The 125000-nt window shown below is 43.8% G+C and overlaps 8 protein-coding genes and 2 long non-coding RNA genes across 75 annotated transcripts in view; 4 read left to right on the forward strand and 6 right to left on the reverse strand.

Annotated features, from left to right (window-relative positions):
* The window catches only part of LOC118357685 (caskin-2-like), a 113037-nt gene extending 93516 nt beyond the window's left edge, over nt 1–19521 (forward strand). For all 4 annotated transcript variants that reach the window (XM_052477786.1, XM_052477785.1, XM_052477784.1 and 1 more), the window contains 5 exons: nt 14698–14783; nt 14860–14970; nt 15233–15334; nt 17963–18101; nt 18340–19521. In XM_052477786.1, coding sequence (XP_052333746.1) covers nt 14698–14783; nt 14860–14970; nt 15233–15334; nt 17963–18101; nt 18340–19373 — 1472 coding nt within the window. In that variant the 3' untranslated portion in view covers nt 19374–19521. The remainder of the gene's footprint in view (nt 1–14697; nt 14784–14859; nt 14971–15232; nt 15335–17962; nt 18102–18339) is intronic.
* A 5936-nt stretch (nt 19522–25457) lies between these two features.
* Nucleotides 25458–28765, reverse strand: LOC127911383 (uncharacterized). Of its 50 annotated transcripts, none has more exons than XM_052477796.1 (9): nt 28519–28765; nt 27985–28470; nt 27553–27930; nt 27384–27491; nt 27240–27293; nt 27024–27077; nt 26750–26857; nt 26476–26637; nt 25458–26349 (listed from the first exon to the last, which is right to left on the reverse strand). In XM_052477796.1, the coding sequence occupies exons 1-9, from the start codon at nt 28724–28726 to the stop codon at nt 25940–25942; spliced, it is 1968 nt and encodes a 655-aa protein (XP_052333756.1). In that variant the 5' UTR covers nt 28727–28765; the 3' UTR covers nt 25458–25939. The 50 variants fall into 50 exon arrangements, with proteins under 50 accessions (XP_052333756.1, XP_052333757.1, XP_052333761.1 ...); XM_052477797.1 differs by lacking the exon at nt 27024–27077 and adding an exon at nt 27132–27185; XM_052477801.1 differs by lacking the exon at nt 27024–27077.
* Nucleotides 28766–29812: 1047 nt separating this feature from the next.
* Nucleotides 29813–63613, reverse strand: LOC118402718 (Na(+)/H(+) exchange regulatory cofactor NHE-RF1-like). 2 transcript variants are annotated; one of them, XM_052477838.1, is made up of 6 exons: nt 62889–63613; nt 40253–40423; nt 39230–39383; nt 33642–33685; nt 31669–31779; nt 29813–31246 (listed from the first exon to the last, which is right to left on the reverse strand). In XM_052477838.1, the coding sequence occupies exons 1-6, from the start codon at nt 63324–63326 to the stop codon at nt 31100–31102; spliced, it is 1065 nt and encodes a 354-aa protein (XP_052333798.1). In that variant the 5' UTR covers nt 63327–63613; the 3' UTR covers nt 29813–31099. The 2 variants fall into 2 exon arrangements, with proteins under 2 accessions (XP_052333798.1, XP_035656800.2); XM_035800907.2 differs by having other exon boundaries at nt 33639–33685; nt 62889–63612.
* Nucleotides 63614–70269: 6656 nt separating this feature from the next.
* LOC127911387 (collagen alpha-2(V) chain-like) lies at nt 70270–74555 on the reverse strand. Its single transcript, XM_052477855.1, has 4 exons — nt 74541–74555; nt 73433–73897; nt 70831–73299; nt 70270–70290 (listed from the first exon to the last, which is right to left on the reverse strand). Exons 1-4 carry the CDS (start codon nt 74553–74555, stop codon nt 70270–70272), a joined length of 2970 nt encoding a protein of 989 aa, XP_052333815.1.
* A 772-nt stretch (nt 74556–75327) lies between these two features.
* LOC118402719 (uncharacterized) lies at nt 75328–85634 on the forward strand. Its single transcript, XM_035800908.2, has 5 exons — nt 75328–75822; nt 76075–76184; nt 81528–81623; nt 83510–83677; nt 83911–85634. Exons 1-5 carry the CDS (start codon nt 75750–75752, stop codon nt 84106–84108), a joined length of 645 nt encoding a protein of 214 aa, XP_035656801.1. The 5' UTR covers nt 75328–75749; the 3' UTR covers nt 84109–85634.
* LOC127911384 (uncharacterized) lies at nt 76213–77579 on the forward strand. The gene is made up of 2 exons (XR_008078162.1): nt 76213–76794; nt 76852–77579. It is a non-coding gene; the product is annotated as an uncharacterized LOC127911384 (long non-coding RNA).
* Nucleotides 85635–87235: 1601 nt separating the features above from the next.
* Nucleotides 87236–93348, reverse strand: LOC118402720 (39S ribosomal protein L27, mitochondrial-like). The gene is made up of 4 exons (XM_035800909.2): nt 93159–93348; nt 89987–90115; nt 88332–88399; nt 87236–88058 (listed from the first exon to the last, which is right to left on the reverse strand). The coding sequence occupies exons 1-4, from the start codon at nt 93196–93198 to the stop codon at nt 87852–87854; spliced, it is 444 nt and encodes a 147-aa protein (XP_035656802.1). The 5' UTR covers nt 93199–93348; the 3' UTR covers nt 87236–87851.
* A 7434-nt stretch (nt 93349–100782) lies between these two features.
* LOC118402721 (leucine-rich repeat-containing protein 59-like) lies at nt 100783–111230 on the reverse strand. Its single transcript, XM_035800910.2, has 8 exons — nt 111028–111230; nt 110586–110704; nt 110427–110486; nt 109866–110024; nt 108533–108637; nt 108039–108111; nt 102389–102583; nt 100783–102290 (listed from the first exon to the last, which is right to left on the reverse strand). The coding sequence occupies exons 2-8, from the start codon at nt 110682–110684 to the stop codon at nt 101938–101940; spliced, it is 1044 nt and encodes a 347-aa protein (XP_035656803.1). The 5' UTR covers nt 110685–110704; nt 111028–111230; the 3' UTR covers nt 100783–101937.
* Nucleotides 111231–115941: 4711 nt separating this feature from the next.
* The window catches only part of LOC118357686 (E3 ubiquitin ligase RNF157-like), a 36271-nt gene continuing 27212 nt past the window's right edge, over nt 115942–125000 (reverse strand). For 2 of the 7 annotated variants that reach the window (XM_052477845.1, XM_052477842.1), the window contains 2 exons: nt 123488–123522; nt 118058–118206 (listed from right to left, as the gene is read on the reverse strand). In XM_052477845.1, the coding sequence (XP_052333805.1) occupies nt 123488–123522 (35 nt within the window). In that variant the 3' untranslated portion in view covers nt 118058–118206. The other 5 variants (XM_052477846.1, XM_052477843.1, XM_052477841.1 and 2 more) reach the window with 3 other exon arrangements.
* On the forward strand, nt 119157–122940 carry LOC127911385 (uncharacterized). Of its 7 annotated transcripts, none has more exons than XR_008078168.1 (3): nt 119157–119402; nt 120078–120801; nt 120835–122940. It is a non-coding gene; the product is annotated as an uncharacterized LOC127911385 (long non-coding RNA). The 7 variants fall into 7 exon arrangements; XR_008078167.1 differs by having other exon boundaries at nt 120433–120801; XR_008078164.1 differs by lacking the exon at nt 119157–119402 and adding an exon at nt 119787–119837 and having other exon boundaries at nt 119911–120801.

Below are 125000 nucleotides of genomic sequence, written 5' to 3' on the forward strand. Positions count from 1 at the left end.
AGCAGAGAACTGGACCCAAAGGAGGTCTTCTCTTGGGGATGACTCTTCCCCTTCAGCTCTGCCCTCTTCTCTTCTGTTACCCTTCAACTCTGCCCTCTTCTCTTCTGTTACCCTTCAACTCTGCCCTCTTCTCTTCTGTTACCCTTCAACTCTGATACCATCTTTCTTCTATTACCCTTCAACTCTGCCCTCTTCATCTTCTGTTACCCTTCAACTCTACCCTCTTCTCTTCTATTACCCTTCAACTCTACCCTCTTCTCTTTCTGTTACCATCAACTCTGCCCTCTTTATCTTCTGGCCCTTCAGAGAGAGAATAGAGATCTTCTCTTCTATTACCCTTCAACTCTGCCTGACTTCTCTTCTGTTACCCTTCAGTAGTTTTACTCTTCTCTTCTGTTACCCTTCAACTCTCAAACCCTCTTTTCTTCTGTTACCCAAAACTCTACTGGTTCCTCTTCTCTTCTGTTACCCTTCAACTCTACCCTGAATTTCTCTTCTGTTACCCTTCAACTCTCCCTCTTCTCTTCTGTTACCCTTCAGGTCTCCCTCTTCTCTTCTGTTATCCTTCAGCTCTACCCTCTTCTCTTCTGTTATCCTTCAGCTCTAGGAGGGTTCTCTTCTCTTCCCCTTCAGCTCTGCCCTCTAGTAGGAGGGTCTTCTGTTACCCTTCAACTCTACCCTCTTCTCTTCTGTTACCCTTCAGCTCTACCCTCTTCTCTTCTGTTATCCTTCAGCTCTACCCTCTTCTCTTCTGTTATCCTTCAGCTCTACCCTCTTCTCTTCTCTTCCCCTTCAGCTCTGCCCTCTTCTCTTCTGTTACCCTTCAGCTCTGCCCTCTTCTCTTCTGTTACCCTTCAGCCCTGCCCTCTTCTCTTCTATTATCCTTCAGCTCTGCCCTCTTCTCTTCTGTTACCCTTCAGCTCTACCCTCTTCTCTTCTGTTACCCTTCAGCTCTGCCCTCTTCTCTTCTGTTACCCTTCAGCTCTGCCCCCTCCTCTCTTCTGTTACCCTTCAGCTCTACCCTCCTCTCTTCTGTTATCCTTCAGCTCTACCCTCTTCTCTTACCCTTCAGCCCCCCATTTTCAAATATATACTCTGCCCTACTGTGTGAACCCCAGAGACATTAGCTTGAAATAATGTCTGTAATCTTCGGTGGATATATTTTTGTCTGTTAAACAAGCTGTATTCAGTCTGAGGTCAGACTGACAGAGTATTCCACCTGTCCTCCTAGCCCAGACCAAGCCAATCAATCAAATGTATTTATAAAGCCCTTTTTACATCAGCAGATGTCACAAAGTCTGTACAGAAAGCCAGCCTAAAACCCCAAACAGCAAGCAAAGCACAGTGGCTTGGAAAAACACCCTAGACAGGCCAAAACTTAGGAAGAAACCAGGCTGTGAGGGGTGGCCAGTCCTCTTCTGGCTGTGCCTGGTGGACATTATAACAGAACATGTCCAAGATGTTGAAACGTTCATAGAGTAGCTAGCTACAGCCACAGGGCAGAGGGCAGAGGGCAAATGAGAGAGCGAGAAAGAAATACAGCTACTTACCTCACTACATCAACAATACAGAAACCAGCTTTCTGCACAGCAACTTACCTCTCCACCAACCAGTATAGACAACGGATCTCCTCACTATAGACCAACTTACCTCTCCACCAACCAGTATAGACAACAGATCTCCTCACTATAGACCAACTTACCTCTCCACCAACCAGTATAGACAACTATAGACCAACTTACCTCTCCACCAACCAGTATAGACAACTATAGACCAACTTACCTCTCCACCAACCAGTATAGACAACGGATCTCCTCACTATAGACCAACTTACCTCTCCACCAACCAGTATAGACAACTATAGACCAACTTACCTCTCCACCAACCAGTATAGACAACTATAGACCAACTTACCTCTCCACCAACCAGTATAGACAACTATAGACCAACTTACCTCTCCACCAACCAGTATAGACAAGGATCTCCTCACTATAGAACAACTTACCTCTCCACCAACCAGTATAGACAACTATAGACCAACTTACCTCTCCACCAACCAGTATAGACAACTATAGACCAACTTACCTCTCCACCAACCAGTATAGACAACGGATCTCCTCACTATAGACCAACTTACCTCTCCACCAACCAGTATAGACAACGGATCTCCTCACTATAGACCAACTTACCTCTCCACCAACCAGTATAGACAAGGATCTCCTCACTATAGACCAACTTACCTCTCCACCAACCAGTATAGACAACAGATCTCCTCACTATAGACCAACTTACCTCTCCACCAACCAGTATAGACAACTATAGACCAACTTACCTCTCCACCAACCAGTATAGACAACTATAGACCAACTTACCTCTCCACCAACCAGTATAGACAACTATAGACCAACTTACCTCTCCACCAACCAGTATAGACAACGGATCTCCTCACTATAGACCAACTCACCTCTACACCAACCAGTATAGACAACAGATCTCCTCACTATAGACCAACTTACCTCACTGCAAAACATAAGAGTCCCAGATGGCACCCTAGGCCCTTAATAGGGCCAAAAGTAGTGCTCTTTATATAGTTAAAAAATATATATATATATTTCATAAAAATACATTTCCTTTATTTAACCAGGTAGGCTAGTTGAGAACAATTTCTCATTTACAACTGCGATCTGGCCAAGATAAAGCATAGCAGTGCGAACAGACAACACAGAGTTACACATGGGATAAACAAAACATACAGTCAATAATACAGTAGAACAAAAAGAAAGTCTATATACAGTGTGTGCTAAAGGCATGAGGAGGTAGGCAATAAATAGGCCATAGGAGCGAATAGTTACAATTTATCAGATTAACACTGGAGTGATAGATGAGCAGATGATGGTGTGTAAGTAGTGATACTGGTGTGCAAAAGAGCAGCAATGTAAATAAAAACAATATGGTGATGAGGGAGGTAGATTGGGTGGGCTGTGTACAGATGGACTATGTACAGCTGCAGAGATCGGTTAGCTGCTCAGATAGCTGATGCTTCAAGTAAGAGAGGGAGATATGAGTCTCCAGCTGATATAGGACTGTAGTAGGAGGGTTGTTGTGGTGGGCCCCTCTGTGTGATATAGGACTGTAGTAGGAGGGTTGTTGTGGTGGGCCCCTCTGTGTGAGATAGGACTGTAGTAGGAGGGTTGTTGTGGTGGGCCCTCTGTGTGATATAGGACTGTAGTAGGAGGGTTGTTGTGGTGGGCCCTCTGTGTGAGATAGGACTGTAGTAGGAGGGTTGTTGGGGTGGGCCCCTCTGTGTGAGATAGGACTGTAGTAGGAGGGTTGTTGTGGTGGGCCCTCTGTGTGATAAAGGACTGTAGTAGGAGGGTTGTTGTGGTGGGCCCCTCTGTGTGATAAAGGACTGTAGTAGGAGGGTTGTTGTGGTGGGCCCCTCTGTGTGATAAAGGACTGTAGTAGGAGGGTTGTTGTGGTGGGCCCCTCTGTGTGATATAGGACTGTAGTAGGAGGGTTGTTGGGGTGGGCCCCTCTGTGTGATAAAGGACTGTAGTAGGAGGGTTGTTGTGGTGGGCCCCTCTGTGTGATAAAGGACTGTAGTAGGAGGGTTGTTGTGGTGGGCCCCTCTGTGTGATAAAGGACTGTAGTAGGAGGGTTGTTGTGGTGGGCCCCTCTGTGTGATAAAGGACTGTAGTAGGAGGGTTGTTGTGGTGGGCCCCTCTGTGTGATAAAGGACTGTAGTAGGAGGGTTGTTGTGGTGGGCCCCTCTGTGTGAGATAGGACTGTAGTAGGAGGGTTGTTGTGGTGGGCCCTCTGTGTGAGATAGGACTGTAGTAGGAGGGTTGTTGGGGTGGGCCCCTCTGTGTGAGATAGGACTGTAGTAGGAGGGTTGTTGTGGTGGGCCCTCTGTGTGATAAAGGACTGTAGTAGGAGGGTTGTTGTGGTGGGCCCCTCTGTGTGATAAAGGACTGTAGTAGGAGGGTTGTTGTGGTGGGCCCCTCTGTGTGATATAGGACTGTAGTAGGAGGGTTGTTGTGGTGGGCCCCTCTGTGTGATATAGGACTGTAGTAGGAGGGTTGTTGGGGGGCCCCTGGGCCCCTCTGTGTGATAAAGGACTGTAGTAGGAGGGTTGTTGTGGTGGGCCCCTCTGTGTGATAAAGGACTGTAGTAGGAGGGTTGTTGTGGTGGGCCCCTCTGTGTGATAAAGGACTGTAGTAGGAGGGTTGTTGTGGTGGGCCCCTCTGTGTGATAAAGGACTGTAGTAGGAGGGTTGTTGTGGTGGGCCCCTCTGTGTGAGATAGGACTGTAGTGGGAGGGTTGTTGTGGTGGGCCCCTCTGTGTGATAAAGGACTGTAGTAGGAGGGTTGTTGTGGTGGGCCCCTCTGTGTGAGAAGGACTGTAGTAGGAGGGTTGTTGGGGTGGGCCCCTCTGTGTGTAGATAGGACTGTAGTAGGAGGGTTGTTGTGGTGGGCCCCTCTGTGTGATAAAGGACTGTAGTAGGAGGGTTGTTGTGGTGGGCCCCTCTGTGTGATAAAGGACTGTAGTAGGAGGGTTGTTGTGGTGGGCCCCTCTGTGTGATATAGGACTGTAGTAGGAGGGTTGTTGTGGTGGGCCCTCTGTGTGATATAGGACTGTAGTAGGAGGGTTGTTGGGGTGGGCCCCTCTGTGTGATAAAGGACTGTAGTAGGAGGGTTGTTGTGGTGGGCCCTCTGTGTGATAAAGGACTGTAGTAGGAGGGTTGTTGTGGTGGGCCCTCTGTGTGATAAAGGACTGTAGTAGGAGGGTTGTTGTGGTGGGCCCTCTGTGTGATAAAGGACTGTAGTAGGAGGGTTGTTGTGGTGGGCCCCTCTGTGTGAGATAGGACTGTAGTAGGAGGGTTGTTGGGGTGGGCCCCTCTGTGTGATAGGACTGTAGTAGGAGGGTTGTTGTGGTGGGCCCCTCTGTGTGATAAAGGACTGTAGTAGGAGGGTTGTTGTGGTGGGCCCTCTGTGTGATAAAGGACTGTAGTAGGAGGGTTGTTGTGGTGGGCCCTCTGTGTGATAAAGGACTGTAGTAGGAGGGTTGTTGTGGTGGGCCCCTCTGTGTGATATAGGACTGTAGTAGGAGGGTTGTTGTGGTGGGCCCCTCTGTGTGATAAAGGACTGTAGTAGGAGGGTTGTTGTGGTGGGCCCCTCTGTGTGATAAAGGACTGTAGTAGGAGGGTTGTTGTGGTGGGCCCTCTGTGTGATAAAGGACTGTAGTAGGAGGGTTGTTGTGGTGGGCCCTCTGTGTGATAAAGGACTGTAGTAGGAGGGTTGTTGTGGTGGGCCCCTCTGTGTGATAAAGGACTGTAGTAGGAGGGTTGTTGTGGTGGGCCCCTCTGTGTGATAAAGGACTGTAGTAGGAGGGTTGTTGTGGTGGGCCCTCTGTGTGATATAGGACTGTAGTAGGAGGGTTGTTGTGGTGGGCCCCTCTGTGTGATAAAGGACTGTAGTAGGAGGGTTGTTGGGGTGGGCCCTCTGTGTGATAAAGGACTGTAGTAGGAGGGTTGTTGTGGTGGGCCCCTCTGTGTGATAAAGGACTGTAGTAGGAGGGTTGTTGTGGTGGGCCCCTCTGTGTGATAAAGGACTGTAGTAGGAGGGTTGTTGTGGTGGGCCCCTCTGTGTGATAAAGGACTGTAGTAGGAGGGTTGTTGGGGTGGGCCCCTCTGTGTGATAAAGGACTGTAGTAGGAGGGTTGTTGTGGTGGGCCCCTCTGTGTGATAAAGGACTGTAGTAGGAGGGTTGTTGTGGTGGGCCCCTCTGTGTGAGATAGGACTGTAGTAGGAGGGTTGTTGTGGTGGGCCCCTCTGTGTGATAAAGGACTGTAGTAGGAGGGTTGTTGGGGTGTGTGATAAAGCTGTAGTAGGAGGGTTGTTGTGGTGGGCCCTCTGTGTGATAAAGGACTGTAGTAGGAGGGTTGTTGTGGTGGGCCCCTCTGTGTGATAAAGGACTGTAGTAGGAGGGTTGTTGTGGTGGGCCCCTCTGTGTGAGATAGGACTGTAGTAGGAGGGTTGTTGTGGTGGGCCCCTCTGTGTGATAAAGGACTGTAGTAGGAGGGTTGTTGTGGTGGGCCCCTCTGTGTGATAAAGGACTGTAGTAGGAGGGTTGTTGTGGTGGGCCCCTCTGTGTGAGATAGGACTGTAGTAGGAGGGTTGTTGTGGTGGGCCCCTCTGTGTGATAAAGGACTGTAGTAGGAGGGTTGTTGTGGTGGGCCCCTCTGTGTGATAAAGGACTGTAGTAGGAGGGTTGTTGTGGTGGGCCCCTCTGTGTGAGATAGGACTGTAGTAGGAGGGTTGTTGTGGTGGGCCCTCTGTGTGAGATAGGACTGTAGTAGGAGGGTTGTTGTGGTGGGCCCCTCTGTGTGAGATAGGACTGTAGTAGGAGGGTTGTTGTGGTGGGCCCCTCTGTGTGAGAAAGGACTGTAGTGGGAGGGTTGTTGTGGTGGGCCCCTCTGTGTGATAAAGGACTGTAGTAGGAGGGTTGTTGTGGTGGGCCCCTCTGTGTGAGATAGGACTGTAGTAGGAGGGTTGTTGTGGTGGGCCCCTCTGTGTGAGATAGTACTGTAGTAGGAGGGTTGTTGTGGTGGGCCCTCTGTGTGAGATAGGACTGTAGTGGGAGGGTTGTTGTGGTGGGCCCCTTTGTGTGAGATAGGACTGTAGTAGGAGGGTCGTTGTGGTGGGCCCCTCTGTGTGAGATAGGACTGTAGTAGGAGGGTCGTTGTGGTGGGCCCCTCTGTGTGATATAGGACTGTAGTAGGAGGGTTGTTGGGCCCCTCTGTGGGCCCCCCTCTGTGTGATAAAGGACTGTAGTAGGAGGGTTGTTGTGGTGGGCCCCTCTGTGTGAGATAGGACTGTAGTAGGAGGGTCGTTGTGGTGGGCCCCTCTGTGTGAGATAGGAGGGTTGTTGTGGTGGGCCCCTCTGTGTGAGATAGGACTGTAGTAGGAGGGTTGTTGTGGTGGGCCCCTCTGTGTGAGATAGGACTGTAGTAGGAGGGTCGTTGTGGTGGGCCCCTCTGTGTGAGATAGGACTGTAGTAGGAGGTTGTTGTGGTGGGCCCCTCTGTGTGAGATAGGACTGTAGTAGGAGGGTCGTTGTGGTGGGCCCATCTGTGTGAGATAGGACTGTAGTAGGAGGGTTGTTGTGGTGGGCCCCTCTGTGTGAGATAGGACTGTAGTAGGAGGGTTGTTGTGGTGGGCCCCTCTGTGTGAGATAGGAAGGTTGTTGTGGTGGGCCCCTCTGGCCCCCCTCCCAGGGGTTTCTTCTCACTTCATCTGTTGACTTGACCACGAGCCGAATTCCTCGCTCCTCCCTAGTTCCTCAGCTGGCCTGCCTTATCAGAGACAAACTAGAATGTTGAATTCCTCAGCTGGCCTGCCTTATCAGAGACTAACTAGACTGTTGAATTCCTCAGCTGGCCTGCCTTATCAGAGACTAACTAGACTGTTGAATTCCTCAGCTGGCCTGCTTTATCAGAGACTAACTAGACTGTTGACTCAGCTGGCCTGCCTTATCAGAGACTAACTAGACTGTTGAATTCCTCAGCTGGCCTGCTTTATCAGAGACTAACTAGACTGTTGAATTCCTCAGCTGGCCTGCCTTATCAGAGACTAACTAGACTGTTGAATTCCTCAGAGACTAACTAGGGCCTGCTTTATCAGAGACTAACTAGACTGTTGAATTCCTCAGCTGGCCTGCCTTATCAGAGACTAACTCAGACAGAGACTAACTAGACTGTTGAATTCCTCAGCTGGCCTGCTTTATCAGAGACTAACTAGACTGTTGAATTCCTCAGCTGGCCTGCCTTATCAGAGACTAACTAGACTGTTGAATTCCTCAGCTGGCCTGCCTTATCAGAGACTAACTAGACTGTTGAATTCCTCAGCTGGCCTGCCTTATCAGAGACTAACTAGACTGTTGAATTCCTCAGCTAACTAGACTGGCCTGCCTTTATCAGAGACTAACTAGACTGTTGAATTCCTCAGCTGGCCTGCCTTATCAGAGACTAACTAGACTGTTGAATTCCTCAGCTGGCCTGCCTTATCAGAGACTAACTAGACTGTTGAATTCCTCAGTTCCTCAGCTGGCCTGCCTTATCAGAGACTAACTAGACTGTTGAATTCCTCAGCTGGCCTGCCTTATCAGAGACTAACTAGACTGTTAAATTCCTCAGCTGGCCTGCCTTATCAGAGACTAACTAGACTGTTGAATTCCTCAGCTGGCCTGCCTTATCAGAGACTAACTAGACTGTTGACTGTTGAGACTTAGACTGTTGAATTCCTCAGCTGGCCTGCCTTATCAGAGACTAACTAGACTGTTGAAGCGGGCCTGCCTTATCAGAGACTAACTAGACTTCCTCAGCTGGCCTGCCTTATCAGAGACTAACTATCCTCAGCTGGCCTGCCTTATCAGAGACTAACTAGACTGTTGAATTCCTCAGCGGGCCTGCCTTATCAGAGACTAACTAGACTGTTGAATTCCAGCTGGCCTGCTGAGACCTAGACCTCCTCATGGCCTGCCTTATCAGAGACTAACTAGACTGTTGAATTCCTCAGCTGGCCTGCTTTATCAGAGACTAACTAGACTGTTGAATTCCTCAGCTGGCCTGCCTTATCAGAGACTAACTAGACTGTTGAATTCTGCCTTATCAGAGACTAACTACTGTTGAATTCCTCTAATTCCTCAGCTGGCCTGCCTTATCAGAGACTAACTAGACTGTTGAATTCCTCAGCTGGCCTGCCTTATCAGAGACTAACTAGACTGTTGAATTCCTCAGCTGGCCTGCCTTATCAGAGACTAACTAGACTGTTGAATTCCTCAGCTGGCCTGCCTTATCAGAGACTAACTAGACTGTTGAATTCCTCAGCTGGCCTGCCTTATCAGAGACTAACTAGACTGTTGAATTCCTCAGCTGGCCTGCCTTATCAGAGACTAACTAGACTGTTGAATTCCTCAGCGGGCCTGCCTTATCAGAGACTAACTAGACTGTTGAATTCCTCAGCTGGCCTGCCTTATCAGAGACTAACTAGACTGTTGAATTCCTCAGCTGGCCTGCCTTATCAGAGACTAACTAGACTGTTGAATTCCTCAGCTGGCCTGCTTTATCAGAGACTAACTAGACTGTTGAATTCCTCAGCTGGCCTGCTTTATCAGAGACTAACTAGACTGTTGAATTCCTCAGCGGGCCTGCCTTATCAGAGACTAACTAGACTGTTGAATTCCTCAGCTGGCCTGCTTTATCAGAGACTAACTAGACTGTTGAATTCCTCAGCTGGCCTGCTTTATCAGAGACTAACTTGACTGTTGAATTCCTCGCTCCTCCCTAGTTCCTCAGCTGGCCTGCCTTATCAGAGACTAACTAGACTGTTAAATTCCTCAGCTGGCCTGCCTTATCAGAGACTAACTAGACTGTTAAATTCCTCAGCGGGCCTGCCTTATCAGAGACTAACTAGACTGTTGAATTCCTCAGCTGGCCTGCCTTATCAGAGACTAACTAGACTGTTGAATTCCTCAGCGGGCCTGCCTTATCAGAGACTAACTAGACTGTTAAATTCCTCAGCGGGCCTGCCTTATCAGAGACTAACTAGACTGTTGAATTCCTCACTCCTCCCTAGTTCCTCAGCTGGCCTGCCTTATCAGAGACGAACTATTGCCCTTCACTTCCCTCTTTAGAAACATGGAACAGAATATGAACTTTCTACACCTTGTCTCACTCAGTAACTTTCCATACACCACGTCCCGATTCACCCTTCCTTGACCCCATCATATGGATTCCTTATACATGTCAAGTCATCAATACGTTCAAAACCATTTGTCATTCTGGTTCATTTTATTTGAATCACTTTTCAAGATACCCAAAGTCACTTCACATACAAGATTAATTGTAATAATAAAATCCCACATTAAAATAAGCAAGTTTAAAAACATATACTAAACATAAGGACAGACTAACCAGGGAAAAACCTTAACATGATACATTTAGTCTGATGAAATCACAGAACACTGTTTATACAGTAGTAAACAGATGAAGTTCTCATATACTCTGAACTCTGTGTGATCGCTGTGTTTCACTTTACTGCTATACTCAGCTTCTAGATACAGTGTACTGTTTCTGTCTCTCTGTCTTTGTCTCCCTGTCTGTCTCCCTGTCTGTCTCTCTCTGTCTGTCTCTCTCTCTGTCTCTTTGTCTCTCTCTCTGTCTGTCTCTCTCTCTCTCTGTCTGTCTCTCTCTCTCTCTGTCTGTCTCTCTCTGTCTCTCTGTCTCTCTGTCTGTCTCTCTCTCTCTGTCTCTCTCTCTCTGTCTCTCTCTGTCTCTCTCTCTCTGTCTCTCTCTCTGTCTCTCTCTGTCTCTCTCTCTCTCTCTCTGTCTCTTTGTCTCTCTCTCTGTCTCTGTCTCTCTGTCTGTCTCTCTCTCTCTCTGTCTGTCTCTCTCTGTCTCTCTGTCTGTCTCTCTCTCTCTGTCTCTCTCTCAATTCAATTCAATTCAATTCAAGGGCTTTATTGGCATGGGAAACATGTGTTAACATTGCCAAAGCAAGTGAGGTAGACAACATACAAAGTGAATATATAAAGTGAAAAACAACAAAAATTAACAGTAAACATTACACATACAGAAGTTTCAAAACAGTAAAGACATTACAAATGTCATATTATATATATATAAATACAATGTACAAATAGTTAAAGGACACAATATAAAATGAATAAGCATAAATATGGGTTGTATTTACAATGGTGTTTGTTCTTCACTGGTTGCCCTTTTCTCGTGGCAACAGGTCACAAATCTTGCTGCTGTGATGGCACACTGTGGAATTTCACCCAGTAGATATGGGAGTTTATCAAAATTGGATTTGTTTTCGAATTCTTTGTGGATCTGTGTAATCTGGGGAAATATGTCTCTAATATGGTCATACATTGGGCAGGAGGTTAGGAAGTGCAGCTCAGTTTCCACCTCATTTTGTGGGCAGTGAGCACATAGCCTGTCTTCTCTTGAGAGCCATGTCTGCCTACGGCGGCCTTTCTCAATAGCAAGGCTATGCTCACTGAGTCTGTACATAGTCAAAGCTTTCCTTAATTTTGGGTTAGTCACAGTGGTCAGGTATTCTGCCGCTGTGTACTCTCTGTGTAGGGCCAAATAGCATTCTAGTTTGCTCTGTTTTTTTGTTAATTCTTTCCAATGTGTTAAGTAATTATCTTTTTGTTTTCTCATGATTTGGTTGGGACTAATTGTGCTGTTGTCCTGGGGCTCTGTAGGGTGTGTTTGTGTTTGTGAACAGAGCCCCAGGACCAGCTTGCTTAGGGACTCTTCTCCAGGTTCATCTCTCTGTAGGTGATGGCTTGGTTATGGAAGGTTTGTGAATCGCTTCCTTTTAGGTGGTTGTAGAATTGAACGGCTCTTTTCTGGATTTTGATAATTAGTGGGTATCGGCCTAATTCTGCTCTGCATGCATTATTTAGTGGTGTTCTACGTTGTACACGGAGGATATTTTTGCAGAATTCTGCGTGCAGAGTCTCAATTTGGTGTTTGTCCCATTTTGTGAAGTCTTGGTTGGTGAGCGGACCCCAGACCTCACAACCATAAAGGGCAATGGGCTCTATGACTGATTCAAGTATTTTTAGCCAAATCCTAATTGGTATGTTGAAATGTATGTTTCTTTTGATGGCATAGAATGCCCTTCTTGCCTTGTCTCTCAGATCGTTCACAGCTTTGTGGAAGTTACCTGTGGCGCTGATGTTTAGACCAAGGTATGTATAGTTTTTTGTGTGCTCTAGGGCAACAGTGTCTAGATTGAATTTGTATTTGTGGTCCTGGTGACTGGACCTTTTTTGGAACACCATTATTTTGGTCTTACTGAGATTTACTGTTAGGGCCCAGGTCTGACAGAATCTGTGCATAAGATCTAGGTGCTGCTGTAGGCCCTCCTTGGTTGGTGACAGAAGCACCAGATCATCAGCAAACAGCAGACATTTGACTTTGGATTCTAGCAAGGGGAGGCCGGGTGCTGCAGACTTTTCTAGTGCCCGCGCCAATTCGTTGATATATATGTTGAAGAGGGTGGGGCTTAAGCTGCATCCCTGTCTAACCCCACGACCCTGTGTGAAGAAATGTGTGTGTTTTTTGCCAATTTTAACCGCACACTTGTTGTTTGTGTACATGGATTTTATAATGTCGTATGTTTTACCCCAAACACCACTTTCCATCAGTTTGTATAGCAGACCCTCATGCCAGATTGAGTCGAAGGCTTTTTTGAAATCAACAAAGCATGAGAAGACTTTGCCTTTGTTTTGGTTTGTTTGGTTGTCAATTAGGGTGTGCAGGGTGAATACATGGTCTGTTGTACGGTAATTTGGTAAAAAGCCAATTTGACATTTGCTCAGTACATTGTTTTCATTGAGGAAATGTATGAGTCTGCTGTTAATAATAATGCAGATTTTCCCAAGCTGTTGACACATATTCCACGGTAGTTATTGGGGTCAAATTTGTCTCCACTTTTGTGGATTGGGGTGATCAGTCCTTGGTTCTAAATATTGGGGAAGATGCCAGAGCTAAGGATGATGTTAAAGAGTTTTAGTATAGCCAATTGGAATTTGTTGTCTGTATATTTGATCATTTCATTGAGGATACCATCGACACCACAGGCCTTTTTTGGGTTGAAGGGTTTTTATTTTGTCCTGTAACTCATTCAATGTAATTGGAGAATCCAGTGGGTTCTGGTAGTCTTTAATAGTTGATTCTAAGATCTGTATTTGATCATGTATATGTTTTTGCTCTTTGTTCTTTGTTATAGAACCAAAAAGATTGGAGAAGTGGTTTACCCATACATCTCCATTTTGGATAGATAATTCTTCGTGTTGTTGTTTGTTTAGTGTTTTCCAATTTTCCCAGAAGTGGTTAGAGTCTATGGATTCTTCAATTGCATTGAGCTGATTTCTGACATGCTGTTCCTTCTTTTTCCGTAGTGTATTTCTGTATTGTTTTAGTGATTCACCATAGTGAAGGCGTAGACTCAGGTTTTCCGGGTCTCTATGTTTTTGGTTGGACAGGTTTCTCAATTTCTTTCTTAGATTTTTGCATTCTTCATCAAACCATTTGTCATTATTGTTCATTTTCTTCGGTTTTATATTTGAGATTTTTAGATTTGATAGGGAAGCTGAGAGGTCAAATATACTGTTAAGATTTTCTACTGCCAGGTTTACACCTTCACTATTACAGTGGAACGTTTTACCCAGGAAATTGTCTAAAAGGGATTGAATTTGTTGTTGCCTAATTGTTTTTTGGTAGGTTTCCAAACTGCATTCCTTCCATCTATAGCATTTCTTAATTCATTTCTCTCTCTGTCTCTCTCTCTCTCTCTCTCTCTCTCTCTCTCTCTCTCTCTCTCTCTCTCTCTCTCTCTCTCTCTCTCTCTCTCTCTCTCTCTCTCTCTCTCTCTCTCTCTCTGTCTGTCTCTCTCTGTCTCTCTCTCTCTCTCTCTGTCTGTCTCTCTCTGTCTCTCTCTCTGTCTCTCTCTCTCTGTCTCTCTCTCTCTGTCTCTCTCTGTCTCTGTCTCTCTCTCTGTCTCTGCCTTGACAGTAGAAGCGTAAGTGTGTTTTGGATGTAGGGTAGATGATTGATGAGCTGTGTACCGAGGAGCCTCTATGTCTTGTTCTAGACCGCTCTCTCAGGTGCTTCACTCTGAAGAGGGATCGGGGGATGGGGGCTCTGACCTGTTTGGATTGAGGGAGTAGAGGGGGTGGGATCAAAACCATTGTCCCGTTACATTACATTTAAGTCATTTAGCAGACGCTCTTATCCAGAGCGACTTACAAATTGGTGCATTCACCTTATGACATCCAGTGGAACAGCCACTTTACAATAGTGCATCTAAATCTTTTAAGGGGGGTGAGAAGGATTACTTTATCCTATCCTAGGTATTCCTTAAAGAGGTGGGGTTTCAGGTGTCTCCGGAAGGTGGTGATTGACTCCGCTGTCCTGGCGTCGTGAGGGAGTTTGTTCCACCATTGGGGGCAGAGCAGCGAAAGTTTTGACTGGGCTGAGCGGGAACTGTACTTCCTCAGTGGTAGGGAGGCGAGCAGGCCAGAGGTGGATGAACGCAGTGCCCTTGTTTGGGTGTAGGGCCTGATCAGAGCCTGAGGTACTGCCGTTCCCCTCACAGCTCCATAGGCAAGCACCATGGTCTTGTAGCGGATGCGAGCTTCAACTGGAAGCCAGTGGAGAGAGCGGAGGAGCGGGGGTGACGTGAGAGAACTTGGGAAGGTTGAACACCAGACGGGCTGCGGCGTTCTGGATGAGTTGTAGGGGTTTAATGGCACAGGCAGGGAGCCCAGCCAACAGCGAGTTGCAGTAATCCAGACGGGAGATGACAAGTGCCTGGATTAGGACCTGCGCCGCTTCCTGTGTGAGGCAGGGTCGTACTCTGCGGATGTTGTAGAGCATGAACTTACAGGAACGAGAGAGGCATGCTTCAGTAATCTGACATCGGTCTGTTGACTGGCACCTCAGATCTACGAGATAATACACCTTCACCTCAGTCCTTCCTCGTGCTTGCTGTTAGCTGTGAACATTTCATTTGGTAAAGGCTGTAATCTCTCTATGTCTCTATGTCTCTCTCTCCCTCTCTCCCTCTCTCTCTCTCTCTCTCTCTCTCTCTCTCTCTCTCTCCTCCCTCCCCCCTCAGGTGGTCAGAGTCGTCAAGTCAGTGGTGGTACTCGTTTGGGGGAGCAGAGTGGCTTCATGTGTTCAGACATGGTCCTGGTGGGCAGCGTAAGTTGAATATGGTGTGGGTCAGTCTGTCTGTCCGTTCATGTCTGTGTGATAACCCTCTGTTCTCTGTCTATAGGACTCTGAGGCCATCTACCAATGGCTGTGTGAGTTCCAGCTGGAGAGCTACACTGCTAACTTCCTCACAGCAGGATACGATGTACTTACTGTCAGTAGGATGACCCCAGAGGTCAGACGCCGGATTATCATACATTTATTGATTACGCTTAATTGATTGACACATTTGAGAGCGAGTGAGATATTAACACACACACATCTCTACAATGTCTCTTTTCACGGCATTGAGATTTAAAACAAACGTATTCCACATTTACCTCTGTTTATTTTTTAGGTCAACAAAATAAATGAGCATGGATAAATGTATTCTGTAGTCATTTTTCTGATTGACAGCCAAATCGTGGGGTTTCTTAACCTGGTGTATGTCTGTCCAGGACCTGACTGCCATCGGAGTGACCAAACCAGGCCACCGAAAGAAAATCTCCATGGAGATAGGCAACCTGAACATCCCAGAGTGGCTGCCTGACTACGTCCCTGTAAGAGACTGTCACATGACCTTTGAACCCTGTACACAGTCTCTGGCTGATGACGACAGGCCTTTGACACTGAAAGAGAGAGTTGTGCAGTAGTCTGTCGGGAATAATAATTAGTTCTTTATGTTTCATGTAGAGCTATTGGTCAACAAGCTCACCGTCACTCTGTCATTCTGCCTTCTCTCTCTGTCCATCTCTTTCTCTCTCTCTGTCCATCTCTTTCTTTTTCTCTCTCTCTCTCTCTCTCTCTCTCTCTCTCTCTCTCTCTCTCTCTCTCTCTCTCTCTCTCTCTCTCTGTCCATATCTCTGTCCATCTCTCTCTCTCTCTCTCTCTCTCTCTCTCTCTCTCTCTCTCTCTCTCTCTCTCTCTCTCTCTCTGTCCATCTCTCTCTCTCTCTCTCTCTCTCTCTCTCTCTCTCTCTCTCTCTCTCTCTCTCTCTCTCTCTCTCTCCATCTCTCTCTCTCTCTCTCTCTCTCTCTCTCTCTCTCTCTCTCTCTGTCCGTCTCTCTCTCTGTCCATCTCTCTCTCTCTCTCTCTCTCTCTGTCCATCTCTGTCCATCTCTCTCTCTCTCTCTCTCTGTCTCTCTCTCTCTCTCTCTCTCTCTCTGTCCATCTCTCTCTCTCTCTCCATCTCTTTCTCTCTCTCTCTCTCTCTCCATCTCTCTCTCTCTGTCTCTCTCCTCTCTCTCTCCATCTCTCTCTCTCTCTCTGTCCATCTCTCTTTCTCTCTCTCTCTCTCTGTCCATCTCTCTCTCTCTCTCTCTCTCTCTCTCTCTCTCTCTCTCTCTCTCTCTCTCTCTCTCTGTCCACCTCTCTCTCTGTCCATCTCTGTCCACCTCTCTCTCTCTCTCTCTCTCTGTCCATCTCTTTCTTCTCTCTGTCCATCTCTCTGTCCACTCTCTCTCTCTCTCTGTCCATCTCTCTCTCTATCCAACTCTCTCTCTCTGTCCATCTCTTTCTTTCTCTCTCTGTCCATCTCTCTGTCCATCTCTCTCTCTTTCTCTCTCTGTCCATCTCTCTGTCCATCTCTCTCTCTCTGTCCATCTCTCTCTGTCCATCTCTCTCTCTCTCTCTCTGTCCATCTCTCTCTCCATCTCTCTCCATCTCTCTCTCTCTCTCTCTCTCTGTCCATCTCTCTCTCTCTGTCCGTCTCTTTCTTTCTCTCTGTCCATCTCTCTCTCTCTGTCTCTGTCCATCTCTTTCTTTCTCTCTCTTTCTCTCTCTGTCCATTTCTTTCTCTCTGTCCATCTCTCTCTCTCTGTCCATCTCTCTCTCTCTCTCTCTGTCCATCTCTCTCTCTCTCTCTCTCTCTCTCTCTCTCTCTCTCTCTCTCTCTCTCTGTCTCTCTCTCTGTCCATCTCTCTCTTTCTCTCTGTCCATCTCTCTCTGTCCATCTCTTTCTCTCTCTCTCTGTCCATCTCTCTCTCTCTCTCTCTCTCTCTCTCTGTCCATCTCTCTCTCTGTCCATCTCTCTCTGTCCATCTCTTTCTTTCTCTCTCTCTGTCCATCTCTTCTCTCTCTGTCCATCTCTTTCTTTCTCTCTCTCTGTCCATCTCTCTCTCTGTCCATCTCTTTCTTTCTCTCTGTCTCATCTCTCTCTGTCTCTGTCCATCTCTTTCTTTCTCTCTCTTTCTCTCTCTGTCCATTTCTTTCTCTCTGTCCATCTCTCTCTCTCTGTCCACCTCTCTCTCTCTCTCTCTGTCCATCTCTCTCTCTCTCTCTCTCTCTCTGTCCATCTCTCTCTCTGTCCATCTCTCTGTCTCTCTCTCTCTCTCTCTCTCTCTCTCTGTCCATCTCTTTCTTTCTCTCTCTCTCTCTCTGTCCATCTTTCTCTCTCTCTCTTCTCTCTCTCTCTCTCTCTCTCTCTGTCCATCTCTCTCTCTCTCTCTCTCTGTCCATCTCTCTCTCTCTCTGTCCATCTCTTTCTTTCTCTCTCTGTCCATCTCTCTGTCCATCTCTCTCTCTCTCTCTCTGTCCATCTTTCTTTCTTCTCTTTCTCTCTCTGTCCATCTCTCTCTCTGTCCTCTCTCTCTCTCTCTCTCCATCTCTCTCTCTGTCCATCTCTCTCTGTCCATCTCTCTCTCTCTCTCTCTCTCTGTCCATCTCTCTCTCTCTCTCCGTCTCTTTCTTTCTCTCTGTCCATCTCTCTCTCTCTGTGTCCATCTCTTTCTTTCTCTCTCTTTCTCTCTCTGTCCATCTCTTCTGTCCATCTTCTCTCTGTCCATCTCTCTCTCTCTCTCTGTCCATCTCTCTCTCTCTCTTTCCATCTGTCCATCTCTTTCTTTCTCTCTGTCCATCTCTCTCTCCATCTCTCTGTCCATCTCTCTCTCTCTCTCTCTCTCTCTGTCCATCTCTCTTTCTCTCTTCTGTCCATCTCTCTGTCCATCTCTCTGTCCATCTCTCTCTCTCTCTCTCTGTCCATCTCTTTCTTTCTCTCTTTCTCTCTCTGTCCATCTCTCTCCATCTCTCTGTCCATCTTTCTTTCTTTCTCTCTCTGTCCATCTCTCTCTCTCTCTCTCTCTCTCTCTCTCTCTCTCTCTCTCTCTCTCTCTCTCTCTCTCTCTCTGTCCATCTCTTTCTTTCTCTATTATTTGAGTTTTTCTCTCTCCCCATCTCTCCCTCTCTGTCAGTCTGAGCTGTCAGAGTGGTTGAGCGCGATCGGTCTCCCTCAGTACCAGAAGAGACTGTGTGAGAATGGTTATGACACCATCAGCATCGTCAAGGATATCACCTGGGAGGACTTATCAGAGATAGGAATCACCAAGCTGGGTAAGAAATCATCACACTCTTCACATTGTAAGGTCACATTGTTTAGTTTAAGTGCATCTGTGTGTCAGCAGTGTATGCGAGACCTCTTGGACACACCCCCTTTTCAATATGACAGCCTTGCTGTTGACAACCAATCAGCAACCTTTTTAAACCACTTGTATACAAAATAACTGTTCATGAAGTTCTTTGTTTTCTGCAATTTGTGTTCCTAGCATTTGTGTTCTTCTGTCTCTCTCAGGTCATCAGAAGAAGCTGATGTTAGCCGTGAAGCGTTTATGTGACCTGCATCGTTCTCGTCACCATGCCAACGGCTCCGACACGCTCCGGCATAAACCTACCACAGTGGCTATTGAGCCCCCCGAGATCCCATACGACTGCTGCCCCCTTTCCCCTCACACCACCAGGACACCCTTCCCCTCATTCCATGACAGCGAGCTGAGCACAGAGGTACAGAACACCATGATGGGGAGGGCAGCAGGAGGAGGAGTGGATGGGTTTGGGATGGGTGTGAGGGAGAGCATTAGCCAGGAGAGCATCGGAACGTGCTCCCGCGGATCTGGGAATTCTGGAAAATCTGGGAATTTTACGGGGTATTCCCAAGAGCTTCACCAACAGACTCTGGCATCGGCTGGAGTGCACAGTCGCTCGGACGAAAGCTTGGGAGGAGGGGGAAGGAGACAGGGGGGAGGAGGTAGTCCAGGGAGAGACCGACAGAGACTCACAGAGGTGTGGCCTGACCAGAAGCGCCACCCCCAGCCACCCACTAAACTACCCATCACCCCCTCACCCCTCCTCTCACCCCCAGCTCGATGCCCCGCTTCGCCTACCCAGCCGTGCATAGTAAACCCAAACCTTGCAAGCCCCCTGCCCACCCCCACCCCTTCTCCTCTCCCCAGGCCTCCCCCACACAGAGGGCCTTCAACTACCTCCACACCCAGGAAGGAGGAACCTATATGTGCCAACGTGGTCTACCCAAGCCCCAGGCTGGAGCAATCCCCCTCCCAGGACAAGGCCTCAACACAGAGGCTCTCAAGAAACGCACCCAGAGTCTGTCCCGCTACGCCCTGTCAGATGGGGAACCGGAAGACGACGAGTCATCGCTGCAGGAATCCGTCCCTCCGGTGGCCATGCCCTCGTACGCAACACTGGGACGCAAAACAGGCTGCGGCCAATCAAATTCCTCCGCCGTCCAACGCCACATCAGCCGGAGCCACTCATTCGCTGTCCGCTCTCGCCGCAAAGGCCCGCCCCCACCGCCACCTAAGAGGATGAGCTCGGTGAGTGGCAGCCAGGCCAGTGAATCAGGAGTGGCAGTAGTGGCAGGGCAGGTGGAGGTGGGAGGGGTGGAGACAGAGAGTGCAGGCAGTGTGAGAAGCATCGCAGCCAGGCTACAGGGGTCCAGGCCCGGGGGCAGCCCCTCTAAGGGGGTAGCGTTACCCTCCCCTCGCACCCCCACCCTCGCCTCCCACAAACCTGTACCCGCTCTGGGGCTGGGAGGCCTGAGGAGGATGGGTGGCGATCGGAGGGATAGAGATGGAGGGATAGAGAAAAGCCCAGAAGAGGAGGAGAGAGTGCGGAAGGATGGTTCAGTATTGGAAAGCTCTACATCACCTCAGAGTAGCTCCAATGAGAACCTCCCTTTTGCGGAGGAGGGCCACCTCACCATCAAACAGCGGCCCAGGATGGGAGCAGGCTTCCGGTCAGACCCTGAAATTCAACCCCAGGCTTCTCCAGAAGACCCAAAAATGCAGGCCCCAAAGTCCTTGGGGGTCCCTGAGTTCAACCTCAAAGAGTCGGACACGGTCAAACGACGGCGTCAGCCCAAAGACCGGGAAACACACACACTGGACGACGGACACACACAGCCACACACACACAGCCGGTCCAACGGCTTCCACACACACACAAACGGAGACAAGCAAGAGGAGGAAGCAGGTGTGAAGTCAGGGAGCTGTTTACAGAGAACAGAATCGACAGGGAAAGGCCAGAAACCACCCCTGTCCTCCAAACCAACCAGCCCTGTCCTCAAACCTGTCCTCACCCCGGTAACAGCCAGTCAACAGAAGACAGCGACAGGCAGCACACAGAACCATATAACATCCAGTCAAAATACACACACAACCACCTGTATACCAGGCAATCCACAGAAACCAGTAACAGCAACCAAAGCAGGCATTCAGCAGAGAACAGTAACATCCAGGCCAACGAATCAGATGCCTGCTACTGTCTCTGCCTCTACACTTCACCAGCTCAGCTCATCCATAACCTCAGGCCCTACAGCCCAGGCAACCCGCGCTCCATCCTACAGCACCTTGGTGCCTCCAGGCCAGGCAGGGAGAGCAGGAAAGGCCCAGGATGGTGAGGCCTGCTCGGAGGTGTTGGTTCAGAGGAGGCTGGTTGAGACCAACACGTCACTGGAGGCAGCGCTGAAAGTTGTAGAGAGAAAAACGTCTCAGGATGACTGCACTGACGGGTAAGACACACACACACACGTGCAGGCAGACACACACACACACACACACACACACTGTGTTAACACTTTCCTCTTTCTTTCCCAGTGGCAGCAGCACAGTGAAAGCAGCAGGGAATATCCTGGATGACATCGGCAACATGTTTGATGACCTCGCCGACCAACTGGATGCCATGTTGGAGTAAATACCTCCTCTTCACTCAAGGCAACCTGAATAGGACCCGTAGGATTGGGTTGCAAATTGCACCCTCTTCCCTATAGAGCCCTGGTCAAAAGAAGTGCACTATATAGGGAATAGGGGGCAATTTGGGATGCGTCGCTTGAATTGATTAGACTGATGCACTGATCTGCATGTTTTATAGGGTGGATGAGAGAAAGTAGGAGCCGGGAGAGGAAGAGGGTGCGAAGAGGGGGCAATGGGGTGAAGAGAGCAGTCACAATGTGGAGAACCTCTGACTGCACTTGAAAGAGTGTGGATATCATTAACACACACATCGGGACTTGCCTTAACTGGAGCGCATAACCCTGGATCAATGGTTTTGCTTGGCAAAAACAGCACAATAACAAAGAACAATTTACTGTGTTTTATGACATAGAGCAAGGGTTTATGACATAGAGCACAGGTTTATGACATAGAGCACGGGTTTATGACATAGAGCACAGGTTTATGACACAGAACACAGGTTTATGACATAGAGCACAGGTTTATGACATAGAGCACGGGTTTATGACATAGAGCACAGGTTTATGACATAGAGCACGGGTTTATGACATAGAGCACAGGTTTATGACACAGAACACAGGTTTATGACATAGAGCACAGGTTTATGACATAGAGCACGGGTTTATGACATAGAGCACGGGTTTATGACATAGAGCACGGGTTTATGACATAGAGCACAGGTTTATGACATAGAGCACGGGTTTATGACATAGAGCACAGGTTTATGACACAGAACACAGGTTTATGACATAGAGCACGGGTTTATGACATAGAGCACGGGTTTATGACATAGAGCACAGGTTTATGACATAGAGCACGGGTTTATGACATAGAGCACAGGTTTATGACACAGAACACAGGTTTATGACATAGAGCACAGGTTTATGACATAGAGCACGGGTTTATGACATAGAGCACAGGTTTATGACATAGAGCACGGGTTTATGACATAGAGCACGGGTTTATGACATAGAGCACGGGTTTATGACATAGAGCACGGGTTTATGACATAGAGCACGGGTTTATGACATAGAGCACGGGTTTATGACATAGAGCACAGGTTTATGACATAGAGCACGGGTTTATAACATAGAGCACGGGTTTATGACATAGAGCACGGGTTTATGACATAGAGCACGGGTTTATGACATAGAGCACAGGTTTATGACATAGAGCACGGGTTTATGACATAGAGCACAGGTTTATGACATAGAGCACGGGTTTAGAGCACAGGTTTATGACATAGAGCACAGGTTTATGACATAGAGCACGGGTTTATGACATAGAGCACGGTTTATGACATAGTGCACGGGTTTATGACATAGAGCACAGGTTTATGACATAGAGCACGGGTTTATGACATAGAGCACAGGTTTATGACATAGAGCACGGGTTTATAACATAGAGCACGGGTTTATGACATAGAGCACGGGTTTATGACATAGAGCACGGGTTTATGACACAGAGCACGGGTTTATGACACAGAGCACGGGTTTATGACATAGAGCACGGGTTTATGACATAGAGCACGGGTTTATGACATAGAGCACAGGTTTATGACATAGAGCACGGGTTTATGACATAGAGCACGCGTTTATGACATAGAGCACGGGTTTATGACATAGAGCACAGGTTTATGACATAGAGCACAGGTTTATGACACAGAGCACAGGTTTATGACACAGAGCACGGGTTTATGACATAGAGCACGGGTTTATGACATAGAGCACGGGTTTATGACATAGAGCACGGGTTTATGACATAGAGCACGGGTTTATGACATAGAGCACGGGTTTATGACATAGAGCACGGGTTTATGACATAGAGCACGGGTTTATGACATAGAGCACGGGTTTATGACATAGAGCACGGGTTTATGACATAGAGCACGGGTTTATGACATAGAGCACGGGTTTATGACATAGAGCACGGGTTTATGACATAGAGCACGGGTTTATGACATAGAGCACGGGTTTATGACATAGAGCACGGGTTTATGACATAGAGCACGGGTTTATGACATAGAGCACAGGTATATGACAGAAGGAGTGGCTACATCATTGCTCTGAGCCAACCAGATTTTACCACAAAGGGAATAAGGGTCCATGTTTAACATTTATTGTAAATTATATCATATTCTCGTCTTAAACTTTACCCAATCTTATGTTGTGTGTCAATATTCTTAACATGAGACTCTTAAATGTTACTGAAAACTGAGATTTTGTTGTTTTTACGTTGCATTTTTTTGTTTTACAAAAGGACCTATTCTCTTCAAAATATACTATACGTGATGTTAGGAGTAACTATGGTAATTAGAAAAGTACTTTGTAAATAAATAAATACAAGTTTTATGATAACATGTAATATATTCTGAACAAACGCAACTTTTTCAAATCAAAATGTATTTGTCACATGCGGCGAATGGCAATGCGAGTAGTCTGGGTAGCCATTTGATTAGCTGTTCAGGAGTCTTATGGCTTGGGGGTAGAAGCTGTCTAGAAGACTCTTGGATCTAGACTTGGCGATCCGGTACCGCTTGCCGTGCGGTAGCAGAGAGAACCGTCTATGACTAGGGTGGCTGGAGTCTTTGACCATTTTCAGGGCTTCTTCTGACACCGTCTGGTATAGAGGTCTTGGATTGCAGGAAGCTTGGCCCCGGTGATGTACTGGGCCGTTCGCACTACCCTCTGTAGTGCCTTGTGGTTGGAGGCGGAGCAGTTGCCATACCAGGCAGTGATGCAACCAGTCAGGATGGTGCAGATGTAGAACCTTTTGAGGATCTGAGGAACCATGCCAAATCTTTTCAGTCTCCTGAGGGGGAATAGGTTTTGTCGTGCCCTCTTCACGACTGTCTTAGTGTGCTTGGACAATGTTAGTTTGTTGGTGATGTGGACGCCAAGGAACTTGAAGCTCTCAACCTGCTCCACTACAGCCCCGTCAATGAGAATGGGGGCGTGCTCGGTCCTCCTTTTCCTGTAGTCCACAATCAGCTCCTTTGTCTTGATCACGTTGAGGGAGAGGTTGTTGTCCTTGCACCACACGGTCAGGTGTCTAACCTCCCTATAGGCTGTCTCATCGTTGTCAGTGATCAGGCCTACCAATGTTGTCATCAGCGAACTTAATGATGGTGTTGGAGTTGTGCCTGGCCGTGCAGTCATTCCTTTCGTCCAGGGGTGAAAGGGAACTGTGGAGTGCCAATAGAGATTGCATCATCTGTGGATCTGTTGGTGCGGTATGCACATTGGAGTGGGTCTAGGGTTTCTGGGATAATGGTGTTGATGTGAGCCATGATCAGCCTTTCAAAGCCTTTCATGTCTACAGACGTGAGTGCTACGGGTCTGTAGTCAGTTAGGCAGGTTACCAGTTGGTTAGCACATGCTCGGAGTACAAGTCTTGGTAATCCGTCTGGCCCTGCGGCCTTGTGAATGTTTCCCTGTTTAAAGGTCTTACTCACATCAGCTTCGGAGAGCGAGATTACCCAGCCATCTGGAACAGCTGGTGCTCTCATGCATGCTTCAGTGTTACTTGCCTTGAAGCGAGCATAGAAGTAGTTTAGGTCGTCTGGTAGGTTCATGTCACTGGGCAGCTCTTGGCTGTGCTTGCGTTTGTAGTCTGTAATGGTTTGCAAGCCCTGCCACAGTGCAGTAGGATTAGATCTTAGTCCTGTATTGACGATTTGCCTGTTTGATGGTTCGTCGGAGGGCAGTGTGGGATTTCTTATAAGCTTCCGGGTTAGTCATACTCCTTGAAAGGGGCAGCTCTCTCTTTAGCTCAGTGCGAATGTTGCCTACAGTCCATGACTTCTGGTTTGGGTATGTACGTACAGTCACTGTGGGGACCACGTCCTCTATGCACTTTTTTTTAAAAGCCAGTGACTGATGTGGTGTACTCCTCAATGCCATCAGAAGAATCCCGGAACATATGCCAGTATGTACCAGCAAAACAGTCCTGTTGTTTAGCATCTGCTTCATCTGACCACCTTTTAATAGACCGAGTTACTGGTGCTTCTTGCTTTAATTTGTGCTTGTAAGCAAAAATCCGGAGGATAAGAATTATGGTCAGATTTGCCAAGTGGAGGGCGAGCTTTGTACGCGACCTTAACGTGAAATGCTTACAGTTCATATAGGGAAATTAGTCAATTGAAATATATTCATTAGGCACTAATCTATGGATTTCATATGACTGGGCAGGGGTGCGCCAATCAGAATTAGTTTTTCCACACAAAAGGGCTTTATTAAAGACAGAAATACTCCTCAGTTTCATCAGCTGTCCAGGTGGCTGGTCACAGAAGATCCCGCAGGTGAAGAAGCCGGATGTGGAGGTCCTGGGCTGCGGTTATGAGGCACTGCTAAATTCTCTAAAACGACAGGCAGCTTATGGTAGAGAAATAAATGATCTGGCAGCAGCTCTGGTGGATATTCCTGCAGTCAACATGCCAATTGCATGCTTCTTCAAAATTCACACATCTATGGCATTGTGTTGTGTGACAGAACTGCACCTTTTAGAGTGCCCTTTTGTTGCGAGCACAGGGTGCACCTGTGTAATGATCGTGCTGTTTAATCAGCTTCTTGATATGCCTGTCCAGGTGGAGGGATTGTCTTGACAAAGGAGAAATGCTCATTAACTTTTTGTGCATATGGAACATTTCTGAGATTTTTTATTTCAGCTCATGAAGCAGGAACCAACACATTACATGTTGCATTTATATTTTTGTTCAGTGTAGTATATTCTTGATTGTTTGTGAGGTGTGAAAACATTTAAATGTATCTAAAATATGTATTACATTATATTAAATTCCATGTATGTTTGACCAAAGTGGAAATCCAGTGTTTGCCCTCCAAAGAGCTCAAAACAAAAACAAAAGCACTATTGTCAAATGAAAGTGCATGTCTTCAGGTCCAGCTGAGCTGTGGAAGGTGTTAGTGTATGTGACGTGTCAGCTGAGTGTACACACCAATACTTAGAAGAAAAAAAAATGTTACCTTTATTTAACCAGGCAAGTCAGTTAAGAACACATTCTTATTTTCAATGACGGCCTGGGAACAGTGGGTTAACTGCCTGTTCAGGGGCAGAACGACAGATTTGTACCTTGTCAGCTCGGGGGTTTGAACTCGCAACCTTCCGGGTCTAATCTACTGCATAGCATCAGGCTTTAAACCGAGCTGTACTACTGTAACCTACAGTAAGCCCTGACATAGTAACAAACACAAACCGAGCTGTACTACTGTAACCTACAGTAAGCCCTGACATAGTAACAAACACAAACCCAGCTGTACTACTGTAACCTACAGTAAGCCCTGACATAGTAACAAACACAAACCGAGCTGTACTACTGTAACCTACAGTAAGCCCTGACATAGTAACAAACACAAACCCAGCTGTACTACTGTAACCTACAGTAAGCCCTGACATAGTAACAAACACAAACCCAGCTGTACTACTGTAACCTACAGTAAGCCCTGACATAGTAACAAACACAAACCGAGCTGTACTACTGTAACCTACAGTAAGCCCTGACATAGTAACAAACACAAACCCAGCTGTACTACTGTAACCTACAGTAAGCCCTGACATAGTAACAAACACAAACAGCTGTACTACTGTAACCTACAGTAAGCCCCGACAAACACAAACCGAGTAACAAACACAAAACAAACCAAACCCAGCTGTACTACTGTAACCTACAGTAAGCCCTGACATAGTAACAAACACAAACCGAGCTGTACTACTGTAACCTACAGTAAGCCCTGACATAGTAACAAACACAAACCCAGCTGTACTACTGTAACCTACAGTAAGCCCTGACATAGTAACAAACACAAACCCAGCTGTACTACTGTAACCTACAGTAAGCCCCGACATAGTAACAAACACAAACCCAGCTGTACTACTGTAACCTACAGTAAGCCCTGACATAGTAACAAACACAAAGTAACCGAGCTGTACTACTGTAACCTACAGTAAGCCCTGACATAGTAACAAACACAAACCCAGCTGTACTACTGTAACCTACAGTAAGCCCTGACATAGTAACAAACACAAACCGAGCTGTACTACTGTAACCTACAGTAAGCCCCATAGACATAGTAACAAACACAAACCCAGCTGTACTACTGTAACCTACAGTAAGCCCTGACATAGTAACAAACACAAACCGAGCTGTACTACTGTAACCTACAGTAAGCCCTGACATAGTAACAAACACAAACCCAGCTGTACTACTATAAACCTACAGTAAGCCCTGACATAGTAACAAACACAAACCGAGCTGTACTACTGTAACCTACAGTAAGCCCTGACATAGTAACAAACACAAACCCAGCTGTACTACTGTAACCTACAGTAAGCCCTGACATAGTAACAAACACAAACCGAGCTGTACTACTGTAACCTACAGTAAGCCCTGACATAGTAACAAACACAAACCCAGCTGTACTACTGTAACCTACAGTAAGCCCTGACATAGTAACAAACACAAACCCAGCTGTACTACTGTAACCTACAGTAAGCCCTGACATAGTAACAAACACACAAACCCAGCTGTAACAGTAAGCCCTGACATAGTAACAAACAGCTGTACTACTGTAACCTACAGTAAGCCCTGACATAGTAACAAACACAAACCCAGCTGTACTACTGTAACCTACAGTAAGCCCTGACATAGTAACAAACACAAACCCAGCTGTACTACTGTAACCTACAGTAAGCCCCCAGCTGTACATAACCTACAGTAACAAACCCAGCTGTACTACTGTAACCTACAGTAAGCCCTGACATAGTAACAAACACAAACCGAGCTGTACTACTGTAACCTACAGTAAGCCCTGACATAGTAACAAACACAAACCCAGCTGTACTACTGTAACCTACAGTAAGCCCTGACATAGTAACAAACACAAACCGAGCTGTACTACTGTAACCTACAGTAAGCCCCGACATAGTAACAAACACAAACCGAGCTGTACTACTGTAACCTACAGTAAGCCCTGACATAGTAACAAACACAAACCCAGCTGTACTACTGTAACCTACAGTAAGCCCTGACATAGTAACAAACACAAACCGAGCTGTACTACTGTAACCTACAGTAAGCCCTGACATAGTAACAAACACAAACCCAGCTGTACTACTGTAACCTACAGTAAGCCCCGACATAGTAACAAACACAAACCGAGCTGTACTACTGTAACCTACAGTAAGCCCTGACATAGTAACAAACACAAACCCAGCTGTACTACTGTAACCTACAGTAAGCCCTGACATAGTAACAAACACAAACCCAGCTGTACTACTGTAACCTACAGTAAGCCCTGACATAGTAACAAACACAAACCCAGCTGTACTACTGTAACCTACAGTAAGCCCTGACATAGTAACAAACACAAACCCAGCTGTACTACTGTAACCTACAGTAAGCCCTGACATAGTAACAAACACAAACCCAGCTGTACTACTGTAACCTACAGTAAGCCCCGACATAGTAACAAACACAAACCCAGCTGTACTACTGTAACCTACAGTAAGCCCCGACATAGTAACAAACACAAACCCAGCTGTACTACTGTAACCTACAGTAAGCCCTGACATAGTAACAAACACAAACCCAGCTGTACTACTGTAACCTACAGTAAGCCCTGACATAGTAACAAACACAAACCGAGCTGTACTACTGTAACCTACAGTAAGCCCTGACATAGTAACAAACCCAGCTGTACTACTGTAACCTACAGTAAGCCCTGACATAGTAACAAACACAAACCCAGCTGTACTACTGTAACCTACAGTAAGCCCTGACATAGTAACAAACACAAACCCAGCTGTACTACTGTAACCTACAGTAAGCCCTGACATAGTAACAAACACAATCTGAAACTTTGTGTTCCCACTTGTTTGGAAAACTGTGGGGTGGGTCTTGGCAACTGTAACTGCCATTTTAATTCTGTGGTAACACCGTGCCACCCCCAAAACCAAACACAAGGGGGCGGAGTTGAGCCCATTTCAGTGACGGTTTGTTGAAGAGAAAGCGGCTTCCGTATGTATTTAACTTTTATGACAGTGCACTGTTACAATCGATTGACTTTTCGTGTGGAGCTAAAACAAACTTGTATTTCATCCAACCGTTTGTATGCATCTTCTCTGTCATGTCAATAATGTACTTATATTAGTTTCTAAAACATTCCATGATTCTGGCATTGTAGTCATTACATAGCTGTGGTATTTAAGTTTTGTGCTTAATATTATCTCGTGTCGCTGCTTCTGTTTCACGCAGTTTTATTACTTTGGTCAAATAGGGATTAGGGTACTATTTAGTGCACCTTTTGACCAGAGTAGTGCTCTAAATAGGGATTAGGGTGCTATTTGGGAATTGTGACGCAACCAGTTACTCGAGCATTAAACAGCCAGTATAGTCAGATTATGCAGTACAATACCCATCAATACTGTACTTATACCTATAGTTTACCCAAATTAAATATTGGTTTCATGACCCTGTAAAAGGTGAGACCGCAATGCATGCTTTGGTTTTGTTCACCTGACCGTCTCCAAATGCTAATTTATGTCATTTGGGTGAACTATTACTTAAACTGTTCGTACTGTACACAACCTTAACCAGTGTTAGTAAGTACAATGTATTTACAAGAATAGTAAAGTGACATTCTCACGGCAGAACATTGTTTTAGATATCTGACTTGCTGATTGGTCTGTTCTAGAGCAGTGTTTCCCAAACTGGGTCCTGGGGACCCCAAGGGGTACATGTTTTGTTTTTTTGCCCTAACGCTACATAGTTGATTTGAATCAGCTGTGTAAGATTAAATATCCAAACCGTGCACCCCATGGAGTCCTCAAGACCCAGCTTTGGAAACGCTGCCCTAAAACATTAGCCCTAGACTTGCTGATTGGTCAATACACGCTTACGCTTTACAAACATTAAAAAGGTGAATTTATACTAACGCGGTCATTTTCCTTTGAGATCCCACAGAGAATGCCTTCCCACACACACACAAAAAAAGACAAAAGACATGTTTGATACCACATTTATACCATCATCCTCAAGACATTTGACAACTCAGCCCTTGTACCGTACACAGCCAGTAGCAGAGCTGGGGCTGATACACTAACGCCCTGGACCAGAGATGCCACATATACAGTAGGCTAACACTCCCATCAACCCAGAGAGATTCTGGAACAGTCTTCAAACAAATTGAGGATTTCTTTCTATAAGATGGAAATTGTATTTTGAGTTATGTACAAATCTAGAAGACACAATCTCGTCATTCTTTAAAAACGATGAGACATAGGCAGGACAAAAAGTTTAATCACAACGATAAAAATACCGTAGGATTTTACAATAGTGGTGATTGAACACCAGTTTGGACAGGTTAACTTTACAGTTAAACAACAGCTTACTTTGGGTTAACATCTAGAACCACATACCTCAGTCCCTTTAACCAAAATGTGACCCAACAATGAATGCCACATATAGAACAGAGAATATTGTGTATTCTGAATGAGTTCTACAGTCTAAGAATTGACATGTCAACATCTTCAAAAATATCAGGTAGTACACCAGTGGTCAGCATTAGTGACACATTTCCTGAACAAATTCAGTGATATCTGCTAACCAGACCTCTCATTAAGCGATGGTCAGACGATGGTCTTGTATTGCTAAAGAATTCAGATGGTTAGTCATTCATTAAGGGCTGGGTTTCATCCATATCACAGATGATCCAGGTTCAAATGTAAAGGTCATTTCCGATTGTGTCGACATATACAGTGAATGCAGTCTCCGCAAACGCAGGAAAATTCACTAACTTTAGATTGAGAAATAACTCGGATCTTCCACCATACGGATTGAATCCAGCGATCAGGCAGAAATACTAAACATGAAAGTCTCTGGAAAGAAGTTGATTCATCTTAACTCATCCCGAAAAACTCAATCACTCCCAGCTTGCTATTAGCTAGCTCGTGATTCTACAAGGAAGTATAGCAACCAATCAGATTGCAGATAGACTGACAAGATTCAACACACCTTCATGACACACACACATTAATTTCTTATTTCCATATGTTTCATCATCTTTGATTTCTTCATCATCCTACTAGATGGAAACTATACAATGTTTCTTATGCAGGAGTGGCGTTTCAATTATTTATTTTTTATTGAAAAAAAATAAAGTGGAAACCCCCTCAATTAGCACATGAAAATCACAAAACATTAACACTGTTCATGTCATACATTGTGTGTCTGCTTGAGAGAGAGAGCAAAAGAAGGAGTGAGGGCGAGAGAAAGGAGAAAGGAAAGGTGATTTATAGGTTACTGAAGAGTTCGTTCCTCTTGCTCCAGTCCATGGCAGGGGCCTTCTTGGATGAGCGTTTCTGGGTAGCTCTCTCCTTGGCCTGGGCTAGAGACATGCTGAGGCTCACATTCGGCTCCTTAACCGGAGGCACCCGGACCTAGAGAGAGAGAACATTATGTGTTACTCCATACGTAAAACTGCCACGGGGGGACTCACAATATTCAAAACAGGTCGATTCAATACATTTAGAAAAGGTTGGGGGTCGGCATAGAATATGTACATATGCAATGGTAAAATGTGTAGAATTGCAAGAAAATTTATTTAAAAACGGCAACATTTTCCATCAGCCTCATAACAGAATTTGTGGAATTGCATCAGTAAAACTACATGACTGATACAGTTTAAAATACCCCTCGAGGCCATAAAGTCATGTAGAATAGCAGGAACTTTTTGATATTATTCACAGGAATATTTACATAAGACTCAGTCATCTTTTGTATATTTATCTTGATGATTAGTGACGACTTATCCTTCCACTTATACTGGGTTTTCAAAACACCCTGCTAATTACACACACACCTCTGGTGGAGGGGTGCTGGCAGCAGATGTTGGTAGAGAGGCAGTGGAGGTGGTGCTGGATGTCGATGCACTGACAGACACCTTAGGCTTTGCTGCTACCTTACCATCCAGCTGTAGAGATAAGAGACAAACACACTATAAACACAGCTTACACCTTACTGTTCAACTGTATACATACATACATACATACATACATACATACATACATACATACATACATACATACATACATACATACATACATAACTCACACACACATCAGCTAAACACACCTCAGAAACATACAGCACTGCCATCACCAGTGGGTGTGATCATCACTGTGGCCACTAGGGGTCGGGATTCACCTTGTGGTACCCTACCCACAGCAACCTGTGTGATTCTATTAACTGGCTGAGACAACACACCAACACTGATCACTGTGGCCACTAGGGGTCAGGATTCACCTTGTGGTACCCTACTCACTGCAACCTGTGTGATTCTATTAACTGGCTGAGACAACACACCAACACTGATCACTGTGCAGTCTTTTATTTGCTGCTGAACATTGACACCCATTCTCATTGACGGGGCTGTAGTGGAGCAGGTTGAGAGTTTCAAGTTCCTTGGTGTCCACATCACTAACAAACTAACATGGTTCAAGCACACCAAGACAGTTGCGAAGAGGGCCCGACAAAACCTATTCCCCCTCAGGAGACTGATAGGATTTGTCATGGGTCCTCAGAAGGTTTTACAGCTGCACCACGGTCTGGTATGGCAACTGCTCAGCCTCCGACCACAAGGCACTACAGAAGGGTAGTGCGAACGGCCCAGTACATCACTGGGGCCAAGCTTCCTGCCATCCAGGACTTCTATACCAGGCAGTGTCAGCGGAAGGCCCTAAAAATTGTCAAAGACTCCAGCCACCCTAGGCAGACTGTTCTCTCTGCAACCGCAAGGCAAGTGGCACCGGAGCACCAAGTCTAGGTCCAAGAGGCTTCTAAACAGCTTCTACCCCTCTCTGTTGTCATCTATGTATAGTGACTTTAATAACTCCACCTACATGTACATATTACCTCAATTACCTCGACTAACCGGTGCCCCCGCACATTGACTCTGTACCAGTACCCCCCTGTATATATAGTCTCACTATTGTTATTTTACAGCTGCTCTTTAATTACTTGTTATTTTATTTTTTAACTGCATTGATGGTTAGGGGCTCGTAAGTAAGAATATCATTGTAAGATCTACACCGGTTGTATTTGGCCATTGTGACTAATAAAATGTGATTTTGATTTGATCACCTGCTCAGAGACATTATAATGCGTATGTTCTCTACTCTCAGCTCTGTCGCCCTGAGTTAGTGGGATAGTCGCATAGTTAGCCATCTCATCTCATTAGCATAATCTCCAGCATGCCTCAGGAATTACAGAGGCTCCCAATCCCAGAGAGAGAGAGAGGGAGCACACTGGCCCACTGTCCACCGCTCTGATCCGACAGTTACCATGGTGACAGGGTCAGCCACGATATCGTCGCTGCCAATCCCCTAGGCTCGTTCCCAGGGTGTCATGGCTTCTTTGCCAGTCAGGGGCAAATCTTATTGTGCGTCCCAAATGGCACCCCATTATCTATTAAGTGCACTGCTTTTGACTAGAGCCCAATGGGTAAAGGGGACAGGGTGCCATTTTGGGACACAGCATTAGTGTCACTGCTTTAGATTGGTCTGCTCTCAATGAGGTGTGATTATAGTGAGTGGTTACTACCACACCCCCATCTTATCTAGCCAAGGGCTTATTTAGGTTTCTGATTTACCAATTCAAGCTCTGAATCATGTGAATGTTTACGGCAGAGCGAGAGAAAGAACATTAGGTCTAGGATGAGTGATTGTTGAGGAAAGTTTTCCCAGGAGAACCGTCCTAATCTCTATCCAGGAATGTCCACTTTGGTGATAAGAGCCCGAGAGAAGTGCCCCCCACCCCCCCCACACTCCTCACCTCTTCTTCTTCTGCGCCTCCATTGGACACAGGTTCAGGAAGAGGTCCTAGAGGAAACAGACAAAAAGCCAAATCAGCTGACCGGTTCTGTGGAACAATAGTTTAGTCACCATTGTGGATAAGGAATAATGATATTACACACACACACACACACACACACACACAAGTTTGGGGTCACTTAGACATTTTTTGTCTATTAACATCAAATTGATCAGAAATACAGTGTAGAATTTGTTCATGTTGTAAATAACTATTGCAGCTGGAAACTGCTTTTTTTTTTTAAAGGAATATCTACATAGACGTTACAGAGGCCCATTATCAGCAACCATCACTCCTGTGTTCCAATGGCACGTTGTGTTAGCTAATCCAAGTTGATCATTTTAAAAGGCTAATTGATCATTAGAAAATCCTTTAGCAATTATGTTATCACAGCTAAAAACTGATTAAAGAAGAAATAAAACTGGCCTTTAGACTAGTTGAGTATCTGGAGCGTCTGCATTTGTGGGTTTGATTACAGGCTCAAAATGGCCAGAAACAAAGACCTTTCTTCTGAAACTCATCAACCTGTTCTTGTTTCGAGAAATGAAGGCTATTCCATGCAAGAAATTGCCAAGAAACTGAAGATCTTGTACAACGCTGTGTACTACTCCCTTCACAGAACAGCGCAAACTGGCTCTAACCAGAATAGAAAGAGGAGTGGGAGGCCCCGGTGCACAACTGAGTAAGAGGAGTGTCTAGTTTGAGAAACAGATGCCTCACAAGTCCTCAACTGGCAGCTTCATTAAATAGTACCCGCAAAACACGAGTCTCAACGTCAGTGAAGAGGCGACTGACTCCGGGATGTTGGCCTTCTAGGCAGAGTTGCAAAGAAAAAGCCATATCTCAGACTGGCCAATAAAAATAAAAGATTAAGATGGGCAAAAGACCAGACATTGTATAGAGGAACCCTGCCTAGAAGGCAAGCATCCTGGAGTCGCCTCTTCACCGTTGAGACTGGTTTTGTATATGGACACCCCTTCAAATTAGTGTATTCTGCTATTTCAGCCACACCCGTTACTGGCAGGTGTATAAAATCGAGCACACCGCCATGCAATCTCCATAGACAAACATACCGAAGAGCTCAGTGACTTTCAAAGTGGCACAGTCATAGGATGCCACCTTTCCAACAAGTCCGTTCATAAAGTTTCTGTCCTGCTAGAGCATGTCCCGGTAAACTGGAAGTACTGCGATTGTGAAGTGGTAACGTCTAGGCGCAACTACCGCTCAGCCGCAAGCCACACAAACTCACAGAGCGGGACCACAGAATGCTGAAGAGTGTCAAGCATAAAAATAGTCTGTCCTCGGTTGCAACACTCACTCCAAACTGCTTCTGGAAGCAACGTCAGCACAAAAACGGTTCGTCGGGAGCTTCATGAAAATGGGTTTCCATGGCCAAGCAGCAGCACACAAGCCTAAGACCACCATGTGCAATGCCAAGCGTCAGCTGGAGTGAAAAGGAGAGGGTAGAGAGGGAGAAGGAGAGGGTAGAGAGGGAGAAGGAGAGGGTAGAGAGGGAGAAGGAGAGGGTAGAGAGGGAAAAGGAGAGGGTAGAGGGAGGGAAAAGGGGAGAGGGGGGTAGAGGGAGGGGAGAAGGGAGAGGGGTAGAGAGGGAGAAGGAGAGGGTAGAGAGGGGAGAAGGAGGGAGGGTAGAGAGGGCGAAGGAGAGGGTAGAGAGGGGGCGAAGGAGAGGGTAGAGAGGGCGAAGGAGAGGGTAGAGGGGCGAAGGAGAGGGTAGAGAGGGGGCGAAGGAGAGGGTAGAGAGGGCGAGGAGAGGGTAGAGAGGGCGAAGGAGAGGGTAGAGAGGGAGAAGGAGAGGGTAGAGAGGGAGAAGGAGAGGGTAGAGAGGGAGAAGGAGAGGGTAGAGGGTAGGGGGAGAAGGAGAGGGTAGGGGGAGAAGGAGAGGGTAGAGAGGGAAGGAGAGGGTAGAGAGGGCGAAGGAGAGGGTAGAGAGGGAGAGGGAGAGAGGAGGGAGGGAGAGGGTAGGAGGGAGAAGGAGAGGGTAGAGAGGGCGAAGGAGAGGGGGAAAAGGAGAGGGTAGAGAGGGAGAAGGAGAGGGTAGAGAGGGAGAAGGAGAGGGTAGAGAGGGGGGAGAGGGTAGAGAGGGAGGGAGAGAGGGGGAGAAGGAGAGGGTAGAGAGGGAGAGAGGAGAGGGGAGAGGGTAGGGGGAGAAGAAGGAGAAGGAGGGGTAGAGGAGGGAGAGGGTAGAGGAGAGGGAGAGGGAGGAGGGAGAGAGGAGAGGGAGAAGGAGAGGGTAGGAGGGAGAAGGAGAGGGAGAGGGAAGGAGAGGAGAGGGAGAGGGAGAAAAGGAGAGGGAGAGAGGGAAAAGGAGGAGAGGGAGAAGGAGAGGGAAAAGAGAGGGTAGAGGGAGAAGGAGAGGGTAGAGAGGGAGAAGGAGAGGGTAGAGAGGGAGAAGGAGAGGGTAGAGAGGGAGAAGGAGAGGGTAGAGAGGGAGAAGGAGAGGGTAGAGAGGGAGGAGGAGAGGGTAGAGGGAGAAGGAGAGGGTAGAGAGGGAGAAGGAGAGGGTAGAGGGAGAAGGAGAGGGTGTAAAGCTCACCACCATTGGATGAAAGGGAAACACGTTCTCTGGAGTGATCAAATCAAAGTCTGTCACGTGTGCCGAATAGAACAGGTGTAGGTAGACCTTAGTGAAACGCTTAATTACAGGCTCTAACCAACAGTGCGGAGAAAAAGTGTGTGTGTGTGTATATAAGTAAAAAATAAAACAGTATTTTTACAGACAGTTGAAAATAAGAGGAGCAAGGCTATATACAGTCACCTGTTAGTCAGGCTTATTGAGGTAGTATGTACATGTAGGTATCGTTAAAGTGACTATGCATATATGATGAACAGAGAGTAGCAGAAGCGTAAAAAGAGTGGTTGGCGGGTGGTGGGACACAATGCAGATAGCCTGGTTAGCCAATGTGTGGGAGCACTGGTTGGTCGGGCCAATTGAGAGGCCAATAGTATGTACATTAATGTATAATTAAAGTGACTATGCATACAAGATAAACAGAGAGTAGCAGCAGTGGTTCCAACTTCATGGCAACAGTTTGGGGAAGGCCCTTTCCTGTTTAAGCATGAGAATGCCTCTGTGCAAAGCAAGATCCAAACAGAAATGTGTTTTTTTTTTTTAGATCGGTGTGGAAGAACTTGACTGGCCTGCACAGAGCCCTGACCTCAACTCCATCGAACACCTTCGGGATGAATTGGAACACCGAAAATAAGCCAGGCCTATATCGCCCCAACATCAGTGCCCGACCTCACTAATGCTCGTGGCTGAATGGAAGCAAATCCCTGCATTAATTTCCAACATCAGTGGAAAGCCTTCCCAGAAGAGTGGAGGCTGTTAGAGCAGCAAAGGGGGGGACCAACTCCATATTAATGCCCATGATTTTGGAATGAGATGTTCGACGAGCAGGTGTCCACATACTTTTGGTCATATAGTGTAGTTCTTCATCTTCATCAGTTCTTCATCTTCATATTTTCTGTCCTGCGTGATGTCAGTGTTATTGTTGACTAATTAGTACTGTGGAAATGTGATATACCTGAATAAAGGGTTGGACTTTAGTGCCTGACTTCTGTCCTAGATCTTAAGGGACTTTTGCATCCTCCACACCCCAGCTGTCACCATGAATACTGTTGCCATGACTTCATCTTCAAAGAGAAGGCTATTGGCTTAGTCTAGGTTTTTTGATAGTCCGAGTCGATATTCACGTAATAATATGAGATTCCTGTCGACCAACAAATTGAGGAAAACAAAACATTCTTTCTCCGTTGAGCCACATTGTAAAAGAGCCACCTTCGTTGTACAGAAATGACAAAACATGCTGAAAAGCTGTTGTTCAATGTACATGCAACCAGGTCAGAAATACCAAACTATAGTTCATAACACTCCTAATGTAGGGAAATAGAGCCAGCGAGAAGAGTCTGTGGCTTCAGGTTATTTGATGTGGGAGACTGGGGACTGTGTCCAAGTAGGCTACTATGTGCATGGAAAACATTTCACCACAGGTAAGACATATAAACTTGTTTAGTATAGTCTTTTAAGTCCATTTGTTTGTGTTGTTGGTTTTGACTACCTTAATGTTACGGTCAGTAGCTAGCTAGTATTCACTCACGTGGCTGCTAGCGCCGTCATGGAACGGGCATGAGGGAAGCCATGGTCATCAACCGATTGATCTTCTAGTCGATCAACAAACATTTCTATAGAAAAGCCAACAAAGTTTTTGACTCCTTTTTGATGTGATTTGTGTTGTGTTGTTGGTGACTCAGAAGCCCTGCGCACCAAGTGTTGTCGTTTCATCTGTCTGAGAAGACAAACTGCCTACCCAGCGGACTGGGAGACATGTTGATAAATCGAGTGCTGCCTACTGTGCTGGCCGTTGGATAGCTCAAATCACCATGCCTACAGCTTCCACGACCAGATCAATTTGATACTAGCCAACGTGAGATTTCATAACTTTTAAAACCTTTTGACCAGAGAGAGATTGTCAAAGAATACAGCAAAGAGCTGCTGTTTGAGTTTCTCTATTATTTTATTCAGCACTGTCAACTGTTTTTAGTCAACACTTATAAAACGTGCTTCTCCCTACTTCCCCTCACACTGCAGCAGCAATGAATGAGTAGCCAAGTCCATCGATAGCCCTGCGTTGTTATTAGTATTAGCAGCTGGTCGTGTCTATTTTTAATACCTAAGAATATTTCACTTTCTCTGGTCATAAGAACAACATGAATTTGTGCGATGAGACTCTTTTTTTCCACAATCGGGTAGAAGACATGTTCCCTCTCTCTGGTCAGTCTACCAGAGGAAAGGAAGGAGGGAGCAGGGATCCTCTGCTGCTCTCTCCCTGAGAATAACGATATTGGCAGGCCAGGCATATAGCCAATATGATGTGATAATGTATTAGGCCAAAAAGCTCATTCCTTACAGAAGTCTTTTTATTAGGTTAATGTTACGTTTAAGTCACATCTTGAAACAATTCTGAGCGTTTAGATCTCAGCTCGCTTTTTGACTACTAAAGTGACCTTGAACATGTTCTAAGTAGTGGGAACGCCCGGCAGCCATTTTGAAAAGTCATCTTCAGACATGTTTTACATTTCTTTAAATGTAGTTTTGTAACAGACCAAATCAACCAAACAAGAAAACTGTGTTTGAAAAAAGGTGACGTTTTTGCTGTGAGCCAATGGTGTAACCTAGGTAACCACAGGTTTTCGCCACAAGCGGGCTGCAATGTTCTAATACCGACTGGGACTATGGCCAGCCAGCTAGTCCCCCACCCCCAACTCCAGTTTAATCATTAACTTCAACAAGGCCACTGTGTGTACGTTTGGAGAGAGATAGTACTACTTGACGACAAGTAGTACTTATATGGAAGTCTATCACTTCCTTAATCCTTCCTAGTCAATTTCTACTGCACTAATCTATGACCAAATGACCGAAGGATTCACAGGAATCTGCCCGACAAGCGTTTTTCCAAGGATATAGTGTGTGTGTGTGTGTGTGTGTGTGTGTGTGTGTGTGTGTGTGTGTGTGTGTGTGTGTGTGTGTGTACCTGTGAGGTGGGCCTCAGTAGGAATGACGTTGCAGGTGTTGAAGAAGGCTTCTGCTTCACGATCCACCACCAGTAGACTGGTCTCATCTCCCCCGGCCTTGATGGCTGCTACGACCTCACTGTGCTGCATCCCTACTACCGACATACTGTTAACCTGGTTAGAGACAGACATACTGTTAACCTGGTTAGAGACAGACAACCTGGTTAGAGACAGACATACTGTTAACCTGGTTAGAGACAGACAACCTGGTTAGAGACAGACATACTGTTAACCTGGTTAGAGACAGAGATACAAATGTTTCCCTGGTTAGAGACAGAGATACAAATGTTTCCCTGGTTAGAGACAGAGATACAAATGTTTCCCTGGTTAGAGACAGAGATACAAATGTTTCCCTGGTTAGAGACAGAGATACAAATGTTTCCCTGGTTAGAGACAGAGATACAAATGTTTCCCTGGTTAGAGACAGAGATACAAATGTTTCCCTGGTTAGTAGAAAGCATTAGACTTACAGCCTTGACCTTTGTCAGACACGGTTTGAAGTCAGTGTAATTGGAGTGTAATTCAAGTCAGAGACAGAGTGGTCGTATTACGACATGGGGACCAAGGGCCCGAAAAACAACGGTATCAAGGACTGTTTCCCCTTCACACTAACACAACTGGCCTTGAAAAACCCTCTGTTTGTGTCTCTCTCCCTCCCCCCCGCACAAAGTCACTTCCCAACAGTGCATTACCTAATCCCAGTACTGATTACCATTCCCACTCTGCCACTGATGTAATGAGATTACAACACACAAATTCATCCTCAAGGCCAGCACAACTGTCTGATTGTCATATCGATGACTTTCATACAAGAGAAGATATGTCTGTACAAGTTGATAAAGGTGAAGACAAATAGTACCAGAAGAATATTGCACTGCATTGCTAATATGGTTCAGGGATGAGAGCAGGGATGTGCTGCTGGGTAGTTGGCTTTATAAAAACGTCCTGTACAGAGTCTGTTTGTACAGTAAAGATATACGTACCTGTACGATCTTGTCCTGCGGTTTGAGGCCAGCCTTGTCAGCAGGAGATTCCTCGTCCACAGCTCTAATGTACTGGCCCGGTTTAGACTTCTCACTGTGCAAGTTGAAGCCATAGCCCGTCACACCCTTCTTCATCGAGCACAGACGAGGACGCAGCTCTGCCTTCGAGTCCTACAGAGAAAACAGATCTTGTTAAGCACATATCTATACATAGAGAGAGTGAGACAGCAAGAGAGCGAGAGACAGAGATAAAGCATGTCTAGTTCAGCACATCTCTACGCTGTTACATGGAGAGAGCAGATCTATACCTCTACAAAGAGCAAAATAGCAGATTGCTCATCACAAAGAGAACAATTAGCACAAACTCCACATTTAAAGCAACAGTTGACCTGGAATGGATATTTAAAAAATGTAGTTAAAATACCATTAGTGTGACAGAGATCAAGACGGACTGGATTCTAGCGTTCAACAACCATCCGAAGACCAAGAGAGAAATGGGTTCCTGTTCTCAATGAATTAGAGAACACTCCGTGACAGGTTTACACCAGAGACAGGGAGCTGGGACAATTAAAACGTCGTCCCGTGTCGTTTTATTACTGCAAATGTGGAACATAGACGGCTAGCAAGGGAAAACGGACATGAAGCTATTGGACCTAGTGCACTGCTGTTACTAAATACTCACCAAGCATAATTCAGTTTCTTTACGAACATTATAGCTCTTCCAAGTAGGGTTGCCAACAGTTCGTATTAGCCGGGATGTCCCTTATATTGGGCTAAATTGGTGCCGTTTTTTCATCCAATCACAGTATAGCGTAAACATGGCAATTCCTGCAAAGTCATTTCTGTTGTTGTTCGGTCGGTTTGGCGTATCAAGGAAATATGGATAAACCTGCAAAAAAGACGAGAAAAAAAAATACTGCAGCTACAACAAACAACGGAAAGCAAAAAAGGCGTGGGTTCAGCCCGTCAGCGGTGACTCGACAAAAGCTTTCTGTACTTTTTGCGGTCGGTAATTCTCAAATTGGCCATGGAGGGGAGAATAACCACAGAAATGCACAAGAAGGCCACGCTAGCTAAAAAGGTGCTAGCAATATTGGTTCATTTTTCGTGACGTCTTACTGCGGGAAATGACAAAAATCGCGGCAAGTGAAGCCTCGTCTATGTACCATACGGTTAAACACGGACTCTGCTACAACAGCACTGACTGTCTTGTTATGGTCAACGGTGCTTCGTTTCATGACTCAAATGTTGTGAAGATGATGCACTTGGGAAGAACGAAAGCGGAGATGATTACAATTAGTTTTGGATGGTCTGTCACCGAACGAAGGTGAGCCCGTGTATTTCTCAGTTGCCAGTGATGCCTCAAACAAGGGAATCAGATAAATGTTTCCAGTGTGTGTGAGAGATTTCTCTGTGTCTGATGGAGTGTGTGAAATTCTGCGACATGTTTGCACACGATGGCTCGCTCTTCAAACCAGCTGTCGACCGTCTCCTGCAAAGCTGGCCAGCTCTTACGTCATACTTCAGGTCCCTTGGGGAGACCTGTCCTGTGGCATGAAGAAACAACAGAAGCTGCCGAGATTTATCTGTGATTTTTTCCACAATGTAGGGTGTGTTTTTGACCAACTCGTAAAAAAGCTGTAGGAAACAACACTCTGCATCACAGATGTTTACGAGGAAGTCAAAACATTTAAAATGAAGATGCTTCAGGGGAAACGGGACAGCTTCTTTGGATACTAGACCAAGCAGCTGATGGACAAACAACTGTCAGCACAAAGGTCCAAGCAGCAACAGGACTTTGAGGGTCTATGACACTGTCATTACATACATTGACAAGTAGTTTGATTTCTCACCAGAAAATGTAAATGGTGGAACTGAAACCAGTCGACCTCTGAGGAGCTCTCCTTCACTGACCTGGAGCGGGTGGTGGTTGCCCTCAAAATGACAGAGACGGTCGTACTGACCAACTCTGAAGAGTTTTGTGTTAGCCGGGAGGAAATACAGAAAGCCAGACAGGATATCACAAAATACACCAGTGAGAAGTGGGTGGCAGTTTTCCAAAACCTAGGGAAAGCCAACTTTATCAACATGTTCAGGATTGTCTCATTTGTCCTCAGTGTGCCAGGCTCAAATGCCTTTGTAGAGAGGATTCTGTCTGATGACCATTAAATGGTCTGACTCAAAAAACAGATGCAGCACAGAGCTGATCAAAATTAACTTAAAATATCTGAACTGCGACTTGTCATGGAAGGACTTTTCTCTGGCTATGCAACAGGACTGCTTGACTCAGTCTAGAGCAGAACAAATATCCATGGAAGAAGTAGACTTGGAGTGATTCATGCCCTTTTCCTCTTTCCCATTTTTCCTCTTTTGCATTTGAAATGTTTTGTCTGCTGTCAAGTTCCAAACTGAGATTTCTTTGATCATTTATTTTGATGTTTGTTTACATAATGATACAGTTTTAGTAAAGCTATAGGCTAAACGGAATATAAGAATGTTTTGCCATTCCAATTAAATAAGAACATTGAATGTACACTTTCACACAACACCATACCCACACCGCCGTGGCACCGTGCACTGGCACGCCACCTTTTGGCCCTTATTTGGTAGTGAGAAAGTTGGCAACCCTACCGCCAAGCTCCATACTTGCTTCTACATACTATAGTTCTATGAATATGAACAGTAGGATAATACTGTATCTAAGAGGAGCAGTTCAGACTCCAGGCTGTGATTGTAAAATAGAATTTGTTGTTAATTGACCTGCCTGGTAAAATAAATATTAAAAAACACCTGTGTGGCTTGGGTTGTGTGCGAGCGTCTGTTAAACTCAGTCTCAAGTCAGTGACAAGGCTTGCTAGAGAGTCTAGCTGGGCTCTGGACTGGTGTTCAATGTAACGGACTAATCCAGGAGTGGTCATACGCTAAACTAAGCATTTAATCCCACTAGAGGTGGAGACAGGCTAACAGCTACATAGGAGTGCAGTAGCAGAAAAGGGAATGAGGTTAACAGCACAGCCAGAGAGGTTGCCAACCTAACCTCCATGTTGGCACCAACCAAACCCTCTATGCAAAACATTCTCATTCAGAACCAGAATGCAATTGTTCTTGGAACTTTTGATACCAATATGTCATCCATTAGAATTCTAAGTTAGCAGAATTCTCTAAATGCATATAAGACATGAAATGTACATTTATTGAGCCAGGTTGAGGACAAGTCGTTTTGGGGAAGGACAAAGAAAACGCCCTGATTGGTGTTAAATCCCATTTCAATCATAACTAATGGAACAGATAAGATGCTGTAAAGGTGGAGAGACTTTACGACCGGTGGATATATAGAGGCCTATATCTATTTTGCATACAACAGTAATGATAGAGAACAATCATCATATAAAAAAGTACTCCTCCTCCACTGATAAAAAGGGCTGTTCCAGAGATTGTTGCTCTGTAATCGTTAGTCACCTGTTAATAATTATCTGTTACCAACCTTAAGAGCAACCTTTGCATCCTGAACGTCCACCCATGTGATGCGTCTCCCTGCTGTAGAAAACTTGCTTGCAGAAAATAAACCCAGTTTATATGAGTCATATCCTGCCTCCCAAATGACACCCTATTAATTATGGGCCCTGGTCACAAGTAGTGCACTATATTGGAAATAGGGGTCAGTTTGAGAGTCAACCACAGAATATGATTGGTTTAATATCCTAAAATGGTCCGTGCAGAGTTGTTTCTGGCTGGGATGAACATGGAAGGACATTATTGAGCGTTTCATTGATTCACACATGGCTTCATAACCATTGACTGTTGAGGAAGACCAACACAGGCTGTATGACAGCTTCAGTACACCCCCCACCCCGCTGGTGTCCGTCACTACGCCCATGTCCAGCTCCAATCCCAGGTCGTCCTCTGGGGGGACTGGGAGGCCAGGCAGGCTGACAATGAGAAGCTTTGTCCTGGGGAGACGGAGAGGCCTGAACCCCTGATTCCCAGCCAGCCGCTGTCACAGCAGAAATCTGCACTCAAAACACTACGAGGGTGGTTTCCTCAGCCAGTTGCAGCCACAGCAAAGACTCTCAATCTCTGATAGACAAGCAGTTGTAAATGGATTGATGTTTTGGGGGTGATTCGAGTGGTTTGTTTTGAACTTTGGCAACACTAGTAGTGTAGACTTAAAACGGCACAGCTCCAAGCATCCAAAACAAGCGCTTGTCTATTAAAGTACTCATTCAGCTTCAAGTATTTTGCTGAAGCTTTAAAAAATGCTTAGAGCAGTGAGCACCAGCAGCAGCAGCAGACTGTTACTCGTCTCACTACAGTAGATCCAAAATGGCACCCTATTCCGTATATTGTGCCATAGGGCTCTGGTCAAAAGTAGTCCAGTATATTTAATTTTTTTATTTTATTTTTAATTTTACCTTTATTTAACCAGGCAAGTCAGTTATTTTCAGTTATTTTCAATGACGGCCTGGGAACAGTAGGTTAACTGCCTGTTCAGGGGCAGAACGACAGATTTGTACCTTGTCAGCTCGGGGGTTTGAACTCGTAACCTTCCGGTTACTAATCCAACGCTCTAACCACTAGGCTACGCTGCCGCGTAGGGAATATAGGGAATAGGGTGGCATTTGGGACAGATCAGTCTCTCCCTCTGTATTTGTCCAGGCTGTCGTACGGTTTGCTGAAGCTGAGACTGGAACTTTTGTGAGTGTAATGTTTACTGTCTGCATTCAGGATTAGACACCCCTTGAATAAGAAGAACAATCTACCACATGTTAAGGGTGTGTGAGTGTTACTGCCAGAAGGAGCACCATTCTCCCCCATGGGAAACACATGTTAAGGGTGTGTGAGTGTTACTGCCAGAAGGAGCACCATTCTCCCCCATGGGAAACACATGTTAAGGGTGTGTGAGTGTTACTGCCAGAAGGAGCACCATTCTCCCCCATGGGAAACACATGTTAAGGGTGTGTGAGTGTTACTGCCAGAAGGAGCACCATTCTCCCCCATGGGAAACACATGTTAACATTGCCAAAGCAAGTGAAGTAGATAATAAACAAGTGAAATCAACAAAAAAAAAAACAGTAAAACATTAGACTCCAAAAGAATAAAGACATTTCAAATGTCATTGTATGTGCAAATAGTTAAAGTACAAAAGGGAAAATAAGTCAACAAGTGGCAACAGGTCACAAATCTTGTTGCTGTAATTGCACACTGTGGTATTTCACCCATTCGATATGGAAAATTGGATTTGTTTTCAAATTATTATACTTTAAGGGGTGGATCGGCTTTAATGTTGCGGATTGATTGTTGCTTCCATCAATGTAATTGTCTGCATCATTTCCAATCAGCAAAAATAGAAACGTCCCTTTTTCAGGACCCTGTCTTTCAAAGATAATTTGTAAAAATCCAAATAACTTCACAGTTCTATATTTGTAAAGTGTTTAAACACTGTTCTCATGCTTGTTCAATGATCCATAAACAATTAATGAACATGCACCTGTGGAACAGTCGTTAAGACACTAACAGCTTACTGAAGGTAGGCAATTAAGGTCACAGTTATGAAAACTTAGGACACTAGAGGCCTTTCTACTGACTCTGAAAAACACCAAAAGAAAGATGCCCAGGGTCCCTGCTCATCTGTGTGGACGTGCCTTAGGCATGCTGCAAGGAGGCATGAGGACTGCAGATGTGGCCAGGGCAATAAATTGCCATGTCCGTACTGTGAGACACCTAAGACAGCGCTACAGGGAGACAGGACGGATGGCTGAGAGAGGCTGGACTGAGGGCTTGTAGGCCTGTTGTAAGGCAGGTCCTCACCAGACATCACCGGCAACAACGTCGCCTATGGGCACAAACCCACTGTCTCCGGACCAGACAGGACTGGCAAAAAGTGCTCTTCACTGACAAGTCGCGGTTTTGTCTCACCAGGGGTGATGGTCGGATTCGCATTTATTTTAGAAGGAATTAGCGTTACACCAAGGCCTGTTCTCTGGAGCGGGATCAATTTGGAGGTGGAAGGTCCGTCATGGTCTGGGGAAGTGTGTCACAGCATCATCGGACTGAGCTTGTTGAGATTGCCTGCAATGACAACGCTGTGTGTTACTGGGAAGACATCCTCCTCCCTCATGTGGTACTCTTCCTGCAGGCTTATCCTGACAAGACCCTCCAGCATGACAATGCCACCAGCCATACTGCTCGTTCTGTGCGTGATTTCCTGCAAGACAGGAATGTCAGTGTTCTGCCATGGCCAGCAAAGTGCCCGGATCTCAATCCCATTGAGCACGTCTGGGACCTGTTGGATCAGAGGGTGAGGGCGAGGTCCATTCCCCCCAGAAATATCTGGGAACTTGCAGGTGGCTTGGTCGAAGAGTGGGGTAACATCTCACAGCAAGAACTGGCAAATCTGGTGCAGTCCATGAGGAGATGCACTGCAGTACTTAATGCAGCTGGTGGCCACACCAGATACTGCAGATATTGACCCCCCCTTTGTTCTGGGACACATTATTATTATTCAATTTCTGTTAGTCACATGTCTGAGAAACTTGTTCGGTTTATGTCTCAGTAGAATCTTATGTTAATAAAAATATTTACACATTTGCTGTCCTGGGGCTCTGTGGGGTCTGTTTGTGGACAGAGCCCCAGGACCAGCTTTCTTAGGAGACTCCTCTCCATGTTAGTCTTTCTGTAGGTGTTGGCTTTGTTATGGAAGGTTTGGGAATTGCTTCCTTTTAGGTGGTTGTAAAATTTAACGGCTCTTTTCTGGATTTTGATAATTAGTGGGTATCGGCCTAATTCTGCTCTGCATGCATTATTACATTTTTTACGTTGTACACAAGGGATATTTTTCAAAATTCTGCATGAAGTCTCAATTTGAGATGCAGTCTCAATCTGTCCCATTGTGTGTTTTCTTCCCTTGTCTCAGCTCGTTCACAGCTTTGTGGAAGTTAACGTGGCGCTGATGTTTAGGCCAAGGCATGTATAGTTTTGTGCTCGAGAGCAATGGTGTCTAGATGGAATTTGTATCTCGCTCTCAACCGCAGAGCAAATACTGGGTAAGGTAGTAGACCTACTGCTAACAGGAAGTCTTGGAGGCTGTCAAAATGACAACCTCAATTCCTTCATAATACTAATGGGCGTGTGCACACGCAACTGCCTTATCCTTACTAATAAAGATTAGCATATCTGCATAGCACCGCCTAGCTTACATGTGGAAACTAAAAGCCTATAAAAACTAAACTTTCTTTTGCACATAACATTCCTTGGTCCTGCATCTCAAAGGTTAATGTTTTTACAGCTCCCTACAGAAAGACTGTGATATCCAAATTGGTAGTTACAGTCTTGTCCCATCGCCGCAACTCCCGAACAGACTCGGTAGAGAAGGTTGAGAGCCATGCGTTATCCAAAACATGATCCTGCCAAGCCGCACTGCATCTTGACACACTGCTTGCTTAACCCGGAAGCCAGCCGCACCAATGGCGACCCCCACAACTGGTGACCCCCACAATGAGTCACTAGAGCGCAATGGGACAAGGACACCCCGGCCGGCGAAACCCTCCCCTAATCCGGACAACCCTGGGTCCATTAATATGCGCTGCCTCATGGGTCACTCGGTCGCGGCCAGCTGAGACACAGCCCGGGATCGAACCCGGGTCTGTAAGTGACGCCTCTAGACCGCTGCACCACTCAGGAGACCCACCACAAATAGTTGCCATACAAAATAGAAAAATGCTTCCAAACATCCTTCCTCTCAATTAAGTTTCTATGTGAGAATTACAAAAACAATCAGAGATGCCAAAAATATTTTCCACTCCTGCTTCCTTGGAATGGTCCTGGTGGCTAAGGCTTGTGGTCCTCTTTGGGGGATTCTACAGTTTTCAATGTGTCTTTACATTGTCTTCCATTGTTGAAGAAGAGATGGATATCTAGTGGCATTCGATAGTAAACCAAAACATTTAGTCCATCCTTGAGGAATGAGGGTGTTTTATTGGAGTGTGAAATTAAAAATATATATTTCACCCTTATTTTACCAGTTAAGAGTTTGTGTGAAAACCTTGAACTTAGAGCTGCACTTTTGTCTTGCACAGCCACCTGCACAGCCACCATCAACTGGAGAAACAGCTAGCGCTGCAAATTCAATCAGATCTGTCAACACAGGACAGGCTGAAGAGAGATGGGCTGATAGCAGTAGACTAGTTACAGGGTCAAGTTAAGACACAGGTTTCATCCCAAATGGCATCCTATTCCCTATATAGTGCACTACTTCTAACTAGGGCCCATAGGGCACTGTGTAGGTAACAGAGTGCCATTTGGGGGTCACCCATAGGAAGATCCGAGCTTCACCAACAATATTGCAACACACTGGATGAACACAGTAACTCGACACAGCAGTCGGTCATCTAAAAACACCTTATCTGATAGCACCTGATAACATCTCATTATAGAGCAATGATTGGGTCTGTGTTTAAACATGAATAGTGAGTCAGCATCAAGCATCTGACGGGCGGACAGACAGATGGGTGTGGTAGGTATGGAGGACTGGCTGTGTATGCGAGTGTCAATCCTTTTTAGATAGGAGACCGGTGTGGGGCATGGGATAATGGTTGATTGTATGTCAACAGAGCAGTGCTGTTGGTTATAGAGGGGCCTTTCACCTCTGCTCTGGTCAAAAGGTACAACATAACGCGACAAACAAGAACACCCACTGGCTGAGCTACATGACCACAACATTACCATGGCATCACATCAGTCTCCCGCTCTGTCGCTCTCTGACACAAAGACTGAAGTTTACCAGAGAAACAGGCTTTTGTGAAAGAACTCCATATAGACATGTTTTATTATAAGATAGACCACATAATAATAATAATATGAACTGCCATCAACTTCATCTTCCTTTAAGGTTTCTGTTTAGAACTATGAACAATCTTCCCTTGTCTTCCTTTGTCATGACTCATTTCTGATCTGCTTACCCACACAGTCAGAGAGTAGTGTTCTCTGACACAATATAAATTACTTCCATCTCCTCTGTCTTCCAACCAGCAGAACAAACACTAGCTGTCTCACATCTTTTCTTTTCTTTCCTGTTCTGGTTGTTCTAGTCTGGTACTGTCGTCAACAGTGACAGTGCTGTCTGTCCTGGCGCTATGGCAACACACAGGACGTGGTTTCCTCAGATAGACTGATGATACAGCACCACCCTAAACCTCAGATACCGGTAGCTACATGGCTCTTCATGAACTAATTGTCTTTATACAGGGTTCTGAGTTGGCTTCCAACCTGTAGAGAATATAATGAAGATGGACTGTCCAGACTACCATTTGAGTGGTCAGATACAAAGGTAAGGCATCCCCTATGGACCAAAGAATCTCTAGCAAGCATCATGGTAAGGCTTACACCATGGCCTAACCTACTGTGCTCTCTACTGGGCCTGGAATCTCTGAAGAGCTATGCCAGCAAACCACAGGCCTCTTCACACACACACACACACACACACACACAGTGTAAAAGCTCAACTTAGCTGTGTTAGTTCTGCATGATTACAGAGGAGGAGCATACAGAGTCTGAAGCTCAGAGACAAAGCATCGCTCATAACAGAGAATCAATTCACTCACAAGGCCCCACTCAATTACATGTAGAAGCTGAATGCAGATCTCAACCCTGTCATGTTATCAGAAGTCCTTTTTCCAGGTTTGTTCACAGGGTTTTTTCTGGCTGTTTAAGACCTCACAGCCTCATCACCATTACATGGATGTGTTAAAACTGCTGTATTCACGGTCTTTATCTCTAGTAGAGGGAGAACCAGTCAGACAGCCTGGGTTAATGGAAGAGTCTTAAAATGTAGGGCCTCAAAGTTTAATAACAAAACACACACCATTACACAAATCAATGAGTAATACAATCACATGATTTGAGGTCGTTATATGAGTAACCCAACAGCCTGGGAGGAAAGCGTCGAGCTAGGGCTGGGCGATAAATCAATAATTATCGAGGTAATTACTTCCCTCAATAACGATATAAAAACGTATAGATTCATTTTCGATAATGTCGACATAGAATAATTAGTCCATTTCACCTCTGTGACGCAGCAGGAACGTGTGGAGAAGTGACACTACGCACGTGGAGAGGTACATGCCCACTAAAAACCACTTAGCACCTCGAGTGACGTAGGAGCCATTATTAACCAGGAAAGAGTGGTATAGGAGCCATTATTAACCAGGAAATAAGTGATGTAGGAGCCATTATTAACCAGGAAATGAGTGGTATAGGAGCCATTATTAACCAGGAAATGAGTGGTATAGGAGCCATTATTAACCAGGAAATGAGTGATGTAGGAGCCATTATTAACCAGGAAATGAGTGATGTAGGAGCCATTATTAACCAGGAAATGAGTGATGTAGGAGCCATTATTAACCAGGAAATGAGTGGTATAGGAGCCATTATTAACCAGGAAATGAGTGGTATAGGAGCCATTATTAACCAGGAAATAAGTGATGTAGGAGCCATTATTAACCAGGAAATGAGTGGTGTAGGAGCCATTATTAACCAGGAAATGAGTGGTATAGGAGCCATTATTAACCAGGAAATGAGTGGTATAGGAGCCATTATTAACCAGGAAATGAGTGATGTAGGAGCCATTATTAACCAGGAAATGAGTGATGTAGGAGCCATTATTAACCAGGAAATGAGTGATGTAGGAGCCATTATTAACCAGGAAATGAGTGATGTAGGAGCCATTATTAACCAGGAAATGAGTGGTATAGGAGCCATTATTAACCAGGAAATGAGTGGTATAGGAGCCATTATTAACCAGGAAATGAGTGATGTAGGAGCCATTATTAACCAGGAAATGAGTGGTGTAGGAGCCATTATTAACCAGGAAATGAGTGGTATAGGAGCCATTATTAACCAGGAAATGAGTGGTATAGGAGCCATTATTAACCAGGAAATGAGTGATGTAGGAGCCATTATTAACCAGGAAATGAGTGATGTAGGAGCCATTATTAACCAGGAAATGAGTGATGTAGGAGCCATTATTAACCAGGAAATGAGTGATGTAGGATCCATTATTAACCAGGAAATGAGTGATGTAGGAGCCATTATTAACCAGGAAATGAGTGATGTAGGAGCCATTATTAACCAGGAAATGAGTGATGTAGGAGCCATTATTAACCAGGAAATGAGTGATGTGGGCGAAAACAGTGGCAGTGATAGCCATGGAGAAGGAGCAGCTTCCAGGGAAGAAATTATTCATGAAAATGGTTAAACTGTTTCAGTCATTTGGAAGCGGTTTGGCTTTTTGAAGTCCGACAAAGAGCAGAGCAATGTTCAGTTTAACATTTTGGCTACGACAGGTGGCTACAAAATCTGGTAATAAGACAAACCCTTTTCAACATCTGAAGCATGCAGGAAGTTTGAGTTTGAGCCACAGTGTTGATCAACACCACTCAAGCACCAGCTAATCTAGGGATGTTGCCCGAAGCAGTCAACACTGACAGAGTTTATGCCCTATAAGCAAATATCCAAAAGACAAAAGACATCACAAATGCTATTATGCATTGCATTGCTAAGGACATGCTACCAAATAGCACAATCGAAAAGGAAGGTTTCAAGAGGCGTATCAATTTCATTGACCCCAGGTACGTGCTCCCTGGCCACATGGAACAGTTTTCCTTAAAGTATACGTGTATAGCTCACATAATACATTTTTTATTTAACTAGGCAAGTCAGTTAAGAACTTCTTATTTACAATGACGGCCTATCGGGGAACAGTGGGTTAACTGCCTTGTTTTACCTTGTCAGCTCGGGGATTCGATCTAGCAACCTTTCGGTTACTGGCCCAACCTTTCGGTTACAGGCATTAGGCAATCTTGAGTCTGAAGCAAATATGCACATTTTAAACACTATTTGATTAATATCATGATAACTATCGTTATCGGATGAAAAAAATATATAGATATTGTGATAATTGATTTGCCATATCGCCCAGACCTACTTTGAGCCATAAGGTATTGATCTTCACAAACTATGATGGCAGTCAGCCCAGTGTGTGTGTGTGTGTGTGTGTGTGTCACTGAGTAAACAACCCAGAGCAGCAAAGAGCTCTGTGAGATGTCAAGATCATCCAAGGGCTTGTGAGTACTAGTTGTTATGGTGACCCAAATCAGGATCTCCGTGGTAACAGATTATACAGTGTGGCAAATCTGTGTCGCCTTGGCAATAGAAGACGAGACAGGACTAAGAGTTGGGGAAAGCGGGGGTCTGAATGAATCAAGTTCAACTTCACTGCAACACATTGAAATCCATCACTACCACTAAGACTCCTTGTGCTATTAAGGAAAAGCATGCGACAGACTCTCCCGTACCCTTGTATACTTTTTAGCCAGCAGTTCTGAATGTAGCGCTCACGGGCCAAAATTGGTCCCTGAAAATTGCATACTACGTCACATACTATAATGTGGTCCTTCTGTGGCTCAGTTGGTGAGCACCACGCCAGGGTAGTGGGTGCCCCACCCATACGTAGAATGTATGCACACATGACTGTAAGTCGCTCTTAAATGGCCTTTATATGTGCCTCTTGCTAGCTGCCTCTTGCTAGCGGTCACTCAAATGGCGAGGGCCTGAAGCTCATTGGTTGAACTCAAATTGCTAGAGGACTGGCCCACGTGGGTGAAAAATGGAGGTAAAAAAAAAAAAAGGCACAGCTTCCAGAAAAACAGTCACTTTCAAACTAAGGATTTCATGGCTAATTGAGGTTCTGCTCATAGATTATGCATGTTCATAAACTGGGTGGTTCCAGCCCTGAATGCTGATTGGCTAACTCTATTGCCCTTACATATACCAATGACGTGTTATATGAGACCATATACCACAGGTATGACAAAACATTTTTACTGCTCTAATTACATTGGTAACCAGTTTATAATAGCAATAAGGCACCTCGGGGGTTTGTGAAATATGGCCAATATACCACAGCTAAGGGCTGTATCCAGGCACTCCGCGTTGTGCGTAAGAACAGCCCTTAGCCGTAGTATATTGGCCGTATACCACAAACCCCCAAGGTGCATTATTACTTAAATGAACACATTGATACATCCAGCCCAAAAGGGTTTTAAATACTTAGTCGCCAAAACTGTCTTTAATACAATGTTTTAACAATGCTATAACTGCAGTAATAAAAGGTGTAGTTCCATAGGGATAAGGGCAACTCAATGGCACTACACCCAGATCAATGGAGAACAACACCCATGATGTGTTGAGAGACGTTTTGAAATCTCACATTGAACAAGGCTATACCCATAGAGTACTACTTTTGACCAGAGCTTAATATGCCCTGGTCAAAAGTAGTGCACTGTAATAGGGTATCATTTGGGACGCTCCCTAAGACTAACACCAAGGTTATATAGTTATATTATATAGATAGCTAGACTGATGTGGGGGTTCTATTATAGACAACAGACTGATGTCTAACTAAGGTTCTCCAGTACAGACTGATGTCTAACTAAGGTTCTCCAGTACAGACTGATGTCTAACTAAGGTTCTCCAGTACAGACTGATGTCTAACTAAGGTTCTCCAGTACAGACTGATGTCTAACTAAGGTTCTCCAGTACAGACTGATGTCTAACTAAGGTTCTCCAGTACAGACTGATGTCTAACTAAGGTTCTCCAGTACAGACTGATGTCTAACTAAGGTTCTCCAGTACAGACTGATGTCTAACTAAGGTTATCCAGTACAGACTGGGGCTGTGTCTCAAATGGCACCAGATTTCCTATATAGCCGAGTGCACTACTTTTGATGGCTCTGGTCAAAAGTAGTGCACTACGTAGGGAATAGGGTGGCATTTGTGAAGTACACTGGGAGGAGGCAGTGTACTCAAGATTAAGGAAGGACACCAAGATGTTTCAAGGAAAAAATAACTAGTAAATACCTGTAAAAGAGTAGCCAGAGATTGCCTACTGCTACTGGGTAATGGTTAAAAGGTCAGGGTGAAGTTGAAGACATGGAATTCGCTTCGTGATTTTAGGACATAAGGCCATATTATTGGCCAAAGAAAGGAAGGAGAGAAAGAAAGGCTGTTTCACTGTCATCACTAACAGTCATTCCATCTTAACAACTCTCTGAGTGTAACATTCTGCCCTCCAGGGTCATTCCATCTTAACAGCTCTCTGAGTGTAACATTCTGCCCTCCAGGGTCATTCCATCTTAACAGCTCTCTGAGTGTAACATTCTGCCCTCCAGGGTCATTCCATCTTAACAGCTCTCTGAGTGTAACATTCTGCCCTCCAGGGTCATTCCATCTTAACAGCTATCCGAGTAGGGTGTCCAATCAAAAACATATAATAATAATTCTCTAAATGAATAATCCTGTGAAGATCATCCTTTGAGGAAAAAGAACGGACAAACCGCATGTCTCTATCATAATCCGTTCAAACGTTATTGGAGTTTTCACCACTTGTAGGATGGCCAGAATTAGGGTGACTAAATCAATGGAGGCCAGATGGGGATTTTTTTTTAAACGAAAATTGCATCACATCAACTCGGCTGGATTCTATGTAAGAATTAAGGCTACCTGATAGGCTCACTTTCCTGTTAAACTAGTCATCTTTCTCCTCAAATCCAGAGGACATAAAACATTAGAGGTAAGATGGATATCGATTGAAACTTAGTGTTTTCATATTTTTACACTTAATTCAGCTTGTGTCATTTTAATTTAGCCTTTTACGACCAACAGAAACAACAATGAAGATGAGTACCATGTCATCGGAGCTCTGTGCTTACTATCAGATGTATTAGGTTACGAAATCAGACTTTTTAGATATAAAGTTAATCCTATGTTACGAGAAAAAACATAACAATAATAATAATAAATAATAATATATGCCATTTAGCAGACGCTTTTATCCAAAGCGATACAGTCAATCATTCTATTTGTCTTGGTAAATGCTACCAACTGAGCTTTTTGTCTTGGTAAAATGTATTTTATAACATAAATGTAATCACCAAAGCGTGTTTTCACCCATTCTGGTCAGAGTGGTTAGACACCCTACTCTGAGTGTAACAGTCTGCCTTCCAGGGCCTTACTCCATCTTACTAGAACTAATGAGTGCCGGTCTTTGAGGGTTTTTCCTTTCAAAAAGGCTATACGCTGGTTAATCCCTCAAGGCTCTCACACACACACACACACAACTGGTTGAGTACGAGATCATTATGAGTGTTTGTGGTGAGAAAGGGGTAAGGTATTTCAGGCTCAGCCTCCTTAGAGAGGCGTGAGAGTCCTCTTCGCTTTCCTCTCTGGCCCAGTCTCTCCTTTTCTCCCTTTCTCCCCAGACAAACACACCACAGACAATGCCTCATTCTGCGCCGCTGGGGTCTCCAGGGAAACCAAGATGGACACAGTCCTCCAAGGTGTTACTGGTCATAACTTCCATGTGGTCAACTTGACACCATTAATAAACACACTCAAGTCTCTGTGCATGTCCAAGCACAACTCCAACACCATCATTAAGTTTGCTGACGACAACAACGGTAGGGCCTGATCACCGACAACGATGAGACAGCCTAAAGGGAGGAGGTCAGAGACAACAACCTCTCCCTCAACGTGAGAAAGACAAAGAAGCTGATCGTGGACTACAGGAAAAGGAGGGCCGAACACGCCCCCATTCACATCGACGGGGCTGTAGTGGAGCAGGTTAGAGAGCTTCCATTTCCTTCATGTCCACAACACCAACAAACTATCATGGTCCAAACACACTAAGACAGTCCTGAAGAGGGGAAGACAACAACTATTCCCCATCAAGAGACTTAAAAGATTTGGCCCCAGATCCTTAAAAAGTTCTACAGATGCATCAGAGAGCATTCTGACCGGTTGCATCACTACCTGGTATGGTAACTGATCAGCATCTGGCACAGTACATCACTGAGACCAAGCTTCCTGCCATCTAGGACCTCCATACTAGGCGGTGTCCGAGGAAGGTCCAAAAAAAAATTGTCAATGACTCAAGCTACCCTGTTCTCCCTGCCGCAGCACAGCAAGCGGTACCGGAGCGCCAAGTCTAGGTCCAAAAGGCTCATTAACAGCTTCTACCCCCAAGCTGAACAATTAATAAAATGCCTACCCAGACTATATGCAGCTCTTTGAGGGCTTGCCAAGTGTTGAGAGTCCAGGAGGAGCTGTCTGTGCCTGGCTCTCAGTCCATATTAGACTATGGTTGTGTTCAGTAGGGCACACCCAACCATAGCAAATAGTTCAGAAACCTCATTTCAAAAACACTTTCTTCCTACTGGACACAAACCAGTACCAGCCAAGTCCTGCCTCTCAGTCCATGGCTGATTCCCAAATGACACCATATTCCCTATATACCTGGGTAATCAGCAGCGCACCATGTAGACAATAGGGTGCCATTTGGGACGCAGTCCATATTAGACCAGTATCAGCCAGGTCCTGCCAAGTGTCCCATCAGGGAGGAATGCAGGAGGCTAGCAGGCAGCACCTTTAGAGAGATGAGGCCTTTGTGGCCCCTGTCACAAGCAGGCAGCACCGTGGTAGAGACGAGGCCTTCGTGGACCCCGTCACAAGCAGGCAGCACCGTGAGAGAGACGAAGCCTTTCTGTAGCCCCCGTCACAAGCAGGCAGCACCGTGGTAGAGACGAGGCCTTCGTGGACCCCGTCACAAGCAGGCAGCACCGTGAGAGAGACGAGGCCTTTCTGTGGCCCCCGTCACAAGCAGGCAGCACCGTGAGAGAGACGAGACCTTTCTGTGGCCCCCGTCACAAGCAGGCAGCACCGTGAGAGAGACGAGACCTTTCTGTGGCCCCCGTCACAAGCAGGCAGCACCGTGAGAGAGACGAGACCTTTGTGTGGCCCCCGTCACAAGCAGGCAGCACCGTGGGAGACGAGGCCTTCGTGGACCCCGTCACAAGCAGGCAGCACCGTGGGAGACGAGGCCTTTCTGTGGCCCCCGTCACAAGCAGGCAGCACCGTGAGAGAGACGAGGCCTTCGTGGACCCCGTCACAAGCAGGCAGCACCGTGAGAGAGACGAGGCCTTCGTGGCCCCCGTCACAAGCAGGCAGCACCGTGGGAGAGACGAGGCCTTCGTGGCACCCCGTCACAAGCAGGCAGCACCGTGGGAGAGACGAGGCCTTCGTGGACCCCGTCACAAGCAGGCAGCACCGTGGGAGAGACGAGGCCTTCGTGGCCCCCGTCACTTGAACCCAGAAGATTAGTGAAGGGTAGCAGTGCATTAGTGGTGGGAGACATGAGCTACATCCCAAATGGCACCGTATTCCCTCCATAGCCACTACTCCCACATACCACCGTATTCCCTCCATAGCCACTACTCCCACATACCACCGTATTCCCTCCATAGCCACTACTCCCACATACCACCGTATTCACTCCATAGCCACTACTCCCACATACCACCGTATTCCCTCCATAGCCACTACTCCCACATACGATGGCAACTCCCATCCGTAGCACGCGCTCCAGCAGGTGTCTCACTGATCATCCCTAAAGCCAACACCTCATTTGGCCGCCTTTCGTTCCAGTTCTCTGCTGCCTGTGACTGGAACGAATTGCAAAAATCGCTGAAGTTGGAGACTTTTATCTCCCTCACCAACTTCAAACATCAGCTATCCGAGCAGCTAACCGATCGCTGCAGCTGTACATAGTCTATAGGTAAATAGCCCACCCATTTTCACCTACCTCATTCCCCATACTGTTCTTTATTTATTTACCTTTCTGCTCTTTTGCACACCAATATCTCTACCTGTACATGACCATCTGATCATTTATCACTCCAGTGTTATTCTGCAAAATTGTATTATTCGCCTACCTCCTCATGCCTTTTGCACACATTGTATATAGACTGCCCATTTTTTCTACTGTGTTATTGACTTGTTAATTGTTTACTCCATGTGTAACTCTGTGTTGTGAGAGAGAGAGAGAGAGAGAGAGAGAGAGAGAGAGAGAGAGAGAGAGAGAGAGAGAGAGAGAGAGAGAGAGAGAGAGAGAGAGAGAGAGAGAGAGAGAGAGAGAGAGAGAGAGAGAGAGAGAGAGAGAGAGAGAGAGAGAGAGAGAGAGAGAGAGAGAGAGAGAGAGAGAGAGAGAGAGAGAGAGAGAGAGAGAGAGAGAGAGAGAGAGAGAGAGAGAGAGAGAGAGAGAGAGAGAGAGAGAGAGAGAGAGAGAGAGAGAGAGAGAGAGAGAGAGAGAGAGAGAGAGAGAGAGAGAGAGATCGGAATTTTTTACATTTTCCATGTGTTGCCATTGCACAATGGCTATAAATCAGAGAGCAGACCTTTGCACTGTCTAACAAAGTTACATGAAGACATTGTACATGTTCTGCCTAACTAACCGACCCCTACACACCCACGGATGAAATACCACATGGAAAAGTATTTCATAACCAGCAGTATGAGGCTGTGTGTTAGAGGGGTGGAGGTGTCTGTATGTTAGAGCTCAGCTATCACTTTCTCAGATTTTATTTTCTAATTAAAATGAGGAATTCCTGATATTCCGACCTTGAGAAAACCAGGAGCACTCTGGCTTACAAATGGATCGGTAGACATTTTGTGCTGGTTCTATATTCAGAAAGCATCTCAGAGTACTAGTACTGATCTCAGATCATTTAAAACACTTTTTATATTATATTGAATAAGATGACATGAAGGACCTGATCCTAGATGAGCATTCCTACTCTTAGACACTTTATGAATGTGGCCCTTATTTCCTATGTTGTGTTGATCACATACCTTGAGACAATAAGCAGACAGGCATCTCTAACTGGATGGCCTGTTATAGAACATGAGCTTTATGTGGTCTATTCAGTTCTCTCTGTAGCCCTGTACTGTACACTCACTGCCCCCGTCAGCCCCTGTATGGGTTGAACAATGCAGATTTGGTAGTGCCTAAATTGGAACTCAGTGGCTGTACAGTAACACACACACACACGTGTGTGTATATGTATAAATAATACAACGTCAGAACTCACAGTGCTGCATGGGATTCAACTGACAGCTGTTCTAAACGTGCGTACCACGCACAGCTAAAGATGACCCCTTCCCTCCCGCTAATTGAGCTACTTTTACAAATTGGTTTTGTTGTCTAATGCCTCGTTCACAATAAGTTACGCTGGATGTCATTCATTTCAATGGGGATGGCCACAACCGAGCGGAATCGCACTGCCCCCTTGCGGTTGAAGGCTCAGTTGGGAGTCAGACACTGCACACTTGAAATTTTTCCACACTTTGCGTAGTCTTCAGTACAGACAAAGTCTGTTGAAGAACAGGTAGTGACCAAAACCAAAAATGTTAATCTTCTCTGGTTTCGGTGATGGCTTTATGGGATAGCTAGCAACTTGTAAACAATTACCTATTCCTAAGTGAATACTATTTTAATAGTCATGTTAAATAATACACATGGGATGTTAAGCCAGTTATATTATATGACTTGCCTCCCGTTTAAATATATTGTGATGGTAATGGCATTTGTTTTTGATTATTATTATGGTGGAGGTTGCTAGTTACAGTGGTATCTTCAACCTAGCCTAGCCTTTAGCTAGCTACTGTAGCTGTTCTGCCTTTTATGGCTGCTGTCCCTGTACAGGGACCAAATCAGCAGAAATGTCAGAGCGCCAACTAATAGTACTCGATACACTCGTTGTGAATCTAGCCAACATGTCAGATTTGTAAAATGCTTTTTGGCGAAAGCATGAGAAGCTATTATCTGATAGCATGCAACCCCCGAAATACCTGAAGGGGACGTAAACAGAAATAATTAGCGTAGCCGGCGCTACACAAAACGCAGAAATAAAATATAAAACATTCATTACCTTTGACAAGCTTCTTTGTTGGCACTCCTATATGTCCCATAAACATCACAATTGGGTCTTTTTTTCGATTAAATCGGTCCATGTATACCCAAAATGTCCATTTATGAAGCCCGTCTGATCCAGGAAAAAAAAAAGCACCTTTTCAAAACGCAACGTCATTTTTTAAAATTAAAAAACGTTGCTTATAAACTTTGACAAAACACTTCCAACTACTTTTGTAAACCACCTTTAGGTATTAATAAACGTTAATTATCTATCAAATTGATCACGGGGCGATCTGTCTTCGATAGCAGCAAGTCTTGAAATCATCGTCCATATTCTCCCTTTCATAACTTCCTTCGGTGTACCCCAAGACAGGAAGTGCCTATTCGTCATCCCACCAAGGATAAACCAGAACTGAATTGCCAGTACTGGCGACATCGTGTGGAAGCTGTAGGCATTGTAAACGGGACTCTATCTATTTCCCTGGCCATAGACAATACAGAGACTGGCGGAGGGATATTTTTTTTGGTGTTTTTTGTGAACAGTTTTCCTTGGGATTTTGACTTCTAAACACGTTCTGTTATAGTCACAGACATGATTTAACCAGTTTTATAACCTTCAGAGTGTTGTCTATCCACACATACTAATCATATGCATTTACTATATTCCTTGTATGAGTAGCAGGACGTTGAAATTTTGCGTGATTTTTAACAAAAAGCTGCGAAAATTCGCAGCCTCCCTAACAGGCTAGCTTGACTAGCTATAAAGTTAGCGTAACAAGTAGAGTTAAAAGTAACGAAACAAAACATGTTTTATTAGCTATTACGGAAAAAATATGTATCCGGTCTTCAATGAAAGTCATATTTTGCTATCTGCCAAAATAAATGCGATCTCTGGTTCACCTCCATCTTGAGTGAAAAACGATAGACTTGTCCGCTCAGTAGCGGTGCAAGACTCCGTGAAGATGACCATACAGCGTAATGAAATATATCACGATGTGTACGGGGCATGAGAGAGGGGAATCTGTATGTTCTGAAAGACGAGATGTTGAGGATTATAATAAATACCGCCTTGATGTCAAACAACAACCACAAACCTGTGAGTCTAAATGTGCACTTCACATTTCCATATTGAAAGCCTAACACTATGATTGGATTTTATAACTTAGCAAGTCATGTTGGCAATATAATAAGCTTTCAAAATGATGCCCACCTGACCCAAGTGGTTATTTATAATGGAATATTTCTGGATTGCCTAAACAACAACAGCAATTGTGTAAAGGTGGGGATGCAGGGCTGTGTTCCAAACAAACAACTACAAATGTGTTTGCTTCAGTTCCTCGATGGCAAAGCTAGGAGAGATCAAAAAAAGCACCTTATAGCTGAAGGCTCTTTCCTTGAGCCATAAAAGTACATGTAAATTCCATATGGACTGTGCCCAGTCTGGAGAGGTGTGTCCAGTGGGGGTTCTAGACCATTTCAACTGGAGGGGCCAAGCTGGGGCCAGTTACATTAGACGTTATTGTTGTCATCGTTTTCTTCACTGCATTGCATTGCAGGCAAAAGACCATGTTCTTAATCATCATCGTTGCCACTGTCTAATAACGGATGTAAAAAAAGATAGCACTGTGTGTCCACTTGGAGACCAGTTAGACATCATGCTCAAACTCTTGTAATAATTGTTTCTTATTTTGCACCTAAACCAAACTTTCAAATGACATAATAAGAATATTCTTGGAATGTATCCAGAGTATTTTCAGTTTTCGTCATGGACAAATGCTGTGTAAAGTACAGGCAATGTAAACTGCACATAAACTCAACAGTGTCATGTTTGAATTCAGTCATGTCAGGTGAACATGTGGTCTGAATTTCCCCATCTCCAAAGTCTTCTCTTTCAATTGCTACCATGGTCATGCATATGGTTTTTATATTTATTATTTTAAACATTCCAATTTGTCCCTATCCATAGGCCAATTTCCACAAGCATAAAGGGTTAACATAATATCTGCTCTGTAGGCATGTGTCTGTTTAATGCTTCTATACACAATACAGACATACAATTAAAATGTTTAAAAAGAGACAAAAGCAAGTCTCAGCAAATGTCTAGAACATGTCATATGGAGTTTAGGGTAGGATGTAGCCTAAGGTTTGGACACACCTACTCATTCAATGGTTTTTCTTCATTTTTACTATTTTCTACATTGAAATGTAAGTGAAAACTTCACAACTATGAACTAACACATATGGAATCATGTAGTAAACAAGTGTGACACAAATCAAAATATATTTGAGATTCTTCAAAGTAGCCACCCTTTGCCTTGACAGCTTTGCACACTCTTGGCATTCTCTCAACCAGCTTCATGAGGTAGTAACCTGGAATGCATTTAAATTAACAGGTGTGCCTTGTTAAATTCCATAAATAAAATGATTTCCTTCTTAATGCGTTTGAGCCAATCAGTTGTATTGTGACATGGTAGGGGTACTATACAGAAGATAGCCCTATTTGGTAAAAGACAGAGTCCATATTATGGCAAGAACAGCTCAAATAAGCAAAGATAAACAACAGTCAATCATTACTTTAAGACATGAAGGTCAGTCAATCCGAAAAAATTCAAGAACTTTGACAATGTAGAAAATAAAGAAAAACCCTTGACTGAGTAAGTGTGTCCAAACGTTTGATTGGTAATGTATATTGTTGTTCAAATGTGTTGACAGACAGTGGTTGACCCTGGTCAGCTCTCCAATACATCCCATGACTAGGCGTATGAAAATTGCCTACATAAAATGTAATATTCTGCGAAATTAATCTAGATAGGAAACTTCGGAAATCCCTTTTACCTTGGCGCTCACACTTAGCCTCTGTAGGGAGAAGTTTCCGTTCTCTGCCGATGTAGCAGGCGCCTCGCTCTCCGCTGCATCCCCATGGCCCGACTTGCTGCCCGGTAACGGGATGCCCTCCGTGACATACTCTTTACGGCACTCCAAGTTGTGCTTCTTCAGTACCTCCGCGGTCTCAGCGTCTACCACGATCAGCTCGAGGCTTCCCACGGTGGCTCGTATCCGGGCAACGACCTGCTGGTGGCTCTCGCCCTCCACGCTGTCCCCGTTAACGAATGTCAGTCGGTCCCCAGCGAAGAGACCGGCGGTGGCGGCAGGAGAGTCTGGTTCTACCAGTCGGATAAACTGTCCGGCCTTCCCTTTCTCACCGTGCAGATGGAAGCCGTAGCCATTCGAACCCTTTCCTAAAATACAACATCTAGGCCGGAGGTTTGACATAATGTTGCCGCTGATCAAATATTCTCACAGATAACGTCCAAAAACGTCACAACAAAGAAAGTAAACGTGGACAACAAACAATCTCAGAAATTAAACTGACAGACTAACTACTTCGAACGACCGGTCGCTCTCACAGTTTACTTTCTGTCAAAACAGAACGTATTATTTCACTTGCGTCTCGGTAAGGTCCTCCTCGAAACTAGTAGTTGCGATCTAGTAACTATTTGTGGAGCGCACGTAGTCAGACACACCCACAAAAGTACTCTTCCTTGTGTGCTCAAATCAACTGGGCTTTGTTTTTTAAGTTGATCTGAAGTTGATGGTGAAGGGTTCTAGTCTGACAGGTGACAAGACCAATCAGTAATCTCCTTTAGGAAACGCTGTCGTTGAGTTTATCCGACAGCCAATGGACTGCCTTTAAATTTCCCTCTGAACAAAAGTCGGTGTCTATGCCAGAGCCATACATGTATTTATTTCTAAATACGTGGCTCTGGCCTAGGCTATTACTTATCACATATCTAGATTCTAGAAACACTGTCATATTATTTTTCCATAAAGTTATTGAACGAATTAGGAAGGAATGTCGATGTAAAACGCTACATTCAGTTTTCCGTCAAAATAATAATTATTGCGAGCCAATGTAACTTCATTAATAAAGGAATTTGCCTATGTCGCAAGATAAAATATAATTTGTCTTTATTAAACTCCAGGGCCCGGTTTCCCTAAACAATTTTAAGCCTAAATTCCATCGCTATCGGGAAAAGGTCGTGATCATTTTCCACCAATGCTATCTATGATTGTAAATATATCCCGTTTGCGCATGTGCATAACTATAGATAAATCCGACAGAAGTGTGGGTGATGAAAGTTGGACAGAGGATCTCGAAATCTCTTTGTAAGAAACATTTGGACAAACGTTTAAAAAACTGGGTTAATTTTATTTTCTTGCAATTGTGCCGTATTATGAGCCAAGTGTTACGACTACAAATCGTTGAATGGATCATGCAAATAGCTGGGCCTATTTGCGTGATTGACTTTTCAATAGACCTGGGCTGCTGACTAAAATCTGGGTTTATGATTGTAATTAAACGTTGCCATGGTTTTCTTTTGCTTAGAACAAGTAGCCTAGTCCTTGATAGGTCCTACATCTCATTTTAGATAGCCTAGGTAAAAATGTAAGCTGAACGCGTTTAGCATCTTGCTTAGTTCAAATTGACAGACTAATTTATTCATCATGAATAGTGTTGTGAACAGCGATGCGATTTAGAGCCAAGAGTGCTCGTGTTGTCCATTAATTACTCTGTAGGCCTAGGCTAGTGCTGGAATTGACTACTGAGGACGGGGTCGTGATTTCCATCAAATGTTATTAATATGCCATTGATATGAACTGAATACGTTTGTCAACAACAGCCAGTGTTTTGTTTTTGTTTGCATGTAGCCTAATATGACTGACTGTTACCATCAATCTAATGTACTCTGATCGGCAATTGCGATAGAGCTGTGACCATGACCACAATTGCTTCCAATTGAATTTAAACATGGTCTTTAATTGCATGATAACACAAGGCTGCAATAGCCTAAATTGAAGTTATAGGCTATTTACATATCTGTTTGCGGCAGCTCAAGGTGGGATACAAGTGGCACAATTTGATTTGCAATGACTCCAGTGTAGAGCTCTGCTACCTGACACTTGAAAACTTACCCCTTATGATTTATTTTTTGATTGTCTGTTTTGCAATTGATTAATGTGTTATGCAATGTGTTTATTTGGGCTATAGCAGTAAAATCAATATTTTATCAAATAATAAACACACACACACACACACACACACATATATATATTTATATACACACACACAACCATGTACATGGCTTGAAGACCAGCATCCCGGAGTCGCCTCTGAGACTGGTGTTTTGTGGGTACTATTTAATAAAGCTGCCAGTTGAGGACTTGTGAGGTGTCTGTTTCTCAAACTAGACACTCTAATGTACTCTTGCTCAGTTGTGCACCGGGGCCTCCCACTCCTCTTTCTATTCTGGTTAGTTCCAGTTTGCGCTGTTCTGTAAAGGGAGTAGTACACAGCATTGTACGAGATCTTCAGTTTCTTACCAATTTCTCGCATGGAATAGCCTTAATTTCTCAGAACAAGAATAGACTGAGTTTCAGAAGAAAGGTATTTGTTTCTGGCCATTTTGAGCCTGTAATCAAACCCACAAATGCCGATACTTCAGATACTCAACTAGTCTAAAGAAGGCCCATTTTATTGCTTCTTTAATCAGGATACGTTTTCAGCTGTGCTAACATAATTGCAAAAGGGTTTTCTAATTATTAATTAGCCTTTTAAAATGATAAACTTGGATTAGCTAACACAACGTCCCATTGGAACACAGGAGTGATGGTTGCTGATAATGGACCTCTGTATGCCGATGTAGATATTCCATAAAAGATCAGCTGTTTCCAGCTACAATAGTCATTCACAACATTAACAATGTCTACACTGTATTTCTGATCAATTTGATGTTATTTTAATGGACAAAAAAATGTGCTTTTCTTTCAAAAACAAGGACATTTCTAAGTGGTTCCAAAACTTTTGAACGTGTGTGAGGGGTCCTCATATTCAAAATCAAATAGCTAAATGATCCGTAGAATGACCATCTTAAAATAATTCTATATGTCAGCTTAATATAGAACCACCTCCACCAAGGAATTTATCTAGTGCGCCTAAAGTCGATTTAAACCCTTTTCCAGTGCGTTTGTTGCCATTATTTCTTATGTGTATCAGTTCTAGCATGTACATATTTTTATTATGGAAAGGGGTTTATAGCTAAGCTATTTATGTGAATTCAAAGCATAGAGATCCTATTAAATTACTAGAAAGGCTATGTCACAAACCCTTTAAGATCCAGGTTGGGAAGGAAATTGCAGCCATATTGGCCAGGGAGAAATCTAGAAGTCTAATTGGAATGAATAGCAGTAGAGGCATTATCCTGATTTTAATGCATTAATGCATTATAAATACAGTTTATGGAGGTTGTATACTGTATAAATAGCCTCTAATATATATATATATATATATATAAACATGTATTATTATTTTTATGCCACAATATCAGTTGTTGTTGCATATATAACTTGCTTAAGTCCTATAATAAAACGGCTGGGTCTAATCCTGAATGCTGATTGGTTAAAACCACATTCCAACCTGTGTCTATTCCACAAGTTACCAATGGTTAAATCAATGGTGTTAAAATGCCTATTTACTCTGGTCCATCTGTCTGCACAATCCACTGTCTCATCAGCCCAGCCAGGCAATTTACAAACCTGATCTCCACTATAAAAAAACATTTAGACATCATCTCCCATTTCTTTTCGACTAACATTTAGTTTTCAACAGAGGAGATTTGTATAAACTTTGTTGTCTGTCTCTCCGACATTTGCAACATTGTTTCAGTATTCAAATTAGATCACCAGCTGTCCCATAGTAATGAACGTGTTGGGAGTCGGGATGAGACAGACATGCAGGCAGCGTTTCTCAGCTAGTCTAAATCATGAATCAGCTGGCATCATTTTTATGGATATATACAAAGAATTGTCAATTGAAAAAAGGTAAAACAAAGTGAAGTGCAGCAAGTTTACAGTCTTTGCAGCTTCAGTTTGAAGTGATTGTGTTAGCTGTGTTGTTGGCTAACTCCTCTGAACAAAATTGTCCTGATGAGTGAGCACATTTTCTATGACAGGCAAAATTGCCCCTCAGTAGCTAATTGTTATGGATGTTTCCAAATAAATGTAATTATAAAACAGCTTAAACAAATGCAAATGACCCTACTTTGTTGTTATTCTGTCTGCACTTTTTGAGGTGACTGTAAGTTAGTTGTAGTTGGCTGGGCTAGGCTAGGCTAGCAAGGGATAAGATCTTTGCCAGCCGTATGGCAATGGAACATTTGGAACGAATTACTTCCACAGATACAGAACAAAAAGACTGAATGACTGGGTAGCGTCTATAGCAACCGTACCGATAGAACAAACAACCAGCCGGCGTGGGTAGCTACCCTAAATTTGTGTCGGGATTATATATTGTGGAAGGATGAAATACTATGAATAAATTCACCAAAATAACATTTTTAATGAAAATATGTCAATCATTATTTGAATATGTTGGTAATCCATTGTATAGAAGTGATAAGGCCTAACACCACCCGTGCCAATATATCCTCCACACACCGGCTTCTCAGGCATTATCACTTAATCATCAACTGATTTCAGCCAGTTTATAGCTGTGGATGTACTACATTGTTTGAATGTTTAAATATTGGCAGTTAATTTGAAAAATGTATGTAATCATTTGTCTAAAACTGACTAGCTAACAAATATACAGTGCAGATCAATTCTTCAAAGTCATTGTTTTACACAATGTCTTATCACTGCACTGGCAAACCATGGTTGACCAACTCCCTGAACTTCATACCATCAGAAGAGGTTCTGACTATTTATTTTTACCAGGTAAGTTCACTGAGAACACATTCTCATTTACAGCAACAACCTGGAGAATAGTTACAGGGGAGAGGAGGGGTGACGAATGAGCCAATTGTAAGCTTGGGATGGTTAGATGACTGTGATGGTATGATGGCGAGATTGGGAATTTAGCCAGGACACCCAGGGTTAACACCCCTAATAAGTGCCATGGGATCTTTAATAACCACAGAGAGCCAGGACACCCATTTAACATCCCATCTGAAAGACAGCACCCTACGCAGGGCAATTTCTCCAATCACTGCCCTGGGGCATTTGTTTAGACCAGAGGAAAAAGTGCCTCCTACTGGCTCTCCAACACCACTTCTAGCAGCATCTGGTTTCCCATCCAGGGACCAACCCCTATCTTCCAAGGCAAGCCAGCAGTGGGATACAGGGTAGAATGCTGCTGACCCCTAAGGGTAGCAGGCTAAATCTATGACCGGAAGTTTGTTTTTTACCCAGCAAGCTTGGATAATTAACGTGGCATGTTAGGAGAATTAAGTTAAGGTTAGGAAAAGGGTTAGCCATAATGATCTCCTAACCGGCTGTGAAAAGTCACTTCCAATCGTAGCTGTAAGCTACTCCCTCTAGTCACTAACATCACAACAAGGTTTGTGTTCATTCTAGTATTCTAATTTCTAATTCTATGATGCAAAGCTTCTTCATGAATCCTCATCCATAGACAAATGTAAGAAGACACGTTTAATTTTATCCAAACAGAGATAATTAAAAAACATTATTGGTAAAAAATAGAGACACAAATAAAATCCTTCTAAGTTCAATGTAGCACACAATTCTAAATATAATAACATTACATTCATTGTTTTACTTTCGATCATGATGAAAGGTACCTTCAGCCTTCCAGCGAATTACAGAACATAAATGATAAGACAAGGCCCTCTGGTGGTGTGTACCAGCTATGAACTCTCTCTCTCTCTCTCTCTCTTGCTCTCTCTCACTCTCGGTTTCTCTCTCTCTTTCTCTCAAACACACCATTCACAGTGAAGAGACAAAAAAAGTACAAGACGTGTTAGAAAATATACTTTTTATGCAGCATAGGTCACTACAACATTTGGCATTCTCACAAGAAACTGACCTGGTAAATAACATATTATAATATTCTGAATAAAATACACAAGTTCATATTCAAAGGGGCAACCGGAAATAACTTTAGCAGCAAGATTACGAAAACGTTAACCCCCTTTTTTTTGTGTTGCAGACAGCCACCCACCAACAAGTGAATGCAGTCTGGGGACATGGTGGATCCCAGGTTGTGTCAGAAGGTGTTATGGCTTTGTTTGGTGAGAGCACATGTCTTATCGAGTTTGGTCAAGTTGAAATGGAGATCTTGAGAAAATGGGCACCTGCTTCCTGGGCTGCATCACTTCCTGTGACCCTTTTTGTTTTGTTTTGTTTCGTTCGTATGTCTCTGATTTTTAAAGCTCAAAGTAAAAGAACAAGAGCTAAAAGTGAAATAACAAAAGACAACTCTGATGTAAGAATGTGAACTGAGAACATGCTGGAACTTTGATTTGCAACTTATGTGGAGAAAATCATTCCTTAGAAGATAAGATCTTGAAGCTGTCCTTTTCCACGTTGTGACACGTACATCACACTGCATGGTAGTCATGACACAAAATGTGAAACAGTGTATTTGACCTTAGGGGAAATGTATTAATCTTGAGACAGGTCTCCCTTGTGAAAGGGGAAACATCTCTATGGAATTTCTGTACTTGTATAAGTAAAAGAGAAATACAAAAACCTCAAAAAGCCAATTCTCCCACAAGTCTCCAAAGCTGAACTGCTGATCAGGTCCTTGCTGTGTAGGCCTTAGATGGCCAGCCAAGTCACCCCTGATACAAATCAGTACTTGACATAGGAGATGACTTGGAAACCAGGCACTAGGGGCAACAGCTGTTTTTTTGTTGTTTTTTAAATGTATTTAACTAGGCAAGTCAGTTAAGAACTCATTGTTATTTACAGTGACGGCCTACACCAGCCAAACCCAGACGACACTGGGCCAATTGTGCTCTGCCCTATGGGACTCCCAATCATGACCGGTTATGATACAGCCTGGAATCAAATCAGGGTGTCTGTAGTGATGTCTCTAGCACTGAGATACAGTGTCACTCGGGAGCCCAAAAGCAGGTTTCAGTTACCTTTAAGTACGTTTCAGTTTTGCTAGGGCAGGAAAGGAACAGAATACCCCTTGGAGAGAAACACAGGAGAGGACAACAGAGTGATTACCATTTAACTTGGGTAAGGATTGGATAGTCAATTTAGAATGTGCTGAATCGTAACTTGAGATGAGTATCTAGATATGTGCGTAACCGTAAATGGTCCGTATGTGTCCTTCACATCAAAGCATGGTTTAGTTCAGAATGGACTGTGCTGCTCACCCTGGCCAGCTTGTCTCCTTCATCTCTCCTGATCACTCACTGTCCATGTCTGCCTGCAGGGGAAACAGAGATTCACACCATTGGAGAAGAGAAAGGACAAATATCCAAGTAGGCCAAATATCTCAAGTACAAAAATGTATACACTCAGTACTGTAAGTCGCTCTGAATAAGAGTGTTTGATAAATGACTTAAATGTAGGTGTCCAGATATATTTAAGTCATTTGTGTGAGGTAGGGGGAACAAGCATACACACGAGTGCTTGGACACATACATTTATTAAGTCATTTGTGTGCAAAGGGAGAAACAGACAATCAGAGGACAAGAAGGGAGGTCACGGGACCACAACTAAGGCTGCATTCATAACAAGTGGGAAACTCTGACAATGCTACTTGTAAACCGGTAGGAACGAGTTGTGTGCGTTCATGTGTATTGAACTCGTTGAGAACGGCGATTGGCTGATGTCAACCATAAACTAAAGGTACAGCTATCACGTTAAAACCATATCAATGTGTTTAATAAATCAATTAACTGTCGGAAATGCTGTATTCCCTGTATACCCTGTGTCCCCTGTATTCCCTGTATTCCCTGTATACCCTGTGTCCCCTGTATTCCCTGTATCCCCTGTGTCCCCTGTATCCCCTGTGTTCCCTGTATACCCTGTGTCTCCTGTGGGGACCCTGTGTCCCCTGTGTTCCCTGTATCCCCTGTGTCCCCTGTATTCCCTGTATACCCTGTATACCCTGTATACCCTGTGTCTCCTGTGGGGACCCTGTGTCCCCTGTGTCCCCTGTATTCCCTGTATACCCTGTGTCCCCTGTATTCCCTGTATACCCTGTGTCCCCTGTATTCCATGTGTCCCCTGTATTCCATGTATCCCCTGTGTCCCCTGTATTCCCCCTGTGTCCCCTGTATTCCCTGTATCCCCTGTGTCCCTGTATCCCCTGTGTCCCCTGTATTCCCTGTATCCCCTGTGTCCCTGTGTCCCCTGTGTCCCCTGTATTCCCTGTATCCCCTGTGTCCCCTGTATTCCCTGTATCCCCTGTGTCCCCTGTATTCCCTGTCCCCTGTATACCCTGTGTCCCCTGTATCCCCTGTGTCCCCTGTATCCCCTGTATCCCCTGTGTCTCCTGTATGTGTTCCCCTGTGTCCCCTGTATACCCTGTGTCCCCTGTATTCCCTGTATCCCCTGTGTCCCCTGTATTCCCTGTATCCCTGTATACCCTGTCCCCTGTATCCCCTGTGTCCCCTGTATTCCCTGTATCCCCTGTATCCCCTGTGTCCCCTCCTGTATTCCCTGTATCCCTGTATCCCCTGTGTCCCCTGTATTCCCTGTATCCCCTGTGTCCCCTGTGGGGATCCCCTGTGTCCCCTGTATTCCCTGTATCCCCTGTGTCCCCTGTATTCCCTGTATCCCCTGTATTCCCTATATACCCTGTATCCCCTGTGTCTCCTGTATTCCCTGTATCCCCTGTATTCCCTGTATCCCCTGTGTCCCCTGTATTCCCTGTATCCCCTGTGTCCCCTGTATACCCCTGTGTCTCCTGTGGGGACCCTCCCCTGTATTCCCTGTATCCCCTCCTGTGTCCCCTGTATTCCCTGTATCCCTGTGTCCCCTGTATGTCCCTGTATCCCCTATACCCTGTGTCCCCTGTGGGGACCCTGTGTCCCCTGTATTCCCTGTATCCCTGTGTCCCTGTATTCCTGTATCCCTGTGTCCCCTGTATAACCTGTGTCCCTGTGTCCCCTGTATTCCCTGTATACCCTGTGTCCCCTGTATTCCCTGTATGTATTCCCTGTATCCCCTGTGTCCCCTGTATCCATGTCTGTGTCCCCCCCTGTATCCCCTCCCTGTGTCCCCCCTGTATCCCCATGTGTCCCCTGTATCCCCTGTGTCCCCTGTATCCTCTGTGTCCTCTGTGTCCCCTGTATCCTCTGTGTCCTCTGTGTCCCCTGTATCCTGTGTTCTCTGTGTCCCCTGTATCCCCTGTATCCCATGTCCCCTGTATCCTCTGTGTCCCCTGTATCCTCTGTGTCCCCTGTATCCCCTGTATCCTCCTGTGTCCTCTGTGTCCCCTGTATCCTCTGTATTCCCTGTGTCCTCTGTGTCCCCTGTGTCCCCTGTATCCCTGTATCCCTGTGTCCCCTGTATTCCCTGTATACCCTGTGTCCCCTGTATTCCCTGTGTCCCCTGTGTCCCCTGTATCCCTGTGTCCCCTGTATTCCCCTGTATCCCCTGTGTCCCCTGTATTCCCTGTATCCCCTGTGTCCCCTGTATTCCATGTATCCCCTGTGTCCCCTGTATTCCATGTATCCCCTGTGTCCCCTGTATTCCCTGTATCCCCTGTGTCCCCTGTGTCCCCTGTGTCTCCTGTATTCCCTGTATCCCCTGTGTCTCCTGTATTCCCTGTATCCCCTGTGTCCCCTGTATTCCCTGTATCCCCTGTGTCCCCTGTATTCCCTGTATACCCTGTGTCCCCTGTATTCCCTGTATACCCTGTGTCTCCTGTGGGGACCCTGTGTCCCCTGTATTCCCTGTATCCCCTGTGTCTCCTGTGGGGACCCTGTGTCCCCTGTATTCCCTGTATACCCTGTGTCTCCTGTGGGGACCCTGTGTCCCCTGTATTCCATGTATCCCCTGTGTCCCCTGTATTCCCTGTATCCCCTGTGTCCCCTGTATACCCTGTGTCTCCTGTGGGGATCCTGTGTCCCCTGTAATCCATGTGTCCGCTGTATACCCTGTATCCCCTGTATTCCCTGTGTCCCCTGTATCCCCTGTATCCCTGTGTCCATCCTCTGTGTCCCCTGTATCCCCTGTGTCCTCTGTGTCCCCTGTATCCTCTGTATACCCCTGTGTCCTGTATCCCTGTGTCCCCTGTATCCCTGTGTCCCCTCTGTGTCCCCTGTATCCTCTGTATACCCCCTGTGTCCCCTGTATCCCTGTATACTGTGTCCCCTGTACCCTCCCCTCCCTGTATACCCTGTGTCTCCTGTGGGGACCCTCCCCTGTATCCTCTGTGTCCCCCCTGTGTCCCCTGTATTCCCCCTGTGTCCCTGTGGGGACCCTGTGTCCCCTGTATCCTCTGTACCCTGTGTCCCCTGTATTCCCTGTATACCCTGTGTCCCTGTACTGTATCCCCTGTCCTCTGTGTCCCCTGTATCCCCTGTGTCCTCTGTGTCCCTGTATCCTCTGTATACCCCTGTGTCCCCTGTATCCTCTGTGTCCCTGTGTCCCCCTGTATCCCCTGTATTCCATGTGTCCCCTGTAATCCATGTGTCCGCTGTATACCCTGTATCCCCTGTATTCCCTGTGTCCCCTGTATCCCCTGTATTCCATGTGTCCCCTGTATCCCCTGTGTCCTCTGTGTCCCCTGTGTCCTCTGTGTCCCCTGTATCCTCTGTGTCCTCTGTGTCCCCTGTATCCCCTGTGTCCTCTGTGTCCCCTGTATCCTCTGTGTCCTGTGTCCCCTGTATCCCCTGTATTCCCTGTGTCCTCTGTGTCCCCTGTATCCTCTGTATTCCCTGTGTCCTCTGTGTCCCCTGTATCCTCTGTATACCCCTGTGTCCCCTGTATCCCCTGTATCCTCTGTGTCCTCTGTGTCCCCTGTATCCTCTGTATACCCCTGTGTCCCCTGTACCGTAAGCCTTCTTGTTTGGGCACTCCTAATGTAATGCTATGGCAACATCCAAGAGGCTTGAATTTTCGAGCTCTCCCCGTAGATTTTGCTGTGACGTAGTGTCCCCATGAGTGACAGAACACTGAGCCTATCACGGCGCAACTAGAGAACATTACCAACCCCTAACCTATGTATTTTCCACTGGCTGCCCCACCACCACAGAAAGCACAGAGCTAGGCTGAAACACCTGCATTTTTGGAACTTGTAGTAGATATTTGAATCAATAATGAGGAGAGACAAGGTCAATCAACAATCAGGATATTAATTTTATTAAAATAACTTATCGATAAAGTATTTTACCCACACAAAAGTGAACAGAGTGAAAGCCCACTGAGTGGAGTGAGCCTCTGGGTTATATACCGTCTCAAGATAGATGCAACCTCAGAGATGACGTACAATGGCTCCAAACGTCAACACATCCTGTGCCAGCACTTGGCCTCCAGTATAAAGAACGTGTTGTTTTGTTCAGTACTAAGAAAACAAAAGGACATATTTCTTTACTTAGTCTCCACCTTGCTAAGAAAAAAAAGGGATCCATGGGAGAGGACAATCTCCCCCAAGGCCCAAGGAGGGGGTGACTGACGCACAGATATTGTGGAGACAAGTGATTGGTTCCCCATTACTCACACCTTCACATGGTTCATATTAGATGCACATTCACCTATGGAAACAATGTTCTCTTCTGACCTCCTTGGCCCTATTCTCTTTCTGATATTCTGCGTAGCAGCAGGGACATGTTGTTTGTCTATGGAGATTGCATTTCTGTGTGCTCAATTTTATACACGCGTCAGCAACTCATTTTAAGGGGTGTCCACATACTTCTGTATATAGTGTAATTTCCAACATATCCCATGTGTGTCCAGTAGGCTGCGCCTCATTCACAACCTGGAAAAGTTTTTATCTCCAGTAAAACAACAATCTTAAATTACAGACGGGAAAGGTCTGTACCATAGCCAAACCTATATTTTTTTCAGCAAAGGTTTGCGAGGTAGTATTTTGTTGTGGAGAGCACAGAGCACACGCTGCCCAGCATACCCCCCTCTCTCCATCTAGCGCGCTCTGGCATTCCGAAAGAACAACCTTGCAGCAGAATCGAACAACCTGGACTGAGTGGTAGACGTAATATAGTAAACATAACTCCAGAGATGGAATGTAACGTTTTGTATTTATTTATTTTATCTTTATTTAACTAGGCAAGTCAGTTAAGAACTGTCATACCTGGTCCATAGACTGCTTCTTTTTTTTAAACATGTACTTTTGGAATTTGGGTGAATTATCCCTTTAAATATAACCTTCTGTCTCATGTGACCATAGCCCCACCCCCCAAAAAAAAAAAAATGTAAAAAATTATAATATAATAGACACCTATCTTTTCCCACTACCACTGACTTTGCCGATAAATACTTTGTTGAGGGAAAATGTGCTTGATACGATTGTGATGTGTTGTTGTCTCACCTAGCTATCTTAAAATGAATACACTATTTGTAAGTCACTCTGGATAAGAGCGTCTGCTAAATGACTAAAATGTAATGTAAAAAATATGTTTTAGTTTATCGTACTAATTTTAGTATCCTGATTTAAGTTTACTATGTTACGTCTAGTCTATGAGACCAGGCTGAATCAAAGCAGCAAAATAGGTGGCAGAATCCTGCAGTTAAACTGGATTTAACAACAGTGTCCGGCTCTGCCCTCGAATGAAGAGGAAGATAATCGATTTATTTTGATCTTCTTGGTTTGGACAGGAGTAGCCTAATATCATGCCAGTGAAAGCCAACATTTTTATGTGGGCCGTTTACACAGCGGAACCTCGTTTACATGCTGATTAATCTTAGTTCAATATGTCTTTATCTGCATCTACAACTATCCCACCTGCGCTGACAGCGGATCAGCTAACGGTCATCGTGGCCTCCGGTGAGTGATGGCAGTCACAAAAACTTAAGTAGGCTGCTGCTAAATCATGAACATATATATTCAGTCGACATAAACCTGTTGCTCTGATACAGGACTGGCTAACTGTTGATCGTTTAGTTCTGTATGTTTTGCATGTGTTATAAATACACATTAAAAAGGAATCATGTATAACCTATATGTTTACATTAATGCCGGATATGTTTTATAAAGCTTCGTAGTCACGTCTGTGTTCTTGTTGCCTCATTTCTGTAGTGTCCTGCCTGGTGTTCTTCGTAGTGATTCTCGTGCTCCTGGTGGTCTTGTACAGGAAAGACCCTTTCTGCTGCAGGGTGTCGAACTACCAGGCCAACCAGCGCTGTACAGTAAGGATATAAGTAGCTCGGTTGGTAGGACATGGCACTTGCAATTACAGAATAGTGGGTTCGAATCCCGGGACAACCCATACGCAAAAAGTATGCAGCATGACTATAAGTCTACAAGTTGCTTTGGATAAAAGCTAATTTCTATATTATTTTATAAAAACAGGGATAACATGTTATAAACGCCTAATGTATACTATTACCCTCTCTGATGCAGGGTCTTCCAACACTATACAGGAAGGCTATGCATGTTATACATATGTAATTAACAGGGAAACGTGTTATTAACACCTAGTGTATATTGTACATATGTACAGTAAGGACATAAACACCTTACAAATGTGATATAAACATCTATAGGGTTTACCCTAATCTCATTACTAAGGTCATTTACAAATGTAATATAAACATCTATGGGGTTTACCCTAATCTCATCACTAAGGTCATTTACAAATGTGATATAAACATCTATAGGGTTTACCCTAATCTCATCACTAAGGTCATTTACAAATGTGATATAAACATCTATAGGGTTTACCCTAATCTCATCACTAAGGTCATTTACAAATGTGATATAAACATCTATAGGGTTTACCCTAATCTCATCACTAAGGTCATTTACAAATGTGATATAAACATCTATAGGGTTTACCCTAATCTCATCAATAAGGTCATTTACAAATGTGATATAAACATCTATAGGGTTTACCCTAATCTCATCACTAAGGTCATTTACAAATGTGATTTAAACATCTATAGGGTTTACCCTAATCTCATCACTAAGGTCATTTACAAATGTGATATAAACATCTATAGGGTTTACCCTAATCTCATCACTAAGGTCATTTACAAATGGCTATAATGGTATTATACATGTGCTATAACCCATTATTTTAAGGCTGCAAGGTCAGGCCTTACCAGGGAGCTCATTATCATTACAAACCCGGGTCTCTGGTGTGAAAGGCAAACACCCACCGTATCTCAACCAATAGAGTTAACCCACTTGGTGGGAATGTAACGTGGATCCTATAGCGAAGATCGCTGCAATATCATTAACATGTTCACCAGCTGGAAGCCTGATTACAGTAACAGGAGTCTGGTAAACGAGGCTAGAGAAACATCCATTAACCATTATGTAAACACTGTGGAAAAACAATATGAACACAGGTACAATAGAGTACTATAAACTCTTTGGAACTCTTTGTGTAAATGTGTAATAATGGATTTCATTAACCAATAAGAGTGAGATGCGATAAAGGAGAATGATGTGATTATACATTTGCTCTCGCATGAAACATTCCCAAGTTAGTTCAGGTGAAGAGAGATTCCTGTACAGCACTTTGAGATATCAGCTGATGTACGAAGGGCTATATAAATAAAATTTGATTGATTGATTGATTCCTGTTTGTTTTTCTGCAGCAAGCAGACCAGACCTTATGGGCCCTGGTCAAAAGTAATGCAGTATATGGGCTGTTCTACAGACGTGTGTAAAACACCCGTTGAATATGACCGGTGTCAGTACACATCTGCAAAAAAGCGTAATGAAATTGAAATAATTCTATACCAGCCAAACCCAGATGACACTGGGCCAATTGTGCGCCACCCTATGGGAATCCCAATCACAGCCGGAGGTGATACAGCCTGGATTCAAACCAGGGACTGTAGTGACACCTCTTGTACTGAGATGCAGTGCCTTAGAACGCTGCGCCACTCGGGAGCCCTTAAGAGGGTCCTTAAGAGGGTGTGAGCAATGCTGAATGGGTGTAGACAAAGAAGAGCTCTTCACTAGATACCAAAACATTCAAAGGACATTTTCTCAAAAGGGGAGTTAAAAGTTGATCAACTTTTAAAGCAGAATTACTTTCCCATTGTTCCCACTGTAGTGTATGATATACCATTTCCTAGCTCTGAGTCTCTCATTTTATCCAATGTAAAAAAACACATTTTCAAATGTTGCTACGTAATACTGAATCCAGGTGGTGAGTCACATTTTGTTCCTATCCTTTGCTAGTTAGTGAGTTATTAGCCCAGTTATAGATCATTTGTAGTCAGCAATAGGGGAGTGATTGCTTCCTCCAAGAACACAAAACGTGTACATTTCTAGACATCTTTGAAAGGAGCCAGTTAAAGAGGGGTTTTTTTGTCTTAAAGGGGCAGTGTTGTATTTTGAGACGGACATAATTTGGTATGGAAATGATTATGCATTTTATTTTGAAAAGTGGTTTCCAGCATCACCTCCTTATCTGAAGGAGAAGTGGATAAACAGGTTGATGTCAAGCCCTGCATGTTCTTTTTCAAAAGTCTCATGGAACATAGACCTACATTGAACACCACACATCGGCTGCTACTGTAGGCTGGATGATAGATCAAATCAAATCACATTTATTTGTCACATACACATGGTTAGCAGATGTTAATGTGAGTGTAGCGAAATGCTTGTGATTCTAGTTCCGACAATGCAGTAATAACCAACGAGTAATCTAACCTAACCATTCCAAAACTACTACCTTATACACACAAGTGTAAAGGGATAAAGAATATGTACAGTGGGGCAAAAAAGTATTTAGTCAGCCACCAACTGTGCAAGTTCTCCCACTTAAAAAGATGAGAGGCCTGTACTTTTCATCATAGGTACACTTCAACTATGACAGACAAAATGAGAAAAAAAATCCAGAAAATCACATTGTAGGATTTTTAATGAATTTATTTGCAAATTATAGTGGAAAATAAGTGGTCAATAACCAAAGTTTATCTCAATACTTTGTTATATATCCTTTGTTGGCAATGACAGAGGTCAAATGTTTTCTGTAAGTCTTCACAAGGTGAATTTTCTCCATTGTTTATGATGGCGGGCCACTCTGGTAGACCTACATTATGATCAAATAGCCACAGTAGCCTACTTTAGCACTGTTAAAACTAACTTAAAGCGGGTACGGCCTCAGTGTTCAAAGTAAACACATGCCAGAAGTTAAACAGAATTTTCACAACGTTCAAGTTTGCGCTCAGCAGACCTGAAATTTGTTCAATGACGAAACAAATTAGAGGGAACATTGGATATAACTAATCTTAGTATAGAGATTTGCCATTGTGGGCATCCACTATTTTAAAAGTAGTCAACTGGGTGGGGATAAATATGGGTTGGGAGTGATCAGCCATTGATCAGAGAGCATTGTCTTCTTCAAATTGGGATGCCTATGGTTTGTAAACCAAAAACTAAGGCACTATCCAGGAGCCAAGACCAAGATTTATGCCAGAACATTGGTCCCAAGATCCAGATCCAGTGAGTTGGGATATGCCAAGTAAAACTAAATGTTTATGTGGTCTAAAGACCACTAGATCAAGAGTCTATGGGCCCTTTCTTCAATTGTAAGAAACTCAAGTAGAGTAAACTGGAGCATAGTACAGTAGAGCACAGTCCTATAGTGTACAGTACAGTACAGTACAGTCCTTTAGAGTACAGTAGATTAGGGCACATCACAGTACAGTAGAGCACAGTCCTATAGTGTACAGTACAGTACAGTACAGTCCTTTAGAGTACAGTAGATTAGGGCACATCACAGTACAGTAGAGCACAGTCCTATAGTGTACAGTACAGTACAGTACAGTATAGTATAGTCCTTTAGAGTACAGTAGATTAGGGTACATCACAGTACAGTAGAGCACAGACCTATAGTGTACAGTACAGTAGATTATTTATTTATCTAGGCAAGTCAGTTAAGAACTAATTCTTATTTACAATGACAGCCTACCCCAGCCAAACCCTAGTGGCTATAGTGGCTGTTTTAAAAGGTTTACGTGAATAATATTTCCCTGTGCAACTCTGTTTTCTGTATTTGTTATGATACAGAGCTGAGAGAGCATGAGAGAGCATGAGAGAGCATGCAGTGCACAGCTCATTTGATAAGGTTAAGATCATTACCCCCTGCATTTTGTATCCTTATTTTTCTCCCCTATTGAGAATGCAACCACAGATAAACCCTCCTTTGACCTTTAGGTTGGTTGTATCAAAAACATTGATATTCTTCTGTTAATATACGGCCATTTTTTAAATTCAACCATAGGCTACTCATCTGAGATAACCTTACATGAGTGTGTTTTTCCTTTGCATCACATGCTAGTCAGTTACAGTGAAGGCCATCCTCCAGTCCCATTTGCCTCCCACTCCTTTCCTTCCACTCATTCAAGCCAAACATTTTCAATATTATTAACATTGAAAATATCAACACTGTCGCTTCGTTAAACCAGTATTAGTTGATTATATTACAAATGATGCTGTGGTATTATGGCGGCAGCCAGGGGATTGTGTGTTGCACGATGATGTCTCATGTTAAAACCCATATAGCGTTATCGGTAGGGAGAGTCAGAGCCGAGACAGAGGGATAAAGAAATAAACGGTTGGATCTAACGGTAGATTTTGGCAAAGGCATTTTACATTGTGTGGTCGATAGTGCATAACATGCATCAGATCAGGAGAACAGCTCTGGTAGCCCTTAACAAGACTGATTGGAGTATATTGAGTGGAGTATATTATCGGGCATGAAGACAGTGTAATTACAGCTCTATAGCCCAGTTATTCCATCACCGCCTAGTAACCTGGCTTGAGGTTAATTCATTGGAGATTTGTATTGAACTGTTATCATGCCTTTGTTGTTGCTGCTACGTTACTAATTGTTAAAGATAGAATAGAACAGAATAGAGCGTATTAGAATAGAACAGAATAGAGCATATTAGAATAGAACAGAATAGAGCATATTAGAATAGAACAGAATAGAGCATATTAGAATAGAACAGAATAGAGCATATTAGAATAGAACAGAATAGAGCGTATTAGAATAGAACAGAATAGAGCATATTAGAATAGAACAGAATAGAGCATATTAGAATAGAACAGAATAGAGCATATTAGAATAGAACAAAATAGAGCATATTAGAATAGAACAGAATAGAGCATATTAGAATAGAACAAAATAGAGCATATTAGAATAGAACAGAATAGAGCATATTAGAATAGAACAGAATAGAGCATATTAGAATAGAACAGAATAGAGCATATTAGAATAGAACAGAATAGAGCATCTTAGAATAGAACAGAATAGAGCATATTAGAATATAACAGAATAGAGCATATTAGAATAGAACAGAATAGAGCATATTAGAAATGAACAGAATAGAGCATATTAGAATAGAACAGAATAGAGCATATTAGAATAGAACAGAATAGAGCATATTAGAAATGAACAGAATAGAATAACTTTATTTTACACCGACTGAACTTTGGTAAGATGACATTTTCCACTGTAGTGTAGACAGACTTGAACCAGTCTTCCCTCTTCTCTCCCTACCCAGGATGCTCCACCCCAGTACAACAGAAGACAGTCTCTAGTGGTGTCTCCCTACAATGAACATACTGCTGCCGTGGCCCACGGAAACATTGGATCCCAGGTGAATAAAAACCTCTGTCTTTACATAGTAGGGGAGAGTGGGGTAAGTTTAGCCATTTTGTTCATTCAGCATCACTCTGTCAAGGGAAATATGGTATTCTTTCTAACAAAGATATCTACATATATTTCAGGATGTTGTGTATACCTGGTAATAACCAGAATACATGTAAACTTTACAGTTTTGAAAACATAGCTTGTCCAAAAAAAGTGTTTTTTCATCATAACTTACTCAGGGTATGAGGTAAATTGAGCCCGTGGACCAGGGTAAGTTAAGACACCTACACATTTCTGTACTGAATGAAATATTACCACTACATTTTTAAAACCATGTCTATCTCTATTTCCCAAACGCAATTCAATTCAACACAATCATATTTTAGCCCTCTAGACTCTATTGTCTAAGCCTGTGGGGTTCTACTAAGCTAACATATGGAATTGTTTTAAGGTGGCCATACCAAGGATCATTTAGCTATTTGATTTGGTATTTTATACAACCCCTTTAGGTATCCCAAATGTACTTGACTTTCTTTTTTAATGAAACATTGAATTTGGCCTTACTGCTATTAGCCTATAGAAATGCAATGAATAACAGATTCGTACATGGAAAAACAAATGTCCTATATCTGAGAGATTAAATAAAGCTCAGGAGGTGTATTTGTTTTTACACATATTTAGCCCTTTTTTTTAGGCACTGAACTACTTCCACACAGAATGTACTTCCATTCATTTTTTAAACTGGTACTGGGCTACCTTCAGACGAGTCTTGTGAGGCTTGTCGGTGTCCAAGAGCAAGACATCCAACATGTACTGTACATGTAATGAAAGAGTCATCTTTCCATAGAGGGGTCATGTTAGTGTGTAGCCCAAGACGTTTGGACACTACAGACAGAAGTTGGCCGATCGGCGGTACCGACTTCAGACGAGTCATGTGAAGCTTGTGCTTCAGACGAGTCATGTGACACTTGTGCTTCAGATGAGTCATGTGACGCTTGTGCTTCAGACGAGTCATGTGACGCTTGTGCTTCAGACGAGTCATGTGACGCTTGTGCTTCAGACGAGTCATGTGACGCTTGTGACGGGTGTAGAGCAAAACCATAATAGAGATCTCTAGCCTAACAGACAGATTTTTATGGGGATTTTTTTTATTATCCTAATTATATTTCCACGGGGGGGAAATGGACTAAAGAGGGTTTTAACACAGGCTTAACACCTAACAAACACTTTATACTTTTTAAAACACTTTTAACACAGGCAAAGGCCCTGTTGTTACCTCACATCCCAGCGATAATGCCTTGCATTACGTCTGGGGAAGAAAACATTTCAATTTGCTCAATTTGACTCAAACTATTGACTCAAATGACCACATGGCCATTGGCTCAATTTACCCCAAGGCAAACATTTGAACTATATTAGCCCACACAGCTACAAGGATGCACTTTCATGCTAGGTTTAGGATCTCATATTGAAGCTTATAGAGAAGCTTCTTTTTTGTACCTAACTTGCTTAAACACTTTTGCCATGTGGTTACTTCCTCCACAAACTCCATGAGATTATGACCTCTTCCTAAATATTCGGTAAAATTATACATTTTGTATATGATTTACTAGAAACAAGGGTGGCTCAACGTACCCCACACTCTCCTATTACACATAGAGATGTAGGTATTAATCAATTAATTCACTTCTCCCTATTATAATCTCATATTAAAAACATCTGAGCTGCTTTCACATTGTTATTGATGCCCAGTGCCGTTTGTAATTAGGCTGCGTTTACACAGTCAGCACAATTCTGATCTTTTTCCACTAACTGGTCTTTTGACCAATCAGATCTACTCTTGAAAAATAGAAAAAGTGATATCATATGAACATGTTTGGTGTGTGTCTGCAGCTTCCAGGGAGGCTGTTTATCATCGGTAAGCCCAGCAGCTATGACCTGGACGGGATCCTGCCCCGCCTTCCGTCCTACGAGAGCGTCCGTAAGAAGGACCGTCAGAGACAGATCCACTCTATGATAGCCGACCGCTTTGGTATCAGCCCCACACAGTCTGAAACGGAGGTCAGTCACTCCTCTGTTCTGGACCTATTTTTATTATGTATTGTTCACTGCATATGTAAATATCTATTTTGTCATTGTGGAAGGATGTTGCAGGGCTCCCTTGTAAAAGAGACCTTGCTCTCAATGGGAATCCCTGTTGAGATCAAAGTCAAATAAAAAATAAATATATTCATACATAGAATATTGATTTATTTCAGTAAATTTGATCTCATAAAATGTCTCTGTACCTACAGCCTCCTCCGACGTACGAGGAGACTCTTCGCCAGTCCATGATCATCTCCTCTGAAGACCTTCAGTGTGTTGAGGCACTTCCCTCAGACCTCCCTCTCTCCACCTGTAACTCCAGCCTTGAACACACAGTGACAGTAGATGCAGGCCCGTCACCCTACCGCCCTATTCAGAGCCCGACCCGGGAACCCGTCTCTGTCTAGACCAGGAGTTATTTGAGGGTCGGAACACTCCTGGTTTTCAACTTCGCATTTTAACTAGAGACTCGTGTTTCTACCCTTTGCAAGAGAAAAGAAGACAAATCAACAAAGAAAGAGACATTGTCATGATAATGCATGAGTCAGTTTCACTCAAGAGTTTGTCCTCCTGAGACCAACGCTCTCAACTCTTGACTGTCGTCTGTTGGTGTAGTGAGTGGTTTTAACATGACTGTATGCTGTACATGGCTTGATATCCTTCCACTGGCAATGATATCCTTTATCAGCTAAATAATCAAATCAGCCTACATTTCAAACTCTAGACGTGCTTGGGTGTGTGGAAAAGAAGATGTCCGCACCTCACAAGCAGACATATTATGCTTCATCACAACATCCAATGTCGTAGACAACCACAGAACAAGGACATTGTTTTGGGTTGAACGTGTTAATGAAAAATCTAAATCTCCTTGTTTCAAAAGAACACCGAGCTATGAATACCCAGCTACCTGACATGTGATGATGACGACTGGTGAGTGTAGGGCCAGACCAGAGAGCTGTTGTGGTTGAACACATCACTAATTATTAACACTACTGAAGGCAGACAATGCCTATGTTCCAAATGGTACCCTAATCCCCATGTAGTGCACTACGTAGGAAACAGGGTCCCATTTGAGAGACAATCAAAGTGTGTTCACTCAGGGACAGTTGACCAGGGACCATTTTGTCTTAACCCAGGTCAAACTAACTATGCACAGAGAAACTCACCATGACCCTGACGTTCCGTATTTTTTGAAACTGCCGGTTAGGGGCTCGTAAGTAAGCATTTCACTGCAAGGTCTACTACACCTGTTGTACTCAGCGCATGTGACTATTAACATTTGATTTGATTTACTTCCTGGGCTAAACTGGAATGGGTTTGTCAATGTGTTTAGACTGAGATACAGTATGTAACTATGCAAAACATTCATATTATGTGTGACCCAAATCAAACAAAAAAACATGTGAAAGTAATAGTTAAATAGCTGAACCAAAAAGGGTCAAATAGGTGAACTAAAGTCGATATAAATTACCTATCCGCTTTAAAAAAAAAAAAGTTTACTCTAACTACGTTTCCATACAGTTTGTATGCGAGTAAAGTCATACCTTTGATAAATTGAATCACGACAGCTGTGATGGAAACAGGAAGTTTCCATACAATTCTAAATGCGGACAGATCATTTGTTCGTTCGACATGGTGGGATCTTTTTGTGTCTGTAAAATGTGTTATGCGAGAAATGGTGGGGGAAACTCGTTTATGCACAAATATTGATATAACAACCGTGTCGAAGTACACTTGGAGTCACGCGATGACATGGTGTGTCGAAGTACACTTGGAGTCACGCGATGACATGGTGTGTGTGTGGTCCTCCCACTACAACTGGGGAATCCATGTAGTTTATTAGAATATAGATGAAATAAATTATGAACTTCACAGGGTGGTGAAAGTGCACAGTGATCTTGATGCTCTTTTCCAATAAATATTGAGGGTCTTATTCTTTTGATCGATTCATGACTGCCATTTGACAAAAAACAAATATTCTTGCTCCTATCCATAATAATCTCATCATGTAGACTAGCCTACCCGCACTGTATCTACAAGCTGTTGGCTAGAGCGAACGTGCCAATGAGCCTATCCTCCTACAGCTCCCCAAACCAGCCTCCATTGCAGAGTAGGCATATTTACTATTTAATGTAACAGTTTTTTGTGACAAAACTATCGGTAGAGGTGAAAATGCGAAGGCAACATATTGAACTTTAAACGTTTTTTTAGTACATTAAAACTTAAGCAAAAAAAGAAAATTGTGTGTCGCTTATCATCGCTCACTGACTTTAATTTGCAAAAAGTCAGTTTGAAATACAACATTGGTGGAAAAATATGCATGTTTTAGTTCAGACTTGTTGTATTAACTTGACCTATATTAATTGGGGTGGCAGGGTAGCCTAGTGGTTAAGAGCGTTGGACTAGTAACCGGAAGGTTGCAAGTTCAAACCCCCGAGCTGACAAGGTCATTCTGCCCCTGAACAGGCAGTTAACCCACTGTTCCTAGGCCGTCATTGAAAATAAGAAGTTGTTCTTAACTGACTTGCCTAGTTAGATAAAGGTACAATTTTAAAAAACTGATAGGATTGCTATCAAACTTACTGTCAAAAGGGAACACTCCTGCTTCTATTCATTGAAATTTGTCCGTTTTTCTCTACCAGGCACAAATATGTCCACAGCGTAGAATAGATGTTGAGTAATGTCAGCGAAGGGAGTAGAGACCTCATTTTGACCTCTCCCTTTTTTTTTTTTTTTGCAGAGTTTCTCTCCCCAAACCCAATCTTCCCCTAAGCACTTACAAATCTTATAAACACTCTAAACTACGGCGCTCATCAGTTATTAGAGGGCCTCCATCAGAAGTGTTTCGACAAGCTGTCTGTTGTGGTGAATGTACCAGGGCATTCGTAATGTATTTCACACTCCTCTGCATTCCACTGGGAGGAGTTGACATACTATCTGGAACTCATACTCTCAAAATAAATGGCACCTAACTCACTCTACAAGTTCTGAGTAAAGTCGCTCTGGATAAGAGCGTCTGCTAAATGACTTAAATGTAAATGTAAAGTATGATCTGTAAAATGCTATACACATCCTGCCATCACACTGGGCACAGACATCAGTCCAACTTCTCGTTTTGATTTACATTTGGTGGAGTTGTCAACTACTGTGAATTCAACTTCAACAACAAAACATCCCCGTGTCATTGGATTTAGGTTCAAAGTTTGGCGAAAGACAAATTCCCTTACGTTCATGACTTTTGTTCAAATTGAATCAGTTTTACACGTTGAAATAAGGTAGAAACATTGATTCAACCAGTTTTTGCCCCGTGTGATGTCTATTTGGAGATTTGTTTTTCTCCCAAATCTCTCAATCCTGGTACGAGCAGAATGTGAATGGGTTTTTATAAATAATTCACAGGAAATTACAAGTCAACACCCAACGTTTCTTGAACCAGGGTCATCAACATGAAATGATGTGAGTGAGATAGTTGGCTATAAGATAACGCATAGTGCTGTGAGTTAATGATTAATGAGAGTTCTTTAGAATACAGTCTGCTGCTAAAAAGTGTGATTTATTACTTCAATCTGCTTCACAGGTTCTTTAAAAAAACAAACACGTTTTTACATTAGCCCTCCCGTGGTCTGTATGGAGAAAACTGAGGGGAAACTTGAGCCTTGAGACACCCTGTGGTTACTTCAAGAACTATAGACCACATTCACACTTGATATTGATTTTTTCCCCCACCAAACGATACTAAAATATTCCCGACAATTAAATACCTTTGGATACACAGGAAATTGTTCTCTTAACTAAGCTTAAAATTCCAACAGACTGCTGATGTCATGATTATATATAAAACTTTATTGGATGGAATGACATTGGTATGTCTTCTTACAGCACAAAAAGTCATAAAGGTGCCTGTTGAATAAACTTTCGACCAGTCACATTTCCAGAGTGCAGGATCAATGACAACGGTCACCACAGGTAACACAGGAAGCTTTGAGTAATTCCCTTGGAACATCCAGAATCCTCATCACGCTTTGGCTCAGTTCCACAACATTCACAACAAAAGGAGTCTGCGGGTGAACAGAACTTTTCAAATCCAAACTGCCCAGTCCATAGAAAGAGTAGGGTTTGTACCTACACAGAGTGGAATAGGAATGAGTCTTCAGAACATGCCAACCAGTTTGAATTTGCCCTCCTGTTTGTTGGGCACTACGTTGATGAAGGTCTTGTAGAGTACAGTTCCTGTGGGCAGCTTGGTGATGACCTTGAAGGTCTCAGAGCTGCGTGGGGCTGGAACATACACCTCCTTAGTGAACCTGACAATGCCGTCCTCCAGGGCATACAGGGTGTTGTTGGTTCCAATCCCCACCTGAGAGAGAAAGAGAGGTGGTGGGGGGGGCAGAAAGAGAGGAGGGGGAAGAGAGATTAGTTGACAATCAACCAGCCACCTACAGACATTTGAAAACTTCCAGGGGTGTACTCACTAGGAACCAAACGAAACAGCAAGGGACCTACCTGAATTTGTCCTAATGTAAACATATTGTTCTTTGGAGTAAACGGTTTCTTTTGAAAAATGTTTTGCTAAGATGTCCGTCTAATGAATACACCCCAGGATATTAACAGTGACCGTGTGAAACCTTACATGTGCTCCTGGTTGCCACCTCATGAGCCTCTGTGTTGCTAGGATGTTGCCAGCATGGACAAAGTTCCCTGAAGATGGATGACAACAAAACAGAAGTGTTTGTTAGATAATTCAAACATGGTGTGTAGGATCTAATGTTGTCACGATACCAGTATCGCAATATTAAGATACCTAATTTTCCATGGCAAAAAGAAAACAAAGCAGAATAAACACTTTGGACTTTCAAAAACGACTGTATGAAATAGTGTGTGACAAACTCAGCAAAAAAAGAAACACCCCTTTTTCAGGACCCTGTCTTTCAAAGATAATTCGTAATAAATCCTAATTCCTCCACAGATCTTCATTGTAAAGGGTTTGAACACTGTTTCCCATGCTTGTTCAATGAACCATAAAGAATTAATGAACATGCACCTGTGGAACGGTCGTTAAGACAGTAACAGCTTACAGACGGTAGGCAATTAAGGTCACAGTTATGAAAACTTAGGACACTAAAGAAGCCTTTCTACTGTCTCTGAAAAACACCAAAAGAAAGATGCCCAGGGTCCCTGCTCATCTGTGTGAACGTACCTTAGGCATGCTGCAAGGAGGCACGAGGACTGCAGATGTGGCCAGGGCAATAAATTGCAATGTCCGTACTGTGAGACGCATAAGACAGCGCTACAGGGAGACAGGACGGACAGCTGATCGTCCTCGCAGTGGCAGACCACGTGTAACAACACTTGTACAGGATCGGTACATCTGAATGTCACACCTGCAGGAGAGGTACAGGATGGCAACAACAACTGCCCGAGTTACACCAGGAACGCACAATCCCTCCATCAGTGCTCAGACTGTCCTCAATAGGCTGAGAGAGGCTGGACTGAGGGCTTGTAGGCCTGTTGTAAGGCAGGTCCTCACCAGACATCACCGGCGACAACATTATCTATGAGCACAAACCCACTGTCGCTGGACCAGGAGGACTGGCAAAAGGTGCTCTTCTCTGACGAGTCGTGGTTTTGTCTCAGGGGTGATGGTTGGATTCGTGTTTACTGTCGAAGGAATGAGCATTACACCGAGGCCTGTTCTCTGGAGCGGGATTGATTTGGAGGTGGAGGGTCCATCATGGTCTGGGGCGGTGTGTCACAGCATCATCGGACTGAGTTTATTGTCATTGCAGGCAATCTCAATGCTGTGCATTACAGGGAATACATCCTCCTCCCTCATGTGGTACCCTTCCTGCAGGCTCATCCTGACATGACCCTCCAGCATGACAATGTTAGTCACATGTCTGTGGAACTTGTTCAGCTTATGTCTCAGTTGTTGAATATTGTTATGTTCATACAAATATTTACACATGTTAAGTTTGCTGAAAATAAACGCAGTTGACAGTGAGAGGACGTTTTTTTTTGTGTTTTTTTTTTGCTGAGTTCAGTGTGAGACGCAGTGTGTGACATAGTGCTATAGCTTGGAAAAGAAACACGTGACTCTGGGTGACAAAATCTGATGTTTTTTCCCCCAACATTAGGACTGATTTCCTCCTATTCATGTTTTGTTTCCTGCCTCGAGTATCAGGATACTGGAATAGTGACTGCCCTAGTAGGGTGAAAGACATAACATGCACCTCAGAGATGTCAGAACTAAGCATACTGACAAATAAACAGCATTAACGTAGCTACCATCTGTTTTCTTGAAGCCATATCTGCGACCAGGGCTCTTTCCACCGACGTTCTTGCTGCTACCGCCTGCCTTCTTGGAGGCGAACCGCACCCAGTCCGCGAGAGAGGACTGGCAAGGGAGCAGAAGACCTGCAATTTCATCGAGTTAACATTGTAGTTTGGAAACATTGTAACAGTTGTAGCAAGGAGATACAATGACTGTCTGGCTTGTATAATGACAGTGGGCTGTTCAATGCCATTTGTGATGGTCATGCAATGCTAGCAACTTCTTTCCAATGTAGGTAGCTAGTTGTCGGATACACCAGCTGTAGTCCCGACATGACCAATCTCTCAAACTCAAGGCAGCATTCTGCCTTCTCCTTACAGTTCTCAGGCATTCGTTTCACCCACGACTGCCTCATGTGAACTACAATCGAAAACATATGGCCCTTAACTTTCATCAGTGAGAAACAATCCTTCAAATAAAAGATAGTTACTGTAGCAGTTGTGCACTGATCCACACAGTTATGGAGCCGCCACCCGACGAAACTACACTTACTGAGTTACACTTACACACAGGTGTTCAGGGCATTCTAGATAGCTAATTAGAACAGGAGGTCGGCTCTTGGCTTCTGTCTGTTTTCTGTAAACAAGTACTGTAACATGGAGATATGGCCGTGTGGGAACACTAACCCTATCAAGGTATGTATCAATTCAACCTTTAAAAAAAACTAAAAACATACTGCAAGTGATGCATGTTAAGATCCCCGACGCTCGGTTTTTACATGAACAAAACTTCCCCGTACAGAAGACGCCTTCGTCCAATGACTTATGTATAATCTAATGGAACTGAGAGTCATGATCAAGAGCTAGACATGACCATGCAATCCAATCCCTCGACAGCATGGCCACGCAATTATTACATACACAAAAACTGAAATGTTCAAATATAATTTTAAATCAACATTTGTGATAGACAAGAGAAGTTTAGGTTTACGTCTAATAGAAGGGGCCCTGCTGTCCAGGGATTGGATAGCATGGTCATGTCGGGACTACACTGGTTATTGATAAGCCAAGGGGGCTTTACAGCCTCCCCTCCCTCCCCAATACCAGGTGAAGGTATTGACCCCACTGTGAATTACAATCTGACGCTCTGTTAACATTTAGAAACGTTATTAACCATCGCTTGCGATGCAGTTTTGGAAACATTTGGAACTTAACAATAATTTCAGCAAGAAAGAATTAGGGCTGGACGATATGGTCAAAATATCAGATCCCAGTATCTTTTAAAAAATTGGACGGTGTTTCATGTTTTTGATTAATAAAAGTTCTACATTTGCTTTATAAGTAGTGAGTGATCCTAGAGTGGCAACACATACATTCTAAATGATTTCAATGCGTCTTTCTCCAGTATAAAACTGATTGTTTTATACTGTTCAATTCAACCAAAAATCAGGGTTTTGGCTACGGTAAGCCATCATTATAAATAAGAATTTGTTCTTAATTGACTTGCCTAGTTAAATAAAGCTTAAATAAAAAATATAAAAAATAAATACAAAAGATACACTTACTGTATGCAGGTGAGAAAAGTTGTACCCGGCTGTTTTCAAGTACAACCTCCAGCAGAGGTATGTCACCTTGTGCTCACATTTCCATTGGACAATTCCATTTCATATTTTCAGCTGGAAGCAGGCGTTTGTCAAAACACAGCCGGGTGCGACTCTGCTATGTGTATCTTTTGTATTTGAACAATTCTCTTATATGAAAGTTATGTTCCCAAAACCATATTGCAAGCGAGGTGAATTTGCGTGTAGACAGAGGGTCGGGTATAACCCTTAAGCGGCATATAGGTACGTGGAATGCCTCAATCTATTACTTTTGCAATTTGAGTCATAAGGGCAAGGAGTACACCAGCCGGTGACAGTTAGCTAACTAAATGCAGAACGAACGAGCCAGCAGATCCGACCAGCTTGCTTACAGCTGCACAACATTCCTGTGTATCTAGATCCAGGGATGAGAAATGCATTTTACTCGGAATTGTCCCATTATCCTAACTATTACACAGAAGATTAAATTGTGTTAAATTTGGTTGGTGTAACAGTTAGGATAATGGGACAATTCGGAATACAACGCCTTTCTCATCCCTGCAATGAGGTACATTTTTCAACCCATATCTCTCACCGGCTCCACGGTGTCTTAATACTGTATACACAGGAATGACTGTCTCAGGATGGTAAGTTGGTGGTTGAAGATATCCCTCTAGTGGTGTGGGGGCTGTGCTTTGGCAAAGTGGGAGGGGTTATATCCTGCCTGTTTGGCCTTGTCCGAGGGTATCATCGGATGGGGCCACAGTGTCTCCTGACCCCTCCCGTCTCAGCCTCCAGTATTTATGCTGCAGTAGTTTATGAGTCGGGGGGCTAGGGTCAGTCTGTTATATCTGGAGTACTTCTCCTGTCTTATCCGGTGTCCTGTGTAAATATAAGTATGCTCTCTCTAATTCTCTCTTTCTCTCTCTCGGAGGACCTGAGCCTTAGGACCATGACTCAGGACTACCTGGCATGATGACTCCTTGCTGTCCCCAGTCCACCTGCACCAGTTTAAACTGTTCTGCCTGCGGCTATGGAACCCTGACCTGTTCACCGGACATGCTACCTGTCTCAGACCTGCTGTTTTCAACTCTCTCTTAATGATCGGCTATGAAAAGCCAACTGACATTTACTCCTGAGGTGCTGACTTGCTGCACCCTCGACAACTACTGTGATTATTATTATTTGACCATGCTGGTCATTTATGAACATTTGAACATCTTGGCCATGATCTGTTATAATCTCCACCCGGCACAGCCAGAAGAGGACTGGCCACCCCACATAGCCTGGTTCCACTCTAGGTTTTGGCCTTTTGACCTGCATTGCTTGCTGTTTGGGGTTTTAGGCTGGGTTTCTGTACAGCACTTTGAGATATCAGCTGATGTAAGAATGGCTATATAAATACAATTTGATTTGACCCTATTGCAGCTTTACGCAAGCTGATGACAGAGAACGAGCGATTGGCTATTGTCATGCTCGCTTCAAAAACACGTTATCCAGCTAAATAGCTTTATAATACATACGCGTCATTGGCGTATATTAGGTCTAAAGACGTGTTTCAAAGAGGTTTTATTTAACGCAAATAAATGATGATTTTAATATGTTACCTGCTCTGGACTTGAACATCAAGGACGAGAGCGCAGCCATCTTGTTTTACTAGTTACCAGAGCCGCAAAGTCAAAATGGTCTATAAAGTAACAATTCATTAAATCAAAAATGATATTTTTTTTGGTCTTAATTTAAAGTTAGGCATAAGGTTATCAGTGTGGTTGAGGTTAGGGTTAAAATCTTATTTTAAGAAAAAAATGTAGAAATAGGCGGGGTTTAACCGTGACCTTGTGTCACATCAAAACCCTCCCGTCAATCACCACACCCGCGGAACCAGAGTTGTAACGGCTTGCAAGTCGAGATAAATAGCGAATTACTTTTATTCTTTTGAAAATAAAATATTGAACACATTATACAATAATTGTTTAATAACAATGTGAGTAGCTAGTTATTTTTTTTAATTACTTTGACAGGTAGCTAACTATTAACGTTAGTTAATGTATTGGTAGCTAAACGTTACTGTAGCTTGCGAGGTTCGTTTTTCCCTCGGGTACATTTGTTAGGTAATTAGCTAATGTATGTCATTATGTAAATATGTCATTAGCCTTGACTATAAAATGTCGCGAATGTTACTGTTACAATAATTACTTACAAATTATGAACTATATAATTAGCTAGCTGCACGACAACGAACCCGTGTATATGGGCTAAGCATGGCATTATAGCCGAGAGACCTTCTTCGATTAGATTTAAAGCGGTTGGCATCCAATAAATGTTGCATTACCGCCACCTACTAGACTGGAGTATAACTCCCTTATACTTGAAAAACAAATATTAAACAAATACCCTACCACCTAACACTACACTCACAAAAATGTATATATCAGAGTCCACTATTTAAATATATTTAGTCCTACTTCAGGCCAACAGCCTGAAATGATGGGACACCACCACTTAACACACCCCATAACTCTTCTGATGTCAAGTCTCGCACACCCAAATACCTCTGCAGCTGCTACCACAACCTCTATTTTCTGTGATTTACTTTCCATCCCAGCAGTACAGTTGATAACTATTGCTATAAATGCCAAAAAATCCAATCTTAATCTTACATCTCTACTACTCCCCCCCCCTGACCCATCTTTCTGTGCTTTCTTCAATGCCTCAGCATATGACAACTTCTGCACAACTCTAACCCTGGAAACCTCAACCTGCCTCTCTCGCATGGGACATTTCTGATCCCCAGCACCATGGGCACCGCTATAATTAACACATACCACTACTTTCCCCAAGGCTTCACATTCCTTTGTCTCATGCCCTTCTGCACACTTCTCACACCTAGGAACCTCTCTCCTACACACTACTGCCACATACCAATGAGCTTGACACCCGTAACAACGTAATGTATTTGGCACAAAATCTCATACAGCATAACTTATACATCCTAACAACACTTTGTCGGGCAAAGACTCATCAAAACTCAAAAAAGAACAGACAATGACTCTTCAGTTTCACCACTCACAATGACTTCAGTTTCACCACTCACAATGACTCTTCACCACTCACAATGACTCTTCAGTTTCGCCACTCACAATGACTCTTCAGTTTCACCACTCACAATGACTCTTCACCACTCACAATGACTCTTCAGTTTCACCACCTCTTCAGTTTCACCACTCACAATGACTTCAGTTTCACCACTCACAATGACTCTTTCACCACTCACACCTCTTCACATCACTCTCTTCAATTTCAATGACTCTTCAGTTTCACCACTCACAATGACTCTTCAGTTTCACCACTCACAATGACTCTTCAGTTTCACCACTCACAATGACTCTTCAGTTTCACCACTCACAATGACTCTTCAGTTTCACCACTCACAATGACTCTTCAGTTTCACCACTCACAATGACTCTTCAGTTTCACCACTCACAATGACTCTTCAGTTTCACCACTCACAATGACTCTTCAGTTTCACCACTCACAATGACTCTTCAGTTTCACCACTCACAATGACTCTTCAGTTTCACCACTCACAATGACTCTTCAGTTTCATCACTCACAATGACTCTTCAGTTTCATCACTCACAATGACTCTTCAGTTTCACCACTCACAATGACTCTTCAGTTTCACCACTCACGCCACTCTGTCTGTGTCACACAAAACGTTGAGCATCAAATACCAGGAATCCGCCCCTTCAGTTGGTCAACTTTCACATTTACCCCTACCCCAGTAATCACTCCTTTCAATGGCACCCTTTTCTTGAGAGCAAAACAATTCACATCTCCACTTTTTTCAAAAACATCTTTATCTTGATCCTCGGTGCAAGCTTCTGGCTCTGAGAACTTCACCACACCTACCACCTCCGATACTTTGCCCTCATTCACTTCCATTTCTCCTCAAATCTTCAATTCACTCTGCTTACACTTTCTACCATTCTTCTTTAACAAACCATCTCCCTTTTTTTCTGCCATTTTTAACTGACTCAAGCGCACCCTTTTCCTCCCTCCCTCTCTCTTTTAGACCTCCCCTGCCTCTCTTTCTTCCCCCATTCCTCCTCCGTATTCCAAGTATAAGCCTCCTTATGATAACACAGCACTTCTCCTTATATCTTGTTCTTGCCTTGTCAAGGCACACCATTTAACCGGCTGTCACAATCTCCGTACAATCAACATAAACCCCTCGGCATGTAGCCCTCAAATCACATTTTATTGGTCACATACACGTATTTAGCAGATGTTATTGCAGGTGTAGCGAAATATTTGTGTTCCTAGCTCCAACAGTGCAGTAGTTCTAACAATTCACAACAATACACACACACACACACACACATCTAAAAGTAAAATAATGGAATTAAGAAATGTATAAATATTAGATCGAGCAATGTCAGAGTGGCATTGACAAAAATACAGTAGAATACAGTATATACATATGAGATGAGTAAAGCAGTATGTCAACATATTCAAAGTGACTAGTGTTCCATTATTAAAGTGGCCAGTGATTCCAAGTCTATGTATATAGGGCAGCAGCCTCTAACGTGCAGGGTTGCGTAACTGGGTGGAAGCCAGCTAGTGATGGCTATTTAAGTCTGATGGCCTTGAGATAAAAGCTGTTTTTCAGTCTCTCGGACCCTGATTTGATGCACCTGTACTGACCTCCCCTTCTGGATGATAGCGGCGTGAACAGGCCGTAGCTCAAGTGGTTGATGTCCTTGATTATCTTTTTGGCCTTCCTGTGACATCGAGTGGTGTAGGTGTCCTGGAGGGCAGGTAGTTTGCCCCCAGTGATACGTTTGGCAGACCGCACCACCCTCTGGAGAGCCCTGCGGTTGCGGGCGCTGCAGTTGCCGTACTAGGCGGTGATACAGCCCGACAGGATGCTCTCAAATGTGCATCCTGAGGTTGAAGAGGCGCTGTTGCGCCTTCTTCACCACACTGTCTGTGTGGGTGGACAATTTCAGATAGTCAGTGATGTGTACACCGAGGAACTTGAAGCTTTCCACCTCCTTCACTGCGGTCCCATCAATGTGGATAGTGGCGTGCAGCCTCTGCTGTTTCCTGAAGTCCACGATCACCTACTTTGTTTTGTTGACATTGAGTGAGAGGTTATTTTTCTGGCACCTCTCTCCCAGGGCCCTCACCCTGTAGGCGGTCTCGTCATTGTAATCAGGCCTACTGTTGTAGGCCAGTGCATCCCACTTGTATATAACACCATCCTTCTGATTTTAACCTGCTTTGTCCATCATCTGTCTGAAACCAGAGCCACCATGGGCAGCTACAGTGACTCCACCAGTGTCAGATGAACTCCCCGTAGATGTTTCCTGCAGCCCGGCCGTAATATGGCCAGAACCACATAGACCAAAAAAACCTATTTTGTATAGCTATATGCCTTTCCTCCCCTGCCGTCTCAAAGTAGAACATAATAGATTGCAAATTAAATATGTATGTCCAATGGTGGCTGACCGATCAGCAATATAACAAAGATCCTTCTGATTTTAACCTGCTTTGTCCATCATCTGTCTGAAACCAGAGCCACCATCTTCCCCTACCCCCTAGTGGTCCACCAGTGTCCTGGTCACGAGAGTCTCCCTGTGGAAGGTGGATGACTTCCTGGGATGACCGGCCGTAGGAAATCAGCCATCCTCCCAGAACCACATAGACCAAACAAACCTGGTGGTCAAGGACAGCTACAATATAGAGATCCCAATCTCCTCCTCCCCTGTCTCCGCCTCAGAGGGAGTGGTAGGGAGGCTGTGGGCAATAGGGGGTTTGGGTGCGGGGATGGGGTGGCTGATGTTATGATCAGTAAGTGATGATGAGGAAGCGGAGACTCAAGCAAAGATAGTAGGGTGTGGAGTACATACTCCACTCTCAGGAATGGACAGGACAACCATCCCTCTTCCCCTGACCCCCCTAGTGGTTTAGGCCTGTTGGCACCGAATGGTCACGCAGAGTCCAAACCTGGAGGTTCCAGGTTGGTGGAAGAGGTGGAGGTGAAGGACCAGACTGGGATGAGGTGAGTGGAAATCAGAGCCATCTGTCCCTCAGGTATGGAAGAAAGCCCTGTCTCCAGGTTGGTGGAAGAGAGGCCAGCTCCCTGTGGATCCAGGTGAGCCCTGGAAGAGGACTGCTGAGAAGATCCAGGCATGAGAGTGGAAGGAGGCCCTGGAGTGATAGGGGGGAAAAGGAGGGCTGTGGAGGCTGTAAGAGCAGGAGTGGCAGAAGGTGGAAGAGAGGCCCTGGCTGGAGGCTGGTGGAAGAGCCGTGGCTGTGGACCAGAGGAGTGTATCAAACACATAGTGGTAGCTGTGGATCCAGGTGAGTGGAAGAGAGGCCGTGGCTGTGGATCCAGGTTGGTGGAAGAGAGGCCGTGGCTGTGGATCCAGGTGAGTGGAAGAGAGGCCGTGGCTGTGGATCCAGGTTGGTGGAAGAGAGGCCGTGGCTGTGGATCCAGGTGGTGTAAGAGAGGCCGTGGCTGTGGATCCAGGTGAGTGGAAGAGAGGCCGTGGCTGTGGATCCAGGTGGGTGGAAGAGAGGCCGTGGCTGTGGATCCAGGTGGGTGTAAGAGAGGCTACACAGAGGAGTTTCCACCATATTTGAGTAGTTTCACATTTCTACCATGTGTGTGTATCTGAGTCCCACACAGTGATGCCAGTGCCTGTTGATGACTTCATCAACCTGATCCACAGCTACAATATCTGTGCAGGGCGTTGCTATGGTTTGATACCACTTCGTGTTTCTGCTGACGAGCTGGAATGTGTACGTTGATGAGCAATGTGAGCACAGCAGTTAATGGCCATAGGTTTATTCACACACACGCAAACTGTTGTGTGCCATTGGATTTATGCACACCAATATGCTTTAAAATCCTGCCCACGGGTGGTTTAGTGTAAAACCAGATCTTTCTTTTTATCGGTGGGAAAATTAACTCGATAAATTGTTTGTATAGCAAAATAAACCTAATATAAAAGCTAGGTTTTAGCCAAAGTTTAAATTGTTTCACATCTGTTTCACAAATCACTGTTTCTAGTTATTTGACATTGTTCAAAGATGTTATTTTCCACACAAGCTCAGCCATCCACGTAGAGATGTATGTTATTTTCCACACAAGCTCAGCCATCCACGTAGAGATGTATGTGCAATTATTGAACTGTGAACATTTTCACACTGTGAGAAATTTTACAACACGACTTCACAATCTGAACATGATTCGGAAGCTGGGAAGATGTTTTACATGACATAAGGCAAAGCCATTCACCTTGGCAACCAAATGAGTTTGCTGTACCCGGTCACAACTATATTTTTATGGTCACACAAAGTAGTCAGCTGTGAATTTAAAATTAGTAGCCTAGCAATTATTTACACGCCCCAGTTGCATTTGCAACCAAATACATTTTTTCTGTGCGAATTTAATGTGAATGGATTAAGTCTAAAGATTTGATCAAGGCTTTTTTGTTTGTTTTACTTCTTGTCAAGGTGGGTTTCTGCTAGTTGAGTATATTTAGGAATACAACTGGTCATATCATTTTTCTACAAATGTGTTAAATGGAATTCTACACTCTGGTTATACAGTAGGTAGTGACGTTGGCAGTTCAAGGTCATGATTGGATACACACAAACTCACATATACATTTTCCTTGGCATCATTGCATTCATTCCAAATGTTGACACTTCAACAGACAATGGCTTTATAGTCATTTAACAGATGGCCATTCTGTCTCTGACAGAAAGGTATCCTAACCATATAGTATGGTAAATAGAACAAGATAAAGCCATTTAATTGCAATGAATGTATCACACCAGTGTTAATACAGGGACCCGCTACATTCTGGGCTATCCCTAAGAGATGTCTCAACTATCATTTAAAGGACATCAAAGTATTCAAAGAAAAGTACCTTGTCTCGTAACAATTCATTATTAAAATACAGCAAACAGAAGATAATCCAGGAAACATTTCCAACTATTAGGAAATACACCAGATGCTGCCCTCACTCCCTTTATGGTATCCAGTTGCAGGGGGGGGGGTAGAGGTGCAGACTGTAGCCCCTCTTTGACCTCCTGGACCTTGGGTTTGCAGGCTCCCTAACCCTGGTGGTCATAGACTTGGATAAGTACTTCAGGTGAGGGGCCTGGAGATGAAGATTTGGTCTGCATCCCAAATGGCACCTTATATAGTGCACTACTTTTGACCAGGGCCCATAGCGTACTGCACTATATAGGACTCTGGTCAAAAGTAGTGCACTATGTAGGGACTATGCAACAGCCCCCTTATGGGGGTATTTATAATAGTTTATAACGCATTAATTAAAGTGTTACCATTTCAAGTAAGTGTAAGGGAGGAATAGTGTTTAGGTGGAAGAGGTGGGAAAGGGGACTTTTAGCTATCTCTTGTAGAAACATCAAGCCGTGTCCCATAAAAGTCCACCATTTTGCAAAAAAATAACAGCTCGTTTTGATTTTAGATCCCAGAAGCCCCAGAGCCAAAAGAAACAAGCAGCAGGAAAGGGGGCGGGGGAAAAAGAGGATGAAATATGGAGGTGAGGCACTGCCCTCGCAGTTTCTCGGGTTGAGGAGGTGGGTTGACATCATTAGCAGCTGATAGATAACATCTTCACAAAATAATTTACAGTCATTTGAAAATATAGTGGAAGGGATTATTTTTGCAAATACTATAGGAGCAAGTTTTGAGTCTTTGAAACCAACTCAACTATGGGCCATTCTGGATCCGACTTACTTGAGCCACGAAAGGACTTGGGGAACCTGTTTAACCATGATTAACATACCTGTATGCACTTGTTCACTCCCATGTCCACTTGTATGGAGTATGTCGTAGGAGACTTCTGTGACACCTGGTCCAATATCCTTCCCCGAGGAGGGGGGGGTCCAGGTGCATTTCCTGTCCACCTGGAAGAAAACCAGCTTCCCCATCCCAGTCCTAACCTTAACGGAAAACAGACCTTAGATCAGTGTTCAGGGGCAACTTCCTCCCTCTCCTCCTGTGTCGGAGCAAGGCATTCTGGGTACAGTCGGATACCTGGAATGGTGCGTTTTGATTGAAAGAAGGTTGCCCTGGCCCGTGGCTGCTATAGAAGAAGGTTTTCCATTGATTCAATAAACTGAGGCATGCCACAATGCTCCATTCTCACGTACACATCTCTGCAAAAACTACAGAGACAATCCTCCAGCTTAAAGGCATTTATTGATGTTGACAGTCCTTGAGCACAGATGTAGCATTACAAAATGGATGGAAGACACAGGATTCCTCCATATTTACAGCCTCACTGCACATGCTCAGACTGCCCCAACCAACCACAGATACCATTTATATTATGATCTGATTGGCTCAAATTCTGGCCAATACCTGGCTCCGATTGGCAGTTGGACTCTATTTAAAAATTAAAAATAAAGAATAATATTTTACCCCTTTTGCCTCCCAATTTCGTGATATCCAATTGGTTGTTAAAGTTTTGTCCCATCGCTGCAACTCGCATACGGACTCGGGAGAGGCTAAGGTGGACAGCCATGCGTCCTCCGAAACATGACCCTGCCAAGCCGCACTGCTTCTTGACATACTGCCCGCTTAACCCAGAAGCTAACCGCACCAATGTGTTGGAAAAAACACTGTGCAACTGACGACCGAGGAATCGCTAGAGCGCAATGGGACAAGGGCATCCCATCCGGCCAAACCCTCCCCTAACCCGGACGACGCTGGGCCAATTGTGCGCCGCCTTATGGTTCTCCCGGTCGCAGCCAGGGATCTCAGACAGATCTGTAGTGATGCCTCTAGCACTGCAGTGCCGTAGACCGCTGCGCCACTCGGGAGGCTCAGTTGGACTCTTAAGACTTTGACGCAGCACAGAAGGAGTCTGTTACTATTGCCCAATCCCAAATCAACCCCTACCCTTTACGTCCTGTGCACCTGTGTAGATATGAAAGGAATGGACAGGTGGTGTATATATATTGTATCTTGACCTTGCCCTGTGATGGGCAAGTTTGCATTGAATATACTTATCCAGACCTTTCAGATCTACCGTGCCTAGGGGGTAGTAGGGGCTGGGGGTTGACTTGGGAGTGTGCACATGAGTCACAGGGAAAGTCTCCAATCACACCCTATTCCCTTTTTAATAGTGCACTACTTTGCAATAGAGTCCCACACTTTAGGGAACTAGGGTGTGAGACTAGGGTGTGAGTAACTTGTGACGCAGACAGCCACTAGTTAAAAAGAGAGCATACAAAACAGAGGAAACCAGGAGCGACGAAAGGACAATTCCATAGGAATTTAAGCTGGTCGTCTATCTTTCTTTTTTTCTCGTCAGTCCTACCTTCCTTCCTTACTCAGTTTTCTAACGTTTCCACAGGTTCCGTTGCCGTGGGTGCGACGCCGAGCGGTTCGAGGAAATGCGGCGCCAGAGAGGTTAGTTTCTGCAGCAGCTCTCTGGCTCTGATATCAACTTCCTGTACCAGCTCTCTGACCCTCACATCTACTTCCTGTTCCCGGATCCAGGATAGGCCGTCATCCACAGCAATGTTGATTGGCGCGCACACCGCTTCCACCTTTAGCCCGGTCAGATGACATACCCCGACAACTCCAGCCAATCCCAGCAGCACCAGGAGGAGGAGCTTGAAAAGCAGGCCAATGAGAGAACGTCTTTGGGCTTTGGGGGTGGATTCAGCTGCTGCTTTCTTATCTGGAGAGAGAGAAGTGAGTAAGTGATGTTCGCTGTATAGTCAACACGTGCACTGCACAACTGCATTAAAGACAACCTGGAACGCGCCCATTACATACCTGCTGCCATCTGTCCATTCCGCTTTTTCTTCTCCTCCTTTCTCTTATTCTTCTGTTCCTGGACAGCTAAGGCAGCCACGTGAGCGTTGTACTCCTTCCTCTTCCTCTCCTTCCCCTCTGCCTTCTCTCGTTTACGAGCCTCCCTCTCTTTCGCCTCCCTCTCTCTCTGTTTCGTCTCTTTCTTCTTTTCCAGTTCTAATGCCATGGAAGAAAAAAGATGTACATAAAGTTTTGATATGTTCACTCTGTGTTCTTAATGTTTTGTACACTCTCCTGCGGCTTCCATTAACATGTTTGTTGTCTCATTCAATGATTGCCCAGTGGGGAATAATAATATTTATTGAATTTAATCAAATTCCTAGCTATAATCATGGCAAGCTAGATATTACTGACTATCAGCTGCTCTGAGTTAACCATGTTAAAACAGTATGAAATATCACGAGTGAATCCATAGTGAGACGTATGCAGCAGGGACTCCAGACAATCACGGATTACAGATGGAATACCAGCAACGCCACGGACACCGACGTCTTGCCCTTGGACAAGCTAAACACCTTCTCCGCCCGCTTTGAGGATAATACAGTGCCACCAACGCTGGACACTCCCGAGGTCTGTGGGCTCTCCTTCTCCGTGGCCAACGTAAGACATATTAACCACGTGATAACCCCCGCAAGACTCCCGGCCCAGACAGCATCCCTAGACGCGTCCTCAGAGCATCCACAGACCAGCTGGCTGGAGTGTTTACGGACATATTCAATCTCTCCCTATCCCAGTCTGCCTTCCCCACTTGTTTCAAGATGTCCACTATTGTTCCTGTACCCAAGAACGCAAAGGTAACTGAATGAAATGACTATCGACCGGTAGCACTCACTTCTGTCATCATGAAGCGCTTTGAGAAGCTAGTTAAGGATCATATCACCTTACTTGACACCCTAGACCAGTGGTTCCCAAACGTTTTATAGTCCCGTACCCCTTCAAACATTCCATATCCCCTCTAGCACCAGGGTCAGCGCACTCTCAAATGTTGTTTTTTGCCAACATTGTAAGCCTGCCACACACACATTATACAATACATATATTAAATATAAGAATGAGTGATAGTTTGTCACAACCCAGCTCGAGGGAAGTGACAAAGAGCTCTTATAGGACCAGGGCACAAATAATAATAGAATAATCAATCATTTAGCTCTTTAGTTAGCCATCTTACATATAAAACCTTATTTGTTCATCAACAATTGTGAATAACTCACCACAGGTTAATGAGAAGGGTGCAATGTTGTGTTGTATTGGAGAGAGTCTCAGTCTTAAATCATTTTCCACACACAGTCTGTGCCTGTATTTAGTTTTCATGCTACTGAGGGCCAAGAATCTACTCTCACATAGGCACATGGTTGCAAAGGGCATCAGTGTCTTAACAGCGTGATTTGCCAAGGCAAGAAACTCTGAGCGCAGCCCTGTCCAGAAATCTGGCAGTGGCTTCTGATTAAATTCAATTTTCACAGAACCGCTTGTTGCAATTTCGATGAGTCTCTCTTGTTCAGATATCAGTAAGTGGACTGGAGGCAGGGCATGAAAGGGATAACGAATCCAGTTGTTTGTGTCATTCGTTTCGGGAAAGTACCTGCGTAATTGCGCACCCAGCTCACTCAGGTGCGTCGCTATATCCCGTTTGACATTGTCTGTAAGCTTGAGTTCATTTGCACACAAAAAAATGATGGAAAGCCCTGTGTGTTGCCCTTGTTAATGCAGACAGAGAAGAGCTCCAACTTCTTAATCATAGCCTCAATTTTGTCCCGCACATTGAATATAGTTGCAGAGAGTCCCTGTAATCCTAGATTCAGATCATTCAGGTAGGCCAGTCATGTGAGAAACTCATCATCATGCAAGTGGTCAGACAAGTGAAAATGATGGTCAGTAAAGTAAACTTTAAGCATTTCTCTCAATTCAAAAAAGCGTGTCAATACTTTGTCCCTTGATAACCAGCGCACTTCTGTATGTTGTAAAAGCATTACATGGCCCATATCATTGCATAATGCAGAAAATACACGAGAGTTCAGTGGCCTTTAATTAACATAGTTAACCATTTTCACTGTAGTGTCCAAAACGACTTTCAAGCTGTCAGGTATTCCCCTGGCAGCAGAGCCTCTTGGTGGATGCTGCAGTGTACCCAAGTGGCACCGGGAGCAACTGCTTGCACGAGCATTACCATTCCACTATGTCTCCCTGTCATGGCTTTTGCTCCATCAGTACAGATACCAACACATCTTGACCACCAAAGTCCATTTGATGTCACAAAGCTGTCCAGTACTTAAATATCCTCTCATGTTGTCCTGGTTTCCAGTCATTTGCAGAAGAAAATGTCTTTCCTAATTGACCCCCCAGGAGCTGTGCCAGTGTTGCTTGATGAAGACATTGTATAGTTTTTTGGGGCTTTAAACCCCAGCATTGTCCCAGCCATATCCGCAGCAGCAGGAAGAATTAAGTCCTCCACAATAGTATGAGGCTTGCCTGTTCTAGCCACTCGGTAACTCACCATATAAGAGGCTTCTAGTCCCTTCTTATTAATGGTATCTGTTGCTTTTACACGTCTTACTACTCAAAAGTCTTTATTCTCACTCCAAAAACTCCTGTGGCTTATTTTCCAAATAGTTATGTTTCGTTTCTAAATGTCTGTGCAAGAGTAAAGGTTTCCCCGCGAGATAGTAACGGTTAATGTGATTGGATGTTAATTATTTGACTAGGCTACCTGTATTTGACATTGTTTTGTTATTTTGCTGAACACTAGATGGTTGAATTTTATTTTTGGCAGTGAAACGAGGCTACTCAGGAGAGAAAAAAATCTCACCCAAATGCATAGCCCCCTTGGAAAATATAAATTTACTGTTTGAAAATGTGAAGAACGTGAATCACATTTGTATTTGGCGTACTGCCGATGGCAATTGCGTTTCACGAGGCTAGTTTGGGAATACCTGCCCTAGACCGCCCCGATAGAGCCACGGATGATGCCATAGCACTGCAAGAATGCTAATCATTGACTATAACTCAGCCTTCAACACCATAGTACCCTCCAAGCTTATGATTAAGCTCGGGGCCCTGGGTCTGACCCCGCCTTGTGCAACTGGGTCCTGAACTTCCTGACAGGCCGCCCTCAGGTGCTGAAGGTAGGAAACAACACCTGTACCACCATGGTCCTCAACACAGGGGCCCCACATGGGTGCATGCTCAGCCCCCTCCTGTACTCCCTGTTCACCCATGACTGCGTAGCCACGCACGCCTCCAACTCAAATCATCAAGTCTGCAGACCACACAACAGTAGTAGGTCTGATTACCACAGGACAGCCTACAGGGAGGAGGTGAGGGCCCTGGCAGAGTGGTGCCAGGAAAACAACCTCTCCCTCAACGTCCACAAAACGAAAGAACAGATTGTGGAACTTCAGGAGACAGCAGAGCGAGCTAGCCCCTATCCACATCGACAGGGCCGCAGTGGAGAAGGTAAAAAGCTTCAAGTTCCTCTGCGTACCAATTACTGACTATTTGAAATGGTCCACCCGCAGTGTGGTGAAAAAGGCGCAACAGAAAAATGCCACGGGCACTATCTGATGTGTGGGGACATTTCACTGCAGCTAATGTAGAAGGAAAAGCTGTGTACATTTGCAAATACTGTGTCAAATAATTTGTGAAGAATGCAACAAAGATACAGAATCATCTGGCCAAGTTCCCTCCACACTCACAACAAGCAACCTCTGACTAAAGTCCCTCTGCTTCTATTTGAGGTGAAAATTATGAAGCAGACGCCTTATCGATAGCAACAGCTTATGGTCCTCCTAGAATCAGAAGTTTTTTACTCAATGGAGGAACATAGTCAGAGAAATGCTGATGAATGTCTTGCTTGAGTTGTGTATGCAACTGGTTCACCTCTGATGCTCACAGGCAATGTGCATTGGACGAGATTTCTGAATGTTCTTCGCCCAGCATACACCCCTCATACCAGACATGCTCTATCTACTCATTTGCTGGATGCAGAGGTCAACAGAGTTCAAGTGAAGGTCAAGCAAATCATAGAGAAAGCAGACTGTATTGCAATCATCTCTGATGGGTGGTCGAATGTTTGTGGGCTAGGAATAATTAACTACATCTCCATTCCTTAACCAGTATTCTACAAGAGCACAGACACACGGGACAACATACACACCAGTCAATTCATTGCAGATGAGCTGAAGGCAGTCATCAATGACCTTGGACCACAGAAGGTATTTGCACTGGTGACAGACAATGCTGTGAACATGATGGCTGCTTGGTCTAAAGTGGAGGAGTCCTACCCTCACATCATGGCACTGAAAACAATGGATACATTCTACAAGAGAGCCAAGGAAATGGTTAGGTACAGGAAGGGTCATCAAGCTATGTTTGTTGAAAACGTTTTTTGGGGAGATGTGATGGATCATTGGGGATCATTTAATATTTCCTTTCTTTTGGTCAGTGAAATCATCCCATGTGAAGAGTCAACTCATTTAATTAAAGTTCAATTCGTAACTAAAAAAAAAAGTTTTTTTTCTATTGGAAGGATCTACTCATTTGCAGTGTCTACTTATGATAAGGTAAAAGGTTTATGTTTCTGTCTCCATATGATATGGTAAATATATCCTATGCAAAAAACATCTACATTTAAATAGTTTTAATATTAATGTTCATATATTTCCGCTAATTCCCACAGAAAGTTTCAATCGCTGAATATTCCCCAAAATGTGCAACGCTACACAGCACCCAAGGTCACAGGAAGGCCAAAAAGATCATCAGCCAGCCAAGCCACTGTCTGTTCATCCCGCTATCAGGCGAGGCAGTACAGGTGCATCAAAGTTGGGACCAACAGACTGAAAAACAGACTGAAAAACAGCTTCTATCTCAAGGCCATCAGACTGTTAAATAGCCATCGCTAGCCAGCCTCCATCCAGTACTCTGCCCTGAACTTAAGTCACTGTCACTAGCCAGCTACCACCCGGTTACTCAACCCTGCACCTTAGAGGCTGTTGCCCTATGTACATAGACATGGAACACTTTAACAATGGAACACCGGTCACTTAAATCATGTTAACATACTGTTCAAAATGTATAGACTGTATTCTAGTCAATACCATCCTATTCAACTATTACTGTACATTTACTATTCTATCCACGTATTCTTCAGATATACTACATATTATATCCACATACTGTCCATAATGTCTATACAGCCTACCACACACACACACACACACACACACACACACACACACACACACACACACACACACACACACACACACACAGCTCATCCTAATATTTCTTAATTCCATTCTTTTACTTTTAGATGTGTGTATTGTTAGATATTACTGCACTGTTGGAGCTAAGAACACAAGCATTTCGCTACACCTGCAATAACATCTGCTAAATGTGTATGCGACCAATAGCATTTTATTTGATAGCTTCTAGCAATCCTAGGCTATATGGGGAAAAGTGGCACCCTTTTCCCCCATATAGTGCACTACTTTTGATTAGAGCCCTATGCTTTGGTCAAAAGTACTGCACTACAGAGGGAAAAGGGCGCCATGTTGGAAGCAGACTCAGGCGGAGCCCAATGACTGACCGCTGGCAACGGTATCGTAGTACCTACCTTTGTCCTTTAGGAGGCGCCGCTCCCTCTCTTTGTCTACCTCTTCCTGAAGGATCCTCATGTGCTGGAGAACCTACAATCACATTGAAGTTGAAATTACACTGCACCATGCTAGAACCCAACAAACCTCTAGTCCATCTCAACGTCTCCTTCCTCTCCCTGTCCTCCTGAGTGGCGCAGCGGTCTAAGGCACTGCATCTCAGGGCTAAAGGCATTACTACAGACCCTGGTTCAATTCCAGGCTGTAACACAACTGGCCATGATTGGGAGCCCCATAGAGCAGTGCACAATTGGCTCAGCGTCATTAGGGTTTGGCCGGGGTAGGCTGTCATTGTAAATAAGAATTTGTTCTTAACTGACTTTCCTAGTTAAATAAAAATGTAATCTCTTATGAATAAACTTTATTATCAACTTCCATTGTCCTCCAAGAGTTGCTCAATCTCCTCATCTTTCCTCTGCCTACCTTCCCATCTCTCTCTCCATCCCAGTCTTACCTTGGCAGCACATTGTTTACACTGTTTCTCGTCCAGACAGTCTCCTGCAGCCTTGGCCAGGTTGATTTCCAGAGGGTTGTCCTTCAGATCCAGCCACTTCAGGTTCTGCGGACACAAACGCAGACAAAGGGGAAAAATAAGACTGTTGAGACTGTGTAAAGTGTTTTCTGTCTTCAACCTCCATCCATATGCCACTGTGGTCGTGTCGAGTTCACCAATATTACCCAGCTCAAAGATAACTGGCTAATTGTAGAGTTTACCGTGTAGTCTTGGTGATGAAAAGCACATATGATTTAATGTTTTTAAAACTGTTTGTAATTAATTGTCTAACAATATAATTTTCAAAGTTTATTCCTAGCTCATTCACAGAGCTTTACACATTTTTCAGATTAATATCTGTGTCCACCAAAAATAAATGAACAGTAAATATTGCTATATATTATAGAATTAAGCAGATGACCATATTAATTTATAATAGTAGTAAAATGCCAGGAGAATACTGGGACTTTTGGGACCCAGGGGGTGAATACATTTGAGCTGTCTGTAAGCTGATGTTTGGGAAATGTCTATGTTTCCTCTATTACATGAGAAGTATCATCACTAACTCATTTTGCCAAGTCAGCAGTATTTCCATACACCCACACATTAAGACCACTGGGACTCGTAATTGCTCTGAATAAATTCACTCTAGTTCCAGGTAAAATGTATTTCCAGCAGAATGGCACCAGTGAACATGGGCCTTATATTGTGCTGTAGTTTGCCTGCTTGAACTATTGTTCCAGGAGAGCTTTGGAGGGGAACTAACTACTATACCCAAGCAGATCTTGGCCAGCAGCATACCACCCTGCACCCCACTGCTGGCTTGACTTTGAAGCTAAGCAGGTTTGGTCCTGGTCAGTCCCTGGATGGGAGACCAGATGCTGCTAGAAGTGGTGTTGGAGGGCCAGTAGGAGGCACTCTTTCCTCTGGTCTAAAAACATCCCAATGGCCCAGGGCAGTGATTGGGGACATTGACCTGTGTAGGGTGCTGTCTTTCAGATGGGATGTTAAATGAGTGTCCTGATTCTATGGCCACTAAAGATCTAATGGCACTTATTGTAGGGGTGTGGCCACCTAATCCTTCCAATTGGCTCATTTCCAGGTCATTGAGAACATGTTCTCTGGTAAAAAAAAAGACGTTACATGGGTGCCAATGGTGAAGCATGCCAACTCCTTTGTTTTCTAATTAAATAGTGGGAAGATCATTGTCTGGTTAATGACTTCAGTGGTTAGACACCGTTTAGTATCATGAGGTCCCTAGCAATTCCCAGTTCTAGTGTTGTGTATTACCTACCTTGAGCTGTGAGAAGCTGACCGGCAGAATGGTCAGCTTGTTGTTGTACAGATCCAGGTGTTGCAGGTTGCCAAGGCGACCCAGATCATCAGGTAGAACAGTCAGCTGGTTCTTACTGAGGTCCACCTTGACCAGGTGGCTCAGGCTGCAGAACTCCAGCTGGACACACACACAGTTATGTACAGTCTGTAATACTCATCTCTCTCCCCTCCTCCAGCAACATTCCGCTGTGTCTTCTATGATCCACAGACAGGAGAAAGTGGAATGTCTGTGCAAGTTCAACGCTCGGAGGAAACTCAAGGTACACTAGTGCTGCTAACTCTTACACCCCTCTCTTCCTCTACCCATATACCTCTTGTTAATATACTGTAGTACAACTCCCTGACCATCTGGCTGGGTTGGCTACCAGAATATCTACTTTAAAGACATTCGCCACTTGTCTTCAGAGGAGAGCAACACTGTGAGCAGGATTTAGTTCCAGTCCAGCACTAACACAACTGACCGAACTGTTGTGGTGACCAGTGTTTGGCTTTGGGGATGGGGTCATTGAAGGTTACTCACAGGCAGGGAGGTGATGTTGTTGCAGGACAGATCCAGGACTGTAACTTTCGGGAAGGCAGCCTGAAAGCGCACACATAACAGTATGACAACAAGACTACTGCCTATAATACATGGCGTTATAAAAAGTAATGTGGTGTGAGGGTGTCGTTGTTGGCCTACCAGTTCTTTAACAGGAACTTCAGTGAGGTTACAGAGGCTCAGATCCATCTCATTGCCATCGACTTTGTCCTTCAGATTCAACACCTTGTTTTTACTCATCCTGAGTTTTGGGTGGGGGGCTGGGGGAGAATACAAATTAAAGTTTCTGTTTTCACAATCAAACACAAAAAAGCTAACTGACATGTTGACTACCATGGTTTGCTATCTGTAGCCTATCTAGACTAAACAAATTGAGGAAGCATATAGGACCTAGCTACTGTAAGATACGTTGTTCCAACCTTATTTTAATGTCATTGCAATTACTTAGTAACTAAGCTGACTAGCTAACGTTACACTTTGTTTCTCTTCTAGCGTGCGACAGTTTCTACGTTGGCAGCTAACGTGGTGACAGCGCAGCAAAGTAACCTTTTCTTGGTACAGTAACGTTAGTGAAAGTACTTACCTGTTTCACTGAGAAATCACCACCGTTTTCAAACGTCTCAGACCTTCTATTCCTACTAATAAATACTACAATAATGGCTACTTCATAGACAATTGTCAAACTAGTCGTAGCATGCAATTATATCGCAGACAAATATATTGTGTGTAAAGCAGCGAGGCTGCAGTAAATTCTTACAATGAAAGTCCACGTCATTGATAGAAAGATACATTTGTGCCAATGACGCGATATTTCAGAGCATATCGCCACCTACAGCTTGGAGGAGCAACTGGCAAGATACTCTCTCTCTCACACACACACACACGCACTGGAAGGTCTTTCAGTTTCTTTCTTTATTGCTGTTCAGCGTAGTCAACAATAGCATTTTTTAAAAACATGAACACATTATAAGACACGAAAAGTATGTACCGTTTATTATAACCAGTTAAGAAGAAACAATGTTGGGTAACATAAATACTCTTGGGGCAGCAGGTAGTCTTGTGGTTAGATCGTTGGGCCAGTAACCGAAATATTTCTAGATCGAATATCCGAGCTGACAAAGTAAAAATCTGTCTTTATGCCTCTGAACAAGGCAGTTAACCCACTGCTCCTAGACCGTCATTGTAAATAAGAATTTGTTCTTAACTGACTTGCCTGGTTATTTTTAGAAAGTTGCGATTTTCTCTTCCATCTTTTGAAGTGTCACTTAGCTTTCAAACTTAGTAGAGACTGACATGATGAACATCCTTTCTGAGTTGCGAGTCAATCAGAATGACGGTTTATGAGAAGATATTTTAAGATTCACCCGTAATTACATTTGTGGTTAAATAAATTCAACGATGTTTGTGTTCTTTCATCAATTTCATCACGTGCCGTGTCAATGGGTGTTTTGAAAGGCACTTGTGTGTTTGCTCATGTACATAAAATATACACCATGTATATATAGAATATTTTATCAATACGTGTGTAGGTTTGCATATTCAAATGGCAATTCATTTTGAAATGTAACCTTTAATTAAATATTGCGTTCTCAATCAACCCCTAATAACTCAACTTCTCTTCGCTCTATGTCAATTCTACATGTATGCTTTTGTTGTTGTTGTTGTACCATGCTCATTAGGGACCACAATAGAAATAAGTCTCTGAATTTTTTTCTGTTATCCCTGTGAAGTTTTTAAAATATGTGTTGTTGTTTTTTTTTTACATGCAAATAAACTCAATCATTCATCTATGTTCATTGGGTCAGCCTCTACTATGTCTATGTCAAAATATAGAGAAAATCTCAACTTTTAAAAACAACAAAAATACCCTAATACCTCGACTTCTCTTCGCTCTATTCACTTGAAACTGATAGTGTATTGAGGGCACTTGTATGAAGGTGTATGCTGAAACAGCTGTTATCTAAAAATGCATGGAAACACCAGTATGAACCTCATACTGTTAGCATTTATGCTACTGATAAAAATATGTTACATTACAGCCTTATTCTAAAATGTATTAAATAGTTTTTCCCCTCATCAATTTACACACAATACTCACTAATGACAAGCAAAAACAAGTTTGTAGAAATGTTTGCAAATGTATACAAAAATATATTTAAAAAAATGAATATCATATTTACATATGTATTCAGACCCTTTACTCAGAGTACTTTGTTGAAGCCCCTTTGACAGCGATTACAGTCTTGAGTTTTCTTGGGTATGACACTACAAGCTTGTCAAACCTGTATTTGGGGAGTTTCTACCATTCTTCTCTGGAGCTCCTCTCTGGCCAACAGCATACCACCCTACATTCCACTGCTGACTTGCTTCTGAAGCTAAGCGGAGTTGGTCTTGGTCAGTCCCTGGACGGGAGACCAGATGATGCTGGAAGTGGTGTAGGAGGCACCCTTTCCTCTGGTCTAAAAAATAAAATCCCAGGGCAGTGATTGGGGACATTGCCCTGTGTAGGGTGCTGTCTTTTGGATGGGATGTTAAATGGGTGTCCTGACTCTCTGAGGCCACTGTGTTCTAGGGGACTTTCAATTCTGCAGACATGTTTTGGTTCCCTTCCCCAGATCTGTGCCTCGACACAATCCTGTCTCGGAGCTCTAGGGACAATTCCTTCGACCTCATGACTTGGTTTTTGCTCTGACAGGCACTATCAACTGTGGTACCTTATATAGAAAGGTGTGTGCCTTTCCAAATCATGTCCAATCAATTGAATTTACCAGAGGTGGACTCCAATCAACTTGTGGAAACAGGATGCACCTGAGCTCACTTTCGAGTCTCATAGCAAAAGGTCTAAATACTTGTGTAAATAAGGTATTTATGTTTTTTATTTGTAATACAGTTGGAAAAATGTCTAAAAACCTGTTTTCACTTTGTCAATAGGGGGCATTGTGTGTAGATTGATGAGGAAATAGAATAAGGCTGTAACATAACAAAAAGTGGAAAAGGTTAAGGGGTCTGAATCATTTCTGAATGCACTGTATATGAAAAATAATTGTCTCAGCATTAACAATGATTCATATTTGTTCATATTTAAAAGACATTTGCATTACATTTGGGTTTGGCTTAGAGCAAGAACTATTCTGGGTGCCGCAGTAAAAAATATTGTAGGAAATACTCCGTAGGATCTGTAGATTGTATATATGGTGTCATTTCATGGGGCTCTGAATAATGCAGAATGTTGCTGGCCTCTTCCTCCACCCATTCCATTGGCTGCCAAATTACATCACAACAGTGCAGGGAACGCTCAATGAATTAAAGGGCAACTACACTCAAAATCTAAGTTTCTTAGATTTTTCCAAGACCTAAAAAATCCTCCCCTGATGTGTTTTAAGCATTGTTGTAATCACAGAAAATCTCATTTTGTTGTTTTTATCATAAAAATCATTGTGAGAAAATGGGGAAATCAGAGTTTTGGGGGGAAATCCAAAACCTGGAAGAAAAATAAATGAAAAGACCCCCGGCCCAAAAAATGTAAACTGATTTCAAAAGGACCTCTCAATGTGTTTTCCTGTGCATGACTGCACTTTAGTCTGTGTTATCCTGCGACACAGCACTTTGGGGGAAGTTGAGGTCAGGTCCACTATTGACTATGCACCTAAGAGGGAAAGAGTTGTGCCATCCTATAAATGTTTTTGTGAAATTTAAAATTTGAAATTTAGCAGACACTTTTATCCAAAGCGACTTACAGTCATGCATGAATAGATTTTTACTTATGGATGATCCCGGGAATTGAACCCAATATCCTGGCATTACAATGTTCTACCAAGATGCACGACAGGGTTATAAATGGTTTGTGCAGCCTCAATTTAATATGATTTATAAGGCCTTTATTAAGTGGTGCTTATGACACCCTGTATAAAGCACAGGTTTATGTCATATTTGACATAGTGGGTTATGTCACATTTGATATGGGTGATTATGTAACACAGTTAGGCAACACTTATGAACCCTTTATAAAGCATGACATACGGTTATAGATTATTTCGAACACATTTATGAATGCATTATGATGCCTTTATAATCTGCACGTCATTTAAAGCGGGACCATATCACAATTTGTGCCACCCATAAGTGAGAAACCTACATGCCAAGTATACACCATATAACGTGTTTCCTAGAGGTCCTGTGTGGCTCAGTTGGTTGAGCATGGTGCTCGCAACGCCAGGGTTGTTTTGTTCGATTCATTTTGGTGGATCTATTCTAAAATGTATTCACTCGCTACTTACTGTAAGAGGTTCTGTATAGGAGCAATGACAAGTGTTAATGTAATAGAAAAGAGCAGAAGCGTTGAACTGTCTGTTCAGATCCTAATTCTTCATACCTACGGAAAATGTGCTCAAAGAGAAAGCCTCCACTTCTTTGTAGTGATGTGAAACCGTGGCTTTCTGTATGCTTTCACGGAATTGTTCCGAAAACGGTTCATTACTCATTAGTAAAAGCGGTTCGTTACTCAAAGCTTCGTTATTTGTTCACAGTGCACATTCGTCAGCGATATCTGATCAGCAATATAGCAGCGTGTGAATATCAGAAAGACGTTTTTTTCCCCCTCCACTATTTTCACTAAAACTTTGTGGTGCAGCGGTAAATCGTTGGCTTTAATAGTTTATAATCAGTTGGAATAGCAGGTTTAAATCTTACATCACGCTTCCATTTTCGCCTACAACTTTACTATTTTTCCAAAACGAAATCTATAGCATTATTTAGGATGCTTAAGACAGAATCTTGTACTATACTAAATGAAACAAATGATTTGAACAACAGTACAGTTGTTTTAATTCGATTTATTATAAAACAATGTGCCTTCAACGGGATTCAACCTCATACCCTCACCTCCCTGAATGTTTCATAGTTCCCTACGCCCGATGTCATAAACTAGACGTAACATAGTCAAAGTAAATCCGGCACTCAAAATAATATATTATGTTTTGTTTGGTAGGGTTATGTAAAATGTTTGGTCAGGGTGAATGGTGGGCATATAACGTGAACGTCTTGCAACCCAAAAGGTTGAGGGTTCAAATCTCAACATGGACAACTTTAACATTTTTGCTAATTAGTACTTTATAGCTACTTTACAACTAGCTAACCCTTCCCTTAACCGAACTCCTAAATTGAACCATAACCCAGCTAACGTTAGCAACCTAGCTAGAATTCGTAACATATTGTACGTTTTGCAAATTTGTAACAGATAATACGAATTGTAATTCGTAATTTATCATACTAAATGGAGTGTCTTCGGATTTACGTGCAGAATCATACAAAATGTTCTGAGAAGCCACCTCCTAATCTACCGGTCAGTTGAAACTTTTTGTACATAATTCGATCTATATTTGTAAGTATGATGTCCAGTAGAGGTTGGTGTTTGAAAGCAGCTTTTAAATCGAAAAAAAGAACCACGGCGAAATAAATTGTCTCATTCACTGGATGTAAACAAGAAATGGTAAAGGACTTTAGTTCGAAAAACTTTATTTTTTTTCTTGCAGTTGACATTTTCAATCAGCATTCTACAAAAGTGACCCATGGTCCAGTATACTGTAGGTGAGAGGGATACAGGTAGGGGTGTATGAGCTGACGGTGTGAACACTAGCTAACAGCTGTAGCCAGCCTGTAGTTGAGGATAAGGAAGAGAGCATATGTAGTGTATCTTATAGACTATCTATGCATCTCAAATGTCACCCTATTGCCCCATATGGCTCGCTACCTTCACTTAAAAGGGAATAAGGCTCTGGTCAAATGTAGTGCACAATACAGGGAATTGGGTTCTGGTCAAAGTAGTGCACTATACAGGGAATAGGGTGTCATTTGGAGACAATGTGACAAAACAGAAAGGTCCGAGGGGTGTACCACTATGGGTACTCTTTAGGGGTGTGAGGATCTGTGGAGCATACCACTGTGGGTACTCTACAGGGGTGGAGACTGACCTAGACTACCATGCTTTACTCTACAATCGCCTCATGCACTGCAAAGTGTGTTGCCTGGGTAACAGCAAGAAGTGCATTCCATGTTGGTGTCATCATCCCGTTTTTTTTATGTATTTTTTTTTTCTTCTCAAATACAATTATTAATTTCACATGTCATCCACATAATGAGCAACACATTTTTGTTTAAACAAATAAAACACAGAACATGTGACGACATTAACAGTAGAGCATACACTAAAAACAATATAATAGAAAATTAAACTAACTAAAGGTTTTCACAAAATGAGAAGGTTCAGGTTTGTCTATCGAACAGCACAGGTGTTTTTGTAGGGTGATGTGTGTTACTTGTTTACAGGTACAGGTTCTGTATTGCTTTAGTGTCTTTGTGGTAAAGCTCTTTACACCAGTGAGTCAGACTGAGATAATCTGGTGTGTGCAGTTAGGAAAGGTGTGCAAGGGACACAGGTGGTAATTCAAAGTTCAGAGGTCATTCTTCTACAGTTAATAACCCCAAAACAAATCATTACGTTACATTCTCCTCTGACTGTTACACATCCTCCATCGGCATCGTACATTCTCAGGGTCTCCACTCTGTCTTCTTTACAGTTCAGCATCTATCTACCACCGCCATTTTGGATCAAATCCTCCTTTCACCAGCATGTCCAGTTTCTTAGCTAACGAGGCAAGTCCCATTCAGGATAGATCACAGTTGAGTACAGTAGGACTGATTGGAGACATAAAAGAGCTGCATGCAAAACCAGGGCCAGAGACTACTGGTTCATGGACTGGAGCTGGTGAGTCCAGTACAATCCAGTTTGGTCGTCTAGTGAAGCTAACTGTTGTTTTTATAGTGTTCGACCACTCGTTAGAAGGTCAAACAGAAATACATGAATATTAATTAGATTGCAGATCACACTAACCCCTGATTGGTTGGTTGGTAGAGGCAAGGGGAGGAGTCCCAAAGGTCTACCAATGACACGAAACACAAGAAAGCCATTATGACACATTGAGGGGGAGAAGGGTCTAACTCTAGCAGTCTCCTTTTTGGACTGTGGATAGGTTAAATCCTCTTCAAGATTTTCCTGTTAGATTTAGATTTAGCAACTGAGATAGATGCTTCTCATCTATTGTCCGGAGCAAGGAGAGGTGCAGGACGGTTGAGTGAGGAGAGATGCAGGACGGTTGAGTGAGGAGAGATGCAGGACGGTTGAGTGAGGAGAGGTGCAGGACGGTTGAGTGAGGAGAGATGCAGGACGGTTGAGTGAGGAGAGATGCAGGACGGTTGAGTGAGGAGAGATGCAGGACGGTTGAGTGAGGAGAGATGCAGGACGGTTGAGTGAGGAGAGATGCAGGACGGTTGGGTGAGGAGATATGCAGGACGGTTCAGTGAGGAGAGGTGCAGGACGGTTGGGTGAGGAGATATGCAGGACGGTTGAGTGAGGAGAGGTGCAGGACGGTTCAGTGAGGAGAGGTGCAGGACGGTTCAGTGAGGACACTGCCTCAGGACATGGGCGTTGGTTGATTAGATGAGGAGGAAGGTCTACTGCGTAATCATGAGGTTGCGTAAAATGGCTAAAATATCAGTCTGTGCTGTTATGACGCTGAGGTCGGAATTGTACGGGTGTGTGCGTGTTACACTATGAGTGGTCCGCGGCGTGGTGTGTGAGGTGTTTGTTTGGGACTCTGGCCATCCCTAGTCTCCGCCCCCTGCTCCTCCAGGTTGATATTACTGGTTGAGGCGTGGTGGGGGAGAGGCTCCAACACTGGCCTATAGCCTCCCAGATACATCAGACCTGAGAGAGAGAGAAAACAAAGGATATAAAAGAAAAACAACATGTTGAGGACTGTTCTATTATATCGCCATCTAGTGGGTGATAATGGTAGTGTCTAAAGTCTGTGGCGGACCAGTCTAATTGGAGGGAAAGTGGTAAAAGGGGATAGATACCTAGTCAGTTGCGCATGCATTCAACCAAAATGTGTCCTCCGCATTTAACCCAACCCCTCTGAATCAGAGAGATGTGGGATGACGTCATCGGCAACCAGGGAGCAGTTGTTGCTGGGGGCTAACTGCCTTGCTGAAGGTTAACTGCAGATATTTACACCTTGCTGGCTCAGGGATTCAAACCAGCGACCTTTCAGCTACTGGTCCAACACGCTTATCCGCTAGGCTACCTACCTGGTCATTGCAATGGGGAGTTAAAGTCAGGCCTATTGAGCCACATGCACATTCAATAAGGGACCTAATCCCAACTTCAGAAATGTGCACAAAACACTTTTACCAGATGTGTTTCTCAAGTTGGGATTCGTCCCTGAAAGACAGGAGGGTTACGGTAGCTATATGCAGGGTTTTGTACCAGCCCAGCACTTAAAGCACCTGATTCAACTAATCAAGGTTTTCTTGAGGATTAGTCAATGATGGATGATTGAGTGCTGGGCTGAAACTAATATAAACACCGTTTGGCTCTCCAGGAGAAAGGTAAGACATCACTGATCTAGATCACACTATGGCTATTTACCAGGTAGTGGTTATTTAACAAGTGGTTATTTAACAAGTGGTTATTTAACAAGTGGTTATTAAACAAGTGGTTATTAAACAAGTGGTTATTTACCATGTAGCAGTTATTTACAAGGTAGTGGTTATTTACCAGGTAGCGGTTATTTACCAGGTAGCGGTTATTTACCAGGTAGTGGTTATTTACCAGGTAGTGGTTATTTAACAAGTGGTTATTTACCAGGTAGCGGTTATTTACCAGGTAGTGGTTATTTACCAGGTAGCGGTTATTTACCAGGTATTTACCAGGTAGTGGTTATTTACCAGGTAGCGGTTATTAAACAAGTGGTTATTAAACAAGTGGTTATTAAACAAGTGGTTATTTACCAGGTAGCGGTTATTTACCGGGTAGTGGTTATTTACCAGGTAGCAGTTATTTACCAGGTAGTGGTTATTTACCAGGTAGTGGTTATTTACCAGGTAGCGGTTATTTACCAGGTAGCGGTTATTTACCAGGTAGTGGTTATTTACCAGGTAGTGGTTATTTAACAAGTGGTTATTTACCAGGTAGTGGTTATTTACCAGGTGGCGGTTATTTACCATGTAGCAGTTATTTACCAGGTAGCGGTTATTTACCAGGTGGTGGTTATTTAACAAGTGGTTATTTACTAGGTAGTGGTTATTTAACAAGTGGTTATTTACCAGGTAGCGGTTATTTACCAGGTAGCGGTTATTTACCAGGTATTTACCAGGTAGTGGTCATTTACCAGGTAGTGGTTATTTACCAGGTAGCTGTTAATTACCAGGTAGTAGTTATTTACCAGGTAGCGGTTATTTACCAGGTAGCGGTTATTTAACAGGTAGTGGTTAATTACCAGGTAGCGGTTATTTACCAGTTATTTACCAGGTAGCCAGGTAGTGGTTATTTACCAGGTAGCGGTTATTTACCAGTTATTTACCAGGTAGCCAGGTAGTGGTTATTTACCAGGTAGCAGTTATTTACCAGGTAGCAGTTATTTACCAGGTAGCAGTTATTTACCAGGTAGCAGTTATTTACCAGGTAGCAGTTATTTACCAGGTAGCAGTTATTTACCAGGTAGCCACGTAATGGTTATTTAAGATGTGGTTATTTGCCAGGTAGTGGCTATTTACCAGGTAGCAGTTATTTACCAGGTAGTGGTTATTTACCAGGTAGTGGTTATTTACCAGGTAACCAGGTAGCGGTTATTTACCAGGTAGTGGTTATTTACCAGGTAACCAGGTAGAGGTTATTTACCAGGTAGTGGTTATTTAACAAGTGGTTATTTAACAAGTGGTTATTTACCAGGTAGCCATGTAGTGGTTATTTACCAGGTAGCAGTTATTTACCATGTAGCGGTTATTTACCAGGTAGCGATTATTTACCAGGTAACCAGGTAGTGGTTATTTACCAGGTAACCAGGTAGTGGTTATTTACCAGGTAGTGGTTATTTAACAAGTGGTTATTTGCCATGTAGCGGTTATTTACCATGTAGCAGTTATTTACCAGGTAGTGGTTATTTACCAGGTAGTGGTTATTTACCAGGTAGTGGTTATTTAACAAGTGGTTATTTACCAGGTAGTGGTTATTTACCAGGTAGCGGTTATTTACCAGGTATTTACCAGGTAGTGGTTATTTACCAGGTAGCATTTATTTACCAGGTAGCTGTTATTTACCAGGTAGTAGTTATTTACCAGGTAGCGGTTATTTACCAGGTAGCGGTTATTTACCAGGTAGCGGTTATTTAACAGGTAGTGGTTAATTACCAGGTAGCGGTTATTTACCAGTTATTTACCAGGTAGACAGGTAGTGGTTATTTACCAGGTAGCGGTTATTTACCATGTAGCAGTTATTTACCAGGTAGTGGTTATTTACCAGGTAGTGGTTATTTAACAAGTGGTTATTTACCAGGTAGCGGTTATTTACCAGGTAGCGGTTATTTACCAGGTATTTACCAGGTAGTGGTTATTTACCAGGTAGCATTTATTTACCAGGTAGCTGTTATTTACCAGGTAGTAGTTATTTACCAGGTAGCGGTTATTTACCAGGTAGCGGTTATTTACCAGGTAGCGGTTATTTACCAGTTATTTACCAGGTAGACAGGTAGTGGTTATTTACCAGGTAGCGGTTATTTACCAGGTAGTGGTTATTTACCAGGTAGCAGTTATTTACCAGGTAGCAGTTATTTACCAGGTAGCCACGTAATGGTTATTTAAGATGTGGTTATTTGCCAGGTAGTGGCTATTTACCAGGTAGCAGTTATTTACCAGGTAGTGGTTATTTACCAGGTAACCAGGTAGCAGTTATTTACCAGGTAGCGGTTATTTACCAGGTAGTGGTTATTTAACAAGTGGTTATTTACCAGGTAGCCAAGTAGTGGTTATTTACCATGTAGCGGTTATTTACCATGTAGCGGTTATTTAGCAGGTAGCGATTATTTACCAGGTAACCAGGTAGTGGTTATTTACCAGGTAACCAGGTAGTGGTTATTTACCAGGTAGTGGTTATTTAACAAGTGGTTATTTGCCATGTAGCGGTTATTTACCATGTAGCAGTTATTTACCAGGTAGTGGTTATTTACCAGGTAGTGGTTATTTACCAGGTAGTGGTTATTTAACAAGTGGTTATTTACCAGGTAGCGGTTATTTACCAGGTAGCGGTTATTTACCAGGTAGTGGTTATTTACCAGGTAGCGGTTATTTACCAGGTAGCAGTTATTTACCATGTAGCAGTTATTTACCATGTAGCAGTTATTTACCAGGTAGTGGTTATTTACCATGTAGCGGTTATTTACCAGGTAGCCATGTAGTGGTTATTTACCATGTAGCGGTTATTTACCAGCTAGTGGTTATTTACCAGGTAGCAGTTATTTACCATGTAGCAGTTATTTACCAGGTAGTGGTTATTTACCATGTAGCGGTTATTTACCAGGTAGCCATGTAGTGGTTATTTACCATGTAGCGGTTATTTACCAGGTAGTAGTTATTTACCAGGTAGCGGTTATTTACCAGGTAGTGGTTATTTACCAGGTAGTGGTTATTTACCAGGTAGTAGTTATTTACCATGTAGCAGTTATTTACCATGTAGCAGTTATTTACCATGTAGCAGTTATTTACCAGGTAGTGGTTATTTACCATGTAGCAGTTATTTACCATGTAGTGGTTATTTACCAGGTAGTGGTTATTTACCAGGTAGCAGTTATTTACCATGTAGCAGTTATTTACCAGGTAGTGGTTATTTACCAGGTAGCGGTTATTTACCATGTAGCGGTTATTTACCAGGTAGTGGCTATTTACCAGGTACAAGTTAATTACCAGGTAGTGGCTATTTACCAGGTAGCAGTTATTTACCAGGTAGTAGTTATATACCAGGTAGCAGTTATTTACCAGGTAGCCAGGTAGTGGTTATTTACCAGGTAGTGGTTAGTCAGTGGTAATTTACCAGGTAGCGGTTATTTACCAGGTAGTGGTTATTTACCAGGTAGCCAGGTGGGGGTTATTTACCAGGTAGCGGTTATTTACCAGGTAGCGGTTATTTACCAGGTAGTGGCTATTTACCAGTTATTCACCAGGTAGCAGTTGTTTACCAGGTAGTGGCAGGTAGCAGTTATTTACCAGGTAGTAGTTATATACCAGGTAGCAGTTATTTACCAGGTAGCCAGGTAGTGGTTATTTACCAGGTAGTGGTTATTTAGCAGGTAGTGGTTATTTAACAGGTAGCGGTTATTTACCATGTAGCGGTTATTTACCAGGTAGTGGCTATTTACCAGGTACAAGTTATTTACCAGGTAGTGGCTATTTACCAGGTAGCAGTTATTTACCAGGTAGTAGTTATATACCAGGTAGCAGTTATTTACCAGGTAGCCAGGTGGGGGTTATTTACCAGGTAGCGGTTATTTACCAGGTAGTGGCTATTTACCAGTTATTCACCAGGTAGCAGTTGTTTACCAGGTAGTCAGGTAGTGGTTATTTACCAGGTAGCTGTTATTTACCAGGTAGCGGTTATGTACCAGGTAGTTGTTATGTACCATGTATTTATCTAATATACACTGGTTATGTACCATGCATTTGTTTGATATGCACTGTTATGTACCATGTATGTATTTAGTGGGTGGTGGTTATGTACCATACATGTATTTAATAAGTGGTGGTTATGTACCATGTGTTTATTTAATAGGTAGTGGTTATTTACCAGGTATTTATTTAATAGGTAGTGGTTATTTAACAGGTGGGGGTTATTTACCAGGTAGCCATGTCGTGTTTATATCCCAGGTAGCCATGTCGTGTTTATATCCCAGGTAGCCATGTCGTGTTTATATCCCAGGTAGCCATGTCGTGTTTATATCCCAGGTAGCCATGTCGTGTTTATATCCCAGGTAGCCATGTCGTGTTTATATCCCAGGTAGCCATGTAGTGTTTATATCCCAGGTAGCCAGGTAGTAATTATTTACCAGATAGTGGTTATTTAACAGGTAGAGCAGTCTACAGTGTCAATAGCGTGAGCCTATGGTTTTAGTTTAGTGAATATCCTCTGACCTACCAGCTAGCCACAGCTATAGCCATACCTATTCCTCAATGTGCACAGGGCACGAATCCGCATCTGTCCATCCGAAAGGGAGCAGAGAGAGAGAGAGAGAAAGAGAGAGAGAGAGGGACATCGAAGAGGAGACGGAAAATATGAAATGATGGATAAAGGAGAGAAACAGAGAATAGAACACATTTACGGCACAGATAATTCAAATACCACAAAGAGAAGGGGTGAGGGGGCGGGTGGGTACAAGGGCGACCAAGGGAGAGCGAGGGACTGGGGTCAGAGGTCAATAAGTTGGGAGTTACGTGGAATGGGAGGAGCTAAGGCTTCGTCTGTAATTATTAAAATAGGGACTGTTCTCAAGTAGCCAGATGTCTAAATCTTTGCGTTCACTCTGCGGCTTGAGCCTTGTAACAAAAAGGTCAGAAAACAGGGACTAATAGTTTGAGAGTTGGTGGCCGCAGAAACATTGCCCATGTTAGAGCGCTTACAGAGATAAAGTTAAAGCAACGTTTTTTCAATGGTTTTGGATACTTGTTGTTCTTGTCAAAAGCAGCACCTGGATCTTGACACACTGCCTGGTACTGGGATTTTCTCTTGAGAAACAAAGCCTTTCACCCCTCCCTCACTGTAACCTGCTTCTGGTCAGTACAACAGAGGGGCACATCTAGCAAGCAAGGAAGAAGCAGAGGAGAGGGAGAGATGGATGGAGGGAGGGATGAGTCGCAGACGATTAGCAAAGCGGCTCGGAACTGGCAGACACTGAACATGAACTTGGAGCTCTGGGATGAACCGGATAGAACACCCACACGCGCTCTCACCCCCCCCCCACACACACACACACACACGGACAAACAGAACACGGACAAATAGAACACCGCAAAAGCTCACACACAAACAAATAAAACATGGTCAAACACACACACACTCTCACATACCCACAATCACACACACACACACTCTCACATATCCACAATCACACACACACACACATATCCACAATCAGACACACTCACAAACATAAAGACACGCACACAGGAGTTTTTTTTTACTGTGGGTAGAGTAGGAAGAGATTGCACAACTACCCGCTATTGAGAAAAACAACAACAGACGACAACCACAACAGTGAAAGAAGGGTGGATGATGAGAAGGAAGCCTCCTGTTCTAACTGCTGAAAAAGACATGCTGTCAGTGTTCGGTATGGATGGATCCCACTGCTGACGCCAATTACAGCCTGATTTAGTCTGGCTCATTCATTCCCTTCCTGCATCTATTTACTGAGCCCTTTGAGATGAAACAACAGTAGTAGACAGACATTTGAAGGGCAAATGTTTATGCTAAACAAATCTTGGCTAGATACATCGGAGCCTCAGCTTTGACTTAAAGCTCTGTAGACCTGTCTGTTTGCCACTTCCTGCCCTCTCCATCTACCCTGACTTCTGTTTTTCCTCTCGTCCAGGATCCCTCGCTCACTTCTTATTTCCTTACACTGACACCCATTTCTCTCCCCATTCGCCCCAGTCTCAGCTCTGATTGGTCCATGTTCG

Source organism: Oncorhynchus keta, chromosome 24 (assembly GCF_023373465.1).
Source record: "Oncorhynchus keta strain PuntledgeMale-10-30-2019 chromosome 24, Oket_V2, whole genome shotgun sequence".
NCBI classification, from domain to species: Eukaryota; Metazoa; Chordata; class Actinopteri; order Salmoniformes; family Salmonidae; genus Oncorhynchus; species Oncorhynchus keta.

What these genes read in the sequence shown, in the direction of transcription:
- LOC127911383 (XM_052477788.1), bottom strand. Translation starts at nt 28,726, where the DNA reads ATGGCAGTTACAGTTGCCAAGACCCACCCCACAGTTTTCCAAACAAGT. An exon ending in TATGTCAGGGCTTACTGTAG is followed by an intron (nt 28,471 to 28,518) that starts GTTACAGTAGTA and finishes GGCTTACTGTAG; the next exon opens with GTTACAGTAGTACAGCTCGG. An exon ending in TATGTCAGGGCTTACTGTAG is followed by an intron (nt 27,294 to 27,383) that starts GTTACAGTAGTA and finishes GGCTTACTGTAG; the next exon opens with GTTACAGTAGTACAGCTGGG.
- LOC118402718 (XM_035800907.2), bottom strand. Translation starts at nt 63,326, where the DNA reads ATGTCAAACCTCCGGCCTAGATGTTGTATTTTAGGAAAGGGTTCGAAT. An exon ending in GGCTAAGTGTGAGCGCCAAG is followed by an intron (nt 40,424 to 62,888) that starts GTAAAAGGGATT and finishes TTTTCTCTGTAG; the next exon opens with GACTCGAAGGCAGAGCTGCG. An exon ending in CGCAGGACAAGATCGTACAG is followed by an intron (nt 39,384 to 40,252) that starts GTACGTATATCT and finishes GTCTCTAACCAG; the next exon opens with GTTAACAGTATGTCGGTAGT.
- LOC127911387 (XM_052477855.1), bottom strand. An exon ending in AGGATACAGGGGACACAGGG is followed by an intron (nt 73,300 to 73,432) that starts GTATACAGAGGA and finishes CAGGGGACACAG; the next exon opens with GGTCCCCACAGGGACACAGG. An exon ending in GGGAATACAGGGGACACAGG is followed by an intron (nt 70,291 to 70,830) that starts GTATACAGGGAA and finishes TTTCCCCTGCAG; the next exon opens with GCAGACATGGACAGTGAGTG.
- LOC118402719 (XM_035800908.2), top strand. Translation starts at nt 75,750, where the DNA reads ATGTCTTTATCTGCATCTACAACTATCCCACCTGCGCTGACAGCGGAT. An exon ending in ACGGAAACATTGGATCCCAG is followed by an intron (nt 81,624 to 83,509) that starts GTGAATAAAAAC and finishes GTGTGTCTGCAG; the next exon opens with CTTCCAGGGAGGCTGTTTAT. An exon ending in CCACACAGTCTGAAACGGAG is followed by an intron (nt 83,678 to 83,910) that starts GTCAGTCACTCC and finishes CTGTACCTACAG; the next exon opens with CCTCCTCCGACGTACGAGGA.
- LOC118402720 (XM_035800909.2), bottom strand. Translation starts at nt 93,198, where the DNA reads ATGGCTGCGCTCTCGTCCTTGATGTTCAAGTCCAGAGCAG. An exon ending in GATGTTCAAGTCCAGAGCAG is followed by an intron (nt 90,116 to 93,158) that starts GTAACATATTAA and finishes ATGAAATTGCAG; the next exon opens with GTCTTCTGCTCCCTTGCCAG. An exon ending in TGGCTTCAAGAAAACAGATG is followed by an intron (nt 88,400 to 89,986) that starts GTAGCTACGTTA and finishes ATCCATCTTCAG; the next exon opens with GGAACTTTGTCCATGCTGGC.
- LOC118402721 (XM_035800910.2), bottom strand. Translation starts at nt 110,684, where the DNA reads ATGAGTAAAAACAAGGTGTTGAATCTGAAGGACAAAGTCGATGGCAAT. An exon ending in ACAACATCACCTCCCTGCCT is followed by an intron (nt 110,025 to 110,426) that starts GTGAGTAACCTT and finishes GTGTGTGTCCAG; the next exon opens with CTGGAGTTCTGCAGCCTGAG. An exon ending in GCGCCTCCTAAAGGACAAAG is followed by an intron (nt 102,584 to 108,038) that starts GTAGGTACTACG and finishes CCATGGCATTAG; the next exon opens with AACTGGAAAAGAAGAAAGAG.